The 144,179-nt window shown below is 40.7% G+C and overlaps 2 protein-coding genes across 5 annotated transcripts; both read left to right on the top strand.

Annotated features, from left to right (window-relative positions):
• The first annotated feature begins 1,000 nt into the window (after positions 1–1,000).
• On the top strand, positions 1,001–50,523 carry NAP1L1 (nucleosome assembly protein 1 like 1). Of its 4 annotated transcripts, none has more exons than XM_014067530.2 (15): positions 1,001–1,142; positions 11,056–11,092; positions 16,535–16,602; positions 18,050–18,152; positions 28,955–29,096; positions 29,269–29,349; positions 29,975–30,103; positions 30,550–30,621; positions 31,708–31,847; positions 34,346–34,491; positions 44,364–44,383; positions 47,537–47,659; positions 49,302–49,334; positions 49,423–49,473; positions 49,828–50,523. In XM_014067530.2, exons 2-15 carry the CDS (start codon positions 11,076–11,078, stop codon positions 49,861–49,863), a joined length of 1,161 nt encoding a protein of 386 aa, XP_013923005.2. In that variant the 5' UTR covers positions 1,001–1,142; positions 11,056–11,075; the 3' UTR covers positions 49,864–50,523. The 4 variants fall into 4 exon arrangements, with proteins under 4 accessions (XP_013923005.2, XP_013923001.2, XP_087579545.1 ...); XM_014067526.2 differs by having other exon boundaries at positions 1,002–1,142; positions 16,535–16,623; XM_087723419.1 differs by having other exon boundaries at positions 1,002–1,142; positions 16,535–16,623; positions 29,978–30,103.
• Positions 50,524–56,383: 5,860 nt separating this feature from the next.
• Positions 56,384–59,185, top strand: PHLDA1 (pleckstrin homology like domain family A member 1). Its single transcript, XM_014067531.2, has 2 exons — positions 56,384–57,076; positions 58,562–59,185. The coding sequence occupies exon 1, from the start codon at positions 56,585–56,587 to the stop codon at positions 57,056–57,058; it is 474 nt and encodes a 157-aa protein (XP_013923006.1). The 5' UTR covers positions 56,384–56,584; the 3' UTR covers positions 57,059–57,076; positions 58,562–59,185.
• The last annotated feature ends 84,994 nt before the right edge of the window (positions 59,186–144,179 follow it).

Below are 144,179 nucleotides of genomic sequence, written 5' to 3' on the forward strand. Positions count from 1 at the left end.
GTTCCTGCAGTTCCATCACCCTAAATAATCCAAAGGTCTCTTCTCTCTCAAATGAGCCAGTCCTTTCCCTTTTGTGCTCAGCACAGCTATCTAAACATGTGACTTCAAAGCAACTTTTACATAACCCACTGTAGGTTAACTGTAGTTAAACTGCTAACACAAATGTTCCTATTTCTTTTCCCCCCTATTGTTTCCCCTGGGTCAAATTAGAAATTCTTTATAATCTCTGTCATTTTATACAGTACCAACATCATTGTAAGATTTATTATAGCATTTGTGTGGATCCAGCTCTTTCCAGATGTTTTGGATTACAGCTTGAATCACAGCCCACTAGCCCGACTGGTGGCATAACCTGAACTCATGGCTAGATGTATGTTGTGGCCTAGTGCAGCTTTGCTGGCTGAGAAACTCTGGGAGTTGAAGTCCACAAGTCTTAAAGTTGCCAAGGTTGGACACCACTGGCCTAGTGCATTCAGGGGGTTCCACATAATGTAAGACCGATATGGATGTATATTAAAATAATAAATTACAGTAACTAAATGTAACTGAGTTAAATATAATAAAAAAATAAAACAACTGCATCCACAATTTACACATTGAGTCAATAATAATGTCAATTTAAGATATTCATGTAAGTGATAATAATAGCACTCATATGTAGAAATAGAAGAGGGTTAATTTGGAAATGTCTGCCTCAGAAAAAGGATAATTTGCTGTGTCTCATTCAAACACACACCCAGCACGAGCATCCTTCCTTCCCTTTCGCCTGCACGCGTTGTTTATCACAGAGTCCGGGAGCACGTGGCCTAACCGCGGAGCGCCAATGCAGACGCCTGGCTTGAGGTTTGGCGGGTTGATTGGCGGGAGAGAGAGAGAGAGAGAGAGAGAGAGAGAGAGAGAGAGAGAGAGAGGATTCCTTATTTGTCACTAGGCAGCAATTTAGCCTTGGCAGGCGCGCGCCCGGGGTTGCCTGGAGACCGAGGCGCGCGGGAAAGAGAGGCGGCGGCGGAGGTGGGAGGGGGGTTACGTAGTGACGTTAATTCTATATGAGCGCGAGCGGCGGGAGCTTGGGTCTTTTTACCGCCGGCTGCGAGACGCTTCTTCCTCAATCCTGAGTCACTGCGAGACCCGGCCTGGCGCAGGTAACCGAGACGCGTGGCTTTGAGGGTGGGATCACAGCCGGACCGGCCGCCGGCTGGATATCTATCTCGGCCCACCAGTTGCAGGGTTCCTCCTCGCGTCCAGTCGGCACCGAGGAGGGGGGGGGGGGGAGAAAGCGGGCTGAGGCGGTGCCCTTCTTGGCCGTTGGGCTTCTTGTGGGAATTGTGCCTCGCTTCGCAGCGGTGGGTGGTTGCTCGAGTGGGAGACGGGTCGCGCGCGCCAGGGGGTGCCAATGCCATTTTTCTCCTTCCGCCCTCCTCACTTTCGCCTCAGGGCGAGGCCTTTGGCCAGGCGGCTGGATCTGGCTTGGCTTGGCCGGGCCTAGTCTGGCCGGCTGAAGCACAAGCAAACACGTGGAAAACAGGCAGGTCTGCGCCGCCTCAGGCGCCTTTCCCTCTGGAGTCGGTGACCTGTAAGTGGTGCTGCGTGGATTAAAACCTCTTACCAGGGCTGAGACGTTAATAGGATTTTGCCGCGTGGGGGTAGGGAAAGGGGATCGAAATAGGCAGCCGGTTTTGATAGTGGGCCCCCCGGGAGAGGCTGGGTGTGGGCATTTGGGGAGGGTGCACGTTGCGGCGGGGACTCTATCACTCCTGTTCCCTGAGGAAACGATCGGTTTACAGATAACTTTACGCTGTTTTTCTCCCCCGCCCTCGCGATTTAAAGGCAGTTCCCACACGAACTAATAAAAAGTCCTTTTCTCACTTTCCCTCCTTTTGCACAGAGAGTGCTGTATTTATAGTTCAAAATTTTCTGACTTAATGGATTGGTTTAATAGCTATTCTAAATGGACTTTATAACTTTTGAGATAGTGCCAGGTTTTAGACAGCATCAGATTAACTGCAAAGATGACTGCACTTTAATCTACAGAACACCATCTGATACTGGCCATATGGTTTTTAGGGCAGGGCAGCATGAAAGCAAGTTTAAAGTGTCTTGAACTACTGGCCCTTGCATCATTGTTTTTTAGTAGATAGCTGGTTGTATTTGATTAGAGGGGTGGGACATGCAGTAGTGTATTATCGCTATTTTTTTGATGTGGCAACAAAAGAAGATGTGTAAAATGAGAGATACCATTTCAGTAGAAGATTAAAAGATGTTTCATAAATTGGGTAATGGTGGGTTTTGAATATGAATTAGTGGGAGGCCTAAGGTTATAAAATATAAGAAGTGTAGCCAAAGAATGCATATACACAAGACTTGATGTGTGCTTTTTAAAATGTACTATTTAATATCTAGGAAGGGTGCAAATAACAATTGGCATGACCTTAAATTCTTTGCATTCTCTGATGTGGCAAGTGAATTTGTCTTTTTAAAAAATTGGCTTGAAATTTTTCATGACTTTCCAATTCAAACATTTTTGATGGCCAATGTGTTGAGTAAAAACATTTTCACAAATTGATATTTTAAATGTCAAAAATACACATCTAGGTTTTGTCTATTAGCATTAATGTTAAATTTTGAGATATAAAACCCTAATTGTTACAAAATCTGTAGCAGTATTTATTTTAAATGATTGGAAGCTTTTGGCAAGTTACTTTTTTCTGGTTACCTTTCTATAAAGGGAAGTGATTAATATTCCTGAAGGTGCATGTCCAAAATTATAAAAATGCATTGGATCTAGCAAAGTAATGAATACTAAGAGAGTTTTGACTCCATTGGATATACTACTGCATGTAAATATAAGCATTATTTAATCTATTTTATTAAACTGAAGTTTTTCAGATAAATTGAATTGCATTTTGCATCTTTCCAGGAAGCACGGTCAGTTGTGTTGAATCAGAAAAGTGGTCCTGCACTTTACAATCTGGTCATGTCTTAGAGTGCCTTAACAGAGGTTGGTTTACTTGTGTTTAGTAATACAGGTAGTTCTCATTGAAAAAAACGTGTTTAGCCTTATATTCAAAGTTATAGCATTGTATGGAGGTGACTTATAACTAAGGAGTTACATTGTAATTTTGGATGTTGGAGCATCCCTGCAATCACATGATCACAACTGAGGCATTTGGCAACTGGCTCACAATTATGACATTGCAGTGTCCCATGGTCACATGATTGCTGTTGCTGCCTTTACTGCCAGCTTCTGACAAGCAAAGTCATTAGGGAAGCTGGCAAGAGATTGCAAATGGCAATCACGTAACCATGGGACACTTAGGTAGGATTTGCCTAACAATGATAACTGGGACTGTTGCAACTGTGAGAAATACCTGTATAAACTTCATGCTACTTATGGATTGCAGTTCAAATAATAAATTTAAAAAATGACCTGTTCAACACCTGATGTACAGAACATAATACTGTACTATGTGCATAGGCTATGCCTGTATAACATTGGCCTATGGACTGCATGTGACCTGCCAAATAGCCTTATGTAGCCCACTGGCATTTTTTAAAATACTCAATAAATTTGCTGCTGCAAAGTGTCACAATCATCAGGAAGGTTCCACTGCTGTCCTGAAAGATACACTGCCAAATGGCACAAGTGTCTCCATCTCTGTTGTCACTACTTCAGTAGCCATTGAATAGTTCATCAAACTACTCCTTTGCAATCTGTGATTATTTTTAACTTACCAGTGTGGCCCATTTGCCTCCACAAATTATGCAGGCCTAGCACATGCTTTTAAAATAACACTGCAAATCAGTTTATGTTCATTAACAATAGCTGAGAAAGTAGTTTTTAATGTGTTTGTATACTGCTGACTTTCCATGTTTTCAGTATCGTGTATTTATCATGTAGTATTTATATTAAATGTATGGTAACACTTAGCTTAAAGGTCATTTAGTATTATTTGCATAATTGATCTGTATTACCCTGATGATCAGCAAAACATAATGAATATCCATGTGGTAGTGGAGACAATACTCTCTTGCAATCATGAATTCCTGTTTAAAAACATCCACTTATGTATCAAACACAGGTAGGAAATTAAAACCTAATCCTTTTTATCCTTCTCTTCTGGAGTATTAAATATAGCAACTAAGATGTCTGGAATGTCTATCCTTTCCCAATATTATGACACAAACATTGAAGTGGGCTTTGCTACATTAAGCAGATACTTTCATCATGTGGATTCTGTGCCAGTGGTGAATATAAGAATTTTGTTGAATAAGACTACCATGTTTTCCCCAAAATAAGACAGGGTCCTATTTTCTTTTGCCCCACAAAATATGGCCTTAGGGTTATTATAGTGGGAGGGCTTATTGCACTCCTAGAACAACTGCTGCTGGAAGACTTGGCAGCCAAGTTTTGCAGTTTGGAAGCCAGAGAAGAAGTTATGTTTGGGGTGCAGTGAGGGCGGGACAGAGCTCCATGCACTGACCTAGAGGGTATCCCGAATGTGCCAAGCTGGAGAGCGGGCAGAGTGCCGCATGCCTTGGCTCCTTAGAGATATCCCCATGGTCAGTGAATGGCGTTCTGCCTGGCTGGAGAGGGGGTTTGCTGGGCAACTGCTCTTGAGTGTGGTCACCTCATGGCTGCTTCACCCCTGAGGCTGCGCCTGGCTCTTCGGGAGCCATTTCGCAAGGGAGCAGCCACCCGGCAACTCCCCCCTCCGGCCAGGCAGAATGCCACTCCCCAACCTAGCGGTATCCTGAATGTGAGCGCCTTCCCCCCCGGCTCCCGCGACTTGGTGCCTTTGGGGTACCGCTAAGCTGGTGAGCAGTGCTCTGCCTGGCCGGAGGGGGGTTGTTCAGGGGCCTTATTTTCGGGGATGGGCTTACATTTTTGGCCACGTGAAAAATGTGGCAAGGCGTTAGTTTCAGGACAGATCATATTTTCGGGGGAACACGGTAGTCCATCTTAAATTCAGTATTCTGTTTCATTATTAGACAGATATTTATGGCAAACTCAGAAAGAAATGGGTGCAAAACCCTTTTCTGGTTTTTTCCTCTAATAACTGATGTCATGGAATAGATAACCATACTTTTTCCAAACTCTAAGCATCTTATTTTAAAGTGCATGAACCATTATTGCACACAATATTAACCCAAGCATTGTAGTACCATAGACATATACCAGTGTAGCAATATTGACATTCTTTATTCTTTATTGCTTTCTTAAGAATACCTAATAGGGATTTCCTTCTCAATAGCTGCAAACTATATTAATGCATCATTTTTTTCTGTTTTTGAGTCTGTCCTGTTCTGGAGTCCTTTTCTCAATCACGTTTAGTTTAGATTTCATAGTATACAGTACTGTAGGGGAATAGGATCTTTTTCTCAGTTTTATGACTTTCCAAAATTTTTCATGAGATTTGCGGAATTGAGTCCCTACAAGAAAGTTAAATTGTATGGAAATATTTATCTTACAAATAAACTCGCTGAAAGGGAAATCCTGCTTCACTGAAGTTCTGGTTCCCATAATATTGTGTATCATGCTCAAAATGTGTTGGAAAATAAAATAATCAAATTTTCAACTCTTAACTATAGACAGAGTTGCTTCAGTCTGTTTGTATTTATGCAGTGCTCCTCTATTTAAACTCTAAAAATTCATTTTAGCACTGTTTCACAATCTAGGCAACTTTTGAGATGCTTGGATTTCAACTCCTCAGCAAAGTTGCGCAAATTGGGCAGATATTTTCTATTTACAGAGTACCTGTAGTTTTCAAGATATGTTCATGATAAATAGGCTTCATGATGGTTGTATTGATCATGTGACTGACTTTAATTTACAGGCTTTTGTCATGGCAATCATTAAGTTAGTTGTTAACACTATTCATTAAGATTAAGGATGTGGTTTTACCAAAAAATGGAAGTAAATGCCAGTTTTTGGCAAAGCCATTAAAAAACATAGTTATGTATCTGCAGGACTTTCAAAAGGCTATAAATGTGGTCTGGTTGCCAAGCGCCTGACATGCAATCATATGACCATGGGAGGCACTGTGGAAACTTTGAATCTGGATTGTAAATATCTGCTGGAACTTTGAATGGTTGCTAAGCAGTTGGTCATAAATCGAGGACTACCTGTACCATAATCTTTTAACCATTTGAGGAAAACATTTAGAAATTGGATTAGTGGAATTTATTGAGAATAATATGATTTTTATAGAATATTTTTCTTGACTTATGACTACAGTTGACCCCAAAATTTCTGTTAAGTGAGGCATTTGTTAAGTAAATTTTACCCCATTTTATGATATTTCTTGTCACACTTACGTGAACCACTGCAGTAGTTAAGTTAGTAACCTGGTTGTTAAACGAATCTGGCTTCCCCATTGACTTTGCTTGCCAGAAGATTGCATGACCCTGGGAAGCAGCAACCATCATTAATATGAACCAGGTGCCAAACATCTGGATTTTGATCCTATGACCATGAGGAATGAGGATGCTGCCAAGGTCGTAATTCTGAAAAACAGTCATGTCTCTTTTTTCAGTGCTGTTGTAACTTTGGACAATCACTAAATGAACTGTTGTAAGTTGAGGACTACCTGTATTTGGGGTGTTTTCTGGAAATTGTGTTCTCCTGAATATTTAATAAAGAATGTTGTGAAATGGGGTTAATGTTACTGTTAATCTATTAATAAACTAACATTTATTCTTTCCCAAAAATAAAACAACTGCATTTACATTGATATGTGTACTAGAGGTAGAATTCTAGGATGTGAATTTATTTATGCGGGCTTAGGAGGACTTCATATAAAATTTTACTCTTCAATATTTTCTATGGCATAAAATCTAAGAATATCTATAATTTGGACTATCATGTGTTAACTATATAAATTATTATTTGATGGTGAAGATATGTATTTTAGCATTATAATTTTCATTAATCTCTTCAAACAACTTTAGTGAATAGGAGTGGGCAGAAGAAATATGTAGTCATGTATTCTGCTAGCTTTATGATTCTTTCTAGAGTATACAGTATTTAGAATTTTTTTTTGATCTCTGCAGAAGAAAATGTACAGATACAATGACTTGTTTTAAGCTATAGAGCTAAGAATAGGGATTGTGCATCATAAATAATACTTAAGTAGAAGTTAATGACGTTCTGAATTTCATTGTTTGAATATTTTTACACTGATCAAAATTAGTATTTTTTTTAATATGGAAGACCAACTATTTAATAATGTTAAGAATTGCAAATACTTGACATGAAGACATGCATAACATAGTTGTTTTTTTTAAAAAAGTGAAATTGCTTTCAAAGGAGTTTTGATGTGTTCAATCAGTCTTCTTTTCTTTTCATCTTAAGAATACTAGGGGAAAAGGTAAAAGTCAGTAAAAGTTATTCAGAGGCAGTACAGATTGGACAATATCATGTTTTCATGAATTTTCTGACAACTTTTTAGACCTTAAGGGTGACCTTTATTCTACTTTAAATATTCAGCTAAAACCTGATGACCTAGCTAAAAAGTACTTAAGTGTAAGGTCTGATATTGTCTTCATGTGCTGTTGTTTAGTCTGGCAAGACTTTGTGGTTTTGGTATCTTAAATTAAGGTCTCTTGAATCTCATTGCTATTCTTTCTAGTGGAAAATTCAATGAAAGATTAAATGGTTTTCGCTGCAATGCAGAAAGATAAGAGTGGATAGGATGCATACACTGAACTGGGGGAGCAGATTTTGTTTTCTATAATCAACCTCTGTCAAATCAAGGTACATCATTGATTAAGTATTTACTTAAAGGAACACCTTGCACCCACCATCAAAATTTAATTTTTTTCTTGGATTCAAAAACAAGCAGCAGAATTCTTGTCCTTCTCTTTTGTTATATCAATTAGCTCCCAGCTATCTGCAAAATTTCAGGATCTGATCCTGAAATCTTCCACTTTTTTTGGAAATGCATGATTTTCTTCCAAAGTGTGCACATTTAACCATTCTGGGTGTGCACTACATTTTCTGAAAATAAATCCTACAACAAGTGGCAGACTGTTCAGGCAGTCTGGTTTTAATGCCATGTTACTTCCTTTAGATTAATAAATATGTGTTTTTCAAGAAGCATATACCCGATTTGGATCTCTTTCTTGAATTCTATTTATAGAAAATCTAGTAATGTTAACAGGAAAACAAAATTAAATGAGTATTTTTTTAAGTTGCCAACTGTTTATGTTACAGTATTCAGCCTATACTAACAAAATTCAAGATAGTTACCATTGCTGCAACTGGTGTTAACTCACCTTTATATACACAATAGATTAAAAATATTGGTATCTTGTACTTTTTATATTTAGGTTTTTTTTTGCTTGAATTGTAAATAATTTTCTTTTGTTACTTTCAGTATGACTGGTCCTAAACAAATAAATATTGAGTAATTGATATTTGGTTTTATGCATACAGCTTAGAGAGATAGGCCGAAAGTTTCATTGGTTCCAGAGATGTTCAACTGAATTTTTGTCCTTCATTCCATTTTTAATCAGATCACATTAGCATTTCTGCATTGATGCAAATTTAATATACAAATTATACTATATCATTCAGAAAAAGAGGACATTTCAGTATAGTTTTAGTTATTGCTTATAGTTCTAAATTTAATGAATAGAGGAACATGTTGTAAATGCTAGCAAACTTCAAAAATATTGTTGTAGAGATTTCATAATGAAAACTGGAATTGTTAGAGACATCAGAATTGTTATTTCATTATATACTATTTAAACAAGATTTTACATAATTCATTCAAGTGAAATAAAATATTATACAAGAGGTTTTGTATTGTGTATACAGATACATCTGTGTTTGAAACAAAATTTGAAGCTATTTGGATCTAATAGAAATATAGTTCTAAAAATTATGATACAAATTTCTTTGTGCCTTGGATGTAATAGTTTTATGTAGAAAGTCCGTGTTTGAGGATCCTTTGAAGGCAGTCAGTCTTTTGAGACATATCTTAACACAAAATAGCTGGAAACTATTACACAAATGGTAGATACATCACTCAATATAGCTGGAAGTATGAAAACTGATGATTTGCTAAATCAATTTGATTACCAATCAAAATATAGAAACATAGAAAACTGATGCAGAAAACTTTTTAGCCGTCCATTGAGTCTCCCCTTTGAGTTTTTTGTTTTTTTTCTTATTTATTTTTAATTTTTATAAATTATTTTAATTTTTTTTTTGATGATGGATATGTGTTTATCCCAAGCATATTTAAACTCTGTTACTAATGATTGACCAATTACTTTTTCTATGACGTAATACTTTGTAACATTACGTTTGAATTTCCATTTTATCAGTTTGAGGTTATATCCCTGTATTCTTGATTTTTGCTTAATATTGAAACCTATCTGCCTTCTAGAAACTTATTCACACCCTTAATATATTAAATGTTCAATCTTTCCCATCTGTTTTCCAGGCTGTACATACTCAGTTCCTCCAATCTCTCCTAACATGTTTTGTCCCTTGGACCTTGCACCATTTTTATTACCCATCTCTGGACTCGCTCAATCTCATCAATATCTTTTTTTAAGTTGTCTTCCACTAAAGTCATCAAATAGTCTTTAGAGAAGCCATTGAAGAAGTCTGCTATTTGATGAACTTAATGGAAAAATTGACCTTTACTAGTAATGTCTTAATTGGCAAGTTCTTTTAACTAAATATGTCCACAGTTCTAATAACAATTGTTCTTCCGGTAGGAATAAAAATACAATATATCAGAATTCAGTAACAGAAATACTCTTAAATTATTATAGCAATAGCAGTTAGACTTATATACCGTTTCATAGGGCTTTCAGCCCTCTCTAAGTGGTTTACAGAGTCAGCATATCGCCCCCACAGTCATGGTCCTCATTTCACCCACCTCGGAAGGATGGAAGGCTGAGTCAACCTTGAGCCGGTGAGATTAGAACTGCTGAACTGCAGATAACAGTCAGCTGAAATGGCCTGCAGTACTGCACCCTAACCACTGCGCCACCTCGGGTATTATCTACTATAGTCTTGCATTCCTGAGTATGCAGCTTATATACAAGAAGCAACTCTGCTCAGTTAACAATGACCAGTTATGTGCTTCTGTCTGTCACGGATATCTCTGCAAATGAGTAACAATATTGGAGAAGCAAGTGCTAGGATGAATAAGATCCTTCAAACAAGAGCAATGTTTCTGAACATTGTTACAATTTGCACAGAAAGAAGTGAATAAATTTTTACATGCCATAATCACACATTCGCTTTGTTAATATAGATAAAAGGGAGTTAATTGTGATGACTAACACAAATATAATTGGTTGCAGCAATATCAATTAAAAGTATCTATTTTGAAATAGAGTAGCAATATTCAATTGCATTTCCAGTGAAGGTGGGTGCTTCCACTCATCTTTGAATACACAGACAACTTTCTTTTCAAAGTACAAACTATAGTTTGAAACATCAAAATTACTTCTGTAATATACCACTGTTTATTTCCACATCATTACTGAGAAAGGTATAAAAATGTGTCCATGTAGTTGATAGGAGATGTTCATGTCATGAGTGTCTTTTTCTGTACCAAGATATATATTGGATTCTTGCACCATTCATAGTGTGTAACATGTAGTTTAGAAATTTTACTTAAAGACTTTTCAACCTAATACATTGGTTGTGATCACACAAAAAGAGGAAGATAGCAATAGCAGTTAGACTTATATACCGCTTCATAGGGCTTTCAGCCCTCTCTAAGCGGTTTACAGAGTCAGCATATTGCCCCCAACAATCCGGGTCCTCATTTTACCCACCTCGGAAGGATGGAAGGCTGAGTCAACCTTGAGCCGGTGAGATTTGAACAGCCGAACTGCAGAACTGCAGTCAGCTGAAGTAGCCTGCAGTGCTGCACTCTAACCACTGCACCACCTCGGCTCATCATGGTTCTGACAGGCTGAAAAATGGTTACAATATCATACCTCTCCCAGATCCATTGCAAGATAGTTCAACATTAGTATAATTTCTGCTTAACACAATTTTAAATTATTTATTTTATTTTCTTAAAGGTTTGCTGCAGTCTGGAAATATGGCAGACATTGACAAGTAAGCATACAACTTTTTTCACATTTTGATTGAACAGAGCTTAGATCTGCAAAATTTATCCTTTCAATTTGCTACCTGTGACATTTAATGCTAGATTCAGAGCAGTTAGGCATATTTGCTTTAAACATTAGATATTAATGCTTTTATGTTTGCAAGTAAATTATTTTAAATTCAAAGAGTTGATTCAAATGTGTCATGATGGTTTGTTACATATTGTAAAAGGATGAACAAAGATATTTTCTATAGTTGCCCTTTGACAAACTTTTGAGGATTAAAAAAAGAAATTGATATATGATTGTCAAATATCTGTATCATAACTCAGTTTTCATAAAGTACAAAGGAACAGTATGTTTCTTTTCCAGCACAATATAAATAAAATGTTTTTCTATTAAATATATGTATTTGATCTGGAGCACATATTGTGGTAGAATAATATTTAGTGATAAAAATTTAGTGATAAAATATTTAGTGAAAAAAAGTTTAGTATTTGTTTACCTGATGGCTGAGCCCTAAAATGAATAAATTCTGCAAAAATAATTTGACAAATTTGCTATGGAATGTAGGTTGTCCTCAACTTATGGTTTTAAGTGCATAACTCTGAAGTTAAACACAGAAACCTCAGGCTTGTAATAGGTGCAGAAGCTTGACAGATTTTTTAAGGATTGTGCCATGCTTTTGATTCAATTCTGAAAATGTTGCTTTGGCACACACAAAGATACAAACCTTGCATATCTGTTCCTAAAAAAGCTTGCATTTCTTTAGGACTGTGTGATTGCTTTGAGATGCGTTTTGGTTTCATTGCCTGCTTTAAAGCACCTTTTTCAGACTAAAAGTCAGAATAACGCACAGGCCTAGTTTCTACAAGCGGCCTAATCATTCTCAAGATATTTTTAACCAGCATACGTTTTATAATCTTATTCAATGTTACTTCATTTAAAATCAGATTTGCTTGTTAAAAACTATTTTATATTACTATGCTATAGTTAGTATAAGATTGTTCATCACCATTTCTGTATTTTGAAGTATTAATAATGAGATTATATTCTTGGACATACAGGCAGTCCTTGACTTAGATCCATAATTGAGTTCAAAATTTCAGTTGCTAAGCAAGGCAGTTATTAAGTGAATTTTAATAAGAATTTATGACTTTTTGCCACTGTTGTTAAGCAGATCACTGCAGTTGTTAAGTGAATCATGGAGTCATTAAGCAAATCTAGCTTCCCCTTTGACTTTGCTTGTTGGAAGCCATCTGGGAAGTTTACAAATGCTGATCACATGACCCTGAGACAATGTGGCTGTCATAAATACCAAGCCAAGCATTCGAATTTTGTTCATCTAACTATGGGGATGCTACAACGGTCATATGAAAAATGGTCATGTCACTTTTCCCAGTGCTGTTGCATCTTTGAACAGTCACTAAAGGAATGGTTGTAAGTCAAGGACTATTTGTATAATTCTAAGCACGTTTTTAAACAGATATTTCTATATTTTTCCAATAATGGTACCATAACAATGATTTAATTTTATGGTGCCTGAGAATATCTACATGTAACAATGTTAAATTTGCTTAAAATAATGTTTTATCCCAAGGATTCTTGTGGGCTAACCATACTTAAGTAATGATAATAACATACAAGATAAGATTGTTGCCCTTTAAGAATTCAACATAAATATGGAACAAGTGAATAGAAGAATAGAATTCAGGTTACATACGGATATAATAAAATATCAGTGTTTTGTTGTGCTGACTTATAAATACCAAATGTAAAATAGTGAACTTAACATGTCTTAACTTCTGCTCCAATGAGAACCGAGTGTCAGATTCATGTTCTTATATAAATTTTAAAAATTCTGTTCTGAAACCAGTAGCTTTATGCTTGACCTGACACTTTGCTCTTCATTCTGATCAATAATGCTAAATTGGAATGACAATGTTGTCTTACTTATTCTTTAAAATGTCAGTTACAGTGTTTTGTGCGCCAAAGGCAAGACAATGTACATTTGGAGAATATAAATGGAAAGGGGGAAAGTGCAGTTAGAATAATTGGAAATGTTGCATAAATATTTAAATGAGCATTTTACTGCAAGCAATGTATACAAGTTATATTCCTTTGTATAATCCCATCAGAACAGTAAAAATCAATGTGAAGCCTTACAAACTAAATTCCAGTAACATCTATCATTTTTGGCACTTAGATTCTTTATGTAACTATAGTGCTGAAAACTTTGATCTTCGTGTATTGCAGCATAATGCAAATTTGCATCACATGATCTTTTTGTAGGGCAGATAAATTGATTCATCTAGCACCAAAGAGCTTGAGTGTCTTTTTTTATTTTTTATTAATATTTATACATTTTAATTTTTTTTAAATAATGTTGCTTCATAAATGCTCACATACGTATTGTTTAGATGCTTTTAATTGCAGAAGCTTATCACAAAACAAGATGCACTATACATTGCCCCGGAAATATTCTCAGTATCCTAAACTGAAACACATTTAATTGCAAATTATCCAGGAGTTCCATAAGCAGAACAAGGATATTTTCCACTTTTGCTATTTTTGGTTCTTAATGTTGAAGCAGAATGCTGAAATAACAGAATCTGATGATTTTTGCATTAAGTAAATTGATTTGAAAGACTTAACTTTTTTTTTTTAACAATGTAAATGTGTTTTTATTTTCCATTTTCATTTTCGTACAGTCACATATATACTGTGCATAACCGGGGCCATATAACATTAAACAATAAACACACCCATTCCTCTTGTCAACAATACCCCCCAAAATAGAAACCCAATGTACCTCTTCGACCCTCCATACACCCTTTCTTTCGCCCCCCTCCAACTTTCCATCTTCCCTCCATCATTCCTCTCTACCCTACTTCCCCTCCCCCTCTACCACTCCTCTCTCCCGGTACACACCCTCCCTCCAATCCTCTCTCCCCCCCCCTCTCTACCCCTCTTTCTTCTATCCCTCTACTCCTCCCTTCGGTGTATTTCTACTATCTATTAATATATTCAGCTTGTCCTATTTTTACAGTGGAATTAAAGAGCAACAGTATACAAGTGCAGTCGCGTTACTTTGAATTCTAACACATACTATATATCCCCCCTAACACCCCACCTCCCTTCCCCCCCCCGACTTCCCAGAGCCTGTACATGGTATAGATTTTTAACAAACACAGTCTAAAATATATTAAGACAAAAGAAATAAAAAAAAGAAGTTAATAACATCTCTGCATTAAACTCAGCTTCTTCCTGTTGCACTAACTTTGAGCAGTTTAGATTATTCCTAATCTTAAGCATAGGCTATCTGGAATTTCTTAGTCCCGTATTTGTTTTGTATATAGTCAATCCATTTTTTCCAGTCTCGTTTATATCTCTCATTTGAATGGTCTTTAAGATATGCCGATATTTTAGCCATCTCGGCTAGGTTTGTAACTTTCAATGTCCATTCTTGAGTTGTAGGCAAGTCTTCCTTCTTCCAATATTGCGCCACCAACAGTCTTGCTGCCGTTATTAGGTGCAGAACCAAATTAGTCTCTACCGCTGTAAAGTCAGTACATATACCTAGTAAAAATAACCGAGGAGTAAACTTTATCCTTCTTTTAAAGATATTTTGCATAATCCACCACATTTTTATCCAAAATGCCTTAACCTTTTGACAAGTCCACCATATATGAAAATATGTAGCATCGAGAGAACCACATCTCCAACATTTAGGCTATACATTCGGATACATAGAAGCCAGCTTTTTAGGATCTAAATGCCATCTATAAAACATCTTATAAAATTTTTCTCTCAGGTTTTGTGCTTGTGTGAATTTCACATTTCTTACCCATATTCTTTCCCATGTGTCCAACATTATTGGTTCTTCAATATTTTGAGCCCACTTTATCATACAATCTTTAACAAATTCTGTTTCCGAATCCATCTGTATTAGTACATTATATATCCTCTTTATATGCATTAAACTTTGATCTCTTATTTCTCTAAAGAAATAATTGTAGAACCCCCCTTTCCAAAGTGAGAAGTTGTCTGTAGGTGGTTCTATCCTGTTTTTGTGCTATATTCATATTTTCAATTGCATGTCTAGGAATTGCCCACATGGGTAACTTGTCATTTAGTTTATATTGATATTTTTTCCAGACCCGCAGTAAAGCATTTCTTAAGATATGACTTTTAAAATTCTTATCCAATTTTTTGTTGAATAACAAGTAAGCATGCCAACCATATACCAGATTGTGTCCCTCGATATTCAGTATTCTATCGTTGATTAAATGGGTCCAATCACTAATTGCGGATAGCGCCACTGCATCATAATATAATTTTAGGTTAGGTAATTTCAAGCCTCCTCTCTCGCGTACATCTTGCATTATTTTCATCTTTACCCTCGGCTTCTTTCCGGCCCATACAAATTTGTTGATACCCTTCTGCCATTCTAAAAGATTCGCATCTTTTTTAAGTATAGGTAACATTTGAAAAAGAAATAAAATTTTTGGTAAGATGTTCATTTTCACTGCCGCTATCCTACCCAACAAAGATAAGTGCAATTTCTCCCATTTTTTCATCTCTATCTGTATACTCCGCCAAAGTGGTTCATAATTGTGCTTATATAATTTCCCGTTTGAGGCTAAAATATTAACCCCAAGATATTTGACTTTTTTGACTACCTCACATCCTAGCATCCCTCCTAGTTCTTCCTTTTGTTTAGTATTCATATTTATAGCTAATATTTTTGTTTTTCCTAAATTTATTTTAAAACCAGACACTTGACCATATTGATTAATCGTATTCATTAAAACCATACTAGATTCCTGCGGTTGTTCCAATATTATGACCAAATCATCCGCAAAAGCGCGGACTCTGTATTCTTGCTGCCTAATCTTGATCCCTTTTAGACCATCCAAGCCCCGTATTTTATTCAACAATACTTCCAAAGTGGGGACAAAGGACAGCCCTGTCTTGTACCTTTTCTGATTTGAAAAGGGTCTGTTAAACTTCAGTTGACTATGATTTGAGCTGTTTGCTGTTGGTATATTGCTTTAATTGACCGTAAAAAGCTATCTCCTATCTGCATTTTTTGCAATATCTTCAACAGAAATTGCCAGTTAACTCGATCAAAGGCCTTCTCAGCATCCAGAAATATGAACGCAGCAGGGATTTGGTTTTTCTTTCCCAAATATTCTAATGCATTAATAATTAGTCTAACATTACTCTTCATCTGTCTCCCCTGTATAAAACCTGTTTGGTCGGTATGTATCAATTGTTGAATAACCACCATTAACCTATTTGCTAGTATTTTAGTAAAAAATTGATATTAAATTTTAAAGACTAACTTCTATACATATTTTGAGCAGAATGTTGACAATATATTTGAAGTATTAACTTTTAAGAAAAATTAAAAATCTGATAACAAATTGAAAACTCTTGCTTTGAATAGCAAAGAACAGGCTGAGCTTGACCAGCAAGATATGGAAGATGTTGAAGAAGTAGAAGAGGAAGAATCTGGTGAGGATGCTAACAGTAAAGGTAACGACAGAAACAAATATGAGATCATTAAGTTTGTGACTACTGTAAATCCACATTTTCAAAGGTAATATGAGGCCTAATAAAGCAAACACCTATTAGTGATATGGGGGAACAACACCTTGGTAAATGCAATTGTTACCTTTTAAGTCATAGTCAAATATTTTCTAATTAATATTTGTGAAAAGTACTTTTTAAAGAGGTTTTCTATTGCAGCCTATATGGCTTTATTTTTAAATAAGCTGCTGTCAGCCTTATGAGGTAGACCAGACAGGAAGTATGAATAGATGAGCTTATTTTATTTTATTGTTATTTTAACAACATCTTGCAAGTCTGAAAGTACTTCTCTCCCCTGTCTAATTTACTACCCAGCCCATATTTATGCTCTGGGCGAGTTGTCTTATCTGACGATTCTCTTGGTTGTATCTCTTCCCTTGTCTCCCAAGGTCATTCCCACATATCATTAGACTTCCACTGAATAGAGTGGACCTTATTTTAGTGTCAATACACACAAGATTTCAGTCTTCATAATGAACACACACTAAATATAAATGCAAAATTTCTCATAAACATATAGTATTTTGTAGACTTAGTTTACTTTTGGGGTAACTCTATAGTTTGTTTTATGTTTTACTTGACAAAATAAAAGAAGCACGCTTAAATGCAAAAACTAGAAGATAGATAGTGGCTGGGAACATGTTTCCCAGATTTTTGATTGAAATATAGAAGTTGAAAACAAAAATTTGAAAGTACAGTATGCTTTGCAGGACAAAAGTAATAAGGATCAGATTTCTATTTTGCATTAGGAAATTAATAAATTGAATGTCTTAGAAAGGAAAATTAAATCCAATAATGAATGCAATATGAATAGTGAGAGTATAAATGAATTCTAACAATGTTTTCTTGACTTTAACCTCATGTCCTAATTTATTTTTGTTAGTATTTCTGACTTTTTGTACTTTATATCAGAGTTCCACAACCTATCCAGGTTGGTGGCCGGGAGGGGGGAAGAGAAGATGGTTTTGCAAGCACCTGTTGCTTGTGCAAGTGAGGCCATGAGAGCTCAGGAGTAATCCACCAGCCAGCCACTCATGGGGCCCAGTTGCGAATAGGCTGAAGCCCAGTAGTATGTTGCAGCCCACAAATTGGGGGTCCCTGATTTATATACACTGAAAAAGAAATATTGTAATAATATTTATACATTTATAATTTTTCAACTAGCCAGCAAAGTTTAAGAGACTTTATCCAAGTAATTTATTTTGCTGTTATTGTCTAGTAATGAATATAGCTGTTATATCTTAACTAATTAGCTTAAATCAATGATCAAATTGGGGACAATTATTTATGTTGTGTTATTTATTAAAACAAATACAAAGTTAACAGTATTTTATAATAAGAGTTTTAAAAAATATGGTTTGGTTTTCTTCAGCACGCCAACTAACTGTACAAATGATGCAGAATCCTCAGATTCTTGCAGCCCTCCAGGAAAGGCTTGATGGCTTGGTTGGAACGCCTACAGGATATATAGAAAGGTACATTACAGTTTATTATTTTACCATCTTATTGCTTGATAAGTTAATTTTTTGTGTGTGATACCATACACATAATCATTTGGCAAAATAATGTAAGGAATGTGTCTTATATGTGTAGTGAAATTGTGCAACTGGTTACAACAAAAATTGAGACTAGAATTAGTATTAGTTAAGGAAAACACTGGTTAAATGGGTCTCACACACTTTAATAACCTTTTTTGTCATGGTTAAGCAAATCTCTGCAGTTATATGATTCATGTGGTCTTTAAGAGAATCTGGCTTTCCCAATGAGTTTGTTTTCCTGAAGCCTGCTGGGAAGGTTGTAGGTAACAATCACATGACCCCAGAACTGCTATAACTACTTACATACATATTGGGTATCAAGCAACCAAATTTTGGCCCCATAATTATGGGGACACTTAGTTGAGAACTGGTTATGTTACATTTTTCAGTGCCATTATAACTTTGAACAGTCACTAAATGAATGGTTATAGACTATCTGCAATCTGTTTCAGAGAATGTCAGTTGGTCCTACCTGAACTGCATGTCTCAAGGGTGGGTGTGGGAGCAGTCACTGTGTGGGTATTGTTACGGCCCAATTGCCTGGAGACTGAGGAAATCTGAGGTCACACCCCCTGTTCCTCCTGGAGACTCCCCAGATTAACTGATGGTTCGGAAGAAGTAGGACCAACTGACAGTCTCCAAGGTGGGGCGTGGGAGGAGTCACTGTGGGACATACCCAAGCTAGATGTCCATGGGAGGGATTATTGGTCCTGAGTTTCCTGAGTGTCCAGGACACCCTGAAGAACCCGCCTCCCGAAGGATGCCGAGGCATAGGTATCTAGCCGGTAATGTTTGATGAATGGTGAAGGAGAGGACCAGGCTGCAGCTCTGCAGATGTCCTCGATGGGGGCCTGGGTGGACTAGGCCGCTGAGGTGGCTGCACTCCTGGTGGAGTGTGCAGTAATGCCCTGTGGCACGGGCAGCCCTCGGGCCTCGTAGGCCTTGGAGATTGCCAGCCTAATCCACCTGCTGATGGTGGTAGGCAAGACCTTGGTGCCTTTGGCAGACATGTGGTAGGAGACAAAGAGTGCCTCCGACCGTCTGAAGGGGGTTGTGCGCTTTAGGTAAATGCGCATGGCCCTTACGTCTAGGCGATGCCAGGACTTCTCCCTCTCGGAGGAAGGGTGAGGGCAGAAGTCTGGGCGAATGATCTCTTGTCCCCTGTGGAAGGGGGAATTGACCTTGGGCATGAAAGCTGGGTCAAGTCTGAGGACCACTCTGTTATTGTGAAAAGTACAGAGGTCGGCCCTAGAAGAAAGAGCGTTAAGCTCGGAAACCCTCCTGGCCGAGGTGATGGCCACAAGGAAGACAACCTTGAGGGTGAGAAGTTGAAAGGTAACTTCCCTAAGGGGTTCGAAGGGTGGCTCCAGGAGTGCCTGGAGAACCGTGGGAAGATCTCAGGTGGAAAACAGGTGGACCACCGGAGGCCGGAGGTTAGCCGCTGCCCTAAGGAATCTCTTGATGACTGGAACCTGGGAGAGGGACTGTGAGCCCTCCCCTCGGAGGATGGTGGCTAGAGCTGATACCTGTCTGCGTAGAGAGTTGTGAGCCAAACCTTTATCCAAGCCATCCTGGAGGAAGTCCAGGACCTGAGGGACGGAGGCTGATGAAGGCTCTACCTGCCTGGGTTGGCACCAGACGGCGAAGGCGGCCCATGTCGCGTCATAGATGTGGGTAGTGGATCTCCTTCTGGAAGCCTCCAGGGTGTTGATGACTCTAGAAGAGATCTGGGACACCCTCAATTGCTCCCGCTCAAGTGCCAGGCGGTTAGATTGAGCCACTCCGGGTCTGGGTGGATCAGACTCCCGTGGAGCAGCTCTACCCTCTCCTGTGGGAGACGTCAAGGGGGAAGGACTGACAACTCCACCAGATCCGCGAACCAGGGTCGCCGTGGCCAGTGAGGGGCTACCAGAATGATCTCTGCCCTCTCTGCCACTAGCTTCCTCACGGCCCCTGGTATGAGAGGGAGCGGGGGAAGGCGTACAGGAGGCCTGCCGGCCACCTGCAACGTAGTGAGTCGGTGTCCACCGCCCCCCGGGTGGGAAACCGGGATATGAACTTCGGAACCTGTGTGTTCGATGGAGTGGCGAAGATGTCCACCGTCGGATGACCGAACCTCTGGCTGATCTTGGCAAAGGTGCTGGGATGAAGTTGCCACTCCCTGTGGTCCATCGTCTCCCTGCTGAGCCAGTCTGCCTGTTGGTTGTCCACTCCGGAGATGTGCTCCGCTCGAATCGACAGGAGGTTCCGCTCCGCCCAGCACTCCAGGTGTTTTGCCTCGTCGCGAAGAGCCACGGAGTGAGTGCCCCCTTGCTTGTTGATGTGAGCCTTTGCCGCCACGTTGTCCGTGAGAACCAGTACGTGCTTCCCGGTGACCGTCTGCTTGAACCGGCGCAGGGCTAGGTGGATTGCCCTTAGCTCCAGCCAGTTGATGTTCCTCCGCAGGTCCGTTGGTGTCCACCGGCCCTGGGCCAGCTGGGACTGTAGGTGGGCTCCCCAGCCGAACAGACTTGCACCTGTGGTGAGGACCAGCTTGTCCGGTTCCCTGAACAGAAACCCCTTCTCCAGAGAGGAAGGCCTCCACCAGCGAAGGGAGAGCAGTACCTGCGGGGTCACTAGAACCTTGAAGCTGGCATCGGATGTTCCGTTCCTCTGGTGGAGAAGTAGGAACCACTGCAGGTCTCTGGCATGGAGGCGTGCCCAGGGGACGATCCCAATGCAGGAGATCAGCTTCTCGAGGAGCCTGGAGAGAAGTGCTACGGGAACAGATCGGAGCCTGCGAATCTCCTGGACCAATTCCACGATGCTGTCCCCACGCTCCTGGGATAGGAAGACCCTACCCTCCACTGAATCTATAATGGTACCCAGATGTTAGAGCCTGGTGGAGGTAGTTAGGTGGCTCTTCAGGGCTGCTAAGGTACTGATGGTGGTAGCTAAATTCCTCTCTGCGCAGGGAGCTGAGGGGGCTAGGACTAAGATGTCATCTAAATAACAATGTAATCTGACCGGAAGGGAACGGAGGTAGGCCGCGGCCATTACCTTGGTGAAGGTTCTGGAAGCAGAGGCCAGACCGAAGGGAAGGACCCTGTATTGGTAATGGTCCCTCTGGTAGGAGAACCTGAGAAACCTGCGATGGTCGGGGGCGATCATAATGTGGAGGTAGGCCTCCGTGAGATCGATGGAGGCTAGGAAATCCCCCTCCCTGACCCCTTCCAAGATGGATTTGAGTGAGGCCATCTTGAACTTCCAGTAGACTATCCTGGAGTTCAAGAGCTTAAGGTCTAAGATGGCTCTCCATCCCCCTGAACCTTTGCAGACTAGGAAAAGGTGTGAGTAGAAACCTGATCCCTTCTCCTCCTCCGGGACCGGCTCTATGGCACTATTGTCCAGGAGGAGGTGGATGGCTTCGCGCATGAGAGCGTGTTTAGCGGAAAGATGCGGAATCTACTGGGCGGAAGAGACCGGAACTCCAGGTGGAGTCCCACCTTGATGGTTTGGAGGACCCAAGCATCTGAGGTGATGCCTTCCCAGTGAGCTGTGAAAAAGGAAAGGCGACCGCCGATGGGTAGATTCGATCCTGAATCACTTACCCCTGCGGAAGGAGCGGCCTCCCCCTCCTTGAAAGGGCCGCTTGCCGGCCTGTTGGGGTCTGAACCTCTCTCTGGAGAACTGCCTGTCCCCCTGTCTGGAGTACCTGGGTGCAGAGTACCTGTGAGTCTGGTTGTCCTGTTCCGGCGGTCGGTACGAAGCACTTCTGGCGTATGGCGCCGCTCAGTGGTCTGTTCATCTGGTGGTGGACGGGAAGACCTTCCTTTTATTCTTATCCTCGACGAGGATGAAGTCCAGAGCGGGTCCAAAGAGCTTGTCTCCTGTGTCACCTCCGCCAGGGGCCACTTTATCCGGAAATCAGCCTGCCAATGACGAAGCCATAGAAGGCGTCTAGACGCCACAGAAGATGATAGAGCCCTGGAGGAATACTTTACTGCATCCAGGGTTGTGTCGGCTGAGAACTGGGTCGCCGCTAGCAGCTTCGTGATGTCCTGTTGAAGTCTTACGTCTGAGGCCAGCGTCCTGTCCCGGATCTGCTCCAGCCACAAGATGGCGGACCTATTAAAGAAGGATGTGGTCGCCACCGCCCTGATGGCCCACGAAGCGGCCTGGAAGGTCTTACGCATGACCAGCTCCGCTCTCCTGTCTTCTGCCTTCAGACAGGTGGAGATGTCTCCTGTTACTACGGAGGAAGCGGAGGCCAAGGCTGCCACCGGAGCGTCCACGGAGGGCATTTCAAAGCTTGCGTGAAAGCTGGGTTTAAATTGTAGAACTTACAGTCATTGTTCCCAGGGGTGGGGAAGGACCCTAACTTGGTCCACTGAGACTTGAACGCCTCCATGAAAAGGTCTGGAGTTGGAATCTCCTCCTTCTCCACCGGGGGCCTGTGAAAAGGGCCCTGCTTCTTTTCCCCACTAGTGCTGGGGGTGGGGTTCTGGCTAGCCTCTGGAGGAGGCTCCAGGTCTGCTGTGGCCCTAGCCTTGCACAGAAGGGAACTGAATGACGAGGGGGAAAACAACCCTGCAATGTAGGAGACTTCTGAGGGAGATGGATCCTCATCTTCTGAAAACCCCAAATCCTTCTGCTCCGCCCCCCCTGACTCTGATCCCTCGCTGGCAGTGGAAGGTGATGAGGCTCGGGGGTCCCTGGGGGGTGGAGAGTCTGGCCTGGCTGTGTGATCCCGTGGGTCCCCACGGGTAGACCGGGGCCTGGCTACCTGAAACTGGTGCTGTACGCCTGAGGAAATGCCATCTGCAATCGCCTTAGCCAGCACAATCTGGAATCCCTCGGGCAGTTCTGGGTAGGCAGGGGAAAGGGTAGGAGGTTCCCTGTAGTCCCTGCGTTCTGGGGCCTGAGGGGCCAAATGATGCAATCCCTAGCCCTCCTGTTGGTCGCCCTGGTAGATAGGGCCTCCTGCCTAGGCCTCTCCCAGAGGATTTGGAAGAACACTTCCTAGGGGATGATCTCCCCCGGGGCCTACCCCCTTGGAGGTTCCCTCGCCCGGATCAGCAGGCCCTAGAGAGCTGGGAGCCCTGGCTCCCTTCCTCCTCGTGGCATCCGCCATCGCAGTACTCATTGTGAGTCTTTCTCTCTCTTTTTCTACCTCCACAAGGCCTCTGCTTGCCGATCCGGTGCTCCTCTGGGCTCCTGCGGGTCAATCAGAGGCTGCTGCACCGCCTGCACTGGGCCTCCACCGATGGCCGAAGGAATCGGGCCTGAAGAAGCTTTCCTCTGAGGTGCTGGTGAGCTGGGAGACTGCAACAGTCTCCTTAGTGCTCTGCGCGTGTGCGCCCACGAATCCAAGATGGTGACCGCCGACCATGCAGTCCGTGCCTAGAGCGGTTCCTGCTGAGCCGCTCCTTCCTCTTCTCGCTGCCCTCGGAGTCTTTGTAGCTCTGATGGCTTCCTCTTCACCTCCGGAGGGCAGCTGTTGCCACGCCTGGCGTCTTGCACCCCCCCTTCACCGGGAGCCGGTACTGCGGGGCATGCAAATCTGCACGAGCGCGGATTGCGCCTAGGCAGGCAGGAAAGGGCGCGAAATTCGAGGTAGGAGAGATGGAAAAAATCTTTAAAAGTAGAATAAGGCTGTAGGAAAATCCTGTGGATGCAAAAGGGAGAAAAAGTCTACAAAAAAATCCTAACTAACACTATTCACTGGAGAGTCACTGAATAGCTCCTGTTAGGCCAAAGACTGAGGTTAATCTGGGGAGTCTCCAGGAGGAACGGGGTGTGACCTCAGATTTCCTCAGTCTCCAGGCAATTGGGCCGTAACAATACCCACACAGTGACTCCTCCCATGCCCCACCTTGGAGACGCTGTCATAATTGATGGCTTAGAAAAGAACAGTCTGCAGTACTATTCAAGCTTTCTTAGAAAAAAGTATTTAACAGTGAGAATTTTTAGTTATCTATATATCTGTGATGGTGAACCTATGGCACGTGTGCCACAGGTAGCACGGAGAGCCCTCTCTGGGGCACGCCAGCCATTGCCCCAGCCCAACTCCACTGTGCATGCACGCCTGCCTCCCACCAGCCAGCTGGTCTTCAGGTTTCTGCCGTGCATGCATGGGGGCAGGGCACATACATGCAGGGCTTTCGGCATGCAATGACAAAAAGGTTAGCCCTCACTGCTATATAGGATTCCACTAATAATGTTGAGAAGAAAAGTATGTGGTTTTCTTTATGGAAGGTAGTGGGGAGCATATAAAAATAAGACAATTATAAGTTTGTACAATCTATAATTAAATGCCGTTATATGACTGCTTCCTGTTTTCTTTGACTTTTGTAGAACATAATGTTCTTTGAAATTTTTATTCTGCTTTGCTGTTTCTGTAGCTTTACTTGAAATAGAAAAATGTTATTCATTTTGGCAATATGAATATGTATGATAGTATGAGAAATAGTATCAGTGTTTCTCAAAATGCAGACATTCCATAATACTTTGTATTTAAGAAATGGATGTAATTGCTGCTTTGTCCAGATCCATATTCTGCTTATATTATAGCCAGTGCAGTAGCTTTATTAGGCAGTTCAAGTATAAATAATGGGTAGCACATCTTTATCCATCAGGAGGCTCATTCTCTTCAGGATTGAGTGTTGAGAGTCGAGTACTTCTAGGCTTTCTGGCTGTTTCTTAATTTATCCCTTCTTTCTTTATTCTAACTCCAAAATCTTAAAAGTGCTAAGTGATAATATAACATTTCCCCAAACCTTTAATTCATTCTTACACCACCAAGTTGTCTCTCTTTACTCTGTTTTCATAATCTGTTGCCCTTTTTAATGAGAATCAATTGGAGAGAATTGCTATTTCAAGATATGCAAGGCTAATATATTAATAAAATAGTAAGGAAAATATAGTTGTGGAACTGCCTATTTGAATTAAAGATGAAGAGCAGCACTAAGGTATGGCCCTATTGGTCAGAATGAGGTAGTTCTAGACTTGTCCTGATTTAAATCATGGATGGCTACTCCTATGATTTGTTATTGTGCTGGACAATTTACTCATACATACCATAATAGCCGTCTATGTTTCCTTCCCTCAGATAAAGTCAGCCTCAGATAAAGTTGTTCTGGAAACTTTTCTCAAGTGTGACAATTATATAATAATGTAAAACTGTTATACTACAGTTGACCTTATCTGAGAGTCCTAGAAGCAATGTCTGAAAGATTGGACTAAGACATCTTAGCTAAAATAGGCTGTTTTAGGTTGTGTGTGTTGAAATATATATTTTCCTATCTTTTTTTTCTCCGTGCTGCAAATAATCTTTTTAAAAATTCTTTATCCTGACTTCTTTTTCATATGCAGCTCAAGGTATTAAACATACCAATACTCTTCCCTGATCCTTTTTGCCAACAACAATTTGAGTTATTTTCTCTCAGACCAACCCGTCTCCTAGAAATCATAGAATCCTAGCATGAGAAATAGCTGAAGTAGGATGACAAAATATAGAATCAACAGAAATAATCAAGTCTCCTCCAATTGTTTCCTATTGTCAAGGAATTGGAAGCTGTTTATTTGAACATATCCATTTGTGCATGACATGTTTTGATCTTTATAGATTACTTTGCTGGCCATAATTGATCTCAGAAGTGCTGTGATCTTTCTTTCTTTCTTTCTTTCTCATAGTATATTTAAGTAACCTCTGCTAATCTGAAAAGTCCTTAATCCAAGATCAGTAAGTTCTTTCTGGGTTTAATGATGCTGCTTTCAATGAAATACTATACTTTTTGAGAAGTTTCAGAACCTTGATTTTTATTACAAGTAACTGAATACTAAAAATTATGTGGTGTGTCAGCTATGCCAGTTTGAAAATAGTTAAATTAATAAGAATAACACAGAGAACTGTATTTAATATTTTGCATGTTCACTTGACGTTAAAATATTTTTCAGGCATATTTTACATGTCTTAACTGAACAGTTCTGATGTAATTGTTTACATGTAGGATATACATTTCTTAACAGAATCAATTCAAGCCAAGCATTATTTCCCTCCTTCGAAGATTCTAGCCTTAGAACCATCTACTAAAATCGTTCTAAAATTGCAGACATAGCTTTTCTGAAGAAATACTTCCATTTTCTTAAGATCTTGTTATTTTAACTTGTTTTACTTATCCCCTTCATCCTATGTCTCTATTTAATTTTCATTAGAGATATACCTTCTTGCTGTATTTATCACACTAAAAGCATTTTGCTTTGTTATGCAACTTTATTACTTCTCTGCCTTTTTCCTCTGAGGAGTGTAATTAGCTGGTGCACTTAGGACTAAATAGAAAATATTACAGAATTCTTTCTACAGTTGAAAGCTTAGTTGTATAAAACATTGCATGTTGAGTGGTATTTGATTCCTTTCCTTAAGGGGTTTATAAAAATGATTCTGTGATAGGGAGAGGGCTATTCTGCATTATGATTTTTAATTGGACCTGTAGCTTTTTTGTAATCCTATTTATAATTTAAATGCTATGGATTCCTACTTTTACAGGTAGGAATGCAGGTTTGGTAGCCCCTTTTTATAAACTATTGGCCAAATTTTGGTGGGCATTCTATTGAAAAACTGGGATTTAAATGTCTTCTTAAAATATACTTCCACAGACCAAACAAAAACAAAAAAAACATAGAATCTGCTGAGGTGTCTTAAATGTTTCTGTTCCCAATATTGAAGCTCTAGAAATTGGCAGCTTTTTATCATGAAAGAGTATGGCTGCATATGTTCATTAGGAAAATGAAGATTGTCATGTTTGAACATGAAGAACACTATCCCCAATTATGTTGATAAATGTAATATGAAAAAATATTCTGAGTAGAATACATTGGAACTATTTCTTCCAATATGATCCAGCTTGCACAATATTTAAACAATATTAGAGAAATCCAATTGTTTCATGAGGGATTTTGCTAAAAAATAATTTTTAATTTTACAGTTTATGTTTTGCTAACAAATATATTTAATATATATTTGATAAGAATAAACAAATTTTATATATATATATATATATATATATATATATATATATATATATGTATATGTATATGTATATGTATATGTATATGTATGTATATATGTATATATGTATATATGTATATATGTATATATGTATATATATATATAAAATATGAAAACAAATTTGGTATACTCCTTTTTTCTCTAGTTAAATCATTTTGTGAGACACCCTCTGGCATACATGCCCTACCTTTTGGGATTATGAATCAATGGTGAAAAATAGTCATAAATAATATATTTTAGATAACCAAGGGAAAATATTATATGAATTCCACAACAATAAACACAAGTGTTATTACTATAGATTTAGGACAAAAAGTTCTAAAAAGTTCAGAATTATGAAATATTAATAAATAAACAATTACAGAAAGGAATTTTGATCAGTGACTCACAAATCAGTGCTTATTAGTTTGCTTCTTACTGAGTTATCAGTAAGTTATCAGTTACTGAGTACAGGAGCATGGATCCATGAATCAAGTTTTGTTACCAGTTTGCATATTTAGGTTTGCTCCATGAACTACAGAGATGACCACAATTGGGTCCAAAATTTCCATTGCTAAGCAAGACAGTTCAGTGAGTTTTACTCCATTTTACAACCTTAACAAATCTTGTCACTGTTGTTAAGTGAATCATTGCAACTGTTAAGTGAATGTGGCCTCCAGTTTGACTTTGCTTGTCAGAAGGTCACAACAGGTACTCCCGAGATAATGCAACTGTCATAAATACATGCCAAGCATCCAAACTTTGACCACAGGTCTGTGGGGATGCTGCAGTGGTCAAAACTCTGAAAATTGGTCATCAGTCACTTTTTTCAGTGCAGTTGTAACTTCAAATGATCACTAAATGAACGGTTGTAGGTGCAGGACTATATATAGAGGAACACTGCTCTTTCCTCCGTAAAAATACTCTTAAGAGCAAAATATTCTCACTTTCAGTTTTTCCTAATATGTCTCTAAGTTACATTGCTATTTGAACTCTTGATTTTTTTTGAAAAGGAATTGTATTTTAAAATGTTATCCACTACAAACCATTACTATCTGAGTTTTCCTGTTTGTGGATTTTAAGAGAAGTAATCTTGGCAATTAAATTGAAAAGTAGAGAAAAGTATAATTATTACCTAATAATTGAAAAGTAGAGGAAAGTATAGCTTTCAAGTATAGCTATGTAATCAGTATATGTATGCATTGAATAAATATTTTAACTGATTATAGGATTAGTAAGAATGTTAATCATAAGCAGCACTTCTGTAGCATTAACATAGCATCCTATCATAATATTTTATGATAAAGTATATTTATGTCGTTTAAGTTGAAATAACTTAAAATTTAAACAGTGAGAGAGAAAAATTTTGAATTTGTTACTTTGTTGAAATAATAAACAAGATAAAATGTGTTAATAGAATAGTAAGGTTAATATTTAATGTGTATTTAATAAAACTATGTAAAGATAATAGATAACTGCTTAATCTCAATTTTTAAGTCCTATAGTAAGTAAAATGAAGCTAAGTTTCTAATTTTTTTTTCTGCAATTGTGCTAATGAATGGTATGTCACTATACTATTTTTGTATAATGTCAATAGTTCTAGTTTTGCATTGCTACAATTATAGATTTCAACCAACATATTTATTGACATTTTTATTTTTAAATGAATTATTGTTAGTGTAATCATACAATACACTTCCACTCTCCACAGCTTGCCTAAAGTAGTTAAGAGACGAGTAAATGCACTCAAGAATCTTCAAGTTAAATGTGCACAGATAGAAGCAAAGTTTTATGAAGAGGTTCATGAACTGGAAAGAAAATATGCTACCCTTTATCAGCCCTTATTTGACAAGGTAATCTTTATGATTTTACTACATAATGTTGAAAGTGGGAGTGCCTGAAGTTCATGTAGATTTTCTAATTTTGCAGTTTTTATTTCCAAAAAGAATTGTGCTTTACCGCCTTATAAAAGGTATTGGGTCATATTAACATGGTAATTGAAAGAATGATGGTTTGATCTTCCAGAGAAGTGAAATAATCAATGCTGTTTATGAACCCACTGAAGAAGAATGTGAGTGGAAAACAGACGCGGAAGAAGAAATTTCAGTGAGTACCTGTATGTTACTGGAAATAGACTTAAAGGACAGTCCTGCCCTCTTTCATGGAATGTCTAATAGGAAGGTAGTCTAAAGCCTTTTTGTGTTTGCATTATGAAGCAGAAGGGATGGAAGAATGGATTTTTGTTTCTTTTGATATTGTTCGTTATTCAAATTCTCTCCCATTGAAACTAACAGGAGAGAAGTGAATTAGATTAGATTAAAACCAATTGAAACTTACATATGGTGGTAAAATTAGTTTTGCATTCAGGCATGGTCTTTAGGGACCTCCTGTTTTTTATTGTATTCATAAATATAAAGATAAGAATTAAGAAAGTTACTGCAAAATGGGGAATCTGGAGTCTTGAGTTTTTTCATATTGGCTTTTGGGATGGAAAATTTCTGGTCCTCTCAACAACAGTGGAAAAACATGTAGCCTAAAAGTAAGGACATTGTAGTTCATTGTCTGGTATATAAATATACTTTATAAACAGTTTTGAAACTATATATAAATATTTTAAATAAGTGAAATAATTGAATGTTCACCCAATTTTTGTAGCTGGCTGTATACCACTAAATTTGATAGGTATTTAGCGCTCAAATATTAGAAAGATTAACTTATTAATTTTAACAAGGAGGAAATGAAAGAGAAGGCCAAGCTTGAAGAGGAGAAAAAAGATCAAGAAAAAGATGATCCTAAAGGAATTCCTGAATTTTGGCTGACAGTATTCAAAAATGTTGATTTACTCAGTGATATGGTTCAGGTAAGGGAATAAACTTAATTATTTGAAATATTGGTGATAAACTAAACTTTAAGAATTAGAATATCTTATTCAGAACTAGGTAGCACGGACATCATTAAAATATTTCTTCTTGGCTGTAGCTTTATTTTGTGCAATGTTCCATCAGTAATCCTTTCTGGGATTCTTCAGTCTCATATTTGGTAGAAATACAGTACTAAGTATATAATAAATTTCCTTATTTCTGCAGAAGTCTTTTTTATGTTATATGGAAATAAATACTTCCATGATAAATATATATTATTACCGGTACAACCTATGAAACTAACAATAAAATGGTTTAATGTTAAATGTAATCTGCTAATCTTGATTTTCCTCTATTGTATTATCATATTATTTCCTACTTTGTAATTGCATTAAAAGTATAAAAAGCATTGCCTAGGTATTGAAATTTTACTTTACATGTATAGGAACATGATGAACCTATCCTGAAGCATTTAAAAGATATTAAAGTGAAGTTTTCAGAAGCTGGAGAACCCATGGTAAGCTTGTATTGTTAAAAATAATAAAGCAGCTAAAATATTCTTCTATTTAGATTATGATTAAATTTTTATGCTAATCGACTCTCAATGGCAAGGATGAAAAAAACCAGACAGGAAAGAAAGAGAAACATGCCACACCATTTAGGAGAACACATTAATCCTTGTCAACAAGATATGAGTGATGAACCAGGTCTTTATAGCCCTCCAAAACACTAGCAAGCTGGGGCTATTTGCATCTGCGGAGTGGGGACCCATTCCAAAGGGCAGGTGCTATTAATAGAGAACGTGTGTTTCTTGAGTCACAATAGATCGTACATGACCTGTGTGACTTCATAGCAAAATTAAACACTGAAGATATGTGTAACAATTTGATATTTCATAACAGTAAAAACTTCTTTTGGACTAACACCTAAATTAAAATGTTAAGTAATCAGAAATGGCTGTCTCTAATGACCACCCCATTAATTATTATATCAGTTTAAAGCAAAAGACTGTTTTTAACTAAGATTCCCAAATTACTGAAACTTTTTAATCTTCAGCCCATAAGGATGCCTGAAAAGGAAAATTTTAAAGAATTTATTTAAAGTTCACTGCCTAGTTAAGCATATTCAGTTAATTTATTTTGGTGAGAGTTCTATTGAAGTTATACCATAGGGAATTCTTCAGAGCAAGTTCTCTAAAAGGAAGAAATTAATAACAAATATAATACTAGTATTTTTTTTTAGATTACACAGAGGGGAGAAATATTTCTTTAATAGATACAGAATTCATATTCAGCCATAATTGTCAGCCTGTTGTGGCGTTTGGAGAAATGAAGAGGAAGATGGACTTTATGTTTCTTGAAGTGCAGAGTATTGTACAAAATAATATAAAAGTTGTCAACCTCCCTTAATTTATGGCTGTTGGTTGTATTTGCTTGGATTGATTAAAATTACAGTTTAACAGCATTAAGAACTGATAACTTCAAAGGCAGAATTATTGATCTTTTAGATAAAAAAATAAAATTAGTAGAGAATGTAATGGAGTTTAGCTTTGTGGTTCAGATTATAATTATGTATACTTATTCTGACTTGTACTTTTTCAAAGACTTTTACTTTAGAATTCCACTTTGAACCCAATGAATTTTTTACAAATGAAGTAGTAACAAAAACATACAGAATGAGGTCAGAACCTGATGATTCTGATCCTTTCTCCTTCGATGGACCAGAAATTATGGGCTGCACAGGGTAAGTGTAATTTTGTATAATAAGTGGTCAAGAAATATATGTCAATAAATATGTAAAGTAAATAAACAATGTATTTTAAATAAATACAGGTAGTCCTTGGCTCATTCATTCAGTGTCTTCAAAATTGTAATGGGGCTGAACAGGTTCTTGTAGTTTCAGTCATTGTAGTGTCCATTGTCACTGATTGTGATCTAGGTTCTTAGTGCCCAGACTGCTGTTAATAACATTGAGCTGAGGTTATGTGATTGTGATTTCCAACATTCCCTGCTGGATTTCCACAGAGTCAGTGGGGAAGCCACTAGGAAGTTGTGGTCTCACTTAATGATGGCAGCCAGGCCTGACAGAACTGCCTTTACTGACATAGTCATGTGACATTATGCTTTATGACCACCTAGCTTAAAACTTAAAATCCAATTGCTGTCAAGTCAAGGACTATTGTAAATTAATTATATACAGGGAGTTTTCGTTTACCAGTTATCTCATTCAGTGACCATTTAAGGTACATTTGTGCCGTTTTCAGTCATGTAATTGCCATTACATTCAGTACACTTTGTACTGTGTATGACTTACTGTTTTTCTTACCCCTCATCTTTGCAGACAATTGGAGAGGAAAGAATTACAAGAAAGTAAGCAGACACACAATAGGGAATACATAATGAAAGTGATGTGCTGGCAGCCAGAAGCTCACTGCACAATCAACTCAGTGTATTCCCCGTTGTGTGCTTGCTTACTCTCTTGCATTACCTTCTTTCCCCATCTCTCTGCTTTGCATTGGTGATGAGGACAAGAGAAAAAAAAACTAAAATATATGATGTAGAAATTAATTTAACCATTGTTTCTATTGACCCATTAACTGTTATCTTAGCCAGAAACTATGTGAGTGTTCAAAGGATATAAGCTAAACTCAAAGATCAAAGGTTGCAATTTTATATACAGGTAGTCCTCAACTTATGACTGGTTACTTAATGACTGTTGATAACAATTTACGTTTTTTGCCAGAAACAGGAATTAACCTCTACTTTTCACGAAAAATGCCCATTGAGCGTACTTAATGGCATTCACTTAATTACCCCAATATTTTTTAATGACCATGGCATTTGCTTAAGAATACCCTCTCCCAAAGGGTAAAATCTGTCATGGTTACAAGATGACCTATTTAACCACTGGCATAACTTACCATCTTAGTTCTGGATTCAGTTGCAGTTGTAAGTCAAGGACTACCCATAGAAGCACAAGATATAGAACAAGGAGCTGGATAACACCAAGTAAAAAGAGGAATCAGCACACTTAACAAATACAGCTGACAACAAGATAAGCTAGAGTACCAAATGCAAAGCTGTAAGCAGCGCTAAAAGGATGTCTACTAAAAGAGAATCAGAATCATCTGAAATTAAAGCAGGCATTGCTTCATAAAAAATAAATTTGAGGCAAGCAAATAATACCCACATCAACACATGGATTTAACTAAAGTTTCTAAGATCAGGAGATTTTAACCATTAAAGGTAGAAATCATAGTTGTTTAGAGTGAAGTGGTAATTCTTATATGACAATCCAAAAGTATGCATGGATATATTTTAATGTTATAAAATAAATGTACAGATGTCAGCTTTTTGCTGTAAAGAAAATAAACATTCTGTGCCTAGCCTCCTAGTGTTGGAAATAGCAATGTTAACAAATAGGACACTTACATTTTCTGTGTTATAACCTTACACACTGAATTCTTACATAATTAATGCAATAATTAACATGCCCAAATTACAAAACATGCTTTCAGGTTACTGTGAATCTACAACATTTTGCTTTATTTTTTCCCTAGCACTTGAATTAGCTGAAATTTATAAAAATAATGGAAGATGTTTTCCCATGGGATCTGTTCTGATTTCATTATCATGATTGTTTATTCCCTGATTGGTGCCTAGGCTAACCTTTCCTAACCTAGCTTCCTACTAGATATGCTAGGCTAAAGTATTTATATTTCATTGTGCTGCATTGGGGATCGGTGGATAGAGTTTAGTGTAATATATCTAAGGCAACGATTTAAATTGTCTTAGATGCTGAATTTTCCAGCACCACTTGCTAGATTACCTGAATGCCATAGTTTCATTGGAATTCGAATATCTGTTTGGACTGGGATGGTAGATTTTTCATTTTGCAGTAATAGGTGGAACATGTATAGAGGAACTCTTATCTGTGCTTTCATCTTAATTTTATGGCAGATTGAATACATTGCAGAATTTTGAATTGTTTAGTATGTATGTAAAATTTTCAGAGGGAGAAAACCTATTTATGTTGTGGTCATAAAAAGTAATATGTACTGTATTATTCCTTAGTATTAAAGAATTACATTCTGAGAAATCTAAATGATATTTGTTGTTCATACAGTTGAATTATTCAAGTATTCAGGATCCCATTTGGTTGTGTGATACGATGTGCCAGGACTATAATAGTTAAAATGAACATGTAGGTATGTGCTTGGTTTCATAACAGTTTTCCCATAGGTGTCAAATAGACTGGAAGAAGGGGAAGAATGTTACTTTGAAAACTATAAAGAAGAAACAAAAGCACAAGGGCCGTGGAACCGTTAGAACAGTGACAAAAACAGTTTCCAACGATTCCTTTTTCAACTTTTTCAGTCCTCCAGAAGGTAAACTTTATTTACATTATATACACTGTGTGCAAAATTATTAGGCAAGTTGTATTTTGGAAGATTAATTTTATTATTGAACAACAACAGTGTTCTTGGTCAATCTAAAATGTTAATAACCTCAAACCTGAATATTTAAGAAATTAAAAGTGAGGTTTTGGCATCCTTAGGAGAATACTTATGTGTGCACAATTATTGGGAAACTATTAGTGTGCAGAATTATTATGCAACTAAATGAAAATTTGCCATCTCACTCATTTATTTGCATCTGTTAAAGTGAGAATAAATGTACAAATAAACATTTCTGACAATTTAAACAACAAAAAAATCAGTGACTAACATCACTCTTCTATTCATAAGCCTTCCATTAATGAGGAGAGGGAAGCCTTTGGCAGTTAATATGCTTTTTTTCTTAATACGTTTCTTGTGACTCTTGACTATTTGCAACAAAACATTTGATGGTTTTGTGATCACGTCCCAATATCTTAACAATTTCAAGAGTGCTACATCTCTCTGAAAGACTTTTTACAATTTTTGACTTTTCAGAGTCAGTTAAATCTCTTGGTTTTGCCCATTTTGCTTGAGTAAATGAAGCTCCCTAATAATTATGCACATGTTGATATAGGGCTGTGATGGTGAACCTATGGCACACCTGCCACAGGTGTCACGCAGAGCCCTCTGTGGGTGTGGCAGCCATTGCCCCAGTTTAGCTCCACCACACATGTGCGCGCCTCCTGCCGGCCAGCTGATTTTCTGTTCACACACGTATGTGCGGGGCTGGGGGGGGGGTCACACACCCATGTGTGGGGATGGGGGGGCGTAGGGGGGGCACAGTAGCCCCCCGAAAAAAGCTATTTGTTTCAAATAATTTGGACAGAAAGGTAAAAAGCAGAGAAGTGACAAACCCACTCAAATATAAACTCTAAATTTGGTTTTGGATTTGAAATAGAAACCAAACGTTCTGAAGGAATCGTCTGAACGTTTTCCAAGTAATATATCTTAAGCAACTCCAATTTGGGAGAAAAATCAAGGAAGAAGCACTACCTTCTCACTGATAACTGATAACCTAATCTTGACTGCGGGGAGTTTTAATTAACCAACTGCCATAAATCAGAATTTGGAAAAGCAGGAGGCAAAGAGATCAAGATGGCTCCAGCTTCTCTTCCGTTTTTACATAAACTGAATTAGCTAAATTTAAGGTGGACCAGAACCTCGAAATAAGGTCTGCATAACTAACTGCAATTTTGGAACTGGACGTTTAAGGAAGAACAAAAGACCAAGATGGCTCCCGTTGCTCTTCCCCATAGCAGCTAAAGTAGATAAATTTAAGGTGGACCAGAACTCTGAAAGAAGAACTGTATAACTAACTGTAACTTTGGAACTGGACATCATGGAAAGCTGGGAATTTGAAGAACTACGTGAAATTATAAAAAATATGCACAAATCATTAAAATCAAGACTAAATAGAATTCTGAATCCAGAGAAGCAGGGATTTAAAGAAGAGGGGAAAGAAGAATGGGGGAAAGATAATGAAGGGGAAAAAACGGTGGGAAAGAAAAAGCAGACAAAAAACTCCATTGGGCTTGGCAGTGCTATAAGGAAAATGGTAAAGGAGAGATGTGTCCCAACAAAAGGGAATAAAAAGCAGACACAAGATATTTCGGAGGTTGACAGTGACATAAGGAAAATTGAAATAGGAGATTATGCCCCAGCAAAGAGAAATATAAAAGATTTATTTGATGGTGGAGTGGGGAAAATTGAAGAGGGTAGATGTGTCAAAAAGGGAGAAGGCAGAAACAGAGAAGTGGGACAAAAGACTTACTAGGAAAAAAATCAGACAATTAGAAATTGTTATATGGGAAAAGATAAGATAAGGGGTTTACAAGAACCGAGGTGGCAAAGTGGTTAGAGTGCAGTACTACAGCCACTTCAGCTGACTGCTAGCTGCAGTTCGGCGGTTCAAATCTCACCGACTCAAGGTTGACTCAGCCTTCCATCCTTCCGAGGTGGGTAAAATGAAGGCCCAGACTATGGGGGCAATATGCTGACTTTGTAAACCGCTTAGAGAGGGCTGAAAGCCCTATGAAGCGGTATATAAGTCTGACTGCTATTGCTATTCCTAAATATGACAATAAAATGGAGTTGCTAACTGATTGAATATGATAATGGAAAGATAACTAAATAAAGGTCAAAGGACATGGGATATGGATACATATGAAACTGATATGGGGAGATTGTAAAGCAGAAGCTTGTGGTTCACTTTTTACATGATAATTAAACAGTTGCTAATTGATTGAATATGACAATAGAAGGACAATTAAGCATGGGTTAAAATATATGAAACATGGATATATATAGAATCTTTAAGATGATGAATAAAGTGAGATGTGTACCATTTGTTATTCTACAAAGTAGACTAAGGGAATTGTAATGAACATTGAACAGCAAGGATTGCTATTTATAGACAATTAAGGGTAATCTAATCCAAGGTATGTAAAAATGGAGAGGGAACATGAAATATATTTTCAATGGGAAACTATTGAGATTTAAAGACAGAATCACAAATTAGGGACGTGTAAGGATGTATAATTATATAAATGTAATGATGAGAATAGTTGGGAATTGTAACAAGGTCTACATCTTGGCCAAAAATAGGCGGGGGGTGGGTGAGTTTAAAAGCACAATGATTATATATGGATACTTTTTTGTTCTCTTTTTTTAAAAAAGGAAGGAGGAGGAAGATGCATGTCAAAATTAAATATGTATACTGAAAAAGAATTATAAATACCATCAACATAAAATGGAGCTCGCTCAGAAGCTGAAATACACCAAGTAAATGAGATGAAGAGTGTGAAATAGAGGAGAGAGGTAAGGGAAGAAGAGAGTGATAGGAGAGAGGGCAGGGGGGGGGAAGAGGAGGAGAGAAAGGAGGAGTGAAAAGGGGAGAGGAGAAGGAGAGGAAGAGGAAGTAGAGAAGAGAAGGATGACAGAGGGAAGAAAGGAGGTAGGGAGGGGAGGAGAGAAGGAGAAGAAAGTGATGGATAAGGTACAAATATGGTGTATGGAGAGCAGAAGAGCCAATAATTGTTTTTGGGAGCTGATGGTAAGGTAAATTGATGTAAACATTTAATAATACAATATGATGTTGGTCATGTAATAGTATACATATGATTATATATTATGAAAATGGAAAAATAAAAAAAATTAATATGCAAAAGCAAACAAATTATAGAGCTTGGTGGTGGAAAATATGCATAAAAATGACGATATGGTCAAAATACTCACTTGCCTAATAATTGTGCACACAATGTATATATAAAAGGAACATAGATTAAAATTCCTCTAATGTCACAAATGGAAAAAAAAACCTGAACTATTGAAGTAACATCCAGTTAAACAATAAAAATACTGTATAGTAAATCAAGAATGTTTTGGTGGTTGGTTTTGACACTTGAAAGGCTTTTTAGAAATAAGTATCCCATAGCCTGTAGCACAATAGTTGAGAAGCCTTTGACTTATGCTTAAACCATCCTGAAAGCAAACATGGAACAAAACTTCAAGGATAACTGAAAAGGTGGAACTGCTTATGTGAGAAGCAGGATTTCCAGCATTTCGTTCCAAACTGTTTTAAGATTTTCCAGATGATCATAAGAACCTGCTTACAGAAACTTACTGAAAGTCAGCATATCATGGAAGTGATATCCCCATGAAATGGAGACATTTGAGAGCAAATCTTAAAGATTCTTTGTCTGCACTTGATTTTTAAATAGGAGTGCAGTCCCATTTATACTTCTCTGTATTCTAATACCTATCAATTAGCAGTGCCTCTCATTTGTCTTTTCTCCTAGGCGCTGCTTGGAGAGTCCAAGCATGGGTTAACACAGTCTATCTGCCCTAGGGCTGAGTATCTTTTTTCTTTGACCACACCTCCCCTTTGCCTCTAATATCTCAGTTTAAAAACTCAGTCCGCCCGATTGGACGAGAAATTGGGGAGTTCCTTGGTCTTAGGACAGATAGACTGAGCTTCCCATTGGAGTTTTTAAGTGTATTTGTTTGCCATCCTACGACCACCAGGAAAAGTTGGAACTGAGTGATATCCTCTCAATCACGGAGATGTCAGATCGCCGGATTGCTGCCTCGGCTGTAAACATACGAGGTGTCCTGTGAGTCTTTTGTCCGGCGGAGGCCGGCGAAAGGAAGGGGAACCGGGGGGGAGGATTCTGTTACCATCTCCTCTCCCAGCTGCAGTGCATTGAGAAGCACGGCTGAGCCTCCTCGGAGCTCTGGCGGGTGCAGCGACTCCCTAGATTGCCCGGCAGTTGCGGCGGCCATTTTGGGCTAGCTTCGCTCGCTTTTTGCTCGGCAACAAGGGCAACGGCGGTGCGCGCAGCCCATTTTGTGGCAGTTGGAGCTGGGTGTGACAGTGAGGGAGACAGCGCCGATTGGATCAGCCAGAGCGCAGAGCGCAGCGGCAATCGGTTAGACAGCGTTAGCGGCCACAATGAGGCGCGAGCTGCAGCCTTATGCACAGAGGCTTGATTCACCAGCAGCTAGCCGCACGGACATCGAGGCCTTGTGTGGGGCGCCAGCAGGCCTTTCCTGTAGAAAGCCACCAGACAGCAGCACGCAGCCAGGAGGAAGGGTATTGTCTCCAGGGCTTCCCTCTCCTCGTTCAGATCTGAGGACATTTGTTGCCAGCAGGCTCGTGTCCTATTCTGGGTGATCGATCCAGTCCTTTGCTCCACAACCCCGCTACTGAGCCACCATGCCAGACAGAAGTTCGGAGGGCCAGGAGGCACAATCAGGGCCCCCAACCAAAAGAAGCAGGGTGGAGGCCCCACCTAAAGGGAGCAAAGGGGGAAAAGGATCATCTAGTAAAGGCCCTGTGGGACCCTCAGGGAGCAATGATAAGAGGGAGAATCCGAAGCAGCACAAAGCGGGGGTGGGTTTCCCCAGGCCAAGGGGACAAGGACCTTCCCCGGAACACAGGGAGATACCTGAGTCAGTCCCTGACCAGAAGGTTGACAGGGACCCTGTCTCCCCTCCACAGAGCAGGTCCCCTTCATCTGAAGGTAGTCTTTCCAGAAACTCCTCACCTGAGGCCTCTTGGGGCTACTCCGATTCTCCAAGCTCATCATTGAGGGAGGAACTGGACTCTTTTCAGGGCATTCCTCCCTTGGAGGTGGGCTCCCATTCTGAAGGTAGCATAGGCCGAAGGGCCTCCAGCAGAGCCCGCCACAGGAAGAGTAAAAGATCAGGCCTCTCCGATGAGATGAGGGAGATTATAACTATTGCCATCTCTCAAGGAATTGCGGAGGGCATGAAGCAGAAAAGTGGCAGTAAGGCAGTGACCTCCAAGAAAGCGGACCCCAAGCAGGTGGCTGAGCAGGCTCCGGACTCTCCTAGTAGCTCAGTCGCTACGGAGGAGTCTGCCCTAGAGGAAGGGGAGGTAGAGGATTTCGAGCTGTCTGAGGACGAGGATCTTCCCTCTGATAAATCAGCATTCACTGGTCTCTTTAAGCCTTCCCTCTTTAAATCAATTCTTCATAAAGCGAAGACCTCCACTGTTGGATTCTATTCCCAAGGGTTCAGCTGCAGGGACTTCTTCCACTAAGGACCACAAGGAGGGCCTGTTTAAAGAACCGCCCTCGGCCCAAGAATCCATTCCGGTCCCGGACCTTTTTATGGATGTGGTTCAGAGGCAGTGGATTCAACCTGGGACCCTGACAAACCCCAGTGGGGGGGGACAAGACTCTCTATGCCGTAGAGAATAGGATGGAGGAGGCACTGAAGCTTCCAGAAGTGGACGCTCCGGTGGTCTCCTCGACCTCTACCTCGAATCTGCCGGCGGACCTCTTGGAGGGTCTCAAGGCAGAAGACAAAAAATGAAAGAAGGCATGTCTGAAGATCCACCAGGCCGCCGCCTGGGCTATTTGGGCTTCCACTCTGCATCATTTTTCATCCATTCCTCGCTCCTCTGGTTGAGGCAGCTGAGGGCGAAACCCCCCCTCCCGGAGATCATGGTGGAGACACGACTTTACCAAGATTATCACCGCGGTCGAATACTCTGTGGATGCTTCTCTGAACGTGTCCAAATTTGCGTCCAGAGCACTAGCTTCCAACGTGACCTCTCGCCCCTTGCTCTGGCTCCGCCAGAGATCAAGGCCAAGTGGAAGCTGGCCTCTGCCCCATTCAAGGGGGGCCTCTTGTTTGGGGAGGCATTAGACAAATTCATTATAGAAACAAGGGACAAGAGAAAGATCTTACCTGCGACTCTTAAGAAGTCGGATCTCAAGGGGCCTGGCTCCTTTCAGAGGCAGTCCTTTTGGCCCCAGGACAATGCCCAGCCTTCCACCTCTTCTTCGTATACCAGACCCTACTCCCAGCAGGGCAATAGGACACAGGACAGGGGGTCCTTCAGGTTGCGTGGTAGGCAACAACACCATCACTCCTTTCGTAAGCCCTTTCGTGGCGGTTCTAATTCCAGGAACTTCCACCGCGGAAAGTGACCACCACAGGGATCCCCCCATAGGAGGTTGACTGCAATTCTACGCAGACAGGTGGGGGGAGATAACCACAGACAAGTGTTGAGCACGGTCTGGATGGGACGCCGGCTGGAGTTCCTATCCCTCCCCCAACGGACCTTCATCCGTTGCCCCTCGCCCAGGAGCCTCCTGAAAAGGGAAATCCGTCATCTCATACAAATAAGGGCTATAGAGCCGGTATCCAGGGAGCAGCAGAAACAGGGGTTTTACTCCATCTTATTTCTGGTGCCCAAGTCGTCCGGGGGGGGGGGGGGAGGGCCATCCTGGACCTGAAGCGCCTGAACCTCCATCTGGCATACAGGCGGTTCAAAATGCAATCCCTCATTCCATCTTGGATTGCGTGAGGCGGGGGGACCTCCTTACCTCAATAGATCTGAAGGAGGCCTACCTCCACGTGCTCATACATGCGAATCACAGGAAGTTCCTGAGGTTCTTCTTCGAAGGGAGCACTATCAATACCATGCTCTTCCCTTCGGACTTTCCTCCGCACCCAGGACATTTACGAAGCTGCTGGCCATAGTGGCGGCTCACCTCCGGAACCGTCCCATCCGCCTGGAGTCCTCCAGCCAGGCCCAGGTTCAGCGGGACGTCCAGACAACCATTAGGACTCTCCAACAGCACGGCTTCTCGATAAACCTGAAGAAGAGCCACCTGGAGCCAACCACACGCATACAACACCTGGGCATCATTCTGGACTTGAACTCTTGTCAGGTTTTCCTGTCCCCGGAGCGTCTGAGGACTCTCAGGGACAAAGTGCGAATATGCAGCGCATCCAGGTCAGTGCAGATTGTCCAGTTATCCCAACTACTGAGCGTCATAATCTCATGCCTGAAGGTGGTTCCCTGGGCTCATCTCCATGCCAGGGAACTACAATGGTTCCTCCTGCCCTTGCAAAGGGCGAAGGACAGCAATTCGCACAGGCGCGTCCGTGTCCCTCCAAAGGTGACTCGCTCCCTAACCTGGTAGAGGTCGAAAGTGGTGAAGAGAGGGTGTCTGTTCAAAGAACCCGGAAGGGTCGTTGTAACCACCGACGCCAGCCTACAGGGGTGGGAAGTACATTGCCAGGACCATCTGGCCCAGGGACTGTGGAGCCAGAGGGAGTCTTCCCACAGCATAAACTGGCTGGAGCTCCGGGCATCCCGGCTCGCTCTACGTCAGTTCTCCCCTCAGGTTGCGGGCCGGCACGTGCTGTTGCTCACCGACAACGTAGCAACGAAGGCCCACATCAACAAAGAAGGCGGCACGCACTCCAGGTCACTGATGACGGAGTCGGAGGCTCTGGGCAGGTGGGCGGAATGGCATCTGCTCTCCATCAGGGCAGACCACATTTCAGGGACCAGCAACGAGGAGGCGGATTGGTTGAGCCAGCAAACGATAGACCATTCGGAGTGGCGGTTGCACCCGGACATATTCCATCAGATCGTGAGGAGGTTCGGCGAACCACAGGTCGACCTCTTTGCCACCCGCCTCAACACCCACCTACCGAGGTTCTACCCCCGTTACCGGTCTCCAAGGGCAGAGGGGACGAACGCCCTGAAATGCAGCTGGCCCCCCGGGCTCCTGTATGCATTTCCCCTGCTCCCGCTCATCCCACAGGTTGTGGCCAAGCTCCTGGAGGAGGAGGCAGAAATCCTGCTCGTGGCACCCCATTGGCCCAGGAGGTCCTGGTACGTGGACCTTGTCAGTCTCTCCGTACAAAAACCCTGGAGGATTCCTCAGGAGACCATCTCCCTCAGCCAGGGGGCGATAACTCACCCAGAGCCCCAATGGCTACAACTAGCCGCCTGGCACTTGAGGGGGACCACCTGAGGAGACAGAAATTTTCTGACAAGGTCATCCAGACCATTCAGGCGTCCAGGAGACCTTCAATGAATAGAATATATGAGGCCACCTAGAGGGCGTTTTCTACATGGTGCCAAGACAAAGGTTTGTGGGACACTGAGGCGTCTCTTCCGCAGGTGCTGGACTTTCTGCAAGACGGGTTGGATAAGGGCCTGGCCCCCAACACCTTACGCCGCCAGGTAGCAGTTCTGTCCACCGTTATTTCCAGGGGCTCCTCTCGTACCTTAAGCCAACAACCTCAGGTGAAGAGCTTCCTGAAAAGGGCGTCCAACATCAGGCCCCCTACGGTGCACTGATACCCGTCATGGGACTTACCATTTGTCCTTCGTGCATTGACGGGAGCTCCGTTCGAGCCGCTCCGGACTACATCTCTTCGACATCTGACCATTAAAACAGCCTTCTTGGTCGCGATCACCTTGGCTAGGAGGGTGTCAGAGCTAGCGGCCCTTTCGGTCAGAGAGGACCTATGCATTATATACCTAGATAGGATCATTTTACGGCTTGACCCTGCGTTTGTGCCTAAAGTCAATTCACTCTTTCACAGAGCGCAGGAAGTGATCCTTCCTAACTTCTGTCCTAAACCGTCACATCCCAGAGAAAGGATGTGGCACAAGTTAGACATAAGACGGGCAGTTCGCATCTATGTCAAGAGGACCAAAGACTTTAGACGCTTGGAAGCGTTATTCATCTCCTTTCATCCTGGGTCGCAAGGGCAAAAAGCATCGTTGCATACCATTGGACGTTGGCTGCTGGCCGGTATTAAACTGGCATACGAGACTCAAGCCAAACCGGTGCCGGGCCGGGTGACTGCTCATTCTATGAGAAGTGCAGCCACATCTGCGGCATGGGTGACCCAGGCGTCGATCATTGACATCTGTAGGGCAGCCACGTGGGCATCTCCCACGGCCTTCATCCGTAACTGCAAGATAGACACCTTTACCTTGGCTGAAGCCTCCTTGCAAAGAATATTGCAGAGGGTTGCAGAGGCTCCGGACTCTAATGGTTCTCCCCGCCCAGGGACATCATAGCTTGGGTATGTCACATGTTTGGACTCTCCAAGCAGCATCTAGGAGAAGAAACGTTGGCTTACCTGAACGGTCGTTCTCTGGGCGCTGCGGGAGAGTCCAAACCCGCCCAGAATCAGGATTACCTTCAAGGTGATATTCAAGGATCTGTGGAGGCGGTCCTTAACCGAGTGTTCTTCATTTTTAAACTGAGATATTAGAGGCAAAGGGGAGGCGTGGTCAAAGAAAAAAGATACTCGGTCCTAGGACAGATAGACTGTGTTAACCCATGCTTGGACTCTCCCGCAGCGCCCAGAGAACGACCGGCCAACGGTCTTTTTTAGCTGATTAGCTTACATTATATATTATATAATGGCATTTGAACAATGGTTTAGGACATCTTTTATTTTGTTACATGGAATATAATAATGTTATATATATAATGTTATAATATATAATATTACATCTTTTTTCATTTCAGTTCCTGAAAGTGGAGACTTGGTAAGTTTCACAGTGATTTTCTTTATAAATAAAAACATAACTTAATTTTTTTTTCATTGTAATAAATGTGTATGTATGTATGTATGTATGTATGTATGTATGTATACACACACACACACACATGTGTATATTTATAATTTGCTGATAAATAAATAAAGAGAGACTAGTATAGATCTATTTCAAGCTATTTAGCGCTCATCAGCTAGCCATACCCTTACTGGGATTTGAATATGTGCTGTATTACATATTAGGCAGTTGTGTTAGCCACTAAGCCACAAGCTCTCCTCCTTTATCAGCTAAGCCAGGGAAATATTATTTATCGGTACAAATGCAACAAAAATGTAACAAAGTCAACATTAAAAATAATGGCTTTCTGTCTGGATGGTCTCCTGTGGTGATCCGATAGACAGAGAAAGGAAGCAGTATGCTTCCTCCCATATTTGGGCATACCAGGGGTTATGACACAATACATACGTATACATACATCCATACATACGTACATAGGGGTTGTGACACAATACATATACATACATATATATACCCATATATACACCTGCGTGCGCGCGCACACACACACACTGTTTCCTGAATATACAACCTGTCCTGAAACTAAGTCTTTGCCACATTTTTCATGTGGGCAAAAATATAAGCTCTCCCCCTGAAAATAAGCCCCCTGGACAACCCCCCTCCAGCCAGGCAGAGCACCGCTGACCAATCTAGCGGTATCCCAAAAGCACCAAACCACGGGAACTGAGGGGAGAAGTGCTCACATTGCTTGCTGCCTTCGGGATACTGCTAGGTTGGGGAGTGCCGTTCTGCCTGGTCAGAGGGGGGAGTTGCCGGGCAGCTGCTCCCTTGCGAGCAGGCTCCCAAAGAGCTGGGCACAGCCTCAGGGGTGAAGCAGCCATGAGGTGACCACGCTCACGAGCAGCCGTCCGGCAAACCCCCTCTCTTGCCGGGCAGAGTGCTATTCACTGACTTAGGGGGTATCCTTAAGGCTCCAAGCCACGTGGCACTCTGCCCGCCCTCCCAGCTCTCGCGACTTGGCACAATCAGGATACCCCTAGGTCAGTGCATGGAGCTCTGCCCGGCTGGAGAGGGTGGTTGCGCAAGCGCCTGTTCCACCCTCAGCTCGGATGCCTCCCAGCCTCACCATGCCCTGGCCCAGCTCTCCCTGCTGGACCAGGGCACCACCGCGTTCTGAGCATAACTTCTTCTTCTCTGGCTTCCAAACTCCGGAACTCGGCTTCAGATTCTTCCAGCAGCAGCCGCTCTAGGAGTGTGCTCTATGGTTGTGGGCCCTATGGCAGCTGTCCCACAACCATAAAGCGCACTCCTAGAGCGGCCGTTGCTGGAAGAATCAGAAGCCGAATTCCGGAGTTTGGAAGCCGGAGAAGAAGTTATGCTTGTAGCGCGGCGGCAAAAGCGGCGGCGGTGTCCTGGCCCTGCATGTATGTGTGTGTGTGTGTGTGTGTGTGTGTGTGTGTGTGTGTATGTATGTATATTTGGTTAGTTGGTTGTATATCTTTGGTTATTCGGGTTTTCTCCCGCGTAAAATTGGAAGTGTCTTGGCGACGTTTCGACGAAGTCTCATTCGTCATCTTCAGGCTTGTTTGCTCGGCTTCGTGCTTCCAGGAGCAATGTGAGATCTCAGCTGTTTCTTCCTTTTGATTGCCAGTGGGGGTTTGAACTGATTGGATGGGAGCTTATGTGGGAGAAAACCCGAATAACCAAAGACCTACATACTAACACCCACGAAAACCTCAGAAAACACACATACACACACACACACACACACACACATATATATATACACATATATATATACACACACACACATATATATATACATACATATACATACATATACATACATATACATACATGCACACCAATAATACAACAGTATTAAACGATCACAAGTTCCTAAAAACAGAAAGAGAGTTGATTGCTCATGTGAAGGATCCAGGCTTTCGGAGTATAGGACGCACCTTTTTCCTCATTTTCCATGAGAAATGGGCCGGTTTTTGCTCATTTTTGGCCCCACAACCCTGCAAGAGCACTCTACAAACCACCAAAAGGCTATTCAGGCCCTTTTTTTAAACAAAACAAAACAAAATGGGCCGTTTTTGGAAGGTCTGCAGAGTGCAAAAACTTTTTTTTTTAATTTGCCTCTTCAAAATCTTGGTGCGTCTTATACTCCAGTGCATCTTATACTCCGAAAAATACTGTGCTTGCCATTTATGTAAGTACATGTAGACAGCATTTCTCATATTGTATGTATGAAAGGAGCCAGTGCAGAGATCATATTATCCACTTAAGAGTTAAAACCTATAAATTTTTGTGTGAGAGAGTCCAAAAGATAATGTTAAAGTATAACTTAAGGAAAAAGTATTGTAACCATACAATCATAAAGTCATCATCTATGAATTCATGGAATATTGCAGGGTTTGGGATTGTTGTTTTTTTAGTAAGAATTGATTTACATCTTATCAACTGATGTTCTATTAAGGAGACCTGACTGAAATCAGCTACAGCCAAGTGTTCACTGTGGTGGCTGTAATGATCTGAAATTTTTCTTCCATTTATATAAAGTTTTCACCTATTATAAACATTTTTATATACAGTTTGAAAACTTACAAAACTTATAACCTTGCATTTCTCTTTTGCTATAAACTTCATGTTAGATTAGCATTTCTAATGATTTAACTACTGTTTTATTGTTATTTATTAATTAATGCAAATTTTAATTAACATACTTTTGCAGACTACTACAAATTAACTGCCAGGAGAATCCAGAATCAAATTTGATAATAAATATTTTGTGAACTAAAGAATTCAATATATCTTAATACCCAATAAATGATATTTTTGTAAAAAATAAAATAAAATTATACATTGAAGTGTCTAGACCAGTATTTTTCAACCTTTGTAACTTTTAAGAAGTATGAACTTAAATTCCCAGAAGTCTTCGACTAGAATTCCCACTCCAGTTGGGGAATTCTGGGAGTTGCAATTGACACATCTTAAAGTTGCCAAGATTGAGAAGGATAATCGAAAATGCTGCTGACACTAAAGATGTTGAATGAAATTGTGTATTTGCATTTAGTAAATGCAGATAGTGGCATTATATTTCTTAATTTACGTATGCAGGATGATGATGCTGAAGCAATTCTTGCAGCTGATTTTGAAATTGGCCATTTTCTACGGGAGCGCATAGTTCCACGATCAGTATTGTATTTTACAGGAGAAGCCATTGAAGATGATGACGATGATGTAAGTTGTGTTTTAACTTTAGTTACATTAAAATTATTATAATATTAAATTGATATAAAGCTAGATTGGCCTGTAAGTAAATATGAATACATACAGTATATACTTACCATACTATTCCCTTTCAGGCTGAACTGTGATAGCAGAACTTAGGAAAGAAATAGAAGCAAATGAAATTAAGGGGCGATATAGGAGAATTTAGTGAAAATTTTTTAACTAAATGCATTTGAATTAAAGCAAAAATATTTCTGAAGATCAACATTAGATATTCATTATTTTGCCTGAGTTTTGTTGAACTCAGTATGCTGTTGTGTATCGTGGTGATAAGCCTCAAAACTCTGAAATTGCAGTTACTCCATTAGAGTAGGAGGATATGAAACCATTTTGAAGAACTATAGAAGCTAAAGAGCTCCAAATTTAAATTAATTTTAGCCAATAATTCCAATAATTCAAAACTACACCTTGCAACAGGATGAAATATGCTTCCCATTTCAATACAGACTATGGCACATCTTGAGGTACACCAAACATTTCTGATACTTGTATTCTGTTACAGAGTTTAATAGCAATCTTGGGGGACCAAAGGTGCTTAGGTACCATTAATCACTTACAAATATGGAAACCAAATAGACCACTTGAAAATTAACAATGAAATAGTTTTGAGGGAGACTTCAGAAAGATTGACATATCTAAGCTCCATAAGGTAGATAATTCAGGGCTTTTGCCTTGTATATCTTGTTGCTGGTATATGATTTTTGCCATTTTTCTTGTGAAGCACAGCATGGCTTCTGTTTTTATAAATTCAAACTCTTGATTGATTTTGACCTCGTGCAGAAGTGCAGAAATTTGTTCCATTTGTGAAATGCTTACGTTTTGATCTGATGTACACCATATGACAATATAAAAATGGATTTCAAATGACTAGTGCCTTTTCCTGAGAGGATTTAAAATTGCTCTATGACAAATACCAAGCCTATTAGCATGAAGATAAACTTTAAACAGCCATTAAAAAGAACTTTCCATAGACTTCTACTACAGCAACAGTAATTCCAATTGAAGAATCATAGTGGAGAAACCTTTGGAGCAGAGAGATCTTAGAGAACATTGTGCTGTTTTAAGAGGGCTGTGCTCTGTTTAACAGTTATGATGCCATTTTTGCTTCAAAAACTTTAAAAGCCATTAGAAATTTCCTCAGAATAACAATATCCCTCGGAGTGACAGATATGCTAATATTGCTTATGTGGAAAATAGGGCATTTCATTGGTTTAACTTGAATTGTGTATTTGAACTTTTTATTTTCAAGGCTTTAAATCTACTTAAAATAATGATAGGAAAAGATATCTAAAAAACAATCCTATTTGAATTTACTTTGAAGTAAGTCCCGCCTTCACTTAAGACTACTGAACCTGCTGCCTTTTAGCTATTGCTCAGTTTCAGCTTGCAGCAGGCCCACTAGCATGACTAGAAATTAATTCTGAGAACTATAACTCATCATCATTAGTAGGTGTTTAAGTTCTCAACTTTGATTTTAAGACTAGCTACTCAATAAGCTTACAAGGAATAACAGCATTAGTTGGGGGCTTTTTTTGGAATCTAAATGTTGTGGTTGTCTTGGAGCTTATGCATTTCCTTTTTCACTTTCTAGTATGATGAAGAAGGTGAGGAAGCTGATGATGAGGTAGGCTTTATTGTGGATTTCATAAAAAGTAACTGAGGGGAATTTTAGTCATGGCCAAATATACTTATATACTATACATGTATTTTAGGAAGGGGAGGAAGAAGCAGATGAAGAAAATGATCCAGATTATGACCCAAAGGTATGTGATCAGTTCATACTTCACTGAGTAATATTGAGTAATGAGTCATGATGGCGTAATGGTTAGAATGCAGTACTTCAGGCTACTTCTACTGACTGTGGGTTGCCTGCAGTTTGGCAGTTCGATTTTGAATGGCTCAAGGTTGACTTACCTTTCCATCCTTCTGAGGTCGGTAAAATGACGCAGATTGCTGGGGGCAATATGCTGACTCTAAGCTGCTTAGAGAGGGCTGTAAAGCACTGTGAAGCAGTGTACAAATAAGGCCTATTTGATCATTAGATTTAGAATTATTGCCTGCAAATTCCTGCAGCAAACCTGTTTGAACACTGATGTATCCTTTTCTTTCTTCAACAGAAGGATCAAAACCCAGCAGAATGCAAGCAGCAGTGAAACAGTGTGTATGTGGCCTTGAGGATTATCTGCACTGTAATAGCCTAAATACAACTATTAGTTACTTACAGCCTTATGTTTTGTATCTTGGTAGAATTAAGTAAATATTTTGTTAAAACAAACTGACAGAACCGGTTTAAAATGTAGGTTCCTTGTACCTAGCATTTTAATAGTACTTTTCTGCCAATATGTAGAATGCAGTAAATCCTAAAGCATGAATTGTTAATTCATTGCTATATATAGTTTGGTTCTAGTGAAGTCTGTTGTCATGTAGCTATTAGACTGCAGCTGTGAAGATATCAGAACTCTTGACGGAGACCACTATTTGTTTAGAAAAGATCTTTTCCCAGAGAACCAACCAAAGTATTTTTTGGCCCAGTAGTTTAAATGGGTTTAAGTCTGCTTGCACTGGCTGTGCCTTCATTACTTTGTCATAGAAATAGCAGTGACTTGTACTAATTAGGAAATGACATACATTTTCAAATTTCATAACTTCCATATAAACTGTTAATTTCCATCAAGACCACATTGAATGTTCATAATTGTCTGCTTGTTTATGCTCTAGGTTTTTGTATTTTGTGATGGTGACCTAAATCTCTAGAAACATCATATTAAGGTTGTTTATCACTGGGATGTGAATAAACCTAGTATTTTCAGAAACTAGTTGTACTTGTGTATACATTTTAAAATCTTATAAGCAACCAAAGTTGTGGGAAACATTTACTGTTGGAAGCAATCCTTACATATAGATTCAAAACACTGCAATGTGTCAAATGCTGTATTTCTCCATGAATTCATTTCAGTAGGCCTTGCATTTTGCATAAATGTGTTTTGACAATATTGTAGTTTGATTCAGTCACTTGACACACATGCCTCCTCACAAGGGTGAAGAATTAATTAATCTAGCAATAAATCACCTTACAGCTCTAACCTTAAAGCTGCTTTCTGATTATATCTAGATGTGTCAAACTACTGCTGCTAGTTTCCAATCAATATTGTCATGTTAGCTGGAAAATCTAATAATGCAACACATTAACTTAACACATTAATGTAATTCTTGAGTGATGCCTAGAAGCAACTTGATTTCTTAAGATAATGTATTCTCTTTTAGATCATCTACTTTTACTGAGTTTTTAAAAATGTGTTATTATTATCTTGTTTATGAAACAAATGATAACCATTTTCTTCCTAAAAGGGATGATCTGTACATGGCTGTTTGATGTAAATAATAACTTAATCTTTAGTCGAACAACATTTCTAATAGATTCCAATCAACACTCAAATGACAGAATTGAAGAAAGGCAGAATTTGGAATGATTTGTAAAAGTTGATGGTATGGTACCGTAGAATCACCCAATTACAGAAAAAAAAAACTGATTATGTTTCCTAGCAATATCTTTGCATCTATAGCAACCTAGGATTTACATTGCTAGAATTCATGGCATTCAGTTAAAAAATAATAAAATACACATGAAGCTTCTGGCTGCAGAAAAGTTAGCTGCCCAGCATAACTGTTTTGAATGTAAACAGATTCCAAGAGGACCTTTGTTTCTGGAGAAGCATTGGATAGTTCCTCATAAAATAATACTCGGTTAATTATTAAAACACACACTCAATTTCACAATCTATCCAAACTGATAGAAAAAACACCTAGTTTTTATTTCTCTGACGATCTGTATAGCCCAAATTTGACTTAGAACTGGTTGGGAGATTGTTGTTGATTAAAGTAAGTCTCAACAATGGCAACATTGTACAAATAAAAACATGACTTGGGGCAACAGTGTTGAAACAATGTAAAACACTATAATGCAGTTCTGTAGTTCCTAATAATGATTTGCCTTTCTTGGGGATTTTGTTACCTTCTGGGATTTTTTGTTGCTCTGGAAGTTTTAAAATCCCAATTTGTAGTTTTGATTGCAATGCCATTGATAGAAATCATCTAGAAACTGTTAGCATGGCTTGTGAAAGAAATTATAGAAACCATAAGCCTTTAAAAATGATCCAGGTTCAGATAACGGGATCATAGAATGAGATATGTTTTATTAATACATCTGTGGAACATTTAAGATTATTGAGGAAACAAATGTCTTTGCATTCTGGCACGTACAGGAGGAATAATAATAAAAATAGCAAACTTTATCTTTAGCAATAAACTTGAAAATGTTTGTGTGTTTGTGATAGAGATGCTTGTGCTATTTTTTTTTTAAATGAAATATGCTCTGGGCCAGAAGGCAGGTGCCCTACAGTGGAGCTTTAAGTTTTCTAAGTATGATAGCTCTGTTCAGCAGTTCAGAAATCAGAATAATCAGATCATTGCACATTCAAGGAAATAATGACCAATCATGTTTTTCTGTAAATTCAAGATTTCCACTCTCAATTACCGATGTAAGCAATAACAACATTGCCCAGTTACAATCTCAGAATCTGACAAAATCCTTGGAGCTGCTATATTTGCATCAGAAGATCTAAGCGTCATTGGTCAAAGAGAAGCTGAAAAAAGATATTTCAGTGAGGCAGTGATCTGAAACATAGCCTTCAAATCAACTGAAATACAGAAGAGAGAGGAAGGCTTTGAATGATTGTCACAGTCACCAAATTAAAATATTGTTCAAAATCCAAGGAAATTTAAGCAATTCATTCAAGGGGCCCAAAGAATATTTCTGAGACTACTTTTGCAAAGAAGAGTAGTAAATAGAAATTCTGACAGCAATAATGGGAACGCTTAGTAACCTGTAATAATGTTTGGAAGCTGTTATTTCTGCCAAGGTGTTATGGGGTACTGATAGGAATTTTGCACCTCCGTATTCATTTTTTAAAATATGCATAAACTCTCAGATTCATGGAAAATTCATACATATCAACTTGCATTCCCAAAGGCATTGATTGAAATGCAAAAACAATAAACGTTTGCATACAATAGTATGCAAGTGGTTCCAAGATGCCTAATCAGAGATATCAATCCAGGCCTACTTGGAAAAAAAAAGTAAATCACATTTCAGTTACATTTTATTCCCTTTGGTTGACATGCAATATTTCAAATATTTTTAAATAGCTTGAAATGCCATATTTGAATGACTTGAGTTACAATTTCATCTTATTGTGGAGTATGAATAAGAAAAATGACCCTAAAATTCCATTTAAGATTTGACTAGAATATTGATAGTTTTCTTAAAACTCCTTGTCACTTCAAGGAAAAACTGCTAAGAAATATTTATAAAATTGCATGGCTTAGTTACAAGCAGTTCAAGAGACAGTACATCCCATTAAGCAAATCACAAATGTGCACACAGTTAAGCTTGACACTAGGAGGCGTACATGTGCTACAATGTCCTGATATAAAATTATCTATACTATGTATGATACAATAGAGTTGAAGAACTGGTAAAACTAATACTGTTCCATGTATATTTGTCAAAACTATTAATGATCTTGCAAATAAAACTGCAGGCATAGACTTTATGCACATAATTTATCTGATGTATCAGCAGTTTTCCATTTCCTCACAATGAAAATTCTGTTTCATCACTTCCCAACGCTGTAACAGGCTGGAAACAGTATTAAGAATTCTTGTGGAGGTAGGTAGGTAGACCTTGTTTGTGTCTGTGACCACATTATTCATTGTATGCTAAAAGATCCTTGGTCTCTTCAGCGATACTGCCAGATGTTTGAAACAAATATGAAATGCTGAACTGATATCTGGAAAACTAGGTTCAAGTTCACCTTCCATCATAGAAATTCATTAAATGACTTTGGGCCAAGACCCCATCTAGGATAACAGGATTGCAATTATTTGAGTGGAGTAGAATGAGGCAGAATGAAAAATGCCTCTAATTTTTTATCACTTCAGAAAGCAAACCCTTCTAACATTCAGAGAACTCTATTTTTACATTGGCCCAACATTACCTAAGAGATGCAGGATGCAGCATACCCCAAGTTAGCCTTGACATTGAAACTTACTTCTTGTTGCTGCTGACTTTGATGGTTTTAATACTTTCTAATTTTAATGATGGGATGCCAAAACATAAAACACAAAAAAATTACATGGGGAAAGGGGCAGACAATGGGTGCAGAAAGAATAGGCATATAAATTCAAGAAAACAGTAAATGGTAAAATGGAATTAAAAGTGAGCATGTACAAAAAAAATGAGTCAAAGCTTTTTAAATTATATTTCCCAAAAGTTATTAAAACTAGTATCAAAAGGCTTTTATATATAAACCCTATTAATCCAGGCTTTTGGATTAATAAAGATAAAGTCTGTAAGGAAATTTGGAGAAGTGTACCCAATTCTGTTTCCAGGCAGTTTGGGTATGTATAATTTTAAACATAGGAGTTTTCCTTAAAAGCAAGCAATGTTCTTATGGCTTCCTTTCCTATATATAAAACAGCAAATACACAGATCCCTTCATCCATATTTAAGTAGCAATGTATTATCTTTGATTTCTTTCCTTTTCTCCCTGTTAGTCTTGTCACAACAAAGCAAAAATATAGCCCTTTACTTTACAGAAACTCACAATCAAACTCCAGTAATCTCATGTCTAACTATTTCTTGGCTTTTTCTGTGAACATCTGTTGAACCCAGCATTATAATTGTCCTGGATTCTGCTGCTAAAATAAGTATCTTACTTGGAGCATGCAATTTCTATTTCAAACTCAATATTTACTTCTTGTCTTCAAGATTTCTTCATTCTAAAAAAAATTCTCTGAATTATGTACTCCATTATGGTACTATGACCCACATTTCTCTTTTAGCAGCTTTTCTGCCTAGCTACCACTTAGGTATGGTTCCACCACAAAACTGCGGTAGACTAAAGTGCGTGTGACTAAAGCGCGGTGACAAAACCGCACCGTCAAAACAGCGCGACAACAGCGCGCCGACAGAAGCGCACTGTAACATAACCCTAACCCTAAACCTAACGCTAAACCTACCCTAAACCTACCCTAAACATAACCCTAAACCTTACCTTAAGTTAAATTGCGCTTCTGTCGGCGTGGTGTTGTCGGCGCGCTTTTGACATCGCGGTTTTAGCGCCGCGGTGTTGGCGCGCTTTTGACGTTCGCGGTTATGTCGTGCCACGCTTAGGTATTTCTAGGACCTTTAGTTATTGGAAATTGCATTTTTCTTTGGAAATCCATTAAGAACCTATGATGATTTTGAGAAGGATATTTTCCTATTTCAATCATGGGCTATTGTTACAACTATTAGAACTTATGTTGGCAAAGGGTAGCTCCACAGGTTGTGTTTCCAAAAACCCTTCTCAAAATATTTCATATACTTGGAATAGGACGAAAGCTTTAGATATTGAATTAATAATTGGAAAAAGAAAGAAGAGGTTCTTTCAGGTTCTGAGCTGCTTTAGGGTGTAAAATGACCAGATAATTCACTCAGATTAATTCACTACTGATATAACCTTATTATGTATGCCCTCTAGATGGCTGTTCAGCTATGGCATTTTCAATCTAATTAGTTTTTCTGAATGACCTATCAGTATATAAAATGGGCCCATTTTCAAGGGAAGATGGTGTTGCTGAGAGTGATGAAACAAGTAGGGAAATTTTAAGGCCTGGAGATTCTTACATCAGCACTCTGAAATGTAATTTTATCCTACTGATGTACATATAGTTTTGTTTCTTAGGGCTTTCTTTTGACGTTCAGGCAAAATAAGCACAAAATAAGTACATGTCTCATTTAAAGAACTAGGAACATTATCTTACATTAACAATGGGAATTTTTTTAGCACCAAAGGTAATAATGCTGAGCATTCTGCAGTTGTAGGCTTCTGAACAATAATCAATGACAAAGTCTCTTTCCCCTGAAATTACTTATGTGTATGCTGCGTAATACTGCTGTATGTATGCTGTGATTTATTAATGAGTGAAATAACTTTGCTGTTAGTATGTAACAGAAATTGAAGTGAATGTTCCTGTTAGGTTTTGAATCCTATATAGCGGATGCTTTCTAGCTGGTATGAATGACATCCAAATAGTATGCAAGCATTGGGTTTGTTTTTATCATATTAGGCATTTCTCATAATTAACACACACACACACACACACACACACACACACACACACACACACACACACACACGAGAGAGAAGGAGGTTTTCCCTGTTGGATCTAGGCATCCCTGCCCTCGAATTGTTGCGGCATCCAGAAAGGATGCCAAGATGCCATCCTGCCGCTGTCACTGACAGCTCAAAAGTGGCCTTTCAATCCAGCTTCAAGCGGGCCGGAGGGGCCTCCTGAGTTCCAGGAGCGGGAAAGGCTCGGCTGCCACCGGAGTCAGGCTTTGTTCTTCGGTGCTATTGCGACCGGGAACCTCTGCAGGCTTCCGAGGGGAGAAGGGAGAAGAGAGAAGAGCGAGCCATCAGCCTCCGCCTCCGTCCCTGAAGACGGGCAGGCGAGGACGAAACGGCCGGGCTTTCCTCGGCCAGCCTCTTCGGCAGGCGCCGCCCCGCCTTTCCTTCGCCCCTCCCCCCTCCCCGAAACCCCGGTGTCGCTGAAATGAAAAAGCCGCTTTCAAAAACAACGGGAGGGGGACGGAGGGCGCTTCCTCCAGCGGTGCGGAGAAAAGACCGGCGGCGGGACCAGATTAAGCCCCTGGGCTGAACCTGCCCGTCGTTCGGCAGAAGGCGAAGCCTTTCCGGCGCGTCCCGGGGAATCCCGCTCGCGCGCGCCTTCTTTTCACTCCTTTCGGAAGTTTTTGGCGGCGGCGGGAGGATGCTGGAGAGCGGCGGCGGCAAGCCGGTGAAGGAGGGCGTGCTGGAGAAACGCAGCGACGGTTTGCTGCAGCTCTGGAAGAAGAAGCGCTGCATCCTCACCGAGGAAGGGCTTCTGCTTATCCCGCCCAAGCAGGAGCCGGCGGCGGCGGCGGCTTCTCCTCCTCCTGCTGCCCACGGAGAGACGGCGGTGGCCGCCGCCAAGATCAAGCAATTGCCCTTCTCTACCATGAAGACGGTGGACTGCGTGGAGCGGAAGGGCAAGTATATGTATTTCACGGTGGTGATGGCCGAGGGGAAGGAGATCGACTTTCGGTGCCCGCAGGACCAAGGCTGGAACGCCGAGATCACGCTGCAACTTGTGCAGTACAAAAACCGGCAGGCCATCCTGGCCGTCAAGTCGAGCCGGCAGAAGCAACAGCACCTCGTCCAGCAGCTCGGGACCCGCCTCCGAAGCTCCTCCAACTCCGCCTAGACGGGGCTACCCAGACAGGTACTCGCTTCGCCCGCTTCCCGTCTTGTGCCCGGGGCCGCCGGACTTGGCTTCGGCCGGGTAGGGTACGAGGGGAGGTGTTCTCTCCCCCGCCTCCCCCCCTTCAAGCTCTCCCCAGGTCGGAGGAGCACTTCTCCCAAAACAAACAAGTGAAACGCGGAGGCAGCTTGAACCTTCTTTTGTTCTGCTGAAGCGCCCACCCTTTGCTGTGTGCGGCTGCTGCTTTTCCGACATCTGGGGAATGGGAGACCCCAGAGACCAGAATCAATTTTCCTGTGATCTTCACGTGTAGGGGCTTTCTTACATAAACTCAGTACATATGCAGAGACACGTGGTGCAATAGAGTATGGGAAAGAAATGGCCCTACATGGACTTTTTATCTTTTCCTACAAACCCTGCAAAAGTGTGGAGTTACAAGGACTACAGCTGCTGGAAAATTGGATAACTATCTTGCAGATTCTTCTGTTTAGAACTAAATGAGTAATTCAGTTCTTAATCAGCTAATTGTGTTCCTCTTGCTGTGTACAGGTAGTCCTTGACCAGTTGTTTAATGACTAGTCAGAGTTACACCAAACCACCCAAAAGGTACTTTCAACCTAGTTCCATTGGTTCCCACCCACCCACATAGTCACATGATGGCATTTTGGGTGCTTGGCAATTGGCTCACATTTATGGCCATTTGCTATGTCCTGTGGGCAAGTAACTGTGGTTTATGATGTTCTTGCTGAAAAATGGCATTTACTTCCAGTTTTTGGCAAAGATATTTCAATATTTGCTTTAAAACCATGGTGTACTGTTAACCGCTTCAAAAAAGGTAGTAAAATCAAGTCAGTCAGAGGGTGATCCAATTTATGACTATTATGACCGTGATGGGCAGGCTCTGTTATGGTCTGAGTGTAGTATGGATCCTTTTGAATTCAGGTTCTGGGGTAAAAAAAGAGAGGGACCATGTTATTTGTGATTTCTTCCCCCCTCCCCCCCACTTCATACAATACCAAATCTTTACTTGGAATGTTTTTCACCTACAAATAATTCCTCCAAAACCTTAGGGCTGAAAAATGAGTAGAAAGAATTAGAGGTTAATTAATTCAGTACATTTTTACATGAATAGTGTCTCATCTGGGATGGCAACCTGTTCATGTAAAGCAGCAATTACGAATATGTTCTCTGTAAAGGCATAATTAGAGTTTTCTGGTGACTGGCATGTAACCATCCATGACTTCTCAGCAATGAGACCCAAGCCAGTTGGTGATTGTGTGCTTTACAGTATTGTAATAGGGACGTGTTGAAAGCAGTGAGAGTCTTCACTAAAGTTTAAACTACTTATGCAATTCGTTGCAAGAGGTTTGCTAACATTATGCTCTTTTGTGAAAATATTTCATGAGGAGTATTGGATTAAAAAAACAAGCAATGGGTTTGTTTGTAATTTGCAAGCACAGAATGCTGCTATGTTACTCAGATCATATGTTGTGTGTATTGTTATAGATCAAATTGAAGAGGCGCTTCTGGAAGTAAGAAGAACAGTGATCAAAGGCTGGCAAAGTAAAGGAGGACGAAGACAAGAGCATCAGTTCAGCCCCTGGATTTTGTCCAGTTTTGACACCATCTGTGGTTGCTTTAGAGAAGTACTTCAGCTGTTCTGGGTTTGGGCTACTGCTTAAACTTAGGAAAGGCATATTTGACCTCAAAGGACATATGTCGCACTGTCATTTTTAAAATTCCACCATGTTTTATTTGTATGTATATTTATTAGTGGGGATTTTAAGTTTTCAGGTTATTTCTGAATGTAGATCATCCAAGAGACAATGAAGTGCGGAAAATGCTTGCTTTGGTGAATTGCATAAGCTGCTGTAGAGGGTGGAAGAAACTGAAGCAAGAAGAAAACAGAAAGATGAATAATTTACCAGGATACAAACTTTTCATATAGCTTTTACATACTGTTTTGAAACAGTTTTCATCTCAAAAAGTGGAAGGCTGTTATGAAATGAATGTATGAAATGTATCTTGCTATATTGAACTATTGTACCAATATTCTAAATAATGAGAATACCCGTTCCAAAGAAAGCAATGGCTTTGAATTAAAATTCTGGATGGTTTTTGTTTATTCAACAGTCATTTGACTTGTGGTATTATACATCACGGGTCTCCAACCTTGACAACTTTAAGATTTGTGGACTTCAATGCCAGCTTTGCTAGCTGAGGAATTCTGGGCTTTGAAGTCCACAAGTCTTAAAGTTGCCAAGGTTGGAGATTCCTGTTAATAGTTATCAGTTATACCAGGTTTCATATCCTTACTTCACAAGCAGAAAATCTTAGTTGACTTACCAGAAGAATGATTATAAAAAAGTTATGTTCTTTTTTATATGAGATTTTTTTGGAAAAAACATGCTAAAGACAACTCATTGCACTTCTTTATTTAAATTTGTCCCTAGCCTATAATATTTCTTACTGTGGTTTTACTTGATTTATGTTTTTATGGAATCTTTGCAAATTCCTTATTACATTATTTTATATAGAATGTCTTAAAGTACTTAATTAGATAACTTTATCAATATTACCTATCATTTTGGGGGGTGGGATTATGCCCTACACAATATTTTTCATACCACCTATATCAAAATTATTTCTTCTTAGAACAGAGATTTAAATAAACCATAATTATGTCCAATTGAATATTTAAACTATGTTCCATTTATTTTTTGTCAGTTTAATAGAATATTCTGGTCATCTTGTGATATTTGGAATCTTAATATAACAGAAGAATTCTAAAACCCTTTAAAGAATCAAAGCCCTTTATTTATTCATTTACAATATAATATTTCTTAATTACTAATTTGATAAGATAATATATGCTATGCTTTTCAATCTGGATATTCTGTTTTGAAGGATGTGTAATCTTTCAAATCAATCTAGTTTTTCGTGAAATAAAATTCATTATGTTTTAATTAAAGCCAAATTAGACACAGCACAGTGTCTAAATATTGAAATATTAAATATTTGTATGAAGTTCTATACATTCTTATCCTGCTAAATTATGGAAGGTTTCTGTAAGGTTTCAGTTCTTACTCTAGTCTTATAGAAATGACTAAGTATCAGCTTAGCTCCCACACTTCTCCAGTTGAGAGCGGAGCTAACAGGAAATTCAAAAAGCTCAGTTGTACAGAAATACCAGATATAAGAATTTCAACTATAGCCATTCTGATATAGGTGCAATCTTATATTTGGGGCAAATGTGACCAAATTATGACAAGTGGGCGATCATAAATAGATATTTCAACACTAAAATTTGAAATAAACATAGATGGGAAGAATAACAATAGTATTTCTGGCTTCCTTCTGACTTATTGAAAAAATATTTTTTCCATCCTGGAGCATGTTCTAGAATGGGTGTCAAACTTGATTTCATTGAGGGCCACATCAGGGTTGTGTTTTACCTCAGAGGGCTGGGGGGGGGGGTGCGTGGCCATGGCTGGCATGGCCAGGAGCGGAATGGCCTTGGCGGGCATTTGACACAGGCTCAAGATGTATTTTTTCCCCTTCTTTCTTTCAACAGTTCTTTACTATAACCATTTTGCTATCTCTTCTAACAGATATTACTGGCAAAAATTTATTACTTATTCTTCATATTCTAATTAACTTTTTATTTCTAAATTTATACCCTACTGTTCAATAGTAAATTGCTTTTCCAGGCTATTGTATTTTTATTATTCAACTAATAATAAAAGTACAATAGCATAAATAACATGGTAATACAACATCTAACACCAGAGGTAAATTTCCAGGACAGTGAAGAGAAATGGCTGTCAATTATAGATTGTTGATTGTAGAATAAATGGATCTACATTATGTTACATCTGGCATTAAACTGTAGTATTAACATAGGATGTTGCTTGTTTTCTTTTCAGATCAGGCATTTACTTGAGGCCACATAATTGTAATCCAGTCCAATCCAGTCCTTCTGCAGCACTCTGTTGGCCGAAAATGGGCTGCGTGGAGGTCCTGTGTAGCCCATTTTTGGCTGGCAGAATGCTGATGGAGGCCAGGGAGGCCGAAAATGGACTGCAGGGGGGCAACATGTCTCCCGAGCCCCTGTTTTGGCTGGCAGAGGCACCACAGCCCAGTCCTTAGCTATTTCCAGGCCGGCCCCGCGGACCAGATTTAAGCACCCCTGTTCTAGAAGGATATTTTGGATTGAAGTATTAAATGATAAAGGGCTTTACCCCACATACTGGCCTCGGAAGGATGGAAAGCTTAGTCAATCTTGAGCCAGTCAGGATTGAACTGCTGGCAGTTGGCAGAATTAGCCTGCAATACTGCATTCTAACATCTGTGCCACCAGAGCACCTACTGGGCTCTTTGGAACTTCTGGGTTATTTTACTTCTCATCCAAGGACTAGCTACATTCTACCTACTTACCTTCCAGGTCCTAAAAAGGTCAACCAGATGCTGCCATATTTTATGACACAAATACAATAATATTAATATTTAACACATGCACTCCTTTTATATATAACCTGATCCAGAATTTAGAAGGGAAGTTTCGTGAATTAGTAACAGCAGTTGGTTTGCATACATATATTTAGGCATTTTTACCCTTTTTATATGGTGCTTACCACCAATACCGTGACATTATATAATATTTTAAAGAAAATAGCCTTTATGTTGCAAACAAATAGTAGGGTGAAAAATAATATTCCGTGTCATATATTTGTTTTTCAATAATACAAATGACATATTATTTTAAGTTTTTGGCACAAAGGATATCATCTCATGTTTTTTATGTTATCTTCTGAAAAAAATTGTGTTAATTTAAAAAATAGCCCCAGTTACAAATACTGGCTTTTGCAGATTAGTTGCCATGATGTGGTTTCAGGCATTCTGAGCTAAAACTATGTATCAAACCAATGTATGTAAATAAGGTTCAAACCAATGTATGTAAATACAATTCAAAGTTTGGAGAAATGTGATTTATTTTTCAATATGCATTCCATTTCAAATAAAAAAATCTTTAGGAATGTTTAGATTATATGATACAAAATATAAAATCTATGAGATATCCTGAAACTTGGTTTTGGATTACAAATGGACTGCTGCTAATCTCATTGAGTTCAACAGAATTTACTTATCAGCAGGGTTGATTGCCCTGGAATTGGGCAGAATGTTCATGATCAACTTAAAATGTATAGAGAACAGGTATCAGTAGGAAATGTGAGTAATCACTGTTTAGAAATTCAAAATGCATGGTTTTATTTAGAACTACCTATATCTAGAGCAGTGTTTTTCAACCACTGTGCCGCGGCACACTAGTGTGCCGCGCCACACTAGTGTGCCGTGACATAGTGTAAGCTGTGCCGTGGGAAAAACACCCGCCGGGTGTTTTTGCCTCGGGACATCTCTGTGTCCACTGTTCCCTCAAAGGTGCGCGGCTCCTCCAACAGCACTGCCAGATTTGCCGCCAACGTTGCAGCCGAGGTGAAGCCTCCAAAGCTCCCGCAGGCGCCCCCGCCCATGGCAGCAGCGGCGGTGCCTCCCCCTCCGCTCGGAGCACCTCAGCTGGGCTCTGGGTTACCCCTGCCGTCGCCTCCACCTCCGCGGTTTTTCAGAAGCCATGAGGCCTTTTTCCCTGCTCCCCCCCTCCGCCGCCTTCCTACTAGCTCCCGCGGCCAAATGGCTCCTCAAAAGCACGGCGGAGGAGGAAGGGGGAGGGATAACACGGGGGGCAGCTCAGGTGCTCTGCGTGGAGGCTAAGTCAAGGACTGGCTGTATTGCAGAGGAGCTGGGAGCCACCCAAGGATTTCACGGTGCTACGAGGAGGAGAGCGAGCCTCTGAGCAGCTGCGGGGAGCCTGCCTGGCCAGGAGCGACCTTCGGCTGGACGGAGGGGCGAGGGCTGCCTGGAGAAACAGCGAGGGCCCTTTTGAGCTAGTGAGCAGGAACGTTTGTGGAGCACACCGGTTGTGTGTGGAGGCTCCACGCAGAGCACCTGAGCTGGCCCCCGTGTTATCCCTCCCCCTTCCTCCTCCGCCGTGCTTTTGAGGAGCCATTTGGCCTCGGGAGCTAGTAGGAAGGCGGCGGAGGGGGGGGAGCAGGGAAAAAGGCCTCATGGCTTCTGAAAAACCGCGGAGGTGGAGGCGGCGGCAGGGGTAACCCAGAGCCCAGCTGAGGTGCTCCAAGCGGAGGGGGAGGCACCGCCGCCGCTGCCATGGGTGGGGGCGCTTGCGGGAGCTTTGGAGGCTTCACCTCGGCTGCAGCACTGGGCAGCAAATATGTTGGTGCTGTTGGAGGAGGAGGAGGAGGAGGAGGCGGCAGCAGCTATTCTAGTGGCGGCGGGGGCTCGTTGGCATCTTCAGCGGCAGCCCTGCCCCCTGTGAAAAAAACCGAAGATAGAGCAGATCCACGCAGATGACGTTGCTGCAACATGACTGGAGGAGGAATTCTGGGAGTTGAAGTCCACAAGGCTTAAAGCTGTCAGGTTTGAAGACCCTTGGGATTTTTTTTTCTAAAGGGTTAGGGGTGAAAAGGTCTTGTAACTTGACAGCTTTAAGACTTGCATGCTTCAATGCCATTGTTTCTGAGCCAACATTTTGGTTGCTAAGCAGGATCGTTGTTAAGTGATACTGATATTATATAACACTTTTAATTAAGCAGGTACCTTGAATAAACATAACTTTGAGTTTCAAATAATACTGATTTCGTTGTTGTCTTAGGTGACATCTGTGAAAAAAATTCAGGTGCTCAGGCATGAAAATATGCCGCTCAAACACTATACTTTTCTGCTCACACTGAAAAAAATTTAGAGGGAACATTGTCTGTGTCCTGAAAGTTGCTTTCGGGACACAGGGATGCCTCTATTAAGTCCCTGCGGCCCCGCGTTTACTTTAAAAACGCGGGGTCCGCCGGGAGGTAGCGCACGCAGGGACGTCACTGACGTCCCATGCGTGCGCCCATAGCAACAATCGCGGAGGATTCAAGAGAATTACTTTATATATAGTCAATATAGGCACAGAGTTAAAATTTTTTAACATTTTCTAATGGTGGTGTGCCTCGTGATTTTTTTCATGAAAAAAGTGTGCCTTTGCACAAAAAAGGTTGAAAAACACTGATCTAGAGGGACATGGTGGCTCAGTGGCTAAGATGCTGAGTTTGTTGATCGAAAGATCGGGAGTTCAGCGGTTCAAATCCCTAGTGCCACGTAATGGGGTGAGCTCCTGTTACTTGTCTCAGCTTCTGCCAATCTAGCAGTTCGAAAGCACATAAAAATGCAAGTAGAAAAATAGGGACGACCTTTGGTGGGAAGGTAACAGCGTTCCATGTGCCTTCAGCATTTCATCTTGCCAGCCACATGACCACAGAGACGTTTTTGGACAGCACTGGATCTTCGGCTTTGAAACAGAGATGAGCACCGCCTCCTAGAGACAGGAATGACTAGCACATATGTGCAAGGGGAATCTCTACCTTTTTATATCTAGAGTGCAATTATCTGTTCTTTTCTGTATCCTGTCATCTAATGGTCACTGAGATTTTGGCAACCCTAATGGTACTAAACAATACAACAATTTTATCATGAACATCAAAATCTGTGTGACTGACAGTGAACTTACTACTTTGCAAATGCATGGTTTCAGCCTGCATCTAGAAAATAGGTAGAAAGCCTTTAAAGGGAATCTGAAGTATAGTATCGAATGCAATTTTATCTTATTTCAGTTAGCATTTCCAAAAAAGAAAAGAAACAAACTCCCGCTATCAGTGAACTGAAAAAAGATGATCTTCCACTGAACACTGAAATCAGTCTGTCAGATTGGCATAAGTAGTTGCAGAGCTGCTTGATCCCTATATTTATCATTTATTATTTTGTGGGATGGGCGGGGTTCCTACAAAAGCTGTGCTAATTTCACTTGGACTAATTCAAATATGAAATGGGAAAATGCCAAGTTTAAGGAGAGACATCCTTTTCAGTGAAAATGAATCACAACACCTTCAAAGGTAAACAACTATGTAGCAGGCCAGATAAAATTCACTTTAGTTTCATTCTCTTGATAGCCATGGATTTGGGAGGAGGGGAAGTTGAATCTTCAAATCATGTCCTTTTTGGTCAATGACTTATGTGAAAACAAATGGAGATTTTACAAATGAAACAAGTCACCTTCAGTTTATATTTAGTTTTGTAAAGTAAATGCAGAACCTCCCTCTATCAGAATATTAATATTAAATATTACATTGCAAATATTTCTTTATTTTCTTGAACACACACATGGCTAGCTATGTTGATCCATGCAGGGGAAAAAAATCAAAATCCGTATCTGGGTGATATTAAATAAATCAAAAATAATCCAACAATATAGGCAAGTCTTTGCAGTACTCATTACAAAAATGAAATAGGGAAAAGAAAGAAAACCCAGAATGTAGAGTAACCCTATTAAACTGTGATGTCTGCAACACAAGTAATTCCTAACATGGAACTTGGGGTTAAATATAAGGCATTTCCTGCTTGTACCTAACCCTGAAATCCGTATGCTGCAGTTCCATAATTTTTCAGTCATGTCCCCATGACACTGTCTTCATCTCATATTCATGAAGGACCCATAATTAAGTAGCCTTTATCTATGCCTGCATTCTCTTCCTACCCTACTCCTTCACTGCAAGAGGGGCTATTCAAGAACAGCCTCATTTTTACAGTCGTGCGAAATCCATTCAGTTTTGTGTCCTACTATTTTTTGTGGGAAATTAGAAGATTGCACTAACTCTGAACACAGACCCCCGAGACATAATAAAGGTTTAGCAAGATCAGCAACAAATGTCCAAATAGTTTTCTGCTGACCCAAGAATGGTTGGAGAACATATCACTCGGGGGAGAGGGAGGAGAGACACTACACTATTAGATATTATGGTTTTAGATTACACCAATCCTCAGGGACAGAAGAAATATGTTCTTATCCCAGCTGTTTGAACTGCATGGGAGAAACTAAACATGAATTAAATCTCACAGGTCCTAATCCTGATCTTTCTTAAGGACTGCAATCATATACATTCTTACTTGCGAATATGTTCTGCAGATTCAGTTATGTTTACTTCTGAATAGTTGCCTGGTGATGCAGAGGATGACCAAAAACAGAGATGACACCAGCATAGTGTCTGCATATCATACATGATTCTATGTTCCCAACAGTGATGACAACTTCTGATAGTTGTCCATTCAGACTTTTACTATGTCCAGAAGAATAACAAAGGCAAATGACAATTCATCACTTTGGTCAACAGAGATTAAGAGTCAACCAAGAAGAGAAAACCCATAATGCCAAGTTCTAAGCTCGATTTTCTATATACATAGGTAGAATTTAATGTGACATATTGTAGAACATGAAAAATGTTGTAGGTTACACAATGTTAAAGAAATTAACCACTTAATTAATCACAAATTAACTTGATTATCTAGTTGTCTGTAAGAAAAATAGAAAAACAACAGAAAACAATAGGCTTTGAAGCAAAGCTTTGTTCAAACTGGATGATTTCATGCACCCTAGCATCTGATGTGCATTCAAGTTACATCAGATCATTTTGACCTCTATTTTACACAAGGAAATTGAATGTAGAAGGAATTGTTTAGTCACACAGCAGGCAGGCAGTAGGTGGGAGGAATGTACAGTCTTCCTTTTGGATGACATGATAATACTAAACTAGCCTTTCCCTTCCCATCTTTACTAAAAACAATTTTTTTCCTGATAAGGCAGATGATTTAGACATAACATTTCCCATTAAAAAGCAGTGCCTCATTTCATATATTTTGTCAACCATCAACTAGCCCTTAGAGAATTCCTTTTCATAAATTACTCTGGGGAAAATTCAGAGCGTTGTACCCCCAACACATTAAAGGGCACCAGCGCCCCAAAAACTGTGATAGAAGACTTACACTTACTGCAGCCATATTTTGTTGATTTAGTGCCTGCCATGTACCATCAACAACGGAAGTGCAAACGTGAGGTCAAAGCAATAGAGAGAAGAGAAAAAATATAACAGGATTTTATTTCAAGTCTGAGAACAAAGAAAGCAGAATAGAGCAAGGAGTGCAAATGCTACCATTTTATTTCTGATACAGATTATTTAAAGGGCTAATAAATATCTTTAAGTGTTTTCAGACTGAATTTAAAAAGGATTTAAATGTGAATTACATGAAAAGGGTTCGACTCTTAAGATTGGAATAGATGCTGAACAATGAAGGTCTACTGTAAACATTCATCAAGGTACAGCAAGTCTCTGGATTAAGAACACCCTAGTTCAAGGATGGCCCACAGTTAAGAATGGAGCCTATTGTAGCAAAATTTAATTTAAATGCATAATACTTCCAGTTAAATACACAGGTTCACTACACAATATTATTTATACTGTATTATACAATGGTATTGTTTTGATTTACATGTGAATTTGACTTAAGGACAGACCTTGGGAATGGAATTTGTTCTTAAACTGAGGACTACTGAGGGCATCAAAAAAAGTAATAGTGGTTGTCTCAACTATTTTTAACTATTGAAAATAGTAGATTTATTACAGAGATGTATAAACATTTGATATCTGATATTATATAATATAGTATCTGAGTTACTAACAATCATTAGATGGCAGCCAAAAAGATACAGAAAACGGCAATTTTTTTTCTTGATTTTTTTTTTGAAGCCCAAGATTGTAATCCTATGTAAACTATATTTCACTGCCTTCTCAAGTAACTTGCAAGGCTAATTTAAAATTTATCACTGCAATATCTTTGTTCCAGTACAATATTTTCCACATCCTTTTTGCTAAGGGCACATCCTTAGATCATCTCTATCCCTAGCAAGGCAGCTGTGGAGCGGTGTTTCTCATATTATGTCAAAACAAGACAATCTGTGATGATGTTGTGGATGAAAGGTGGCATTTCTGAAATTACTCTTGACATGGAGTCATTCTATAGCCACTTTATTCACTGTATTTTGTGGTAGGTCAATCTATGCAGGTGCCAAGCAAAACCTCTTTTTGAAACTCAGTTTGAGTTCAAATAAATTACCTTTATTATATCACAGAATGTTTCAAAATGGTTACAAAGCTCAGCTTAAGTTAAGTAAATATTTTGTAGATCAGGGGTCCCTAACCCCCGCACCACGGCCCACTACCGGGCCTTGAGCCATTTGGAACTCGGCTGCGGAAGTGGCAGGTGAGCACATGTTTACGCATTCCCACTGGCGCATACTTGCCCTCCACTCGTGAGGAACCATTCTCTCTCCCCCCGCTGCCAGGACGCAAAGCCAGAAACATTGGGGAACTCTGTTCTAGATAATTGACAGAAATAAAATGGGCAAATTAAAATACATTATAAACATAAGTAACAACATTCTAAAAAATATTTAAAACTCAGTAAATTATAAGTAGCACTAGCACTAGCAATATCACTTAGACTAGCAATATCACTTATATACTACTCCATAGTGCTTTACAGCACTCTGAGTGGTTTATTATGTCAGTATATTCCCCTCAATAATCTAGGTCCTGACTTTACTGCCCTTGGAAGGTTGGAAGACTGAGTCAACCTTGTTGGTCAAGACTGAACTCCTGGCTGGGGCAGAATCAGAATCAGAATTGATCAGAATCAACCATTGCACGCCCATAGCACCAATTTGTGAATACTAAATCAATAAAATATGTAAATGTGAAACTACTAAATAACCAACCTGCTGAGTGGACCTCTCTCTCTCTCTCTCTCTCTCTCTCTCTCTCTCTCTCTCTCTCTCTCTCTCCCCTCTCCCTCCATTCCTCTGTCCATCCCTTCCTACACTGAGCAGTTGAAAAATATCTATTTATGTATCTGCATTGGACTTGTGTGATAGATAAAATAGACTGAGGGTAGGGAACATGCTTTCTTCTAGGCACTGCTGGACCACAACAACTACCAACACATTTTGGGATTGACCATGTTAACATTTAGCAAGGCAAAAGACCCCCATCCTGGGGGTCTCAGGCAAAGCTTTTTAAAACAGCATAATTGGAATTCTGCAGCAACCAGAAAAAAATCCTTAAATCATAATAACAGTTTGTGGGTTTCAATACTCTTTTCTGCAGTCTTTAAAACAGTCAGAACACAGCCTTGTATTTCTATAACTCCACTACTCCACTAAGGAGTAATGGATAACAATGCCAATTTTAGTTGGCTCCATTTCTTAAAAAAGCAAACAAGCTCCAGGAAGAGCAATGACATGCCCTTTGGCATCCCAAGAGATTTTCAAGCCACGTGCTCCACTACAGCTTCACTGTATTTGCATTCTCTGGTCTGCAAAATATTCTCACTCAGCATCTTTACTTTTTGTTCTGTCAGCTCATCACTACACATTGGAGAAACTGTCCATTGGACACAAACATATTATAAAAAAGTTTTGAATGAAGGATTATTACAATAATGTTCTGTAATTCAATAAATATTCATGAGGCAAACCTAGCTGACAGTGCATTGTTAATGCCTTCTGAAGTTGGATTTTATAGCATCTCACCTTCTCTCCATGTTCTCCTTGCTCTCTTCGGTTCCACCACAAATGCGCGTACGACAAAAGCGTGTGTGACTAAACCGCGGTGACAAAACCGCGCCGTCAAAACCGCGGAGATGAATGAGCGCTGAAGCACGCCGACAACAGCACGCCGACAGAAGCGCGCTGTAACCTAACCCTAAACCTAACCCTAACCCTAAACCTAACCCTAAACCTAACCCTAAACCTAACCCTAAACCTAACCCTAAACCTAACCCTAAACCTAACCCTAAACCTAACCCTAAACCTAACCCTAAACCTAACCCTAAACCTAACCCTAAACCTAACCCTAAACCTAACCCTAAACCTAACCCTAAACCTAACCCTAAACCTAACCCTAAACCTAACCCTAAACCTAACCCTAAACCTAACCCTAAACCTAACCCTAAACCTAACCCTAAACCTAACCTTAAACCTAACCCTAAACCTAACCCTAAACCTAACCCTAAACCTAACCCTAAAACTTACCTTAACTTAAATCGCGCTTCTGTCGGCGCGCTGTTGTCGGCGCGCTGTTGTCGGCGCGCTTTTGACATCGCGGTTTTAGCGCCGCGGTTTTGTCGGGGCGCTTTTCACGTTCGCGGTTATGTCGTGCCACGGCTCTCTTCTTCTCAATCTTGTTCAATTTAATTTTAACTGGATTTTAAATTTAAACTCACTATTTATTGCTTAAATGTTTTATGTAGTATTTTTACTGGATGGGTGTAGGCTGCCTAGAATCATCTTTGGCAAGTTGGGTGGCATGTAAGCTTAATAAATAAACGATTCCCATAAATGAGATTTTCCCTTTGCTTTGTGTATACCATATATATGCTGTCTGTGTATTCACATTCATTCATTCATTCATTCATTCATTCATTCATTCATTCATAATCACTGCACCACCCTGGCTCTTAATAGGGTTTCCTGCTTAAGCAGGGGGTTGGACTAGAAGACATCCAAGGCCCCTTCCAACTCTGTTATTTTATAATTCATTCATTCATTCATTCATTCATTCATTCATTCATTCACTCACTCACTCACTCACTCACTCACTCACTCACTCACTCATTCATACATTGAAAGTAACCTCTCTTTTCTAAGATTACTATTGGGTGCCACATGTAGCATTTTTATAATTTGTATTTCAACACATTTGGAATATAACTTGTTATGTGTGCACTTAGAAGTTCAAACTGTGTAATATCTTTTTTTTTTTAAATGCAAAACTACCTTAGCAAACTTGCTCATTATTACTGATATTTAACTAACAATTGGAGTAAGGGGAATCAAAGTTATTTATCTTCTTGGGCAATTTCAATAGCAACAAATCAGGTTAGATATATCTGACCATACAATAAAGCTCTAGGGTGGTTAATCTCTCAAGACTAAGTTACAGAACATTTTGAACACTTTTACTTACTGCAATTACTGTATATAAATTGAAATCTTGGCTCCCCTCCTAAAATCTTGTCTTGGAACAGTCTCACTGGAATCAGAGTGACATGTTTATTGCAATTAATTTCAAAATTGGACACTGTTATTATGGGATGGTAGTTTGATTAAATAGCAAAGGAAAATTATATAGCTGATTCCAGAAAATGCTGAACTTCATTTTAAATTTCTACTCATTTGATTCTGCTAGAATGATATTATTGATTTCATGAAATCTTGTTTAATAATTTTGATGGCTCTGATTATACTGGGGAGTGACCAATCAATGTAAGATACACAATTGCATTTTTTGTTAACACATTAGTGGTTCATATCCATTGTTTTCCAAGACACTGGCTGGCACTGTGGTTAGAATGCAGGTTTAAGGTTGACTGAGCCTTCCAATCTGAGAACCCAGATTGTTGGGAGCAATATGCTGACTCTATAATCTGCTTAAAGAGGGCTGTAAAGTCCAGTAAAGCGGTATATAAGTCGAAGTGCTATTGCTATTGCTATTTGTAAATTGGCAGACAGGACCAAGGATGGAAGCCTTTTATGCTACAGCACCCATCCTTCAGAACAACATTCTCCCAGGGTAGTGGTTAGATTGGTCCTGCCGCTTTCGCAAGCTTTGAAGTTATGGCTTTGTCATTGGGCTGATCCGGTTATGATTTGGAGCCTGCTAAAATGCTACATTTATTAATGCATAACTTGCACTTAACTGTTTATTAAGTTTCATGTTTTAGTATGGAATTTAATCTGGTTTTAATTGGGTTATTGTTTTAGTTATATCTATATTGTGTGTGTGTGTGTGTGTGTGTGTGTGTGTGTGTGTGGTGTTATTTTAATTGTCTGAGCTGCCCAGAGTCATGAATGTGAAATGGACAGCTATACAAGTTGAATGAATAAATCATAAATAAAATTATTGTGTATTCTGGAACTTAATATCTCCAGAATTTGGAAAGTGGTACAATTGGTGCCTATATTTTAATAACCTATCGGGGTTAATCAAAGAAGGTTTGTCTTTTGAGACAGAAATAGTGGTATTCACACAAAATTCTCTCCATGAAATTAATGTGCATGGTACCAAGGGTAAGTCAATTTAGTCTGGGCATCCGAAGCAGAAAAGCCTGCAAATTAGATTGCTAATACTTTGATTAATTAATGGCGTTCAAGTTTGTGTCTAACATGAATGCATCAACACTGAATTTCCCTTTAGCACTGATCCTTAGAGTAATTCTGTCCTGCTGCAGTGTTCAAAAGAGCAGCTTGTGCAGTGATGCATAGTTCTTACTCTCTTAGCTATATTACATATTTTGTTTTACAGACTAGAAAATAAGAAATAAGGCTGCATCAATCATGGTCTGGGGATTCAAGAAGGTCAGCTTCATCTGAGCAGGGAGTAAAATTGAGGTTCTCAAGCCAGGCCAGTGATACTATAAATCACTTGTGGAAAAAGACACTAATTACCAAGGGGAATGATGAATTCTGATAGTAAAACATTTTATAAGGCAATTCATGCATGCACTTCAGAGACTACAAATATAAAATAATAATAAATTAAATAGTGTGCTGCCCCATTGCTGCAATGTCCAAAATAGTAATTGCTGCTTACGGCTCTTCAGCTGATCTCAGTATAAAGTGAATCTTTGATACCAAATTTGAAAACATGGCTGAAATGTCAATTGTATCTGCTAATAACAAATGCAGTTTGTCAGGCAACACAGAATAATTTTTAGTTTAGTTTTTTTAGTTTTATTAAACATTTATAGGCCGCCCTTTTCCCTGAGGGGACTCAGGGCGGCTTACAATAATAGGGGAGGGGAGTGCAGGACAAAACACAAAAAGAAAATGTGAGTAAAAATAATTAGCGGTAAAAACACAACATTCATTCAACATTCGGGAGGGGCGAGAGTAGAGTCTTATCCCCAGGCCTGACGGGATAGCCAGATCTTGAGGGCTGTGCGGAAGGCCTGGACAGTGGTGAGGGTGCGGATCTCCATGGGGAGATTGTTCCATAGCGTCGGAGCTGCAACTGAGAAGGCTCTCCTCTGCGTAGTCGCCAGTCGGCACTGACTGGCGGATGGAATTCGAAGGAGGCCTACTCTATGCGATCTGATGGGACGGAGGGAGGTAATTGGCAGAAGGCGGTCTCTCAAATAGCCAGATCCACTACCATGGAGCGCTTTGTGAATGGTAAGTAAGACCTTGAAGTGCACCCGGAGATCAACAGGTAGCCAGCGCAGCTCACGGAGGATCGGTGTTATGTGGGCGAACCGTGGTGCGCCCACAATCACTCGTGCGGCTGCGTTCTGGACTAGCTGAAGTCGCCGGATGCTCTTCAAGGGCAGCCCCATGTAGAGCACATTGCAGTATTCCAGCCTAGAGATCACAAGGGCTCGAGTGACTGTTGTGAGGGCCTCCCGGTTCAGGTAGGGCCGCAACTGGCGCACCAGGCGAACCTGGGCAAATGCCCCCCTGGTCACAGCTGACAAGTGATGGTCGAAACTCAGCTGTGGGTCCAGGAGGACTCCCAAGTTGCGGACCCTGTCTGAGGGGTATAAATTTTGACCCCCCAGCCTGAGTGATGGAACGTCGGCCAAATTGTTGGGAGGAAAACACAACAGCCACTCGGTCTTGTCCGGGTTGAGTACCAGTTTGCTAGCTCTCATCCAGTCTTTAACAGCCTCAAGACCCCGGTTCATCACATCCACCGCTTCATTGAGTTGGCACGGGGCGGACAGATACAACTGGGTATCGTCCGCGTATTGGTGGTATTTTATCCCGTGCCTTCGAATGATCTCGCCCAGCGGTTTCATGTATATGTTAAATAGTAGGGGGGATAAGACCGAACCCTGCGGCACCCCATAAGTTAGGGGCCTCGGGGACGATCTCTGCCCCCCTACCAACACCGACTGCGACCTGTCCGAGAGGTAGGAGGAGAACCACTGCAGAACAGTGCCGCCCACCCCCACCTCCCGCAGTCGTCGCAGAAGGATACCATGGTCGATGGTATCGAAAGCCGCTGAGAGGTCAAGGAGAACCAGGATGGACGCATGGCCTCCATCTCTGGCTCTCCAGAGATCATCGGTCAATGCGACCAAAGCGGTTTCTGTGCTGTAACTGGGTCTGAAGCCAGACTGGAAGGGGTCAAGGTAGTTAGCTTCCTCCAAGGTACGCTGAAGCTGGAAGGCCACCACCTTCTCAACAACCTTCCCCACAAAGGGGAGGTTGGAGACTGGACGGTAGTTATTAAGAACGGCTGGATCCAAGGATGGTTTCTTCAGGAGGGGTCTCACCACTGCCGCCTTGAGCGCGGTGGGGAAGTGCCCCTCCCGAAGAGAGGCGGTAACAACCGCCTGGATCCAGCCTCGTGTCACCTCGCTGCTGTTGGCAACCAGCCAGGAGGGACACGGGTCCAGTATACAGGTGGAGGCACTCACAGCTCGCATAGCCTTGTCCACATCCCCGGAGGCAACATCCTGAAACTCAACCCAGAGATGGTCTGCCAAGTCATTCCCTTGTGTCTCGGCTGGATCTGCGGGAGTGGAGTCCAGGTCCGACCGAAACCGAGCAACTTTGTCCGCCAAGAACTGAACATACTCCTCAGCCCTACCCTGTAAGGGGTCCCCCGTCTCCCTCCTATTTAGGAGGGAGCGGGTTATCCTAAACAGGGCGGCTGGGCGGGACTCAGCGGACGCTACCAAGGTGGCAATGTGTGTTCTTTTAGCTGTTCTTAATGCCCGGATGTATTCCTTGGTGCATGCTGTCAAAAGTGCCCAGTTCGGTTCGGACCTATCGGATCTCCACTGGTGCTCTAGGCGTCTCCTCCGGCGCTTTATCTCCCGGAGCTCCTCAGTGAACCAAGGAGGCCTCCGGGAGCCGCTGACCCGGAGGGGCCGTAGTGGCGCAATCCGGTCCAGAGACTCTGACGCTGCCGAGTGCCAGGCAGCAGCCAGAGTCTCCGCCGAACTGTGGGCGAGAGTATCAGGAATAACCCCAAGCTCCGTCTGGAACCTTACAGGGTCCATAAGTCGCCTGGGGCGGAACCACCTGGTCAGTTCCTCCTCCCTACGGTGGGGGTTTGGCCTCCGGAAGTCTAGCCTCAGTAGGCAGTGGTCTGACCACGACAGGGGTATGATCTCATTACCCCTCAGACCAAGAACATAACTCCACTGCTCCGAGAGGAATACGAGGTCGAGTGTGTGACCCGCTGAGTGGGTTGGGCCTCGAATTACCTGGGTCAAGCCCATGGCTGTCATGGAAGCCATGAACTCCTGCGCTCCGTCAGAGCGTTCACCGAGCGAAGGCAAGTTGAAGTCCCCCAGAACCATAAGCCTAGGGAACTCAACTGCTAGCTCGGCTACTGACTCGAGGAGCGAGGGGAGGGCTGCTGCAACACAGTTGGGAGACAGGTACGTTAGCAGCAGACCCACTTGACCCTTGAGGTCCAGCTTCAACAGTAGGGACTCACACCTGACAAGCTCGGGAGCAGGGATCCTACGAGGTGCTAAAGACTCCCGGACTACAATAGCCACACCGCCACCCCTTCCCTGGGCTCTCGGCTGATGAAGCACCTGAAATCCGTCTGGGCACATCTCTACGAGGGGGACTCCTCCCTCCGTGCCCAGCCATGTCCCAGTAATACATGCCAGGTCTGCCCCCTCGTCTAAAATCAAGTCCCGGACGAGGGGAGCCTTATGAACAACAGACCTGGCATTTAGCGACAGCAGCCTGAGACCAAGGTCCTGATTACTCGCGCCATCTGACCTTGGAGTGGGACTCCTAGGGCCGGAAGGAGGGATCTCTGTGATATAGCGAACCCTCCTTCCCTGGTAATGGCCTGCCCTAAAGTCCCCGCCGTATCTGCCCCTCCCTGTTATGACCGCAATGCCCCGACCCTCTCCCGTGGATGTAGTTCCCCCAACCACCCCGGTGACCCCCGCATACCCCGCCAGGTCCTCCGAATCAGTCATACCCAAACTCTCACACAGACAGTCCTCACTAAAAAGTTAAAACACAAATACAGCAATATTAATAATAAAAAGTGAGTTCATTCATACCATCCCATACAATCCCATGCACTCAACATACCTATTTAAAAATAAAATTTTTAGAATAAGTTGCCTGACAAGGACTATAGCACAAGCTATTAGTATCAAGACTAATGTTTGTCATTTTTAATGAATTTGGCTTCTTTTCTGTTCCCTGATTCAAAGTTCTGGACAACACAAATATTTGCATATTTTTTTCATTGTTATTTTAGTTGAACTTAATGTATTGCTCAATTGTGCATTATAGAGAGGGACTTTTTTAAAAAAAGATCAACGAAATCTTTAAATATTCTAATTGCAACAGATATATATATATATATGCACTTATGAACAGAGGTGACTGGATCTAACAGAGGGTCTATTTACCATAGTTCCAGATTCAATATATTCTTCTGCTTTGGATCATGAATGTTGATTCATGCAGGTAGGTAGTTCTATACGTGACCCGTCAAAACCGCGGTCCACTAAAGCACGCCCGATTAAAGCGCGTACGTGACGTCATCAGCAGCGTGACAAATAAAATTAAAAATAAATTAAAATAAAATAAAAATAAAATTAAAGCAAGCCGATTCACATAAAGGTAAGGGTTAGGTTTAGGGTTAGGGTTAGGGTTAGGTTAAGGGTTAGGGTTAGGTTTAGGGTTACATTAAGCGTTAGGGTTAGGGTTAGGGTTAGGTTAAGGGTTAGCGTTAGGTTTAGCGTTAGGTTAAGGGTTAGGTTTAGGTTTAGGGTTAGGGTTAGGTTAAGGGTTAGGCTTAGGGTTAGGCTTAGGTTTAGGGTTAGGTTAAGGGTTAGGCTTAGGGTTAGGGTTAGGTTTAGGGTTAGGTTTGGGGGGGTTAGGTTTAGATTTACGCGTTAATTTTAAATTTACCGCTCACAGCGTGCTGTTTTCATCGCGCTGTGATGACGTCACGTACGCGCTTTCGTTGAGCGCTCTTTAGTCTACCGCGGTTTTGTGGTGGAACCGCTCTATATATTATTAATATATATAGAATGTAAAAAAATGCAAACATCTGGATTAATTCAATAAAGGAGATCCATTATCCTCCTGGAACTGGAGATGTGAAAGGAGGGATATTTTTGATTTCTACAATCAGTTAAGGCAACCTAACAACTTGCTATCATACCACATCCCATGCTTTAAAGCAATGATATTAAAGCGATATGAAAAAGAACACCAATATCAACCATATGTTGAAAATATATATATATATATACCGTATTTTCACGACCATAAGCCGCACTGAAAATTCTAAAATTTGATCAAAAACCGGCAGTGCGGCTTATAACCCGATGCGCTTTATGTATGGAAAAAGATCGAAAATCTCTCCCTCCCGATTTTACGCTCAAACTTGAAGCTCGCAAGCGAATGACCGCGCGCAGCCACGCACACGTCCCTCTGGTCTCTCCCTCTCAATTCTACGCTCAAACTGGAAGCTCTCCCACACGTCCCTCTGGTCTCTCCCTCTCAATTTTACGCTCAAACTGGAAGCTCTCGCACACGTCCCTCTGGTCTCTCCCTCTCAATTTTACGCTCAAACTGGAAGCTCTCGCACACGTCCCTCTGGTCTCTCCCTCTCAATTTTACGCTCAAACTGGAAGCTCTCCCACACGTCCCTCTGGTCTCTCCCTCTCAATTTGCAAGCAAATGACCGCGCGCAGGCACGCACACCTCCCTCGTGTGGGAGAGCTTCCAGTTTGAGCGTAAAATTGAGAGGGAGAGACCAGAGGGACGTGTGGGAGAGCTTCCAGTTTGAGCGTAAAATTGAGAGGGAGAGACCCGAGGGACGTGTGGGAGAGCTTCCAGTTTGAGCGTAAAATTGAGAGGGAGAGACCCGAGGGACGTGTGGGAGAGCTTCCAGTTTGAGCGTAAAATTGAGAGGGAGAGACCCGAGGGACGTGTGGGAGAGCTTCCAGTTTGAGCGTAAAATTGAGAGGGAGAGACCAGAGGGACGTGTGCGAGAGCTTCCAGTTTGAGTGTAAAATTGAGAGGGAGAGACCAGAGGGACGTGTGGGAGAGCTTCCAGTTTGAGCGTAAAATTGAGAGGGAGAGACCAGAGGGACGTGTGGGAGAGCTTCCAGTTTGAGCGTAAAATTGAGAGGGAGAGACCAGAGGGACGTGTGGGAGAGCTTCCAGTTTGAGCGTAAAATTGAGAGGGAGAGACCAGAGGGACGTGTGGGAGAGCTTCCAGTTTGAGCGTAAAATCAAGAGGGAGATTCAGATTCAGTTCGTGGGAGATATTTGGTGCGCTTCTTTGAAAATCTCCCTCCCAATTCTGCCCAACGCCTCCCCGACCTTACTGGACGAACGGTGCGGGGGTGTGTGTATCATGTAGTGCGGAGTGCGAGGAGTGGCAGATGTTGCAAAAAAAACGTGCGGCTTATAACCCGGTGCGCTTTATGTATGGAAAAAGTTTGAAAAATTAACGTTAACTGATACTGCGGCTTATAATCCGGTGCGGCTTTTGGTCGTGAAAATACGGTATATATATATACTCACTTCCATTCATCAGATAATTGGTAGCTACTGCTATATACTGTAACTGCATTAGAGAGGGTGAAGACCATTCTGCTGCCATGGAATAGCTAAAGGAGTAAGAGATACCACTAGCTATTCAAGCAAGAACACAAAGGAAGGAAGATCAGCTGCATATAAATGGCTGCTTATAGCTCATCACTTTGTTCTGGCCTTGAGAAACTGATCTCCATTGTTTCACTCTACTTCCTTTCTTATGTTTTTAAAAGAGCCAGTCTTGTCTTTTTGCATCACTGTTGATCTAAACTAAAGCAAATTTATATGTATTTGGGTCTTTTCCTGTGTAAGTTTGAGATTGTTTTGGCAACGTTTCGGCGAGGTCCCACTCGCCATCAGGCTGGTGTTTTCGGCTTCATGCTTGTGTGAGTAAGACGTGGTCAGAGCTGTCATCTTTCTATAACTCTTGGTGGGGGTGTGTGGAGTGCTGGCTTTGTTGCTGTAAGTGGGTTGATTGGCTGTGTAGTTGCATCCTGATTGGTAGATGGGGTTGATGTTTGTAGATTGGACGGCTATTTCGTATCATCCTATGTGACTGAGGTGTTGGCTGTGTGTCCATTGTTCTTTTGTGTTGTAACAACCTGGGCGGTGGGTGTGGTTCGTTTGTTGACTAGGGCTGGTTTACAGATGTCTGGTAGGCAGGAGGTATCGTCAAGTTTATTCATGTTGTGGGGGTGTTTCTCTATTTCGATGGCTTCCATAATTATTCTCTTGTTGCACAGATCAACTCTGTAGCCAACACCCTCATCTCCAGAACCAAACGCCTAGCTGACAAAGACCACCTGAAAACTGAATTACACACTCTCACAAACATATTAATCTCCAATGGATTGCAAAGAAAAACAATTACCAACCTAATCCAAAAGGAGACTGGCCCCAAGAATCGAGACACAGAACAGAACAACCGCATCGCCCTCCTCCCTTACATCAAAGGCACCACAGATAAAATCAGCAAAAGTCTCCACAAGCATAATATCAAGACAGCCTTCAACACTGACCAAAAAATAGCCAACATTTTAAGAAACCCCAAAGACAAGATCCAGCTAGAAAATCAAGGAGTCTATGAAATACCATGCAAAATCTGCCCTGCCACATACATTGGACAAACTAATAGGAGGATAAATGCAAGCATCGCAGAACACAAGAACGCAGTCATAAAAAAAGACCCCCCCCCCTTTCCAGCACCTTAAAGCAACAGGACATGAAATTGATTTTGAAAGAACCAAATTAATCTCCAAAACAGAACACTTCAACAAGAGAATAATTATGGAAGCCATTGAAATAGAGAAACACCCGTACAACATGTTGTGTTTCTTTGGAATCCGTTGGAAATTAATACATTTGTGAGAGTGTGTAATTCAGTTTTCAGGTGGTCGGCTAGGTGTTTGGTTCTGGAGATGAGGGTCTTGGCTACAGAGTTGATCTGTGCAACAAGAGTTGATCTGTGCAGGGTGGTGGATTGTGCGTTTAATATATTTATTTATAATATATTTATTTATTTATGAAATATATTTATAGAAAGACGGCAGCTCCAACCACGCTTTGCTCGCACAAGCACGAAGCCGAAGGCACCAGCTTGAAGATGATGAGTGGGACCTCATCGAAACGTCGCCAAAATACTCTCAATCTTACACAAGAAAAGACCCTAATACATCAAAACCTGCATGCACGCACGCGCGCGCGCACGCGCACACACACACACACACACACACACACACACACATATATCCAGATCTGAAGGAAGGAAAGATCTTGCTGGAAAAAGAAAAGAGAAATGCTTTTTTTGCTCACCAATTGAAAACTAGCTTTGCAAATATTCGTATTAGATTTAATATGACTTTGTCGTTCTGCCTGCAAAATAGGTCAGAGGAAAAAATAGGAAATGAAACTCAACAGCATAGTGTGGCTTGTTGTTAACTGTCTTTGACATTCTTGCTTGTTTAATGAAGTATTTCCAATTACAGTTTTAATGGGCACCTTGAAATCCATCCTTATTGTGTTAGGGGTCAAATGACAGATGAAGGAAGCACTGAAATGTTGGTTTCATGCAGCTACAGTAATAAGATCAAAGCTATTTTCATGTAACTGAAATTTAGACCCAACTGGAAACTAGAGTGATTATGCTTTCACTCATTGAAAGAACGTAGTCTAACATAAATGCTTCATCTAATTGCTGAAGGTGAGGATCTGAGCTTTGCTAATATTAGCCTGATTTCTTCTTACTTAAAATACAAACTGACTGTAATATCCATGACATTAATGCAATGCACTTAATTCTGAAACTTTCAAAGAGAATCACCTCAAGAACATCTTAATTTTCCAAAGATATGTATGATAACTCTGGTGATAGAAAATTCTGTAGCTTTCTTAGTTGAGAGGGTAAATAATTCCTAGACACTGTGGCAGATATTTCATTAGCAAGGGCATGCACCCTTTTAGAAATTAAGATGTATTCAAGTAAAACAAAGGTATTAAATCTAGGAGGCTATTTTACTGTGTTTTTTTTAAAGCAAAGAATTAGATAATGTGGCATTCTTGGAATTGAAAGAGAAGGAATTTTGGTAGAGATGCAGAGCAATTCCAGATGACTCTGGTGAAGATATTAGGAAGCAAAATTGGAATAGGATGATATAAGATGCAGAAAATAGTAAAATATATGGAATAAATGCAACATTTGTAAAAATAATAAATGTTCCAGGGCACGTCCTTATACACTTTGTCAGGAAGAAGAAAAAAGATCAAGTTTTGAAGCAGCCTTTTAATACACAATTGAAGATAAAAAAATGCAGATGTGATTTAAGAAACAAATTCTGGTTAGAATATTGAGTAAAAATGCTCCTTTTGACTGACTCAAACAGAAAAAGATTCAATTTCAATGGGGCAGATTGGAAGATACGATCTTTATTTTAAACAGCAGAGGCTTTGACTGAATTCTGTCCAAGGCAAGAGAATTTCCAGGGGGAAAAACAAACAAGAATTGGAGGGGATTTGGCTGGAGAAATCAGATGCAACAGGAAATTGGCATAATATTGAATTAGGTGCTAAGGGGCTGAATTTTCTAAAATTTTGGCTTAATCATGTTTTTCAATGTTTAACAGAATATCAATGGAGTAAATGCTCCTTAAAAGAGAGGGGGAGGAAAGTCATTTGAAAAACATTAAAACAAAACAAAACAAAATCTGCTTACAAGACAGAGGTAGGTTGCTCCCGGTTTGACCTGGATCGGGCGAATTGGTAGTAGCTGCGGCGGAAGGCTCCACCCACCCACCCGGATGCTTCTGCGCATGTGCTGAAGCATTGTGCGCACGCCCAAACCGGTAGTAGAAAAATTGGCACCCAGCATTGTTACAAGAGAAACATATTAGAAAAAAAGAAGGTGAAATATTTGATTTATAAAAAATTGTTTCAATGTAACCTCCCATTTAAAACTAGAGCATGTACTGACTAATGAGTATGATAGATTTGTTGGGGTGAAGTTAAGTTGCAGTTGGCTAAGACTCAAATATTGAGAATTTATGACATAAATAATGTAAAGGACTTATGAAGAGATTAATGGGCCTTTCTTATGAAATTTGGGGTTTGATGAGGGATTGGATTGAAGCGATTTGCCACAACTGGACAGAACCTCTAAGAATAATATAAGAATTATTCATGGCAACTTGCCTTTAAAAAAAAAGTACAATTTAGGATTTGTTGATATATGGAGACAGAAAAATGGCATTTCAAGAGGGTATAGTTATCTTTCTGAAAAACATAGATCCTTTTCAAGAATAGATATGAACTGGATCTTAAAAAATTTGTCTTTCTATTTTTTCTTTTCAATTTTTTTCTTTTTTTGCACTTTTAGCTCCCTCTTTGATTTCTTTCTTTTTCTATATTACTCTACATTACTTTGCATTAGTTTTTACTTATTTCAAATTTATATATTTCATCTTAAATATCTTCCTTACTATTAGATGTGACAGACTGAAAGTTTATTCAGAATAATGGGGAAGTTGCTTACCCATTTTTTTTGGAATATAAGATGCACCTTTTTTCCTCAAAAAAGAGGCCGAAAATCTGGGTGCATCTTATACACTGAATACAGCATTTTTTGCCTCCCAAAACCCCGCCCCCTTCCCCCAAATGCCTGTGCATATCCTTATGGAGGCTTTCAGAGAGCTCCTGGGGGCTGGGGAGGGCAGAAATGAGCAAAAAATGGGCCGTTTTTTGCCCCACTAACCCCCAGCAGCATTCTATAAGCCTCCTTAAGGCTATGCATGCAATTTTTTTTGACAAAAAACGGTCCCATTTTCGCAAAAGAAATGGCTGTTTTTTGCTCATTTTTGTCCCCCCACCCCCTAGGAGCACTCTGCAAGCTCCCCCCCAAGATTATTCATGCCTTTTTTTAAAAAAAAAAAAAGGGTCCATTTTTGCGAGAAACAGGCCATTTTGGGGAGGTCTGCAGAGTGCAAAAACTTTTTTTCCCTTTTGGAAAGCTCTTTAACTGATTGATGAGAATTACATTGATCAAGTGGTGTGCCAGCAGAAACAAAGTCTTAGGTGCTGCAGATTGTCAGCAATTTCCTTCTCCAGCACCTGGAGAATAAATACACCTGGAAACATCTACCTACCTACCTACTCTCTCTCTCTCTCCCTACCTACCTGCTGTATTTCCCTCTCTCTCTCCCCCTCTATCTACCTACGTACTTACCTACTCTCTCTCTCCCTCCCTCCCTCTCTACTGTATTTCTCTCTCTATTTCTCTCTCTCTCTATCCCTCTACCTACCAACCTACCTACTCTCTCTCTCTACCTATCTACTGTATTTCTCTCTCTCTCTCTATTTCTATTTTTTTCTCTCTCTCTATCCCTCTACCTACCAACCTATCTTCTCTCTCTCCCTCCCTCCCTCCCTCCCTATCTACTATATTTCTCTCTCTCTCTATTTCTCTCTCTCTATTCCTCTACCTACCAACCTACTCTCTCTCCCCCTACCTATCTATTGTATTTCTCTCTCTATTTCTTTCTCTCTATCCCTCTACCTACCTACCTATCTACTCTCTCTATCTACTGTATTTCTCTCTCTCTCTATTTCTATTTCTCTCTCTCTCTATCCCTCTACCAGCTATCTACACACACTCTCTCCTCCTACCTACCTACTGTATTTTTCTATCTCTCTATCTCTCTCTATTTCTCTCTCTCTCTATCCCTTTATCTACCTACCTACTTACCTACTCTCTCCATCTCCCTACCTACCTACTGTATTTCTCTCTCTTTCTCTTCCTCTCTATCCCTCTATCTACTTACCTACTTTTTTTTTAAAAAAATTGCCTCTTCAAAACCTTGGTGCATCTTATACTCCAGTGCATCTTACACTCCAAAAAATATGGTATGTAGCATATTCGGTTCCACCACAAAAGCGCGTAGGACAAAATGGTGCTCGACAAAAGCGCGCTGTGACGTCATCACAGCGCGACGAAAAAGTTCGAAAAATGTAAAAATAAAGCGAAAACCTTACCCTAAGCCCCCCAAACCTAACCCTAAACCTAACCCTAAACCTAACTCTTAACCTAACCCTAAACCTAACCCTAAACCTAACCGTTAAAGTAACGAAAAACCTAACGCTAACCCTTAACCTAACCCTAACGCTAACGCTAACGCTCTAAAGCTAACCCTAACCCTTAACCTAACCCTAACCCTAACCCTAAACCTAAACCTAACCCTTACCTTTATGTGAATCGGCTTGCTTTAATTTAATTTTTATTAATTTTTATTAGAATTTTTCGATCTTTTTCGTCGCGCTGTGATGACGTCAAAGGCGCGATTTTGTCGATCGCGCTTTTGCCGTCCGCGCTTTTGACGGGTCACGAGCATATTCTGTATTTACTTCTAAACAGGCTTTTATATACTCTAGAATGCTAGGAGCAGTCTTTGATTGTTTATTTCTGTACGGTCAGAAATTGGACAAATCTATTTCAAGGATACTTATTTATTGATACTTAATAATGATTTATTTTCTTCCTTCTAGAGAATTCACTCCTGTTTTTAGTCTGGCAATTTCCAAGAACCATAGGATTTTACATGGAGCATGTTGTAAAAGCTAGTAAAATATATTTCAGATTTTACACTAAACTTGACGATCCATTATCTGATTTTTATTTCAACTGTGCAATCTGCCTAGTGCAGAATGCCAGGATGCTTTTAATCTTCACACATGGACTTTTGTGTTGCTTTGCAAGGTCACCATTACGAGTCATTACTTCCTCTCATCTCCAAAGGATAGTTTACAAATGAAGAATGAAGCAGCAAGTCTCTTAGAAAAACAAGGCCTCGGGCAAGAGAATCAGACAATCTGAGCAGGATTGGAAGGCACTTGGAGACCTAATCCCACCTCTGTCCCCTTTGGGGCTAAATTAGAATATGGAGGCTACAGACAGATCCTCAGTGTTTTCTTGGGATTAGAATTTCTTTCATGAAAAGCTTGTGGTGGAAATTAGTTGAAGAAACACTTCAACCTGGAGGCAGATTGAAGTCAGGTGAAATTCCCCATTCTCCAGAGATCAGAAAGAAATGTCTTGAGTTATGGTGGTGCCTGGCTGTCCTTTTTTTCCTAACCCACCTGCCTCCCAGTTCTAGTTTCCTGAAAATCTATCACATTATTATTGTGATACCCCCACTGCTTCCTAGCCAAGAGGATTCTTAAAGCAGCTTACATTAGTTAAAATGCAGTAAAACTAGGCAGCATAGCACTTAATTGAGTAATAAAAACAGCCCAACAGAGGCTCATAAAAATCAATTGCAAAGCACCACTTTCTATCTAAAATGAATTGTACAAATGTTAAGAATATTACTATTAAAATATGCTGTTAATACTGAAAGTTTAATACAAATTAGAAGTTATAAACCACACGAAATTCCCCAGATATTAAAGCTTGGAAAGTTGAGAACCTTTTGCATGCTCTTCCAAAATATTCCATTTTAATGTTTTCGTTAACCAGTTTGTATGTGCATTTTTCTCCCTTCTGCTTGCAATAATTTGGGTTGTTGTTTTGATCTTTGTGGCTTGTTGTAATGTGGGATCCTAGTGCTTGTGATTAAAAAGGAGTACCTAAACTTTCAAGGGTGAAAAGAACAAAAAAAGGAAGCACGAAGAAAGTGTGATAGGACAAAAATGGACAGGCTCTCAGTAATTGTGTTTGGGATTGTAAAGCTGATTCATAAACCACTGCTCCTATGGAACAGTCTGCATCTGCAAGGCCCCTAGCTAGGACCAGACAAAGCCAGAATACTAAGTAAGTCCAATATAGGTGTGGTGTGTGCGACTGAGTTTTATGGTGTCCAGATTGCTACATTATGATTATTTTAATGTTGCATTTTTTGCTTGCATAACAGAGGTATTATTCTATTGTTTTTGTTTTCTGTTGTTAGTTGCCCAGGGCTCACATGCCAGATAGGCAGCCATATAAAACTTCTAAATAAATAAATGGCCAGCACTTGGGAAGTACAGTTCTGACTAGATGCTATTGAAGGGAGTCATGGTAGCCATTGCTAGCCTATCCAAAAATGGGTGTCTTACTTGGTGCATTAGCCCAAGCCTACACATGTGCACAGTATCATCACCACCATCACCTTTGCATACATGAGGACCTGTAAAATATGTTGTAATTGTATGCTAAATAACCAGGGGTTATGTGTGCTTATTTATTTGTTGGATTTTTACCTAGTAAAAATAAAGCCTAGTTTATTGCATCTTTTCCAGACAGTTGCTTATGGTAGGAAGATGTTCCAGAGGACAGGCATTATGGCAGAGATGGCATGTCTCCTGGTCATCACCCAGTGGTGGGATTCAAATAATTTAACAACCTGTTCTCTGCCCTAATGATCAGCTGGGTAAGTGTGGCTCGGTGGTCATGTGACCATATGGGCGTGGCCAATTCAACATCACTCACATCGATGGGCGCTTCGCCTGTTACAATGTAATAAGAGAGAGGCAGTTTCTGTAAGCAGGGCAATAAAGATTAGGCTAGAAGCAAAACCAGAATGTTTCCTTCCTGCCTTCCTTACAGGATTAGCCCTGCAAAGTGGAAAAAAACAAAAGGAGATTTCTTCCAACAACTAATTCTCCAAACTGCTTAGAAAGTTAACAATCGGTTCTCCCGAATAGGTGCGAAACGGCTGAATCCCATTACTGTCACCTCCAATTGACATTACTTGGCTGATGGGACATAGAACGTGCCCGTCCTGGTGGACTAGACTGGATTGGTGGAAACAGCTGGGTGAAGAGTATTCTTCAGGTAGCCCAGTCCCAAATCATGTAGAGCTTGAAAAGTAACAACCAGTACCTTTACAATCCATGGAGCTGCACCAGTTAAGGCTCCCAGATGTTTTCAAAAGCAGCCCCATGTAGCAGGCATTGCCGATAGGAGGTAACAAGGGCATGAGTGACAGTGAACAGAGCCTGGAACTTTTCCTGGACATTTTCTGCAACCCCCAAGAATACAGGCTAATATGAGAAACAGTGGCCTCAGTTTTAAAGACAGAATTAAATCAACTCTTTTCATAGGTAGGACACGGTCATATTTAATGATTTAAAATATTATTTTAAAATATCTACCATTTAGTGACATTGTATTCATATTTGTGTGCATACACTATATAATATCTTGACATAAATCACAACTGCCAATAAGTTACTTCTGCATTCAAAATTTCATGGTGCTTAAACTGCAGCCCTATATATACATCAAAATTGCAATAAGTTCTAGAATGTGTTCCAGGGTATGCTTCCTCCAAAACCAAGGTGCATTTTTTCATGATTTCCCTCCCCCCCTCCATTTCCTACTCTTCCATTTTTTACCCTAAGTGTTTAGAGGCAGAATATAATATTAATTCTGTAAAGGACTAGAGCTTCAGTTCATATATGTAATATGGTAAAAGGATCCTTGCCAGATGTAAATATACTAAGGACTGCAATAACTTCATGTTCCAGTTCTGGATCTTTATGAGACTTGTTCTCCTTAGCAGCCTTCTCTGACAGATTGTCTTTGTTTTGTTTTGTTTTGTTTTTAAAAGAGAACTTATGTTCTGCTACTGCTGCTACTGTTTTTGTGGCATGTATGCTGTGAAGCAGTCAAATTTAACCAACTGACAAGAATCCAATGCAATACCCGGAGAATGATATCATGCATTGTATTACCACATTGAATTGAAAACTGTCATAGGCTATTTTAAAAGCAGTATCACATTCCTTTTGCTGTGTATCATCCAGCAGTGACAAACCATGAATAGTGTTAATTGCTAGTTTCTAGGAACAGTTATGTAACATATGGTGCTCCCTGAAAACACGCCCATGTATAATATACAAGACTATTCAAATATTAGTGAAGTAAATTTTTCAAAGTTCATGGTTGACAAGGCTGCTAAGAGAGTAAGTATGTGCTTTATGTCAACAGAATATTTTATTTTTGCTTCATGACATTCCAAAATAGGGGACAGAATGAGATGTTTCATATGAATTTAACACACCGGTTTTGTATTATGAAAAAAATAAAACCAACCACCGACTTTTTCTGCAACATGAATTTTTTATAGACTTTGCAATGTTTATGAACAAGAAAGCTCCTGGATCAGGTGAGGGGTCCAAGGAGCACAGGCATCTGTGCCATCTAATAGTTCATTGTGGGCATATTAGAAGATTGCACCTGTAGTCACCAGGGTGATTTCCCTGTTTGACTACCATTCCCAGAAGCTGGTCTAGAACACGTGCTGCCCTTGGGTTCAAGTAGTATAAATGTTCATCAATAGCAAATACCCATCAAGACAAACCTCCTACATGGACTGGTCCATCTATTATATTCTTCTAAATTGATGGTCTTTGCCATGACATGTCTATTGGTCATACATTCTAGTTTCTGTATGCATTCAATAAAGAACTTCCTTTTACTGGCCCTGTATCTCCCTGTATTCAAGAGATGACCCTGACTTTGTGTTACAAGAAAAGGATTTATCTAAAATTGCCATTGTTTTCACAATTTTACATATCGTTTCCATTTTTTATTATTCCACAATTTTCAAAATTTAAAAAAAAACATTATAATTATTGCACTCTATTTGTAGTGTTATTTGACCATTTTAGCTCCTCTGAACTTTTATCAGTACTACAAAAACTCATTCATGTTACATTATTCTTTGTATTCTTGATTTTATTGCATTTTAGTATGTTATTTGTCCATTCATTCATCCTGTTTTTCTGCGAACAAACCCTAAAGCAGCTATAATAAAGATATAAAAAGGGAGATCAGTTGGCCAGGATAGCTTCCTCCTTACAATACAATTCTCATTTCATCCATGAGTTGAAACAAAACTTCAGCAGGCTTTTCAAGCACTTTAAGCTGGAAAATTAGAAACTCCGCATTAAGCTAATATGTTTTGTAAAATGCAACAACCATAAATGTGCACTTTTCCAAGCGGGTCATACTTTGTATTTGTATTGAAACATTATAATGTTGCCAGTTTTGTTTTCAGTCTCTTTCCCACATGACATATGTCTTTCACAGTTACCATATGTTAGTACTGAACTGACATTTTAATTGTTGTAGTTGTTAGTAATCTTGTATTTCAGAAATGTTCATATTTATGTCCAGATGGTAAAACCATTAGTCACATTAATTCTAATTACTGAATAATGTTGATTTCATCACCGACTTGCGCAACTAGAAACATCCTTATGGAGGTCAGTAGCACTACTGTGGTGAATATGTGGTGTTGTAATTTTTTAAACTGAAAATAGTTTTGAGATTGTATTGTATCAACATTGTGCAATATTTACAATACTAATCTTCCTGCTGTTGCATAAACAATCATAACATGGATTACGTATCTTTGGGCTGACTGGTACATTATGATACTCTTAAAGTTCTTCTTTCTGGTATGCAGAACATATTAAAGACAGGGATTGATGGGTTCCTTTGGCTTAATTGTCCTCCCCTCCCACCAAAGTTTACCAGCCTGGGAGAACCATCAAGTTATGCTATGTAATGGACCTGAGGTGGGGGGGGGTGATTTTGACCGATGACTGGACTGATAAGGTTTGTTAAAACTTGCTCTGATTTGGCTCATTTCTTTGCTCTATTTTTGCTCATGTATGAAGGACAACAGTCAAGGAAGAGTCTCCAGACACCATTTTAAAGTAGCCACAAGTTATTAAACTAAATCTAGATTCCAAAGGGTCACCACCTAATCAGGTGCTGACTGACATAGAATGGGCTTTGGTTCAGATAAAGGCCATGTCATGAGGACACAGCTCATGAGAGATAGGGGCATTTTGCACAAAAATGATTTGGGCTTGCCATTTTCCAGAACATTTTACTGACTTCTCTATCTTACAGCCTGGTAAGGCCTCTGCCATCCAATACTAGGTTTACCAGGCTCATTCCTGCTTAAGCTTCCTAGCTTGGACAAGATCAGCTCAGGGCTGCCACCTTCTGAGACAAATACAAGAGCCAGCCAACTAAAATAAATAGGCGTAGGAATCAAATGTTAAACTTATGAATACTTTTCAAACCCATTTTACCATAGTGACAACCAACTCATCTGTGATAGATTTCCTAATAGCCTTTTCTACTTTGCTAATGAACTATTTTAGGAATAAAAGATAAGTAAAAACAAAGTCAATAGCTGGCAACACTATGGCTGACCTTGGCTGATCTCAAAAAAGCTATGCATGGTCAAACCTAGTAAGTATGAATTCACCAGGAAATGTTAGGGTTATATGTTGGTTTGGTTATCTGAAAAAGGCAACACCAAACCACTTCCTCATTGCAACCAAGAAAAAAAAAGGATATTATTTTGAAATCATCAGAATCTCAGCTCAAAGGAATCTTTAAAGCTACTTTTACTTTTTCTTTATGTAGAAAAAAAATAGCTGTACACTCTACAAAAAATTAATCCTCTTCCTTCACTTGTAAATATATATGATCGTTGTAGCTTCTTTCTATTAAAAATATGGTGTTTGGAAAAGTCTTTTATTTGTAATCTCTCTGCTTTATTCATAGAAATTTGTTCTCATTTATATTTACATTCCATCCCTTTGGAAAACCAGGGAATTTCTGAACCATGAAAAATAAGGGGAAACTTTTACAGGAGCAGGGAGGAAACATGGTGGCTCAAAGGATTTAATTTTTCTTACAAATAAGTTCTGCTTAATTTAAGTTTTTTTCCAGAAGATATTCCATTGAAATAAATGAGAGTTGCATTTAATTTTTTTGTACATCCCAATAGGAAATAGTGCTGGGAATTTTTCTTTCAAAGGTGCTTTTTAAAAAGGTAACTGGACTGTTTTTTTTCCTTGATAAGAAAAAAAGATGTTTCACTTCTCATTCAATAAGCTTCATTGGTTCTGAGAATTTTATATCTCAGTCTTAAGCCTTTTCTTTTACCTCACTCAATATTGTTACAAAATCAGAACTAGGAAAATCTAAAGGTCAAGGACATTTTTTATGGGTTACTGCCTTTCCCTACCCAAATTCTTTGGAAGTGATACACTGTAAATGCATCACCCACAACAAAAATCATACGCCCCAGCAAATTATCATTGGCGGCATTTTATTATCTGCAATATTTTAAGGCCATTGACAAATTGCTTAAGCATTTATCAGTGGCTGTAGCAATTCTTACAACATTGTTCATGAGTGCTTCAGGGTTTCTTGTCTTTATGATTTTCTTTCTGAAGATCCTTCAGCCTGCCATGACACCCCAAAATAGAAGTAGCTTTAGGTGCTGATTGCAGAAAGTAATGAGCCTGCCCCCAAGTCAGGGATGTATTTAAGTAGAAAAATAACTGTAAGTATCTGGCCTCAGTTACTTCTTTGTGAAACCCGCCACTCTCCTAAACCCTTCTATGTGCTCAGAGGCTCAGTGCAGCAGTTTGATGAAGGTTTCCTCTTACCAAGTACTCTATTTAGAACATTTAACTTAAATAACTCCATAGCTGGAAATACCCTCATCCTAGTGTCCCAGAATCTTATCTGACCACTTGATAATATAGTTTTCATTCTTTTGAGGCAGGAAATATGTGAAAACTGCAGTCCAAATCCTATACATAGGCTTCAGATGTTAAGAAACCCCAACCCTGCTCATTTGCACCATTGTCCTATCCACTGTAACCCTCAGGTTCCTCAAAGTGTTAAGGATGGTCCCAAGCCATCAAAAGGTTAGCCCACCTTTTCTTGAAAGCTTTTGCCGTTTCTTGATTGTCTGCCACTGTGTGTATTTGTTTAGATAGGCTCTGCATATTTGCTTCTTTCAGAAAGATGCAACCTATTTAATAAGGCCTTCTGATTCATTTTTAATACATTTAGTATGCATTGCTGTGCATTTTAAATGACTGCTGGTTCTTTTGTCCATAAATCCAGCTTGCCCCGGCATGAGCTGTCTTGCTGTTTGTTGAGGACATGAAAGCATAATGTCCTTGTTAATGCTTGCCTGTCTGTCATAAGGGTAGCTTCCACCCTTCTTTTCTTGCTCCACATCCAACCTACTTTTTGTGACTTTGGCTTGCACAAGCAGTGCTTTTGAGTCAGTGACACCTCCACTGGTCCATGTTCTTGAGCTGTTGGACTGCCTGTCTCCATTCAGAAGGAATCTTTTCCTAGAAAGCCTGATTGCATATCCCTTTGCGAAGCACATCTCAAGTCTTTACTTACCTGAAAAAGGTGATGTTTTGTGACAAGATCTTCACAATTAGCCTGTGTTTTTCTATGGAGCCTCTTTCCTTGTAGTAAACAATCCATTTCAGATGAGGAAAAAAAATGCAGGATGCATTTTTTAGCATAAGACACACTCCCCCCTCCTCCAAATATGGAAACTCCCTTCATCCTACTTAAAATAGATCCATTGCTCTAAATACAATTAAGCTTGGATTTCACCTGTCATTTCATGCTTTTGTAACATAAAATGCAGGCTTAAACAGGCTTTAATAAACTGTTATCTGGGAATTTAATGGCCTTGTTTCATTTAATAAATAGATTCACCTTAAAAAAAGCAAAACACTGTAGTATCTTTATGAATTGTAACAATCCAGTTCTAGACTTTTTGTATTTTGATCTCCAATTTCATTTTGCTCCTCTCTGGAGCTGATAGATACTGCAAGTAAGATACCAAACATCCAGTAAATATATTTAAAAGATTAGCACAAACTGGTAATTATAGGAAACAATGGCCCATTCAAACCACTGCCATAACTGTTCTTTATGTCTATAATATGTCCTAAATATTTGGAACCTGTATAACATGAGCACCCAGTAAGGCTACATCGTAGTTAATTTTTTTAAAAATTGTTATATCTAATCCAATTTATAAACATTTGGGAAATGTTTTAGTTGAAGGACAGCTGGGCTTCACTGCTTTCTTAGGAGGTTTCTCCCTGATTTTAATAAATCAAATATGTATGTATTTATTTATTCAATTGATATAGCCAACAATTCAATATGGAACTAAAAAAAAATGCACACTTTCACAGTTCAATTTGCTTCAACATGCCTGATAAAAAGAATTACACAGCTGGCTAATTCTAGTTGTAGCAGCATTAAATGTTCTGCTTGAGCACTTTAGATTGCAAAACTACCACTACCCCGCCAAATCCCAGGCAAGCAAAAATTAGGCCAATCTGGAAATTGCTAAGTGAATTGAGGATGGGCAAGCTATGAGATAGGAAGCAATTGGGCAGCAAATCACTAACATGACAAAAGCACCATGTCTTTTCAATGTACAACTTCAGCTCATTAACACTCAAATATATTTGGCTGCAGGTAAATATTGCCAATTTTACTTGCGAGGGCCTAGAAAAATGATGTAAGAGATTCTAAATTATTCTACAAGCAGAATGCTTCTTGATTTATTTTTAGACCTTCTGTGTCACAACCTAATGAATAATACACATTTGCTACTTTACCCGTAGAAGCCTCAATGGAACCATATTTAATATGAATGACTAAAGTCAAATATAAAACCTTCAGAGTGTAGCAAACCAGCTTAATGAAGTAAATAGCAACTCTCTTTGGCTGATAAAGATAAGCTTCATATACAGTTAGCTGAGAGAAATAATCTAAGATAAATACACACACACTGTCTTGCATGCAGGTACATCTACATACATAATGCCTTCAAGTTATTGTTAACTCCTGGTGACCACCTGGATAAGCCCCTGAAGTTTTCTTGGCAGGATTTCAAAAGTAGCTTGCCATGGCCTCTTTCTCTAGGCTGAGTAACTGGCCCAAGGTCACCCAGCTGGCTTTGTGTCTAAGATGAACTAGAACTCACGGTCTCTTGGTTTCTAGTTTGGTGCCTTAGCCACTACATGACTCTTAAGAAGTGTGTATGTGTATGTATGTATGTATGTATGTATGTATGTATGTATGTATGTATGTGTATTTGAGAATCAGCTGTTTGCTTAAATAAAGATTTTCTGTTATGTTATCTTTTGTGGTGATAGTTTTAATTGTCTAACACTTCAATCTAAAACTCAAAATGGATTTTTTGTTATTTCTCCATGACTACTTTATAATATTTGAATTGTGTATTACAATGCATCTTAATATAGGAATTTCAAAGGCTGTTTTGTGCTGGTGGTTTTTTAAATAAAGAGCTCTCACTCCTCCTCAGCCAGGAGTTCATGGCTTCCATGACAACCATGGGCTTGACCCAAGTAATCCGGGGCCCAACCCACTCGGCGGGTCACATGCTCGACCTCGTATTTCTCTCGGAGCAGTGGAGTTGTGATCTTGGTCTGAGGGGTAGTGAGATCTTACCCCTGTCATGGTCGGACCACTACCTACTGAGGCTTGACTTTCGGAGACCAAACCCCCACTGTAGGGAGGAGGAACCGACCAGGTGGTTCTGCCCCAGGTGACTTATGGACCCTTTGGGTTTCCAGACGGAGCTTGGGGTTATTCCTGATACTCTCGCCCACAGTCCGGCGGAGACTCTGGTTGCTGCTTGGAACTCGGCAGTGATGGAGTCTCTTAACCGGATTGCGCCTCTACGGCCGCTCCAAGGCAGTGGATCCAGGAGGGCCCCTTGGTTTACTGAGGAACTCCGGGAGATGAAGCGGCGAAAGAGATGCCTAGAGCACCGATGGAGATCCAGTAAATCCGAATCGAACCGAGCACTTTTAACATCTTGCATCAGAGCTTACATCCGGGCAATTAGGACGTCAAAAAGAACACACATTGCCTCTCTGATTGCTTCCGCTGAGTTGCGCCCAGCCGCCCTGTTCAGGATAACCCGTTCCCTCCTAAATAGGAGGGATACGGGTGATCCTTTGCAGGGCAGAGCTGAGGACTACGTCCAATTCCTCGTGGATAAAGTTGCTCGGTTTCAGGCGGACCTGGACTCCAATCCTGCAGAACCAGCTGAGGCACGAAGGGATAATCTGGTAGGTCATCGCTGGATTGATTTTCAAGCTGTTACCCCTGAGGACGTGGACAAGGCCATGAGAGCTGTAGGTGCCTCCACATATGTGCTGGACCCGTGCCCCTCCTGGCTGGTTGTTAACAGCAGGGAGGTGACATGGGGCTGGATCCAGGCGGTTGTTGCCACCTCCCTTCAGGAGGGGGTCTTTCCCCCCGCATTAAAGGCGGCGGTGGTGAGACCCCTCCTGAAGAAACCATCTTTGGATCCAGCCGTTCTAAACAACTATCGTCCAGTCTCCAACCTCCCCTTTGTGGGGAAGGTTGTTGAGAAGGTGGTGGCCTTTCAGCTCCAGCGGTCCTTGGAGGAAACCAGTTATCTAGATCCATTCCAGTCAGCCTTCAGGCCTGGCTACAGCACAGAAACCGCTTTGGTCGCATTGACCGATGATCTCTGGAGAGCCAGGGATGGAGGTCATGCCTTCATCCTGGTACTCCTTGACCTCTCAGCGGCTTTCGATACCATTGACCATGGTATCCTTCTGCGACGACTGCGGGAGGTGGGGGTGGGAGGCACTGTCTTACGGTGGTTCTCCTCTTACCTCTCGGACAGGTCGCAGTCGGTGTTAGTCGGAGGGCAGAGATCGACCCCTAGGCCCCTAACGTATGGGGTGCCGCAGGGTTCGGTCCTGTCCCCCCTTCTCTTTAATATCTACATGAAACCGCTGGGCGAGATCATTCGACGGCACGGGATAAAATACCACCAGTATGGACGTGATGAGCCAGGGCCTTGAGGCGGTTAGAGACTGGATGGGGGTTAACAAGCTTGTACTCAATCCAGATAAGACCGAGTGGCTGCTGTGCTTCCCTCCCACTAATTGGCCAAGTGTTCCATCTCTCAGGCTGGGGGGTCAAATAGTACACCGCTCAGATAGGGTCCGCAACTTGGGAGTCCTCCTGGACCCACAGCTGACTTTTGAACATCATTTGTCAGCTGTGACCAGGGGGGCATTTGCCCAGGTTCGCCTGGCGCACCAGTTGCGTCCCTACCTGAACCGGGAGGCTCTCACAACAGTCACTCGTGCCCTTGTGACCTCTAGGCTGGAGTACTGCAACGTGCTCTACATGGGGCTGCCCTTGAAGAGTATTCGGCGACTTCAGCTTGTCCAGAATGCAGCTGCGCGAGCGATCGTGGGTGCACCTCGTTTCACCCATGTAACACCTATCCTCCGCGAGCTGCACTTGCTGCCTGTTGATCTCTGGGTGCGCTTCAAGGTGCTAGTTGTCACCTACAAAGCCCTTCATGGTATTGGATCTGGGTACTTGAGAGACCGCCTACTGCCAATTACCTCCACTAGACCAATAAGATCCCATAGATTAGGCCTCCTCCGAATTCCATCAGCCGGCCAATGTTGACTGGCAACTACCCGGAGGAGAGCCTTCTTGGTGGCTGCTCCGACCCTCTGGAACGAACTCCCCGTGGAGATTCGTACCCTCACCACCCTCCAGACCTTCCGCATAGCCCTTAAAACCTGGCTGTTCCGACAGGCCTGGGGCTAAAGACTTCAACCCCACTCGAATGGTATGACTGTTGTGCTTTTTAACGGTGTATTGTCTTCATGTTTGTAACTTGTCTATTCCTCCGTTCCCTTGAATTGTGAGCCGCCTGAGTACCCCCAGGGAAAAGGGCGGCATACAAATAAAGTAAAATCTAAAATCTAAATCTAAATTTATGGGTACTTCCAGATGAGGCTTTTATTTTGTAATCAACCTAATTTTTCAAGGACTTTTATGAAATGTAAAATATCATCAGCATTTCCCATGTTTAACTCTGCCATTTCCTTTTTTATGCTTTTTAACCACAGAAAATATGTTATGAGATAAGACAAAACAGCTACAGAGTTGGGTTTGGAGGGTGGGTTTTTTGTTTGTTTGTTTGTTTTAGTCCTAACATTATGAATGATCTATCTGGAAGCGCCTTCATTTTATGAAGAATTCTTGTAAATCTTCTAGGCTCACTACCATCTACATGATTCTGGGCCAGTAAATCAGATAATTTTGCTGCTCTTTCAAGAAAGCAAAAAGCAAGGGTATTTACAAATAATGCTGAATCTTATTAGGAAAATTCAGAGCTAGCAGAGAAATCAAGTTTTTAATTTTGTCTGCATTGGGTCATATTTTCATACAAGGAAGCACATTGTCTCTTCTTTTCCCAAAGCAGCTCTACTTTTAAATGTCTGTGGGATCATTTTGCTCTTCATGCTTATCAGGTTATTACTTACTGCTCTTCAAACTTTCCCACAAGCAGTGAAGGACCTAGATATCGCTTCCTGGTGTCAGATGATGAATTAATGGTTGCCATATTATGGGCAAGGAATCTGAGAACAGTCCAGCCCAGAGAGCAAGATGTGATTATTCTTAACACAAATGCAGACTTTAATAATTGTCTTGGTATAACACAAGGGGAATCTTATATGAACTCTACTCTGAAAGATTCTCTATTAGTTCAATGGGACCTTGCCTTTGCTAAGTACATACCCTTGTATTTTTCCTATTTTTGACAAAAAAAAACCTCCTTGTAGCATTCTCCTTTATAGAAAGATGGTGGCTGGCTGGCTGCCCTGTTTTTCCTCCCCACTCCTCACATGTAGAGGCTCTGATATTTGCTTCCAATGAATAACACAACACAGAAGATTATAAACCAGGCTAAATAACTTTCTTGCATACTTTGCCCTTGTACAGCATACTTGGGGCTGCACTAAAAGAAAGTTGACAAAATCAGGTGATAGTTTGAAAAATTAATATCCCTCTTTGACCTGATATAAAAATAACAAGACAAAGAAAGGATACAAATTTATATTTTTAAATACACAACTTCTGAAAAATAAATGCAATTTTGGTAATCAGCTCTGCCTTTGACCTTTGGAAGTCACTATCTGTGTTGTGTGGGGATAGTGGCTTCTGGGATTCTACAAGAGCATTACAGGAGTCCAGAAACTTGTAGGCCATAGGGTTCACATTCCTGTTATAAACACTTATCTGGGATCATGTAATTCATCATTTATGAAGAGAGATAGATAGGATTATGCTCCTGTAGGAAAAGTCTGGTTGATTGGAAGTGCCAAGACCAGACTCACCAAGATTTGGGAAGCCCAACTGGACTCCTTCTTGCATATCAGTGTGAAAAGGGGAGAGGCATTTCATTTCAATCTACGGTAATTTCCCTGGCCTGAGTCCAATCCCTTTAAAAGGTTTGGGGAATGCCAGATAATCCAGGCACAAAAAAAAAACACAAAACCCACTTTTCTTCTGTGGGAAGTTATCATCTAGCCCTCTCCCAGAAAAATGAAATATCCTAGGAAATATTGAAAAGGCAGAATATTTCTCTGGATATGAAAAGAAACATGTTTTAAAAGGCAGAATAGTTGCCTGTAGCTTCCTGCCCATCCCCACTGTTAATGGGTCATTAAGAAGGCCCTTTTACATAATAAAGACTTCTTCACTGCAGCCCCAGGGGGGATGGGAGTAAAGGCATGATAATATTGGCCCTTTACTCAACTGACCACATGGCATCTGAGAACTCAACTAAATCTGGATTCAAAACACAGCCCAGAAAGTTGCCCCTGCATGGCCCTATGGGAGTCTGACAAACAAACAGAGTACATTTCTTACACAGGTACAGGAAACAGAGAGGTGGGACTAGACAGGTTATAAAAAGCCTAGCAAGCCCCTCATTCAGCCCTTCTCTTCTTCTCCACCAACATTGAAGCATCTGATCACCTTTTCTGTTCAGGGCTCAAGCAGGGCCGGATTTTCCTATAGGCTAATTAGGCTTCAGCCTAGGGCCTCAAGATCAAGAGGGGCCTACATTCAAATTGTTAGCAAAATTAAAATTACACTATTCTAAAAACAGTGAACACTAAAACACTGAACCGAAAATAAGGAGAAATTCTACGCATATGACTAATAAACAAACATAAAAATGTATTGGTTAAGATCGTTCTAGCGCCGTGGCAGTTGGGGAGCCCGCCCACGTTCCCGGCACCGGCGGTCGGGCGAGAGGCGCGGCCGCTCCCAGTAGCCGCCCCATCGACGTGGAGCCCACCAGCGGCCACGCAGGTGAGGGCAAGGGGGCCGAGCCAGGCAGCTGAGCGCAGCAGGGGAGGCGGCTGGCCTCGCCGCCTTGGCCGCAGAGCAGAGCCGCCCTCCGTCGGGAGGCCAGCTATATATATTGATATATATTGATATATATCACAGTAATGATGTATTTTATTGTCTCTCATGTAATTTACAAACTTAAAAATGGGAGGTGAAAGGGCCTCATAAGTGGAATAGCCTAGGGCCTCTTTTCATCTAAATCCGGCCCTGGGCTCAAGCCATGTGGCCCTGTCCAACAATAAACCATCTTTCCAAGCAGCCTCCATGTCTCCAGTGTCTTTTTCCCCACTTGGAACCGAACCCAGAAGGTCATTTGTTTCATCACTTCTGAAGAGTGATCCAAGTGGAAAAGAAAGTTGGACTGGCATTTTAGAAGGCAATGGGTTTCCCATTGTATTAGGACAGACAAAAGACAAACAAATAATTCCTGGATATGTAGAGTGGGAAAATCAGATCTGGCTTAATATTTAAAATCTTCAAGTGGAAACTAAAACTGCCCAAATGCTTGGAAAAATCCTGGGAAACAAAGAATAAGGATTTGTGTCTTTTTATTTTGGTTGCATTCTGTCCATTTTGCCAGGACAAGCTGACAAGGAATCTATTTCTAAAAGTAGAATTTGGCTTTCAAGTTCCATGTGCAAAATATCTGATGGATGGATTGATCAACATTCTTTTGTTATTGTTGTTGTTGCTGGTTTCTCTGAAGGCACTGCAATTATATTCCTTCCTAACAATCAAAGCATACTGCTGGCTTTTGTGCAGGTGTGAGACAGAAGGTAATTGTCAACAGCAGCAACCATGCAGAGACATCAATAAAATAAACATCAGGGTTTTTTCTGAATACCTGGTGAACCTCCCCAGAGACAAGCGTTTTCCTTATCATTCCATTGTATTACTGGCCCTACTGTTTGGCTTCTTTGCTTAAGGTTAAACCAAAATATTTTTCTCATCTCTTATCTTTTCCAACCAATTTCTCAAAACACATATGCTGAAGATAATTGTGGAAGGTATTTTTTGACGTAGCCTGTACATCCCACATTTATCTACATTATAAATAGCCCACATGCTGAGGAACAATGTAGTGTTGGATATACTGGTGACATTACCTGATAAAACATCAGCCTGATTAGGTCTACTGAATACAGGCATTAGAGAACAAAGCACGGACACTTGCCTGGTATTGACTGGAAGATGTTTTCTCCTGTGACTTGCTAAATAACCTTTGGGTCTGATAGAATCACTGAGATTGACAAAATCCTCTGGTAATTCCAGTTTTGCATCGATTGGAGTGAATATAAGATATGTCTTCAGTTATTTATTGATTCACCAGAATAACCTGACATTCCCAATGTCACCCCTATCTCATTGATGCTGTCCTTATGTTGTCCTCCAATAACAATTTCTGCAGAGGTGACTTGCCAACTATTGCAGTTTGGCCAGAACTATGATCCTTTGGAGGATCAGGATTTTTCCATCCTAAAAGAAAGTTAATATATACTTTTAATACACCTGCATGCTCCATTCTCTTCATTGCCTTACTCCTTAAGATAGGGAAAGAGAACTACCACTGCTGCCATCACAAATCTCAATCACCAGCCCGGCAGTCTAACAGAGATGACTAGAAAAAGCCATGAATATAGGGTAGAGCTTGGACTGCATGAATAGTAGAATAAACAATGTTTGTGACGTGCCTCAGGTGAAAGACATAAATTGTTGGATAGCAAGCAGGTATAAATACGGCTGCTATGCTATGGCAATACAAAAGCTAATAGGTTTATTTAAAACAACTTCACCATTCATGGAAAAATTGCTTCTGCTGCTATTATTTTTAAACATCAAGTGCATATTTACTTTGAATGAAATCTCTTTCCTTATTCTCAGTGCAGAAAGAAAATATAATTTGAAATAATTTGTTAAAAGTAACTGAGTGTAAGACAACATATCTTTGGAGGCAGAATGCAAAGCTCCCAGCATTCCTGTTTAGCATCAACATTCCATTGTCTGGAAATGATTGGAGTGTTCCAGTGTTCCAAGAAGGCATATCTTTGAAAAATCCATTAAATATCGTATGTTTTAGTTTCCAAATTTTAATGTGACCAGGCACATAAAACTTTTACTGTTTGAAAACATAGAATACAATTTAATAAAATAATGGAAGCTCTTAGATTACACTTAAAATGCTGAATTATATGTTAGATTCTACCTTTGGATGATAAACTTACAGATTTGTTTATGAATTCTTTTCTTTTCTTTTCTGTCATTCTTCACTGCCAGGACAAGTCCTGCAGTTTTCTAGATAAGCTTTTTTCAGAAGTGGTTTGCTCTTTCCTTGGGCTGAGAGAGTATCTGGCTCAAGGTCACCCAGCTGACTTTGAGTCTAAGGCAGGATTATAACTTTCCCAGTTTTTAACCTGGCTCCATAACCAATATTGGTCTCCTTCTGTAAAGGAACGTTGGTTCTTACCTGAACGTCTCTTTTTGGCAGGATGGTGGGAGGGGCTACAGCAGGGTTTTGTTTAAGCCTGATTAGTCCAAAGACTGAGGGAAATTTCTTTAAATATCCTCCCTTCCCTTCTGGCTCCCAGATTCCTCGAGGTTGCATGAAGAAGCTGTAAGACAACAAACAGGAACACACCACTGCCCGACCACCCTTCACCCTTCACCATTCTGATCAACTAAGAATAACTAACTAGGGCGGGATGTAGCTCCTCCCACCATCCTGCCGAAAAGAGACTTTCAGGTAAGGACCAACGTTCCTTTTCTGGCAGAGATGGTGGGATGGGCTACAGCTGGGACGTACCCAAGCTAAGTCCCAGGGAGGTCGCCACTCGTTGCAGGACACGGCGTCCAAAGGATGATGCAAAACTGATCCAGATGATAGTGACGGATAAAGGAAGTCGGAGACGCCCAGGTGGCCACCCGACAAATATCCTCGAATGGGGCCCTGGTGGCCCAAGCTGCCATTGTGGCAGCACTCCGAGTGGAGTGGGCCATAATCCCCGCCGGAGAAGGTTGACCTGAGGTTTCATAAGTGGCAATGATAGCTTGACATAATCGTCTGCCAATAGTGGCAGAGGAAACCCTATCCCCCAGGGAACCAGGTTGAAAGGATATGAAAAGAGCCTCAGATGTTGCCGTGCACTGAAGATAGATGCGCAGCGCGCAACGGATGTTCAGCCGGTGCCAAAGGTATTCTAACTCATAGGAGGTATCTGGACAAAAATTGGGAAGCATTACCTCTTGCTCCCTGTGAAAGGGGGAATTGACCTTTCAGAGGAAGGTTGGGTTCAGACGGAGGACCACCCTATCCTGATGGAATTGACAGAGTGCATCTTTGGATGACAATGCCCCCAGTTTGGATATCCACCTAGCGGATGTCACGGCCACTAGAAATGCTACCTTTAGTGACAGGAATCTCAAATGCACCATTTATAACGGTTCAAATGGAGCCCCCGTCAATGCCCTGAGGACTAGAGGGAGATCCCACATGGGGAATCAATGTACTGTAGGAGGGTGGATGTTAGCCGCTCCCTTTAGAAATCGCTTAATTAGGGGAACCTGAAATAAAGGAAACTGTCTGCCCCCCACCAGAACGGAGGATAAGGCTGCCACTTGTTTGCGGAGGGTGCTAGGGCCAGCCCTTCATCTAAACCTTTTTGCAAAAAGTCGAGGACTTGAGCCACCAAAACCTCGGTTGCAGCAATGCCGGAAGTCTCACACCATCTGAAGAATGCTGACCACGATGCATTGTAAATATGGGTGGTCGATGGGCACCTGGAGGCCTCATTGGTGGAAATGACCCTGGCAGAGAGGTTTGTGTCCCTCAGGAGGTGCCACTCAAGTGCCAGGTGGTCAAGTGGAGCCATTGGGGATCCGTATGGACCAGGACCCCCTGACACAGGTCAATCTCCTCCTGAGGAACCCTCCATGGGGGAGAGATGGACAGTTGGACAAGGTCCACAAACCAGGACCGTCTGGGCCAATATGGTGCTATCAGGATAATGTGAGCCCTTTCTACCACTATCTTCCTCAGGGTCCCCAGGATTAGTGGGAGAGGGGGGAAGGCATAGAGTAGGCCCAGAGGCCATTTGCTCCTGAGAGCATCTGTTCCTTCTGCATTCCGGGCCGGGAAGCGGGAGTAGAACCGTGGCAGTTGAGCGTTTGCCAGTCTCGCGAACAAGTCCACCAACGGTGTGCCGAAGCAAAGACAGATCCTTCGGAGCAGCCTGGGAATCAACTGCCATTCGCTGTGGTTGACTGTTGTGCGGCTCAGCCAATCAGCCTGATGATTGGCCGTTCCAGATATGTGTTCTGATGTTATTGATGCCAGATGCTTCTTTGCCCAGGAGCTGAATTTCAGAGCCTCCAGCCAGAGGAACTTGGAGTAGGTGCCCCCCTGATGTTTATGTGGGCCTTTGTGCCTATGTTGTCCATCAGGAGAAGCATGTGACAGTTCAGGATCGAGTCTCAGAAGTGAAGGACGCCAGGTGAGCTGCCTTTAGCTCCAGCCAATTGATGTTGTGGTACAGGTCTGAGATCATCCAATGAACCTGCGCCAACTTGGAGTCCATCAATGCCACCCAACCGTAAAGGCTCATGTCTGTTGTGATCATAACCCAATCAGGCTCCTAAATCTCCGACCCTCAGTGTAGTGTAGGAGACAGACACCACCACAGAAAGAGATGAAGTCCTGGTGACAGAGGAATGGTCCTCTGGGAGTTGCTCATGCGTTGCTGTTGAAAGGGAATGAGCACCCACTGCAGTGGCCGGGAGTGAAGGCGGGCCCAGGGCACTATCCCTATGCATGACACCATCTTGCCCAATAGGCGGGCCAAGGTTAAGATTGAAACGGACCAACTTGCGTGAACTTGATGTGCCAGTGACTGAAGATTGATGAGTCGTTCTGAAGAAAGACGAACCAGTCCCGTAACCGAATCTATTATCGCCCCCAGGTGAAGGATCCTTGTCGAGGGTGACAGATGATTCTTGGGGAAGTTGACAGAGAACCCCAGGGACTGTAATGTCTGGGTGGTGAGCTGCAAGTCATGGACCGTTTGTGCATGGGGCTGTGCCTGAATGAGCACGTCGTCTAGGTAGCATTGGAGTCTAACTGGAGATGCCCACAGGTGAGCTGCCAATGTCGCCAAGACCTTTGTGAATGTGCGAGGAGCTGAGGCTAGGCTGAAGGGAAGAGCCCGGTATTGGAAGTGGCACCCATTGTGTGAGAACTGGAGGTATCTGCGATGGGATGGCAGCATCAGTATATGAAGATAGGCCTCCGTTAAGTCTACGGACACCAGGTAATCTCCCTGCCGGATTCTCAGAAGGATGGACCTGAGGGAGGACATCTTGAAGCCCCTGTAAACCAGATAAGAGTTGAGGTGCTTCAGGTCCAGAATTGCCCTCCAGCCCACCGAACTCGTCAGAATGACGAACAGATTGGTGCTCCGCCGCTGGCTCTACTGCCCGAATATCCAGCAGATGTTGGATGTCTAGTTCTATCAGGCAGGGCCGTTCCAGATCCAGGGACAGGGGGAAGGTTCTGAAGAGCGTCAGAGGTGAGGAGAGAAATTCCAGATGGAGGCCGTCCCTGACAGTGGACCTGATCCACGCATCTGATGTTATCTGAGCCCATTGATCCGCGAAGAGAGCCAGGCGGCCGCCAATGGGATGACTCGGGTTGGAGTCATTTCCCTTTGTGGAAGGGGTGCCCCCGCAAAAGGGCTGCTTAGACTGCCCCTGGTATTGCCCCCTGTCCTGGTAAAAGGGGCGTTGGTTCTGTTTATCTGACCTATATGGGAAGTACCTTTGTTGATGGTAGTCTGGCTCAGGGACCCTGAATGAAGGCTTACGGTAAGAAGTCAGGCAAGCATCTGGCTTCTTGATGTTTGTGGGTAAGACCTTCTTCTTATCTTTATTTTCGATAAGAATCGAGTCTAACGATTTCCCTAAAAGATTGGGACCTATGTAAGGAGCTGCTGCTAGGTTCCACTTGGATTTATTATCCATTTGCCAACTGCACAGCCACAATAGGTCTCTGGAAGTCACCGAGGTGGATAAGTCTCGGGATGAGAAATTGACAGCATCCAAAGTGGCATTTGCAGAGAACTGCATGCAAGAATTAGTTTTTGTGAGGTCCTGGTGAAGATCCTCATCCTGGACTGGGATACGATCCTGCAGCTGGTGAAGCCGCATGACCACTGTGCGATTGAAGTAGGATGCCGCCACCACAGATTTAATAGCCCAAGCAGAAGCATTGAAGTTCTTACGCAAGGTAAGTTCTGCACACTTGTCCTCTGGTTATAGCTTATTTGCCACATCCCCTGACACCACTGTTGAGGCATTGGCCAAGGCTGCTATACAGAAGCATTGGCAGTATGGAGTTGAAGGGCCTGGGAGAAAGCCTGCTCCATATTGTAGAAGCGGCGATCATTGCTGCCAGGATTGGGTAGGGTAGAAGGTAGGGCCCACTGGTTTTTAACCACTTCAAGAAATAGTGGAGGAGCTGAAACTTCCTCCTTATTCGTGTTGGTGTTGGTAAATATGGCCAGATTAGGATCCCTAGGTTGTGCCACAGGGGGAACCCCCCCTCCCTTTCTTGGTGGTCTTTTTAGCCTTATGTAGAAGAGGCTTGAACATTGGGTGAGAGAAGAGACCAGGAAAGGCCGGGGGATCTGGAGGAATGGTGTCCTCATTCTCAGAGAACCCCATATCGTGGTCCATGTCCTCCCCCAGAACTGACCCCTCACTGACCACTGAGGGAGAGGTCAAGCATGACTCTGTCTATGTGAAGAAGATGGAGACCTATGCTGTCTGGAGTCAGAGTGATGTCTCCCCTCCCCTTGGAGAGAACGCTCCCTTTGAGAAAGGCCTGAAACTATGCCTTTTGTAATGGCAGATGATATCAGCCTCCTGATGCTTTCAGCAAAAGCTCCGAAATCCTCCAAATCTTCATCAGAAGGCCCTGCCACTAAAGGGCCCTGAGGTGCTAGATGTGAAGCCTGAAGATAAATCTTAAAATACACCTTCCAGAGGATCCCCAGTCCCACCCCCGGGCAATCCAGGAGAAATGGGAGGTAAAGGAGACGCCACTTGCCTGAGAGGCCTAGCCAGAGAAATGGAAGGGGAGGATGGGCTAATGTCCCTGGGAGGGTATTCAGAGCGATGAGAGCTGGGTCTAATTGGAGATCTGGACCTGGTGAGGGAGTTGGGCCTAGCAACCTGGGCCTGCTTCTCTGCCCTGGCCACTCTTTTATCTAAGGCTTTCTTCTCCTCAGCTAATCTCGAACTGTGGCCCTGGAAGGGCGCTGGTCAGCCATTGGCTTGGAGGCCACCGCCCTGGTCCTGCGCCTGCTCTGTACCTCTCCACCAATTTTGCCTTGGGCCCCCATGGAGGCCTGTGCTGGGTCAGGGCCTGAAGTGGACATGTCTGACTCACATATGCCATGAAGCCAAAAGCAGCTCTGCAACAATTTCTGGTGTCTCGATTTATGCCTGCGGACCTCGGTTCATGGCGATGCAGGCTGACTCTCAATAACTGCCTGCCAGCCTCGATTTGTGACCGCGATGCAGGCCACCTCCACGTGGTTGCACAAAATTTCTGCCGCTCCTCATGGGGAAGAAGCAGCGCCCCCCTTGCTCCCACAACGCTCAGAAGTCAATCTCAGGTAAAAACAAGAGCTCTTGAGCCGCAGGGCTTCATTGAGAGCTTTTGAAGCTGCAGCTGCTAATTCAGCCACGGCGTGCTGATTTAAAGCTACGGCGTGCTGATTTAAAGCCGCGGTGCTGTCTTCCAAGCCGCGGCTGTTTTTCCAACCCACGGCACTGTTAGAAGTTGCAAAGGCAATTAGAGAACAGCGTGAAGACTTCTGGGCTGCCAGACTATCAAGGGACGCCCACCCACGGCAGAAGCCAGAAAGAAAGCCCCTCAGCTGCTCAATTAGGAGTCTGCCACCCCCACAGGCCCAGGAACCGGGCAAGGCTCCCTAAGGCCCAGAGGCAGGATCCAAGCTATCCTACCTCCTTATGAGACAGCAAGACAGCCTCTATGGCCAGCAGCAAGAAATTTAGAATTTGGTTTAGCCAATTAACCAAAAGAAACAATTTAGTAAAATCACAATACCTCGAAGGAGCCAAAGCTAGTGCTTGGACCAAAGACTGAGAGGAATCTGAGAGCCAGAAGGGAAAGGAGAATACTTAAAGAAATTTCCCTCAGGCTTTGGACCAATCAGGCTTAGAGAAAACCCAGCTGTAGCCCTCCCACCATCTCTGCTGGAAAATTGATATGTTTTTACTTTCAAAGGGTACTTTACAAACAAGGCATTGATGTGCACTTATATGTTGGGTGTGTTTGCATCACTACAGAACAGGACTATGTAAGAAAATTTAAGGACAACATGTCAAAACTTACATAACTACAATTAAGTATGTTTATGCTAATATGCTATTCTATGCAATCTAGACTTTTCAATCGAGAGATCACTGCGCAAACCAGTATCATTTTGGTCACATGTCAATTTAGAAATAGATGCAGCATGTTGATACACATGGTCAAGATACTGGGAGCAATTGGCTTTGATTTTAAACATTGCACAAAATTTTAAACATTGCATTTATGGTAATTAAAACAAATGATTTCTGTGCTGATGACTTACACAATCTTCACAGCACAACCCAACCATCTTTATATAGGTTGTCCTCATTTAAAGACTGCCTTGTTCAGCAACCATTACAAAGATGATGAAAAGTAAACTTGCAACTAACCTTTGCATATACAACCTTTGCAAGTCTATAAAGCAAAAGAAAGCTGAACTTAAAATCACTTAATCACCATTTTGCTTAACAAGAGTTGTCAATCTCAGTTGTGGTTGCTAAACAAGGACCACCTGTATTGATATGAAGTCTGCTCACATGACTGTTATATTGGCACAATGGTTACGCGATTCCATGACATCATTTAAATTGCTAGTGCAGAAAGGGATACAGACAATAAGTAAAAGCCCCTATGGTTTTGTCCTGATGGAGAAGAAATAATTAATTATATGTTTTAATACACTCTCTCACCCTCTCTTTCTGTAAGTGTGTGGGTTGTTCCTCTTAATATAATTAGTTCCTGCCTTTCATCATTCATGATAATTTTCTTTTCTGTGTTGTTATCCTCTATTCTTTCCATGCATTTAGATGGTTCCTTAATGAATGGAGTAGCATAAAAGACCCAAAGCCTATTAAGATCTCCTTACCAATTCTTTCCATCCAAAAGGGGAGAATGTGAGAGTTTGATGTCAAACATTAAAATGTCATTAAAACATGTTGTATAGGCTCTACTCAGGGAAGAATTATATTCAAGACTGTTAGTAAAGTTGAATTGAAAAACATCTTTGGTGAAGCTAAAGTTGTTTGTGAATAAATTAAGGATGTGATATGACTAATGTTTATTCTCAGAATTTGGAATTAAACAAATGTTTACAGTGGAAGGCCTAGGCTGGCTCATGTTTAGCTGCTGGGCTCAAGTGGAATTGGCCTGTTTGGTGAAGCATTCTCAAAGCAGAATAGTTAGAATTCTTTCTCACAAGACTTTAAAGGGGTGTGGGAGCCATAAGCAGTCCTTCTCAGTGGTGGCCCTGATAAAGGCAACTCCCTTCTGAGAAACAATTAAGTGCTATCTGCTGTCTGGAGAAATAATTCTGTGTTCATCTAAAGTTCATCTGTTTCTCAACCTTGGCAAGTTTAAGATGGATGTACTTCAACTCCTATGCTGGCTAGAGAATTCTGGAAGTTGAAGTCCACTTAAATTGCCAAGGTTGATAAATACTGATCTAAAGCAGTGGTGGGTTCTAAATTTTTTTTACTACTGGTTCTGTGAGCGTGGCTAGGTGGGGGGGGGCATGTGACTGAGTGGGCGTTGCCAACTTGACGTCAATCACACACACAGTCACATGACCTCTCCACCACCAAGCCATGCCCACCAAAACGGTGGTGAAAATTTTTGGGACTCCAGTGGAGGGAAGGGGAGTGGAAGAGAGGGGGAAAACTCCAAAAAATAGACTGCCGGAGAATTTAGGGTGTGGAAAAGCCATAGGTTTCCTAGTAAGAATTGAAACATTCAACTTTGCAGCCTGGAGGCCACTCCTGTGTTTGTAAATCTGGTGGGAGAGTGGGGTGGGGAGAGAACAATGGGAAGGAAAGGGTGGGAGATAGGAAAAACTGCAGGCGGGGGCACTGGACTGTGCAAACAGGGTGGGTGGGTGGGGGAAAAGTTCACCTGATCCTGACTTGGGACAAGGTGGAAAAGGAGGAACACATGCGCTTGTGCCCTCCAGTCTTGCGTGGCACCCCCATCCTACCCCGGGTTCCTCCTTTTGCATTCCATTTTCATGCCTTCAGATAAAGCAGAGGAGCCACTTGGCTTCATCAAATTCCTGAAATGGGTAAGTTGAGCGATGGCGATGGGAGGTGCCCAGCCAAGCAGGGACCAGGCGGGCTCAGAGCGTAGAGCCAGGATGCCATGCAAGGCCTGCTTCCCTCGAAAAAACAAAAATGGAATACAAAAGGAGGAACTGGGGGGGGCACCATGCACGACTGCAGGACACAAGTGCACACGTGCAATCTTGGCTCTCTGATTTCCAAAGTTGAATGCTTTGATTCCTTCTAGGAAACTTATGGCTTTTCCTGGCTCTGTGCTCTGGAGCCCGCCTGGGTCCTGCTTGGCTGGGCGCCTCCCTTTGCCACCGCTCAACTTACCCATTGCAGGAATTTGATGAAGCCAAGTGGCTCCTTGGCCGGCCCCAGATCCAAACTAAACCTGGACATTTCCAGCAGGGAGCGAGCGGAACACAAGGGAGGAGTCTCTTTCAGTTTCTCGCTCTGGGACTTGGGATGTCGCCCTCTTCTCCCACCGCCACTGCCCTCTCTTGCTGCCACCACTTTCTCCAGCATGCTGCCCCCATCCCCGGCGTGGCTGCAATGGTGGCAGCTTTGTGAGACACTGGCCAGTGGGGAAAGGGGATAGGCTAGCATGAATGCCTACCTGTGTGTAGGCAGGAGGAGGCAGTTCTGTGGATGCACGTGGTGAAGGCGAGACAGGGCAAGTGTTGGAGTGGCTGGTTCGGGGGTGTTGCCAGCCAGCTTTCACTACTGGTTCAGCAACCTAGGCCCAATTACAACTAACCGGTCCAAACCGGTCCAAACCAGGAGCAACCCACCTCTGATCTAAAGGGTTGGATTGTTCCATAAAGTCACCTTCTTGGGAAAATTTGGATCAAGCAAAGTCAATTTTATATCTCTTTTTAAAGTGTTCTTAGATATACATTGCACTACAACATAGTTTGGATCAAGCAAAGTTATCATTTTTAAAAACCATCTTTAGATATGCATTGCATTACGACGTAGAACAGTAGGAACATTTTAAAGTTATTTTTCCCTATAATTTTTAGTTAGAAACCTTTGCATTCTTCTATAATGTAAAATACAAATTTATTAATGTTTGACTTGCAATTGCAACATACCTATATGCTGGTAACATGCCTGCTGAGAGGAAAACCCTATTGCACAGTATTGCAGGTTACCAAATGCTACTTTAGAAGGCATTGCTTTTATTCTTTAAGGACTTCCATTTAGAGATAGTTGTTTTCCTTTCTCTCAGTTCTTGTGTTCAGCACACAGCATCACTACAATAAGGTTTCACTCTCCACCTCCCACAATAGAATGTTGGTGTCTTGTTCCTGGAACTTCCAAAGTGTACACATAGAATTTCTCTCTTCTCCAATTCAGCTGATGCAGCAGTGTGCAAGCATGGTTTAAGAAGATGCGTGAAGCAGAACTGCTGGCATCCTACTGTTACAAATTGCAATGATTTGGAATGCAACAGAGGTATGCTGGCATGGCAGCTGGGAAGCCTGGGAGGGCCTTCAATGCATGTGTTTATTTATTTGTTTGTTTGTTAATAATTAATCTCATGTGACTTCTCCTCAAACTGGTTCTGGGGTTTGATTTATTTATTGCAAAACAACAGACAAATATACACAAATACATGCAATGTGGATGGAAGTGGGCTAGTAATTTATTTTATTTTGTGAGATGGGAAGATGGGATGTTTAGTCACAAATAAGATAAAATCCTCAGTTATGAGTCATCTTGAAAGGAGCACCCATGGATTAGCCAATAGTTCTCTGTGCTTCATAACTGGCCAGCATTCAGGGGAGGGGGGGCAGGGATTGTTGGTTGATAGCTCTCTCTGAATTCTAGCCTTGCAGCTATAGAGGCATGCTTTTGACTCTAACATAACAATTTGGCTTATTTGAGCTGGGTTGGGAGGTGCCGGGAAAAGAAAAAGCTAGCCATCTGGGATATTTCAGTATTCTGAAACCTCGGGTTTTTTATTTCAAAGATTCCTCATTTGAGGTGATCAGAATATTGTTTTTAGCTGGAATTAAGTAGGTAGCAAATGTTTTTAAAGAGAGCCATATTTTCCGTTCTTAATAAAATCACAGTATACTAAATAATATTTTCAATTAGCAACCTACTAATAAAAGATTAGTTAAAGATTGTGTGGGTAACAGTTCCCAATTCTTGTTTTTGAATTATTTAGATTTTTATTATCAACATTTGGAGGATGGACTGTTTATTATAGATAAACGTATTATACATGGCTAATATATATAGGGCTTATCTGAATCCCTTTTGGGGAGTGATGTTATGTAAACAATGATTAAGCAATCTGCTATACATACAGTATATGTATGAGTCAGAGATCAGCCCCTTGTTATTTGGAAGAAAAGCTGCAGCAAATTTTAATTAGTAAAGCAATTTAAGATAAATAACGAGCTTATAGAGAGAGAAAATACAGACCTGAAACAAACAACAAAAATAACCCCAAAGAATCTATGGTATACATAACATAACTTCATTGTATATATGGCAGCAAAAATATGCTATGGACTACTTTTAAAAGAGACACAATGCAGGATTCCAGAGGTAACATAAAACATCAAACGATATAGTATTCTACAGTTTGGAGAATTTTATCAACATGACTTTATGAGATGTTCATCTGCAGTCAACTAAGAAAAAAATCGAAAATTCAGTAATGGCAACTATAGCATTCAGGAAGAAAACAAGTTAAATGGCAATGGTAGCACTTGAAGAAAAAAGCAGAAGTAACTGATTTTTTTTAAAAAAAATCCTAAACGTATTTATTGATGGGATTTATTATCCTATTTACTGCTTAGAACTACTACTTAGGTTGCAATTTTATGGACTTGAACCCAAGCAAAAGTGAACATTATGGGGCTTCTGAATATAAAATACTTAAGATTCTCTGGGAAATTATATCTACATTTTAAGGATTCATGAAACCCTCTTAACTGTTCTGTTTTCTAATCTGTTGCATAGAACAACTAGCTTGATTCTTGGAGACAAGTACACATTGCTTTAATTGTAATGTTTTAAAAGGCTTTATTTATTATAGGAGACTTAGGTTGCCATGTAACTATCAAGTAGAATTTGAAAAACCCATGTTTCAACAGATATTTTTTTACCATTAGATACATATTTTGATGAACTACCAACTGGATTTATGATTTTGACAACCCTGAGATTTCATCAAGCATTTCTCAGTGTAGTCACCTATAGCTAAAAGTCACCTATAACTTTGAGGGCTATTTTGGAGGGGAGAGTATCCTTTGTATTTCAATTGGATATACCTAATTTTAATCTGTTTTTCTCTGAATGAAGAGGAGTGATGCTGCAGGTGATCAACAATTGTGGTTAGAAGGGGCTTTGAGGATTGTGTTCAATCTTTGGCCACAGTTTTGCCCATTCTTTAATATTCCTTCAGTATTTCAACACTGACAAAAGGAACCCTTTTGTCTAGTTATTTTCTAGTTTAGAGATTATTTAGGGTTTTAATTTCATTATAAGGCATTGTAGTTTGAGCACTAATAGAAAAGATATATGGAAAATCCACTATTTTTTTTAAAGAAAAACATACATCATGTATGGTTTCAGTACTGATTTTTCTTGTTTTCACATCATTAATGGGGAAAAATGAAAAAAAAATATTTGAAAAATTACAATCATTTAATTTTTGAAATAAATGCACATTGTTTTACTCCAGATGTTACATTCATATTATTGAGATCTGCAGTTACAGTATATAATATATATAGTTCAGATTGATTTGAAATCTGGGAATATGATGTTTGGTAAAGTTAGAGTGAATCTATAAATAAGACTGAGCACAAACAAAATGAGGAAATCCGTAACAGAAAAAAGAGAGTTGTTTTTCTTGGAAAGGAGTCTGTTTAATTATTGACCAAAGAAGAACTTAGACCAATGTATGATCTCACTTCCTTGTTGATGCCACATCACAAAATCCAGGTTTATATTATGACAGAATAGGGAAGCAGTCTATCTTTTGCTATGGACTGGATCATACATTTCTTTGCTTGGAAGATAAAGGGATGGAATTCTAAATAGAAAACATGCCAAAGCAAGCCATCTGAAAGACCTTGAAAAAGGAGACAAGGATGCTGATATCTTGCTCAGCTGCAGATGCGTGGTCATTGTTTTTAGATTAGGCAGGGCACTATCTTTTAAAAATATGTTTCTTTGGTATTATTTACTAAAACAAAGAAAAAAGAAGAAGTCGATTGTTATGACAAAAATAGAGTTACTCAGTTATATTGTTTTTTTAAATGAAGAAAAGGAGCACCGTCACCCATATATGCAAAATAACTCCAGTAGACCACTTTGGCTTGGGAATGTTTTTAGTTTTGTATATACTGTATATATGTGTGTGTGTCCTTCATAATATTATATTACAGCTATATGCTTAGTTGGTAAATTTTTATCCTGATTTGTTTGTTTGTTGGATTTATAAGGTCCTCAGCTGCCAATCACTTTGAATGACTTCCAATTAAAAAGCAAACAGACAACAAATGCAATCACATCAAAAGAAATCATAAACAGCTCATCCAAAAACTTCCTTCCAAGAGTGGCTCAATCCTCATTCTATTCCCAAAGTCTGGGAAAATATGCAGGTGTTTAATAGCTTCCCAATGTCATCAGGATTTGAGCAATATAGATTTCTTATACATTTTTATACAATATAGACACCTCTTTATACATGCAGAAGCATTCCAGCAGTCAAACCCGCTCTGTTTTGTTTTGTTTATGATTTTATTGAAAATTACAATTAAAAAGACAAGAATACAAATAAAAAAGAAAAACTTAAAAAGGAAAAAAAAGGAAAAATGCAAAAAAGAAAAAAGAAGGAATATGTAAAGAAATGATTTCCCCCAGGGAACAAGTATAAACAAATTAGTAATGTATCCCTTTCTCTTAAAATACAACAAATGACCTCTTCCTTCCATATCTCATCTCTTACTTATAAACAAATTTTTAAAGTCTCCTCATTCAGTCCTTCAGCAAAAATCTATTAAATGTTAGCAGAGATAACAAGGCTATTTTAGCCTTGAACAAATAAACCAATTTTATATTCCTTCCTTTTTCTTTTAACAATGTTGATCTTTTTATATTCCTTCCTTTTACTTTTAACAATCCTGATCTTTAATTCCCTCAAATAAAGTCTTAGAACTTGATTTCATTTTTTAATCCAGTATAAAATAATTATCCAGGTCCTAATTTCGTCAAGCATCAACCAGTTTCACTGCATATCCAGTGTGACCTCTCTTTCTGCATTATTCCCATAAATCATTTTTAGATCCACATTCAAATCAATCTCAATATTTATTTATTTTTATTCATTTGTTTGATTTGTGTGGCTACCCATCTCATCTAGCTTACTCTGGACATCTCAATTCCTCCAATGCTTAGCTAAACCCAAGGGGTATTCTTAGATACAAAGAATTAGTGTTCTCTAATATCTATGAATTGGAAGTGTGTGCCTCTCTATTTTTGATAACTATGTTTTTATTTTGTCTTCTCTGCTTTAAGATAGCTTGGCTATGAAATAGTCACATTACAAGTATTGGCGAGTTTTCCATTATAATATTAGGTGGACTGAAGATTAATAAGGTCAAGTTGTAATGCTATGCATCTCAGAAGTCTACTTTAACTTAAAAAAACACTTTGCGAGATACACCTTAAGTAGATGTTTTATTCATTGATTATTTAACTTTGTATCATATCAAGATGACCATAGTACTGTACAATGCAAATGTTGTATACATACATATTGTAGTTGCCCTTCAGATCCCACTAGCTACCTTTCTGCTTTTGCAGCTGATTTTATAATGGCAAAGTATATCATATTTTACAAACTTTGCAGCAATCACTGAATGCTGTCAGTTTTAAATATTAACATTGTAGTGGCTAATGATGACATAGGTTTGCTTCACTCATAGGCTGAGAATGATGAAGGCAATGCTGTGATATCACGGTAAAAATATGTTGACAAGATACATTATGTTTGTAGTGTACTTAGGTATAAGTGGGAAAAGGTCATTGGCAATCACAAACCACTGCAGTTGCTAAATTTGAATATTAAAAAGTCCTCTTTATTCATATGTTACTTAAATAGCAGGGGGGAAACCTCATTTCTGTTCATTTTCATTAAAGGATACCGTGTAATAAAGTATGTCACTTGCAGTCATTCTTCCAAAAATAGTAATTATTTCTCAAGTCAGAAGACAAATTGTATGAATAATTCAGGATGTAATTTATTTGATTTTCTGCTTCAGTGATGGTGTACTGCAGTAATTTATTTGCCAGTGATAGCTAAATAAATAAGACAAAATAAGCAAGATGCTAAAAGTAGGTATTCTTTTCATGAACAAAAGCAGTCAGATTATTGCTCAGTGTTGCTCATCTAAAAAAACCCAGCAATTTTTGGTTAGCTGGGATGAAAAGAATATCAGGGAAGGGAAAGTAAATATACCTTTCTGAACTACTGCTGCCTAGCTAACTCTTTAAGTGGGATGTAGGATTTTTTTTTTTTTAAACAGAACTTTTTTATTTTTCTTTAAAAAAACACAAATATGTCATTTGTCAATCATTAAAACATTGAAGTACAATTTTTTGTTGTTGTTGTGTGTACCCCTCCCTCCCTTCACCCCCCACCCCCCCTCCTCCTTCCCTCCCCCCCCCGACTTCCCAGAACCCGTACCCGGTATGGATTTTTAACTAACACAGTCTAAAATCTATTGAGAAAAAGGAAATAAAGAAATTAATGACATTCTAGATTGACCTTAGCTTCTTCTTACTGAACTAACTTTTAACAGTTTAAATCATTTCTGATCTTAAGCATAGGCTAACTGGAATTTCTTAGTCCCGTATTTATTTTGTATGGATGTAGGATTTTTTTTTTCTGAAATGTTTTTTTCCAGATCTTGGTTTGATCCAGCTATTTTGTTTTAACCCAGTCTTCTTTTTTTTGGTTTCTCCTATCATACCAAATTTGATCCCATTTCCATTGGGTTGAAAAAAGTAAGAAATTTTAATAGATACTCATAAAAATTTAGACTGTGAACTCATGGCAACATGTAGAGTATATAATAACTACTAGTCTAGTCATGATAAACATCTTTGATTTTAATTGAATTTTTAATATGACCTTGGAAAACACATTTCAAAATATTATACCAAAACAGGTGCACCATGTGAATTCATTTGAATTTCCATGGCTACTTTTTATAGTTGGAATTCTTTGTGTGAGTGTAAGGTTCAGTAAATATAGAATATTTTACAACTGAAGTTCACTCAAAAATATTGTACTGTTCAGGGTAAAAATTGCTTCCATTGTAATTAATTTCACATGATGTAATCAAAGGAGCATTAATAATTATATAACATATTGCTTTTTCCTAATAACTTGTTTATAATAACAAGTTTATTTCAGTTACTTTCAGATGGTTATTGGATTGAAAAAAAACAAAATAATTTGATATATTAGCTTAGTAATAGGATTTTAATTAAGATTAATTAGACAAGATGCAATGCTGCTTAAGCATAATTATGAATCTCATTACCACATTGATGTCACCTTCATTTATCTGTTATGTTTTCATTAACTATGTTTTGTATTCTATAGCAGTTTTGTAATCCATTATCCATTATTGGATTTTATTGAGATCAGTGCTTATGATCTTCATTAATCTCTACAAGCATTCAGTGTATATTTGTAGTGAGGGTTTTTATGTGTCAAGGTCAGTGGTGGGTTTCAAATTTTTTTAGAACCTCTTCTGTAGGTGTAGCCTGTTTTGTGGGAGTGGCTTGCCAGCCATGTGACTGGGTGGGTGTGGCCAACTTGCAAAATGTGGTGAAACCCACTTAACAACACTCTTGCTTAGCAACCAAAATGCCGAAATTCTGGCATTTGAAGCACCCAAGTCTTAAAGCTGTCAAGTTAGAAGACCCTTGAACCCCTAACCCTTTAGAAAAAAAACCCCGAGGGTGTTCAAACTTGACAGCTTTAAGACTTGTGGACTTCAACTCCCAGAATTCCTTCTCTCGCTCTTCATCTTGAGGATATGTGGACGGGCGGGGGGAGGGAGCTGGAACCGGTTCTAAATGGCACTGTAGATTTGTGGAACCTCTTCTATAGAAGAGGTTAGAACTGGCAGGAACCCACCCCTGGTCCAGGTGTACTGTATCTATTATTAGATTTAAGGGAAGTAAAATAACGGATTTAGAGGAAATAAAATAGCTTAATGTGAATGCAATTAATGCAAGCAAACTGGCATGGAAGTATAATTATTGTTGTTATAAACATCATTATTATCAAAATCTAAAGCTAGATATTTTCCCCCTAACTACATTGGAATTAGAATGCTTTTTCAGTGTGGATCCACTTGGAGAAGAAATAGTACTCAAATACTTCCCTTTTCAATGTCATTTGTGATGAATTATTAAATGGATGAATCAGTTGTAATGAATGTATTGAAGTAATGACGAGAGGAAGACATTCTCAAAAAAGTTAGTATAATGGTTAAATACCTAAACTATGGGGGTTAGAAAGATTCAAAACAGAATCCCAAAAGAGGGAATCCAACATTGTTTATATAGTTAAAATTATTGTGTGTGTGTGTGTGTGTGTGTGTGTGTAAAACCAATACGTTTCTCATTAACCTAGGGAAGGTTAATGTTTCTTTTTTTAAATTTTCATCTATGAAACTTTCTTAATGGCAATATAGTCTTTGAGACATTCAAACTAATTGACAGAATAAAATTGTGGAAATTGTCAAGAAGAGAAGCCAAAGTCAAGGAAGACAAAAGACTTCAGGAATGAATTTAAAGAATTTCAGATAATTATTAAAAGAGACACATGCAGCATTATAGTGACATCTATAAAGATATTGGAGATGAAAATAAATACAATCTCAGAAATTAAAAGGAACTTTCAACATAAAATTGGTACGCTACAGAATAACTGATTCCAGCAAAAACCAACAAAGTTGGAGGTGTATACTGAATCTTATGAACATTGAAGATACGTTAGAAGATGTTCTCTACTCAAAATAACCATTAGTATTGGAAAATGAAGTTAGATAGAAGTCTGATCATCACCAAGCTAGAAAGTTACAGGTATTGATAGAACATCTACAGAAATATGGCAAGCAAGAGAAGAAAAATCTGTAAGAAGTTCAAAACAAACTATGTCAATTAATCTGGAATTAGCCAACAAATTGTAAGAGGTCTGTCTACATATCAAAACTGAACAAAGAAGACTTACTGTAATACAGGTAGTCCTTGACTTACTACCATTTGTCATTCAAAAATATGAAGGTGCTGAACTAAGGGTGGTTATGATTGCTTCTCAGAATTCCAGTCATCCCAGCATTCCCAGAGGTGCACTTATGACTAGTTGCAGTGTCCTACGATAACTGGATCACCATTTGCAATCTTCCTTGCTGGCTTCCCCAGAAAGTCAATGAGAAAACCATTAGGGAAGGTCGCAGGTCACTGAGGTAAAACACAGCATCACTGTTTTTGCACCATGCTGGCTACGTGCATACTTCCACACAACTTCCCTGAGCCTTGCCATTATCAGGTTACGAAAGGTTAATGAAAACAGCCAAACACTGATGAACTGACCAACAAAGCACTAATGCAATCACCTTTTATATCACCTTTTATAGTTACTTGGTAATAAGGCTATACTCCACCATCACGCAGGCACACACACATCACCTCATGACCCAGAGTGAAAACCACCCAGCAATCAATCATGGATTGTTCAGTCAGTTATCAGTTCTGGAATGTTCTCAGTGGAAATCTCCTGGCAGTCAATCATGAAGAACTTTGTAGAGTTCTCAGCTGGACTGCTTGTGGAGGAGGGAAATCTCCATCTGGTAAGCACAAGTTTTAGCAGTTGGCCCAGTTGTCCCCCCCAAATGGCAGCCGGAGCTGACAGCCATACTTTCCTCACGCTCTTACCTACCCATTCACATCTCTGTGTATCCTCCCTGAGCCTTGTTACACTTTCCTTGCACCCTAATATACCCCCTTGTACTGTCCCCACACTTACTTGTCTACCAATCTGCTTGCAAGCTGTCTGTCTTCAATTTCCTTCTGGCTACCCCACTGATTTCATTATGGGATGTTGGCAGGGAGTTACTTTATATAATGACCATGGGATTTAGTTAACAATGTTTCTCAAGGTCCGAAAGGTGATTTTTCCAAAAGGCAACTGAGCTTCCTTGTTTTTTTTTCTTTGAAAACATTTCATTTCTCATTTCTTCTTCAGCTTCTTGGATGAGAAAAAAATATTTTCAAAGAAAAAAAAACCAAGAAAATCTAGTTGCTTTTTGGAAAGAAGCTCTTTTGGGACAATCATGACTGAATGATGAGAATCTCCATAGATAAATGCTTCTCAATTTAATATTACAGAGAATAATGTGTTAATAATTCAGTAACCATTATAAGCATGGGTTAGACACCACAGCTAGATGTAACTGCTTACCATGAATTAAATTAAGATTTCTATTGTTCAACTACTTTATAATGAGTTTGGTTTCATGTGGTGGAATGACCTGTTTTATATTCCTTAGGCTGTGGAACAGCCATGGAATAAGCCTTACTACAAAGCTCAAAGTCTACCAAGCAGTAGTGCTAACGTTGTTCAATTTTGCTTCTCCCTCCTTCCATATTAATTATTTTTCAACTTTGAACCATTCATCTCCAATAGCCCTCTCCCTGTTCATTTTTTAAATTTTTTATAAATTTTTATTTTAAACACATTAAACACATCAACAAAAACAAACATAACATGATTTAAAACAACATAGGAACAAGAAGTTCCATTGTATATCATACAGCAGTTCCGTATCGATTTCTTTGCAGTTAGTGTTTCCCCTTCCATACATTTTCTATCTTGCATTCATGGTCTCCTTATTCGTTATCCATTTTTATGTACAATTCTATATTTATTTATACTTAGCTATTTATAACCAAATATTGTTTACCTATATTGTGCTTTATATTCTTACTGTCATTTATTCTCTTACATACAATTATAGGTATACATTCACATAGTTATTGTTTTTCTTTGCCCTTTTTATACTATTGTTATTCCATTTAAAAGGTTACAAGGTACAGTTTGGATTGCTTTGTTTACCATCCCTAGCGCCTGTTGTAACACCACCTTATTTTCTCTTTCTTTTCTTTTCTCCCTCCCTTCCTTCTCTACTTCCTTCCTTCCTCCCCTCTTTCCCCTTCTTTCTTCCCTTACCTCTCCCCTACTCTTACCCTCTCTCTTCCCCTTCCTACCCTCTCTCCTTCTCTTTCTCTTTCTCTGTTCATTTTTAACTGTGTCCTTAAAATGTCCTTCTCATTTGAATGCACCCCTGTGCGTCACGATGGTTTGGGCCTCCACGGTAGTGCCATCTACTGGCAATTGTTGGTATGCCTGCGCCATATCCAATTTTGTAAAGATTTTTCCTGGACTGAGCGAATGTAGAGGTGCTGTACAATGGGTACAGAGTAGGCACTTTGTTGTAGCACTTTATTAATTGTGCACTAATAGTCCGCTCAGATGCGGACGGACCCATCAGGCTTGATAGATGTCACAATTGGTGTCTCCCAGTGTGCGTGATTGACTGGTTCTAAGACGCCCTGGCTCACAAGCTTGTCAATTTCTTTGTCAATTTTAGGGCAGAGAGTGAAAGGTACTCTCCTGGGTTTTAGCCTAATTGGGGCTATTGTGGGGTCCAAACTAAAGGAAATTGGGGTTCCTTTGTGCTTACCCAGACCGGTGCCGAAAACATCCTCGAACTCCTTAAAGATGGGTTCAGTGCCTTTGTCCCTCACAGAGTTGATTCCGGTCACTTCCATCCCCAAAGCTTGGAACCTATCAAACCCCAGGAGGCTTTGAAGGTTTCCAATGACCACTGTCATGGGGAGATTTTCACTGAATCATTTGTAGTTCACCCAGAAGGTGCCTTGGCCCACGATGGGGACCTGGTTCCCCTGGTAGTCGTGCAGGCGGACGTCGGGGTTTCAGAGGTGATGCTTCTGTAGCTTTGGGATCGCTTGCTAGAGGACTGACCATGGAATTATGGTCAGTGTCGATCCGGTGTCGATCTCCATCTCGCATGGAGAGTCCTCGATGAGGACAGTGACTTTTAGCTTTTTGGGACACCTGGTGCGGATTTGTCTAACTGGGACAGTGACATTCAGCTTTCTTGGGCGGCCGGAGCAGATTTGTGTGATAGACGTATGGTTGGCAATCCTATCGTCACCTTCTGACTGCCATGGGTACTTCTGCCAAGCCCCCAGTTTGGACTGCAGTTGGTGGCTTTGTGAACCTTTGGGCTGTCTGGTGGTGGTAGGAAAGTCGCTGCGGCACACCTTGGTGATGTGCCCCTTCCGCTCACATCCCTGGCACGAAAAACGGCAAGATGCTTGTGCATGGTCTCCTCCACAGCTGGCGCAGGGCAGAGTTTGCAAGTTGAATTTTCAACCTGGCTTGGTGCGGCTACTGTGCATACAGTAGCTCTCATCCTCCCCGCTTTAGGAGCTCTTGGGCTCGGTAGTCTTGCGATGTATGTAGGTACTCTTCTGCGCATCTTGAGGTGCGCTCTGGCGCTGTAGGGTTTCCATAAATTTGGTGGCTGATTCAGATGCCCTAGCCTTGTCTAGTGCAATCTGCAGAGAGAGGTTAGACTTAGCGAGTAGCCTCTTCTGCAGAGTAATGTCTCACACGCCGCAAATTATGCGGTCCAGAATCAGCTTGTCCAGGTCTCAGAACTCACAGTAGGCTGCGGCTTTCCGGAGTGCTGCTACATACTCATTGATAGATTCGACCTCCATCTGGTTCCAGATGTTAAATTTGTGCCAGCGAATGTATTTTGATGGCTTGGGCACGTAGTGGGCCTTCAGCATTTGTTGCAGTGCAGGCCAGGATACTGTTTGAAGCGGTGTTGGTTCTGAGAGGTTATTCGCTGTTTTGAACACTTCCCGGCCACAGTAACCGAGGAACATGTTCTTCTTATGGGCTTCTGGAACGCCCGTGAGATTGTTTGCTTCGAGGAAACATTTGAATCATAACATGTATGATTCCCAGTGCTGGGTAGCTGGATCATATGGAGTTGGTGGGGCATGCATAGCCATCCTGATTTAATTTTGTTTTCACCGATGGTTTGCTCAATGCCACACAGGATACTCCCGTCTGGATGTACTTGCAGGATCACGTTTGCTCTTTTTGTTCGCCTAGTTGCCTTCCAATCCCACCTTTGTCGCCAGTGTTAGATCGGGTAAAGGAAGGCACACAAGGGCTCTAGTAACAAAAGCTCTTTATTGCAAGTCAGGTAAAGATCCAGCTCAAGACGGGTCGGGCAGCATCCGCTTTTAAAGGGATTTGTCAGACTTCTTGACCAATGGGATTAAACCTCTGTTCCCGCTGGAACAGAGGACCTTGGTGGAAACCTCTATCAGTGGCGGGGGGATATCTAACATAGGGGAGTGGATGTCCTCTGCTTTTAGGTATGCTTCGGGATATTTTATACCTAAGATAATACTGTGCTCAGTGGTGGGATTCAATTTTTTTACTACAGGTTCTGTGGGCATGCTTTGTGGACATGGTGTGGCTTTGTGGACATGACTTTGTGGACATGACAGGGGAAGGATACTGCAAAATCTCCATTCCTCCCCACTTCTGGGGGAAGATTAGTGCAAAATCCCCATTCCCTCCCTCCCCCCTAACCTGCTTTCCAACTCAGTTCTCCTGTTCAGGGCAACAAAAGAAGATCAGCTGGGAGGCAGTGAGGCGGGGCCATCTTATTTGCCAGTTCTTTGATCTACTCAAAATTTCTGCTAGCAGTTCTCCAGAATTGAATACCACCTCTGACTGCGCTTCTACAGAACCTAATCTCACATCAAAAGATTTCAGTAACCAGTGGCACGATAGTAAAAGTTCCTTTCAGCTTTTTAAAAAAAAAAACAAAAACATCTGATATTCCTTGTACGTGGCGGGCATATATTTATCTAAATTATTTCTCAAAATAAAATTCACAGTTTATGCCACAACTATATATTTGCTTTGGACAAGGATGCCCACTCTCTTCCTCACTTTTTAATGTCCGTGTGAAACACTTGACCTGGGTTATTGGACAACATAGAGAGATCAACAGAATTCAGTTGAACACATTGGTTTTATTAGTAAACAACATTTTTCTTGTTTACTTCTAAACCTCATACTAGTTTTGATGTGAAAGATCAAAATGGCAGAATACTTTATTAACTGGTGCAAATTAGAACTGATGTCAAAAAGTGAAAATTGGATTATCCTTCCATTTAAACGATATCATAGTATCATAGAATCATAGGACTGGAAGGAACCTTTGGAGGTCTTCCAACCACTTGCTCAAGGCAGGAGTCTTATGCTATCCCAGTCAAATGATTGCCCAGTCTATTTTTGAAAACCTCCAATGATGGAGCACCAACAAGCCCAGGAGGCAAGCTATTCCATTGATTAATTATTCTTGCTGTCAGAAAATTTCTTCTTGTATCTCTCTTTGACACGTTTTCACCCACTACTTCTTGTCTTTCCCTTTTTGTAATAGGAAATAGGGGATAAGTAAATTCCCTATTTTTTGTGATAGCCCCTCAAGCCCTGGAAGACAGCTATCATATCCCTCCTGATCTTTTTCTTCAATAGGCTACACATACCTAGGTCCCTCAACCATTTGTCATATGATTTAGCCTTCAGACCCTTTATCATCTTTGTTGCTCTTCTCTGCACACTTTCCAGGGTTTCAACATTCTTTTTGTATCATGGTGAGCAGAACTGGATGCAGTATTCCAAGTATGATATCATCAGTGCTGTATAAACTGGTGCTATCATTTCTCATTGTCATCCCTCTGTTTATGCATCCTAGGACTGCATTGGCTTGCGTATTTGTATCAAATACATTAACTATTATGTATACATCAAAGTATATAACTCAGTAAAATGTAATGTAAATTAAAACAACAAAACTGTGTATGTGCTTTCTTTTTTCTGATGGTGTCAACCTTTGCTGCTGAAAATGTAATTATGGCTTATTTTTGGTGCAGTTTGGAAGATGGTTTTGGTACTTAAACCTGGTGAATTGCCAAAGATGTATAATGGTACATCAAACATATGTTGGAAATGTAATCACTCTGAGGGCACCTTTTATCACCTTTGCCAGACATGTAAGGATTCTAAGAATTATTGAAATCAAATATATAATTTAATACAGAGAATTCTTGTACAATTGAACTAATGTTTTTTTTTCCTTTAGATTTAGTGGATAAGCAGTGGGAGAAAGAATATGGGACTTTATTTCTGTATATGAAAACAGCAGCAAGACTTTTGTATGCACAGAGATGGAAAGACTTACAGATTCCCACAATGGAGTAATGGGTAGTAAAGTTAATGGTTTGGCTGAGATAGTAAAATTAACTACCTTGTCTAGCTTTGTTTCTATGTGGAAACCACTTTTGGGCTTTTTGCTAGAAACTGAAAGAAATGCCACATTAATTTTGGTATTTGATAATTAGAAATGTTTATGATTAGGAAAAAAGTGGGTGTTATTGAATTTTAGATTAAAGGTTAATTTACTTTATATCTGTAACTATTGAATAAACTTAGAAGTTATTTTTCTTTGTCTTAATTTTTTTTGCTTCTTCCCTTTCTCTATCTTTTTATTTTTTTTAATATTTTTGCTTGTTTTTTAAATTCTATTTTTGTAACATTTAATAAAGTATATTAAAACAAAGGAATCCTGGTTTCATTTCAGTTTAACTGTGCTTTGTCAACTAAGTGGTAAGGGTAGTCTTACTGAACTATAATTTACAATTATATTTATTTTGATGTCAGGCTTATATCTTGTTCAATAATTAAGGGAACAGATTAGTCTTCCATATTTGTTAATGAAATCCTGTTCGGCCTTTCATTCTATACAATGAAATTGCTGAATTAAAGGAATTATTTGAACTTAGTGATGGCAAAGGATAAATATTTTTTCATTTCTAAGGATAAATATCTTTTTATGGACTATATTTTACCTGTTGGACTCTCAGTAGCCTCAACTATAGATGGTTTTTCCCACTGAGGACTTCCAGCTGTTTTTTAACTATTAAAATTATTTTTTTCACAGACATCAAACTGCAAAGATTTATAATTATACCATGCACCATTTAATTAATATAAAGATAAAAATCTTGATTATTTCCTGTTGTTTTTTGTTATGCACTTTTAATTTTTTTTAATAAATGCATTTAATTATTTCCTTTAAGTACTATTTTCTGAATCTTAGAATATTATTAATATTTTTCATTAAGTTTGTAGTATATATTATATTGAACTTCCTAATAATCCTGAAAAAGATTTCTTGAAATTATTTTTTCTTAAACCCCAAAGCCCTAGGCACTTTTCAAAAAGATAGAGAATAAGACATATGGATCACCTGGAATGGAAATGATTGATGACATCTTTCAAAATGTTTTATTGAGCTGAGGTTAGAATGTCTCCTTCTTTATGCCACAACTAAATCTGTTTGGGGATCAAATTTCTGGGCTTGGTCACCCTATTATGGAAGATAAAATCCAGAGTCAAGTCACGATGTTTTTGACATTTCGTAAAAAATATTAAATAATTTTGACCTAGACAAAATATATTGGTATGGATTTATATATTTCAGTTTAAATGGCCTGAAAATGAAATATTTTGATTAATTTGATATGCACTTACAGGGTTCAACGTTTATCAGATTTGTATATCACAGGTAAGCCCAGTGAAATAAATTCTAGATGTACTATAGAAATTGCACAGCTATAAGGAAATGTATTGTACTCATGATTCATAAGGCCAGGCTATTGCTGAGAATTTATTGTAATCTATACCAATTCTTACTATTAAATGGACTAAAACTTCTTGTCTCCCAGATGTATTATATCTCTTAATTTAATGACACATTATGTTTATAAAACATTAGACAATCTAAACAATTATATGTTGGTTCTATTTATTGAACATATTCAGCAAATAAACTGTAATTTATTTACATTCCATTCCATTGACAGAATCCCATTTTTTCAGTACTATGGGGTATTTTATTCTATTCTCAGATATAAATAACCAGAAGCTGTATTATATTTAATTATTCTTATTGAAATGTTTATAAGCTGCTTATTCTTAACTGGCTCAAGGTGGCTCACAAATTTTTTAATAAATGAAGCAATTGTAAATCCATTATTACTAAATGTATAAAAGATGTGTGAAAAAAATATATTTTGATTCTTGTCCTAAACTATTATAAAAGGGATCCTGTTTGAGTTTCAGAAGAATGTTTTTCCATAACAAAGGTAGAGCTGTATCTGGGCCAGGACCATCTACTGTAGTTTGTGATCTAAGTGAACAGGGCAAAATACTTGGGAATAGACGTATTGTAAATAATGTAGACTGAAAATGTGTAAAGCTTTGTATGCCCAAAAGCAACCAGCAGTTTCAACATGGCAGTGAAGTGGTACTCCTAGAAAGGCCATCCATTTTGAACAAAGTACAATTTCCCAGTTATTTTTATGGCCCATTCTTCTGCAATAATGTAGTTTTGTGAATGCTTGCATGCTTCATCAACATCGCAAGAAGAGATGCTGATATTTATCAGCCAACATCAATAAAAATCCAATTTGTTATATAGCTATTAAGTTCAATGTCAGATACAAGAGAATCTCCAAAATTTGGAAATTGTTCATTGTAGAAAGTTCATCCACAATAAGCACATCTCCTGCATCCTGAAATTCGTGTACTTTAGTAACTTGTCCAAATTCAAATTTGCTCTTCTTTACAGCTTTGAAACTGCATAGAAACTCTTCAAATAACCAACATTTTAAGAAATCAAGGCCAACTCTCTGCCAAATCCAATCCATTAAACCCTGATTGCAAAGAATATAGGTAATCCTCTAAAAGTTTCAGATGCAGGAGAATATAAGAAAAGCTGTGCACAGGCCAAAGACTTATCTAGTTCAGTATCCTGATCCCATGCTCCTGCAAATGGTTTTCAGTGTACTCAATAATCAGGAATGCATAAAATTAATATCTTTTAATATACAGCAGCCCACAAAGAATCCAAGGTTCATTTTTCAAGTTTAGCTAGAAATATGAGCAACTTCCAAAGCCAGATTCTGAAAGCAAAGTTCAAGCCAAGACCCAAACCAGAATATTCGCCAAACATATCCATGTTGAATGATTGGAAATAAATTACTCCAAAAAGATACTCCTTTTTACTAAGGGATAGTTAATATGAATGGAGAAATAATAGTTTTGAAATGGAGCTCAATTAAAGGTGCTCAGATTTTAGGTACATTCTCTCAGTCCTCTATTTCCAAAATAAATAAAATCTGTGAAGTCACAGCCTGTATACAAATGCAATAATTAATCTTGCCAGCTGCAATGGGACATTTCAGTGCCTGGTGCAATCAAATTGTGTAATGCAACCCACTATTTTCAGCACTGATGATTCAGAACAGAGGATTTATATAAAACTAAAGTTATTAGGATGCTGCTTATGCTCCAGCTGCCAAATGTCTAAGCCCTTTAGAAGAAGCAATTTTTATAAAGTTGGAGAGAACCTACACTATGAGAAGATGCTTTACTTCCAAGTAGTATCTTAGATTTTCAGTGACAAGTCCTTCAAACTGGGGTCTGAACCCAGAAATGCTATGCTCCTTAGGAATTGGTGGGCTTACACTTTCCATCCAAGGGCTCTAAGATAAGCAAGACACTTTGCCACTTCTCCTGCCTGACTTCCATCCTCTGATGAGAATGCTTTGTGGGTGGAGGGTGGATAACAGAAGCCCACAAGCAGAGCATGAGCTCTTGGGGTTGGAGTGTTCAAAGATATACTGCTCTTATATTAATATTTATATAAACAAAACAAGTATCCAGTGGTAGCTTCCTGGACATGTCTAACTGTCTTTGTGAGTGGCCCAATTTGGCATTCATCACTGTATCTTGCAATGTAAATTCCATTGCATTTTATTATAGAAGAAGTGCTATTTTTTTTAGCTTTACAGTACTGGAAAACCAAATGGAGCATCAGGAAGCTTGCATTTCATGTCAGGTTTGCCCTTCTGTACAGGATTTAAAACAACAGACATGTCTGGCATATTCAACAGATGTTCCCAATCTCACAATTCCCTGGCTTTTTCATCTTGGTGTAAAGGACCTGGATTCAGATTGAGTGGAAGGCATTGGAAGTGATATCCTTTTCTTGCCTTTAATCCATCTGTTCAAAATTTCCATCCTCCAAAGTACACCCCTAATTCCAAAGAGAAAAGATACAGACATTTCTCCTTCAAAAAGTTTTCTTCCTTCTTTGCCTCAAGATAGCATCTATTTTTTAAAAAGTGTTAAGCTTATTAATTTTTAGAACGGTGCAAAGCCTTTCAAAGAGGTGCTTCAGATATATGGAAGCATGTATAAAGTGCCTTGGTTGAATTGTTAAAACAGACCTGCTTTTTCTTCAGGCTAACATCACCACTTCTGGCTTTGCTTCACATGGCATTTATTTATTTTTTTGAAAAGGGAAGCTTTGTATGTGTACTCGCGTATTCCAGAGCATTGTACAACCCTAATTATTTTAGTAACAGATTAAAAAAATTGCATTATTGCAGTAAAATACAGCCTCTTAGAAAGTTTAATGTGAATACTTCATATATCATAAAGCAGTGTTTTTCAACCACTGTGCCGCGGCACACTAGTGTGCCGTGACATAGTGTAAGGTGTGCCGTGGGAAAAACACCTGCCTATAGTCAATATAGGCACAGAGTTAAAAATTTTTAACATTTTCTAATGGTGGTGTGCCTCGTGATTTTTTTCATGAAAAAAGTGTGCCTTTGCACAAAAAAGGTTGAAAAACACTGTCATAAAGAATATTATAAAGAATATTGTATAAGCATAAAAGTTCTTTTTCAAAACAAATGGAAACTCTAGAATTAATTGTTAGGAATATCTTTCAATTTGTTTCAATAAGTTTTACTTTTTTTAATCCAAACAGTGTAACTCTGCCTAAGAAATAAATCTAACATTAGCAAAAAAATTCATTGTGATAAAAATATACAGAAGACAGAACAATTAAGAATTAAGCAATTATTCAGTTTTTGTTTTCTTATAAACAGGTGGGTATTTTCTCTAAAAGAAAAACTCTATCCAGAAACATTTCACTTGTGAGACATTTGACACACAAAACTGTTTTTTTTTAAACTGAACTTTATTTCTTAAGATATTTTTAGCTATTACAAAATCATCCCAAATTATTTTTTATTATTTATGACATTCACATTGCAGCCTTTTTCCATGAAGGTAAAGCAATATCCCAGATGGCTTCAACAAAGGGTAGTGCTCATAACCCTGTGTCATGTTAGGCTAGTTTCCAATTTCCAGACACAGGTTCAACGATCTGTCATTAAATGTCTGAAAACAGTTCTGTAGTAAAACATCAGACCTAGTTTATGATTGGAGCAGGGCAGTCACAGCCACCAAGGGATTTAGCAATGAGAACAGTTTGTGTTTAAAATTCAATTTTTATCCCACAACATTTCAACTTAATAAGCCAAACATCTTATGGATCTGCTTGGTCAGCAGTCAGTAGTTTGAAGCCAACTATAAAAATCAATTCCCTTCTAGCAATTAGATCTCCCAAGTTAAAATCAATGGGTTTTTTTCATAGCTGTTCATTTGCTAATATAGTAACTATAATATTTGGCACTTCACTAATCTTAAGGATCTTGGCAATAAAGTATGAGGGGTACATAAAATGCTAAAGAAAAACTTTGATTTGCCTTGTAGTAAATATATATTACAAAAGCATAATTAGCAGAAATTTGATGTATACTGAAAATGCTAAATAATGTACATAATCACAAACTTTTTTTTCAGTAAACTTGGTGTAATGTTGGGAATCTATAGAGAGCTGATCACATGATTAATGCCATTTGAAGTTATATAAAAATCTTAACATTTTTGCTGTTCTGAAAATGTTCTGTATTAGGTCAATGAACTCTTTCTAAAAATCTGAAATGAGCAGGCAACTAATTTTGGACAGGAGAAATAAATTATTTTGCCATCTATCAATCCTTCACTCATTTTCAAGGCATATTTTTCACCTTCCCTTCCAAAACACACAATCCATGTTAAGCTACATTGTTCGTGCCTGCTTTATTTAGCACATTTCAGGTTTTTTCTGGTTAATCCAAAAAGATTATTGACTACTCTACAGAAGAATGAAAACTCCTTCATCTGAGTGAATGCTCTCTAATATCTTCCATATCTGTCCCAAAAAACTGATAGAACACTGCATCAACCAGTTTTTTAAAAAGAGGGGAAATATATATTACAAAAGCATAATTAGCAGAAATTTGATGTATACTGAAAATGCTAAATAATGTACATAATCACAAACTTTTTTTTCAGTAAACTTGGTGTAATGTTGGGAATCTATAGAGAGCTGATCACATGATTAATGCCATTTGAAGTTATATAAAAATCTTAACATTTTTGCTGTTCTGAAAATGTTCTGTATTAGGTCAATGAACTCTTTCAAAAAATCTGAAATGAGCAGGCAACTAATTTTGGACAGGAGAAATAAATTATTTTGCCATCTATCAATCCTTCACTCATTTTCAAGGCATATTTTTCACCTTCCCTTCCAAAACACACAATCCATGTTAAGCTACATTGTTCGTGCCTGCTTTATTTAGCACATTTCAGGTTTTTTCTGGTTAATCCAAAAAGATTATTGACTACTCTACAGAAGAATGAAAACTCCTTCATCTGAGTGAATGCTCTCTAATATCTTCCATATCTGTCCCAAAAAACTGATAGAACACTGCATCAACCAGTTTTTTAAAAAGAGGGGAAATTGTGAAGTTCAAGGAAAGAAAAAAAGTAAGAAATCCCCATGTTTCTGCCAATGTCCTATTTACAAAAAACAAACAAACATTAATAGCTGTAAAAATTTGAATTGAATTTGAATTTGAATTTCCTTTATTTGTATGCTGCCCTTTTCCCTGGGGGGACTCAGGGCGGCTCACAATTCAAAAAGGGAGGGGGGGGGAAGACAAACAGTATTCCAATATGGAAACAATACAACATATTAAAAGAGAGCACAACAGTCACACAATTCGGGTGGGGTTGGAATCTTAACCCCAGGCCAGCTGGGACAGCCAGATCTTCAAAGTGGCGCGGAAGGATTGGAGGGTAGTGAGGGTCCAAATCTCCACAGGGAGTTCGTTCAAGAGGGTCGGAGCAGCCACCGAGAAGGCTCTCCTCCGGGTAGTTGCCAGTTTGCACTGGCTAGTAGATGGAATTCGGAGGAGGCCTAATCGATGTGATCGTATTGGTCTAGTGGAGGTAATTGGCAGTAGGCGGTCTCTCAAATACCCAGGCCCACTACCATGAAGGGCTTTATAGGTGATAAGTAGCACCTTGAAGCGCACCCGGAGATCGACAGGCAGCCAGTGCAGCTCGTGGAGGATAGGTGTAACGTGGGTGAAGCGAGGTGCACCCACAATCGCTCGCGCGGCCGCATTCTGGACTAGCTGAAGTCGCCGAATGCTCTTCAAGGGCAGCCCCATGTAGAGCACATTGCAGTATTCCAGCCTAGAGGTCACAAGGGCACGAGTGACTGTTTTGAGGGCCTCCTGGTTCAGGTAGGGACGCAACTGGTGTACCAGGCGAACCTGGGCAAATGCCCCCCTGGTCACAGCTGACAAATGATGTTCGAAGGTCAGCTGTGGGTCCAGGAGGACTCCCAAGTTGCGAACCCTATCTGAGGGGCGTATAATTTGACCCCCCAGTCTGAGAGATGGAACACTTGGCCAATTCGCGGGAGGGAAACACAGCAGCCACTCGGTCTTTTCTGGATTGAGCACATGCTTGTTGACCCCCATCCAGTCTTTAACAGCCTCCAGACCCTGGCTCATCACATCCATCGCTTCGTTGAGTTGGCACGGGGCGGACAGATACAACTGGGTATCGTCCGCATATTGGTGGTATTTTATCCCGTGCCGTTGAATGATCTCACCCAGCGGTTTCATGTAGATGTTGAAAAGTAAGGGGGACAGGACCGAACCCTGCGGCACCCCATACGTTAGGGGCCTAGGGGTCGATCTCTGCTCCCCAACTAACACCGACTGCGACCTGTCCGAGAGGTAGGAGGAGAACCACTGTAGAACAGCGCCTCCCACCCCCACCTCCCGCAGTCGTCACAGAAGGATACCATGGTCAATGGTATCGAAAGCCGCTGAGAGGTCAAGGAGCACCAGGATGGAGGCGTGGCCTCCATCCCTGGGTCTCCAAAGATCATCGGTCAACGCGACCAAAGCGGTTTCTGTGCTGCAGCCAGGTCTGAAGCCTGACTGGAAAGGATCGAGATAACTGGCTTCCTCCAAGGACCGCTGGAGCTGAAAGGTCACCACCTTCTCAACAACCTTCCCCACAAAGGGGAGGTTGGAGACCGGACGATAGTTATTTAAAACAGCTGGATCCAAGGATGGTTTCTTCAGGAGGGGTCTCACCACTGCTGCCTTTAAAGCAGGGGGAAAGACCCCCTCCCGAAGAGAGGTGGTAACAACCGCCTGGATCCAGCCTCGTGTCACCTCTCTGCTGTTGACAACCAGCCAGGAGGGGCACGGGTCCAGCACACATGTGGAGGCTCCTACAGCTCTCATCGCCTTGTCCACATCCTCAGGGGTAACACCTTGAAACTCAACCCAGCGATGGCTTACCAGATCATCCCTTAGTGCCTCGGCTGGTTCTGCAGAATTGGAGTCCAGGTCTGTCCGGAACCGAGCAACCTTGTCTGCGAGGAACTGGACGTAATCCTCAGCCCTACCCTGCAGCGGATCGCCCGTATCCCTCCTATTTAGGAGGGAACGGGTTATCCTAAACAGGGCGGCTGGGCGCAACTCAGCAGACGCAACCAGAGAGGCAATGTATGTTCTCTTAGCCGTCCTAATTGCCCGAATGTACTCTCTGGTGCAGGTTGTTAAACGTGCTCGGTTCGGTTCGGATTTACTGGTCCTCCATAAGTGCTCTAGGCGTCTCCTTTGGCGCTTCCTCTCCCGGAGTTCCTCAGTAAACCAAGGAGCCCTCTGGGATCCACTGCCTCGGAGCGCCCGTAGAGGCGCAATCCGGTTAAGAGACTTCGTCGCTGCCAAGTACCAGGCAGCAACCAGAGTCTCTGCCGGACTGCGGGCGAGAGTATCAGGAATAACCCCAAGTTCCGTCTGGAACCCCAAAGGGTCCATAAGTCGCCTGGGGCGGAACCACCTAGTCGGCTCCTCCTCCCTACAGTTGGGGTTTGGTCTTTGAAAGTCAAGCCTCAATAGGTAGTGGTCTGACCATGACAGGGGCAAGATCTCACTACCCCTCAGACCAAGATCACAATTCCACTGCTCCGAGAGGAATACGAGGTCGAGCGTGTGACCTGCTGAGTGGGTCGGTCCTCGGATTATTTGGGTCAAGCCCATGGTTGTCATGGAAGCCATGAACTCCTGCGCTCCGTCAGAGTGACCACCGAGCGAAGGCAGATTGAAATCCCCCAGAACCATAAGTCTGGGGAACTCAACTGCCAGCTCGGCTATCGACTCGAGGAGCGAGGGGAGGGCTGCTGCAACGCAGTTGGGAGGCAGGTACGTTAGCAGTAGACCCACTTGACCCTTGAGGTCCAACTTCACCAGCAGGGACTCACACCCGACAAGCTCCGGAGCAGGGATCCTACGAGGTGCTAGAGACTCTCGGATAACAACGGCCACACCCCCACCCCTTCCCATGAGCTCTCGGCTGATGGAGCACCTGAAAACCTTCTGGGCACATCTCTACGAGGGGGACTCCTCCCTCCGGGCCCAGCCAGGTCTCAGTAATACATGCCAGGTCTGCCCTCTCGTCCAAAATTAAGTCCCGGATGAGAGGAGCTTTCTGAACTACAGACCTGGCATTTAGCGCCAGCAGCCTGAGGCCAGGGTCCTGATTACTCACACCACCTGGCTTTGGAGTGGGACTCGTAGGGCCGGAAGGAGGGATCTCTGTAACGTAGCGAGCCCTCCTTCCCCGGTAATGGCCAGCCCTAAAGTCCCCGCCATATCTGCCCCTCCCTGTTATGACTGTAATGCTCCGGCCCACTCCCATGTCCGTAGTCCCATCAACCACCCCTATGGTTCCCGCATTCCTCGACAGGCCCTCCGAATCAAACACACTCATTTGTTCACTCAAGCAGTCCCCACGTAATAATTAAAAACACATAAAATACAACAATAATGGGGTAATAAAAAAGTGGGATCATTCATTCACACATGCAAGTCCCATACACTCACCATACCAATTAAAAATTGCGCAGCGTGCGAAGGTTGTACAAGAAAACCCAGCCACAATCCACAGATGGTATACAGAGGGGGAGGATAACGTTTCCCCCCTCTAGTAAAGCTGAAAAAAGTCCCAAATGTCTAAGAAAGTAATGTGAAACCGGGAGTCCTCCTACACCCAGATGTTTAGAGGTCCAGCTGGAAAAGGGTCAAATGGCCAACGGGGGAGATAAACTGAGGCTCCCCACTGTCAATAACAGGCAGTAGAAAAAACTCTTCAAGTCCACCAAGGGAAAAATCCACCCAAACAGGGTTCTGAAGAAGATGATGATAAAGTTAATACAAGGGCTGAGTTGCAGAGGGAGGAGGAGGGAGGGGGGAGGGGGGAGGGCGTCTGGAAGGGCTATGGGGGCACCTGAGTTCAGGATGAAAAAGTCTAACAGCCATCTTAGTCTCGCAGATGAGCATTAAGTTTAAGCCTTCCAACTCTGACTTAAGTGATGTTAAAGTGCTTAATGCTTAGTAAATGATGGTAAAGTGCTTGTTAAAGTGATGTTAAAGTGCCAATAAAGCCAGCATCTTCCTCTCTGTGTATCTATGTACATTTTAATGCTTTAACTCTTTATAAAAATTAAAAAAAAAACACCTTCTCTTATTTTTATCCAGAAAGATCCATCAAATGGCCATTGATTTCCTGGAAAAGAAGGATGGGAGGATATATCAGCAAAGGATTGACAGAGGGGGAATTGCATTAGTTTTCAATTTGGGTAGAATACTTTCAACTACTGTTGTCAGATGTTTCAATTTGGACACAATTTTTAAAGCTGATTTATAGACAAGTTGATATGAGCACAGGACAAGAGCGGCTTAAATGTTAAGCGTATATTAAGACTTAAATTATATGATAGGAAATTGCCTAACACTTTACATACACCCAGTCTTCACATTATTTATATAAATAATGTTTTTTGTACATACATAAAGGTAAAGGTTCCACTTGCACATATGTGCTAGTCGTTCCCAACTCTAGGGGGTGGTGTTCATCTCCGTTTCAAAGCCAAAGAGCCGAAGACGTCTCCGTGGTCATGTGACTGGCATGACTAAATGCCGAAGGCTCACAGAACACTGTTACCTTCCCACCAAAGCTAGTTCCTACTTTCTACTTACATTTTTTACATGCTTTCGAACTGCTAGCTTGGCAGAAGCTGGAACAAGTAATGGGAGCTCACTCCATTATGCTCTCCTAGGGATTTAAACCGCTGAACTGCTACCTTTCTGATCAACAAGCTCAGCCACTGAGCCACTGCATGCCTTGTACATACAATAAATTTCCAAAGGGTTCATACAGAACAGTTCTGGGAAATTATCTTTTATCAAGGAGCACATAGAAATGATGGGATGGACTTAAGTGAACAATTGGCACAGCCAGAGGTGGGATTCAACTCACTTGACAACTGGTTTTCTGAAAATGTGAGATTTAGCTGGATGATCTGGACCGCATGACAAAGGGAAGATAATACATAGGGCAGGGTGGGGTGGGCGGGGCAGGCGGGGCTAGCCGGTGGTTGATTTTACAGGTTCTCCAAACTGTGCAAAATCATAACAACTGGTTCACCCAAACTGGTCCAAAGTGGTTGAATCCCACCCCTGGGCACAGCCAAAGGTGAGTGAGACCATTTTTTTCACGTTAGTTTTCTCTTTTCTCCTTTCTTGTTCTCCTCTCTTTTCCCGTCTGCTTCACCCCCTTCCTGACAATAGTTAGGACAGATTGCTATTGTTCTGAAGAGATAGTTTTCAGATATTTTGGAAAGTATATTAAGAACTGCAAAATGCTTATCCCAATATAGAAGAAAAGGGATATTTTAGCAAGTAAAGAACACCACAGATGCACTAAGTGAGCTAGGTGAGAGCTGAAATATATAACTTTATGTGAAAGTGTCCCAAATTTTGTGCCATTAATTTATATATTATTTGATTCACTTCTTATATTAATATACTATAAATCAATGATTAATTAAGGAAATATCCTTAACCATTTGCAACTGTACAATAACTGGCAAATTATCCAGAGTTTACTATGTAATTATTTATTTTTGCTATCTGTCACTAATCTCCTGAAAATTGATCATTTGGATTTGAATTTCATGAATATATTACTGTGTATTATTATTTCCTTGTTTCAGTAGAGGATAATTGTAGATATTGAGCTGTTTAAAATTACATGGCATGGGATATCCAAGCAACAGAAACAAATGTATCTTTAAAAGACATGAAATAATGTCTGCTTTAGTTCTGGATATTGTTTTGGTTATACATATCACTAGGCCACTAGGTGGCCTTTCAGCTTCGACGGGCCTTGGAGGAAGCTAGCTATCTTGACCCCTTCCAGTCCGGCTTCAGACCCGGTTACAGCACAGAAACCGCTTTGGTCGCATTGACCGATGATCTCTGGAGGGCCAGAGATGGAGGCTATGCGTCCATCCTGGTTCTCCTTGACCTCTCAGCGGCTTTCGATACCATCGACCATGGTATCCTTCTGCGACGACTGCGGGAGGTGGGAGTGGGAGGCACTGTTTTGCGGTGGTTCTCCTCCTACCTCTCGGACAGGTCGCAGTCGGTGTTAGTAGGGGGGCAGAGATCGTCCCTGAGGCCCCTAACATGTGGAGTACCTCAGGGTTCGGTCCTATCCCCCCTACTATTTAACATATACATGAAACCGCTGGGCGAGATCATTCGGAGGCACGGGATAAAATACCATCAATATGCGGACGATACACAATTGTATCTGTCCGCCCCGTGCCAACTCAATGAAGCGGTGGACGTGATGAACCGGGGTCTGGAGGCCGTTAAGGACTGGATGAGTGCTAACAAACTGGTGCTCAACCCGGATAAGACCGAGTGGCTGTTGTGTTTCCCCCCCAATAATTTGGCTAATATACCAACGCTTAGGCTGGGGGGTCAAATTCTACACCCCTCAGATAGGGTCCGCAACTTAGGAGTCCTCCTGGATCCACAGCTGACTTTTGATCACCAGCTGTCAGCTGTGACCAGGGGGGCATTTGCCCAGGTTCGCCTGGTCCGCCAGTTGCGGCCCTACCTAGATCGGGGGGCCCTCACAACAGTCACTCGAGCCCTTGTGATCTCTAGACTGGAATACTGCAATGGGCTCTACATGGGGTTGCCCCTGAAGTGCATCCGGCGACTACAGCTAGTCCAAAATGCAGCCGCGCGAGTGATAGTGGGCGCACCTCGGTTCGCCCACGTTACACCTGTCCTCCGCGAGCTGCACTGGCTGCCTGTTGGTCTCCGGGTGCGCTTCAGGATACTGATGACCATCTTTAAAGCACTCCATGGTAGTGGATCTGGGTACTTGAGAGACCGCCTTCTGCCGATTACCTCCCTAAATCGACCAATTAGATCTCACAGACTGGGCCTCCTCCGAATTCCATCTGCCAGTCAATACCGACTGGCGACCACGCGGAGGAGAGCCTTTTCTGTTGCTGCTCCGACCCTATGGAACGAGCTCCCCATGGAGATCCGCACCCTCACCACTATCCAGACCTTCCGCGCAGCCCTCAAGATCTGGCTCTCCCAGCAGGCCTGGGGATAGGTTCCTAATTACCCGCCCGAGTGTTTGACTGTTGAATGAAAGTTGGGTTTTTATTACTTTTCTGTTGTTCACATATTGTTTTGTTTTGACCTTGCACCTCCCCTCCCTTGTCGTTGTAAGCCGCCCTGAGTCCCCTCAGGGAAAAGGGCGGCATATAAACCCCAATAAAATAAATACCTATACTTAACTGACCACAGTTAATACTCACTCACAATATTACCTACAGTCATTTGCCAAACTCTAACTACCCCTCCTGGTTACAATTTTATTTTATTTTTTAAAGTGAAATGATATACTGCAAAGGAAAATGTTTTCTAACTTTCCCCCCTGTAAAGTGTGCCTCTTAGTGTTACATCCATATTTTTAGAAAATAAAAATAGTAAGCAATCAAAATCCTACACTTTTTGGGCAGTTTGTCTGCTTAATCAGAAAAAAAAAGGCAAAGATCATGAGCCACACCAGGCCTTAGGAAGCATCCTCACTACTTGTCTTCTGATAAAGTACTGACCTACCAGTACTTTGCGACTGAAAGCATATCAGCTACTTGGTAGTGTGCCTCTTCCTCCATGGCAGCTATTAACCATAATGGTATTTGGGAACAACTCTGAGAGATGAAAGGAAGAGATGCTGCCGGGGGTGGAGGGGGGGGATCTGCAGCTGAATAACAGGCACAGAAAGTAATTTAGAAAGGATCTGCCCTCATTTATCAGGCAATAAAAAGAGACAGTGAGAATTTGTACTTTCAGACTTGCAAGATTCTATCAGTGTAGCCTTACAATAAAGTAGAAGTAGTTCATTTTGTTGTGTTTCTTGTCTGGTCTACTTGGGAGGCTGGCATTTATTTAGAATGGCTACATCACAAACTCAAATTTCCAAATGTGTCCATTAGCAGAAATGTCTGAAAATGTATGGTTCACACCAGAACTTCATTCAGGCAGGTATCTTCTTTTTTTTTATAATTTTTTTTTAATTTAAAACAAACACAACATACTTCTTTACATGTTGTAGAAAATGTATCAGTTGGTTACAAAAAGACTTTCGTGCATCTCTTCCACAGTCAACAAACATAATTCATATTAACTCAAGCATTTTAACTCAAGTATTTATACATGTCACCATCATCATGTCTCCATTTTCATTTGACTATAATTGTTTAAGCGTCCTTCATCATAAAATATACCAAAATTTAATACATAACCACATACTGGCCTTTCAATTACTATTTCTAAAATCCTCCACTGACACTAAATCCTTATGTCCTGTTCTAGCTAAACATCCATAATATTTAATAACAAAATTTTCTAATCCTCCTTTCCAAATCACTGTTTAAAATTTACATCCAGTTTCCTTATGTTATAACAATATCTATATGTACGTTGTTATTCTTGTCCCTCCTTTATTTAACTATATCCTGTATCATAACATTTTCCCCCAATAATCAAAACTTTAACTGTATCTAACTTAGTTCTTTTTTATTAAACTTTATATATAATCCAAAGGGATTTCTAATCCTCCTTACATGGGTACAATTCAATATTCATATCCAATTATACTCATCATAACACTACACATTGTATACATTAGTAACGTTATCAATTATTTATTTAAACTATATCTATTGTCAATAAATTTCACTAAGTTTAACTAGTTTTAAATTATATTCTTCCATCTATCAATCTGTATCTTTCCAATAGCAAAACAGTCTCATATCTTCTGCCATTTGTGGTGCCAGTCCTCTAATCATATCCTTGATCAACTTTGTATGGACTCCTCTTAGCAACTCCTTGCTTATAAGATCTCTCATGTAATCTTGATGCCCTTCTTCTGTTTCCTTAGTCAGCTTATCTTTGATTGTCAGTAGTGTTATCAATGCTATTGCTAATAAAATTTCTCTCTTTAAATCCATAGATTCTTTGGTTTTTTCTTCTTCTATATCTTGCCTCTGGGATAAATTTCCTCTCCATTTAATTCCACTTTCAGTATTCCACTCTTTCCATTTTCAGAGACAAACCAATCACCATAAATATCAGCAAATTTAATCTCTTTATATTCATTTTCCAATTTTGATTTTTTGGGTTTTAACCACCACGTTTTCCATTTGATAAGCATTCTCAACTTCTTCATCATATTTTGCTGTTATATGCTCTAAGTCTTCCAGATTCTTCTCTATTCTCTTATATGTATTTGATAATTTCTGTATTTCTGAAAATATCTTTTGCAAGTTTAAGATTTCTGTTTGCTTTTGAAATTGTGCCATTCTCTCCAGCTAACAAACACAGCTGCTCTAGCTTGGAAGGTTAATAAAATTTAGCATAGATTCACAAAAATGTTTTCGTTTCACTTTTCTCTGGTTAAAGATATACTTCAAAGGGACATAAGTATGCTTCCCTTCTTATCACTCTCTATAACCAAGCAGTGAGACCTTGTAATGCCAAGCCAAAAGAATCAGTGAAGAAAAAAAGGTGTTCCATTTCCAATACATAAACCTTCCAGCCTCCCAGTAGCACAGTAGCAGTGTTATTGTTGCAAATTTCCTTATTTCTTTTTGTATATTTTTTGTATTTCAAGTTAGAAAAAAGAGTCCAATTTTTAAATAGGTTAGCAGAACACCCACAGTAATGAAAGAGGAAAATTTTAGATCATAGGTTACAGAGAATAATAAAAGAAAAAATAGAAGAAGAAAACTTAATCCATTTGTTTTAAAAAGCTTACATAAATTCCATCCATGAAGATAGCATTTAAAAAGGAAGATAACCACTGTCCATAACCATTCCAAATTTAATTCCACCGCTTGATTCTTCTGTTCTCCAATTTAAATTAATTTTAAGTTTTTTATAGGCAGTCTCTTTTTAAAACAGTAAAAGTTCCTCACCAGCTGGAAACACTTTCTCTTTCCCTATCCTTCCGTTTTGGAACTGCCCCGACTTCGTCAGCCTTGGCTGGATTTTTTGCCGCCAGCTTGAAGAACTTCTCTTGCATCGATCAGGGACTTTGCAATGTCCCTGAGGTCAGCAAGACGTATTCTTCCTGTTCACCATCTCTTTGGGACGGTTTAGGTCCGATTGGACCTAAAATACCTCCCCTCAGGCAGGTATCTTCTTTATTGTTGGAAGATTCTTCACTCTTCATTGTAAAGTACAGTGCTGAAGTCTGGCAAAGTTTATTAAACATGTTTGCAAGGACACTAATTGTATAAAGCAGTGGTCCCCAACATTTCTGGCTTTGTGGACAAGTAGCGGTGGTGACCCCGGGGGCGGGGATAGGGATGATTTTGTGAGTATGTATGTCATTTGCCCAAATGGAGCTTGTTCACCGCTTCAGAAGCTTGGTTCCCAGTGGGATACAGTCTGGTAGCAGGCCATGGGCTAGGGATTGGAGACTTCTAATATAAGGTACACACAACAAAAAGTCTAGGAGATCTACCTGTCATCTATGATTTAAACTTGGTTTAACAACAGATGAGTCTCCACAACTATTTCTGATCATTTTTTTTACAATCTGTGAACAGAAAAAAGTAACTGTGAAGTTGGCACTCAGTTCTTACCTGTCTTGCCTGTCTCTTGCCATGCTGTTGATGATTCAGGTCAGGGGTGAAATCCAGGTTCTGACAGGTTCTGGAGAACCAGTAGCAGAAATTTTGAGTAGTTCAGAGAACAGGCAAATGCCACCTCTGGCTGGCCCCAGAGTGGTTTGGGAATGGAGATTTTGCAGTATCCTTCCCCTGCCATGCCCACCAAGCCACACCCACAGAACCGGTAGTAAAAAAAAAATTGAATTTCACCAGTGATTCAGATATCTATTTCTAAAATATTCTTTAAAAGTTATATTAACAAGTCTTATCCATATTAATATGGAAAAATCTTTGAATGATGTAAAAACCTTTTCCCCCATTTTTTAGAATTCAAGGAAATTCACAAAACTAAAAAAAAAAAAAGTTGTCATATTATCAAAACAAGCCGCCCTGCAAAATACTGGCTGCAAATTCACTAGCTAGGACTAAATTATTCAGATTTTCTGAAAGGGTAGTTTGAAATGCCATAATGTCAGATGCAGTTAGAAGGAGCTGGGATATAGAAGGATCAATCAGAATAGAGCTAGAAGGGATCTTGGAGATCTCTAGTCCAACTAGAGTCCAACTCTTCTGTTGAAGCTCAAGACCCTATACCAGTGATGGCGAACCTTTTTTGCCTCGGGTGCCAAAAGCACGAGCGTGCACACTCTTGCACTCTTTTGCATGCCCACCTGTGCCATAACTTTATGCCCCCTGTGCCATGCCCCCCATGCATGTGCGTGTGAAACCCCCCGCTGCCCCATGCATGCGTGCATGGCTTTCTATGAGCCTGGGGAGGGCGGAAACGGCCTCACCCACCCGCTGGAGGCCCTCTGGAGATTAATAATGCCTCATTTTCCAACTTCCAGTTTGCACGTTGGGCCATTTTTCGCCCTCCAGAGGCTTCAGGGAAGCCTCTTGAAGCCTTCAGAGGGTGAAAAACTGCCCAATGTGCACATGGAAGTTCAGGAACGGACTTCCAGGTTGCCTGTTGGGCCATTTTTCTCACTCCATAGGCTTCAGGAGGCTTCCCTGAAGTCTCCGGAGGGCGAAAAACATCCTAATGTGCAAACCAGAAATCCATTCCTGAACTTCCGGTTTGCATGTTGGGTTGTTTTTCGCTCTCCAGAGGCTTCCCTGAAGCTTCCAGAGCAGTGGGTGTCAACCTTCCTAATGCTGCGACCCTTTAATAGAGTTCCTCATATTGTGGTGACCCCCAATCATAAAATTATTTTATGTTTTCTGTATTTTTTCAAAAATATGTATTTTCCTATGGTCTTAGACGACTCCTGTGAAAGAGTTGTTCGATCCCCAAAGGCGTCCTGACCCACAGGTTGAGAACCACTGCTCCAGAGGGTGAAAAACAGCCAAAAATGAAGGCCAAAATCAGTTGGCCAGCGCACATATGCACGCTGGAGCTGACAGGGCAATGCCTCACGTGCCCTAAGAAATGGCTCCACATGCCACCTGCAGCATGTGTGCCATAGGTTCGCCATCACGGCCTTATACCATTTCAGATAAGTGACTGTCCAATCTCTTCTTTAAAATCTCCAGTGATGAAGCAGCCACAACTTTTGAAGGCAAGCTGTTCCACTGGTTAATTGTTTTCACTGTTAGGAAGTTTCCTTAATTCCAGGTTGCTTCTCCCCTTGATTAGTACTTTCATTGTTCAAGTCTGTCAATATCTTTTTGGATTGTCATCTTATCTTCTGGAGTGTTGGCTATTCCTGCCAACTTAGTGTCAGCTGCAAATTTGATGAGTTCCCCTTCTATTCCCTCATCTAAGTAATTTATGAAGATATTGAAGAGTATTGGGCCTAAGATGGATACCCCACTGCTTACTTCCCTCCATGTAGATGTAGTACAAGAAAGGACTACTCACTGAGTATGGTTTGTCAGCCAGTTACAAATCCATCTTGTGGCGTTGCTGTTTAACCCACATTTTTCTAGTTAACCAAGAAGTAAATTGTGGTCTACTTTGTTGAATGCCTTGCTGAAACTTAAGTATACTTTGTCCACAGCATTTCACTGGTCTACTTATTTAATCACTTTATGAAATTATGAAATAAATTG

This window comes from Thamnophis sirtalis, unplaced genomic scaffold (genome assembly GCF_051295495.1).
Source record: "Thamnophis sirtalis isolate CommonGarterSnake01/CBP01778 unplaced genomic scaffold, rThaSir2_p1.2 scaffold_9, whole genome shotgun sequence".
Lineage (NCBI taxonomy): Eukaryota > Metazoa > Chordata > Lepidosauria > Squamata > Natricidae > Thamnophis > Thamnophis sirtalis.

What these genes read in the sequence shown, in the direction of transcription:
- NAP1L1 (XM_014067526.2), top strand. An exon ending in ATCAGCCCTTATTTGACAAG is followed by an intron (nt 29,097 to 29,268) that starts GTAATCTTTATG and finishes TTGATCTTCCAG; the next exon opens with AGAAGTGAAATAATCAATGC. An exon ending in GTGAGGAAGCTGATGATGAG is followed by an intron (nt 49,335 to 49,422) that starts GTAGGCTTTATT and finishes CATGTATTTTAG; the next exon opens with GAAGGGGAGGAAGAAGCAGA.
- PHLDA1 (XM_014067531.2), top strand. Translation starts at nt 56,585, where the DNA reads ATGCTGGAGAGCGGCGGCGGCAAGCCGGTGAAGGAGGGCGTGCTGGAG.